The sequence below is a fragment of the Rattus norvegicus genome, chromosome 7 (genome assembly GCF_036323735.1).
Source record: "Rattus norvegicus strain BN/NHsdMcwi chromosome 7, GRCr8, whole genome shotgun sequence".
Lineage (NCBI taxonomy): Eukaryota > Metazoa > Chordata > Mammalia > Rodentia > Muridae > Rattus > Rattus norvegicus.
In genome coordinates, this window is record NC_086025.1 from 9,407,501 (window position 1) to 9,512,470 (window position 104,970).

General features: G+C 54.5%; 7 protein-coding genes and 2 long non-coding RNA genes across 46 annotated transcripts in view; 5 read left to right on the forward strand and 4 right to left on the reverse strand.

Moving 5' to 3' along the window:
* The window catches only part of Gng7 (G protein subunit gamma 7), a 63,777-nt gene extending 59,353 nt beyond the window's left edge, over positions 1 to 4,424 (forward strand). For 5 of the 6 annotated variants that reach the window (XM_017595070.3, XM_039079813.2, XM_039079814.2 and 2 more), the window contains 2 exons: positions 266 to 381; positions 1,262 to 4,424. In XM_017595070.3, coding sequence (XP_017450559.1) covers positions 298 to 381; positions 1,262 to 1,387 — 210 coding nt within the window. In that variant the 5' untranslated portion in view covers positions 266 to 297 and the 3' untranslated portion in view covers positions 1,388 to 4,424. 6 annotated transcript variants of the gene reach the window in all.
* A 16,764-nt stretch (positions 4,425 to 21,188) lies between these two features.
* Positions 21,189 to 23,491, reverse strand: Gadd45b (growth arrest and DNA-damage-inducible, beta). 2 transcript variants are annotated; one of them, NM_001008321.1, is made up of 4 exons: positions 22,943 to 23,218; positions 22,753 to 22,854; positions 22,106 to 22,328; positions 21,189 to 21,863 (listed from the first exon to the last, which is right to left on the reverse strand). In NM_001008321.1, the coding sequence occupies exons 1-4, from the start codon at positions 22,984 to 22,986 to the stop codon at positions 21,750 to 21,752; spliced, it is 483 nt and encodes a 160-aa protein (NP_001008322.1). In that variant the 5' UTR covers positions 22,987 to 23,218; the 3' UTR covers positions 21,189 to 21,749. The 2 variants fall into 2 exon arrangements, with proteins under 2 accessions (NP_001008322.1, XP_006240950.1); XM_006240888.5 differs by having other exon boundaries at positions 21,672 to 22,328; positions 22,943 to 23,491.
* A 12,316-nt stretch (positions 23,492 to 35,807) lies between these two features.
* Lmnb2 (lamin B2) lies at positions 35,808 to 51,968 on the forward strand. 3 transcript variants are annotated; one of them, NM_001305235.1, is made up of 12 exons: positions 35,808 to 36,110; positions 43,468 to 43,604; positions 45,121 to 45,277; positions 45,385 to 45,510; positions 47,752 to 47,922; positions 47,993 to 48,118; positions 48,228 to 48,448; positions 48,643 to 48,922; positions 49,000 to 49,107; positions 49,474 to 49,593; positions 49,739 to 49,849; positions 50,140 to 51,842. In NM_001305235.1, exons 1-12 carry the CDS (start codon positions 35,859 to 35,861, stop codon positions 50,179 to 50,181), a joined length of 1,851 nt encoding a protein of 616 aa, NP_001292164.1. In that variant the 5' UTR covers positions 35,808 to 35,858; the 3' UTR covers positions 50,182 to 51,842. The 3 variants fall into 3 exon arrangements, with proteins under 3 accessions (NP_001292164.1, XP_063119246.1, XP_006241097.1); XM_063263176.1 differs by lacking the exon at positions 35,808 to 36,110 and adding an exon at positions 41,125 to 41,503 and having other exon boundaries at positions 50,140 to 51,968; XM_006241035.5 differs by lacking the exons at positions 35,808 to 36,110; positions 43,468 to 43,604; positions 45,121 to 45,277; positions 45,385 to 45,510 and adding an exon at positions 45,799 to 47,006 and having other exon boundaries at positions 50,140 to 51,968.
* On the reverse strand, positions 40,228 to 45,125 carry LOC134479806 (uncharacterized). The gene is made up of 2 exons (XR_010053553.1): positions 44,627 to 45,125; positions 40,228 to 44,359 (listed from the first exon to the last, which is right to left on the reverse strand). It is a non-coding gene; the product is annotated as an uncharacterized LOC134479806 (long non-coding RNA).
* A 21-nt stretch (positions 51,969 to 51,989) lies between the features above and the next one.
* On the forward strand, positions 51,990 to 53,349 carry Timm13 (translocase of inner mitochondrial membrane 13). Of its 2 annotated transcripts, XM_063263024.1 has the most exons (4): positions 51,990 to 52,062; positions 52,164 to 52,400; positions 52,474 to 52,542; positions 52,768 to 53,104. In XM_063263024.1, the coding sequence occupies exons 2-4, from the start codon at positions 52,281 to 52,283 to the stop codon at positions 52,864 to 52,866; spliced, it is 288 nt and encodes a 95-aa protein (XP_063119094.1). In that variant the 5' UTR covers positions 51,990 to 52,062; positions 52,164 to 52,280; the 3' UTR covers positions 52,867 to 53,104. The 2 variants fall into 2 exon arrangements, with proteins under 2 accessions (XP_063119094.1, NP_665724.1); NM_145781.2 differs by lacking the exon at positions 51,990 to 52,062 and having other exon boundaries at positions 52,246 to 52,400; positions 52,768 to 53,349.
* Positions 53,350 to 53,497: 148 nt separating this feature from the next.
* Positions 53,498 to 74,354, reverse strand: Tmprss9 (transmembrane serine protease 9). Its single transcript, NM_001395516.1, has 18 exons — positions 74,195 to 74,354; positions 71,707 to 71,834; positions 70,687 to 70,754; positions 70,385 to 70,560; positions 68,252 to 68,293; positions 67,327 to 67,440; positions 66,263 to 66,434; positions 64,926 to 65,200; positions 63,951 to 64,087; positions 62,863 to 63,181; positions 60,295 to 60,466; positions 59,639 to 59,910; positions 58,589 to 58,725; positions 57,755 to 58,148; positions 55,586 to 55,757; positions 54,847 to 55,109; positions 54,627 to 54,763; positions 53,498 to 53,813 (listed from the first exon to the last, which is right to left on the reverse strand). Exons 1-18 carry the CDS (start codon positions 74,340 to 74,342, stop codon positions 53,652 to 53,654), a joined length of 3,288 nt encoding a protein of 1,095 aa, NP_001382445.1. The 5' UTR covers positions 74,343 to 74,354; the 3' UTR covers positions 53,498 to 53,651.
* LOC120093773 (uncharacterized) lies at positions 66,401 to 69,262 on the forward strand. Its single transcript, XR_005487457.2, has 2 exons — positions 66,401 to 67,910; positions 68,172 to 69,262. It is a non-coding gene; the product is annotated as an uncharacterized LOC120093773 (long non-coding RNA).
* Positions 74,355 to 87,092: 12,738 nt separating the features above from the next.
* On the reverse strand, positions 87,093 to 99,817 carry Sppl2b (signal peptide peptidase-like 2B). Of its 27 annotated transcripts, XM_063263732.1 has the most exons (16): positions 99,691 to 99,817; positions 94,530 to 94,649; positions 93,571 to 93,753; positions 93,183 to 93,272; positions 92,873 to 93,012; positions 92,649 to 92,788; positions 92,406 to 92,502; positions 91,577 to 91,693; positions 90,518 to 90,599; positions 90,352 to 90,426; positions 90,221 to 90,283; positions 90,034 to 90,133; positions 89,661 to 89,738; positions 89,152 to 89,312; positions 88,581 to 88,698; positions 87,093 to 88,410 (listed from the first exon to the last, which is right to left on the reverse strand). In XM_063263732.1, the coding sequence occupies exons 1-16, from the start codon at positions 99,736 to 99,738 to the stop codon at positions 88,319 to 88,321; spliced, it is 1,704 nt and encodes a 567-aa protein (XP_063119802.1). In that variant the 5' UTR covers positions 99,739 to 99,817; the 3' UTR covers positions 87,093 to 88,318. The 27 variants fall into 27 exon arrangements, with proteins under 27 accessions (XP_063119802.1, XP_006241010.1, XP_063119796.1 ...); XM_006240948.3 differs by lacking the exon at positions 88,581 to 88,698; XM_063263726.1 differs by having other exon boundaries at positions 87,093 to 88,698.
* A 55-nt stretch (positions 99,818 to 99,872) lies between these two features.
* On the forward strand, positions 99,873 to 102,287 carry Lsm7 (LSM7 homolog, U6 small nuclear RNA and mRNA degradation associated). Of its 3 annotated transcripts, none has more exons than NM_001401076.1 (4): positions 99,873 to 99,901; positions 100,405 to 100,513; positions 101,284 to 101,355; positions 102,003 to 102,287. In NM_001401076.1, exons 1-4 carry the CDS (start codon positions 99,896 to 99,898, stop codon positions 102,143 to 102,145), a joined length of 330 nt encoding a protein of 109 aa, NP_001388005.1. In that variant the 5' UTR covers positions 99,873 to 99,895; the 3' UTR covers positions 102,146 to 102,287. The 3 variants fall into 3 exon arrangements, with proteins under 3 accessions (NP_001388005.1, NP_001388004.1, NP_001102202.1); NM_001401075.1 differs by having other exon boundaries at positions 100,420 to 100,513; NM_001108732.2 differs by having other exon boundaries at positions 100,423 to 100,513.
* Positions 102,288 to 104,970: the final 2,683 nt, after the last annotated feature.

A 104,970-nucleotide genomic window follows, 5' to 3' on the forward strand; every position in this document is an offset into this window, starting at 1 on the left:
GAATTATCATCAGCCCTCGGGCCTGGGCCGTGCGGTCACAATTCTCTAGACCCGTTCCATGAGTGAATGCGTGATTGTATGACTGGCTAAGGGAGGTGATGCTGGGATGACCCTGACGCCTCCTGTGGCTTCTGCCCCTTACCACTCCGCCTGCAGGGATGGACAGCCGCAAGAGCTGGGCCACTCTGAGAGGCCAGCGGGGTCAGAGGTCAGGGTTCACAGGGTCTAAGCAGCAGGTTCACACCAGGCCGTCTGTGCTCTCCAGCTCTCTAGACGCCAGGTCCACGCTCATGGCTGATGATGTCAGGTACTAACAACGTCGCCCAGGCCCGGAAGCTGGTGGAGCAGTTGCGCATCGAAGCTGGGATCGAACGCATCAAGGTGAGCTGCGTCAGGGGGTGGGGAGTGAGGGGGACCCTGTGAGAGGGCACCTGTCCTCAGCCATAGATTCTGACTGTGTACCCAGGGGTAACCCTGAGAGCGAGCCACAGCCGCTTGTGTTCTGTCTGTCGGGACTGAACCTGGGGTGAACGTGGCTTTCCGCATCAGGCCGGCACTGCAGGCGACTCGGGTCACCCTCTTGTCAGTTTCTTGTCTTCCTCCGGTTACCACAGAGGGGAGCAGGAAATATACACAGAGGAATGGCGCAGATGGGTGTCCAGCTGCTTCCACAATCTGGCATGGTTTTCGTTTCTTGAAATGACAAGAAAATGAAACGAAACATTTCATTTCAAAAGAAAACTGAACCGTGTAGTAAATAAAAAGGGGCTGAGAATCCTCAGAGGAGCCCAGAGGGTCCTGGAACATTTGTACTCTGAGCCACGCCCCCACCCCCTCATTGGGGGGATTCTGGGTGGGACCCGGTCCATGGCCACGCTCCCAGCCCTCTCACTGCTTGTTACACTTTCAGGACCATAAGCCCATGCCAAGGCCTATTAACAGAGCCATCACCTCGTCCCATTCCCTCGCAGCCATTTCTCTACTTACTATCTCTGGATTCACTCATTCTAGAAATACTTTATCATGGAGTGAGTATATACTATGTGGCTTCTGCGTTTGATTCCCTCACTGAACACAAGTTCCTCAAAATCCCTTTGTGTTGTAACCTGTGTCAGAGCCTCATTCTTTATCATGACTGTGTAATATTCCACAGCATGTGTACCACAGAGTTTGTGTGGCCTCCTCTGGGCTCTCCCTGCCTGTGGCTGCTGTGGTTATCTGTCCCATGTGACCTCTCCTTTCTCCTCCTTGTGCTACACAGGTCTCCAAGGCCTCGTCAGAACTGATGAGCTACTGTGAGCAACATGCCCGGAATGACCCCTTGCTGGTTGGTGTACCAGCCTCTGAAAATCCATTCAAAGACAAAAAGCCTTGCATAATTCTCTAGTTCTCTCTCTCTTCCTCCCTCCTTCCTCTCCCTCTCTTTCTCCCCACCCCAAAGGTATTGTCCAGTTTTTCCTGTAAGAAAAAAATATTTGAATCCCTTCTACTTTGAATTTTAAAGGAACAGAAACCATTGTGAATGCCTGGAGCCTCCTGACCTAGCTGGAGTTCGTCCTGGCCTAACTTTAGCCTCATCCACCCCCTCCCGTCGAGAACCACTGATGTGACAGTTTTTAAGCTCCCCTTAGTTGGCCTGGGGAAAGGGTTCTGTTGGCCAAAGGCGAGCCTAGCAAGTTTGCGGACCATAGCTGCAGTCCTCGGGTCCCACATAAAACATGCAGGTGCGGTGTCAGAAGGCTGAGATGGAAGGATCCCCGAGGCTTGGGGACTGCATCCTAGCAGCCAGTAAACTCCAGACAGTGAGAAACGATGCCTCCAAACACAAGGCAGAGGAGGATACCCAGCCTTGACCTCTGGCTCCACACGCGGCACACACAATGCACCCTGTACTACCCAGTGTCATTCTCGAGTGGCCCTGTCGTGTGCACGGTGACAGTGATGCCCTTTCTCCAGAGAGTTGGCCCATTCTAGAAACGGGCATTTGGGTCTCCATACAAAGGAAGCACTTGCTGGTATGGCCGAGTGTGTAACTTTGTCTCCGAAGCCTGAGATCCATGTGTTCATTGGTGACTCCTCGTTTTTCTCCCAGTTACACAGATGGTTGTGAGGGCAGAAGTGCAGATTTAATTATCTTGAGGTGATTGAGAAGGACCGATGGGGTTCTCCATCCCACATCGTGACTGTGCCTCCAGATCCCCCTTCCTGGGTCAAACTATTTTTTAACTAACTAGAACCCAAGTCCCTCAATGTGTGGACTGTGGCCATTTTCTGCACTCCTTCATTGGGAGATTCATCTCTGACCACACCCCCAACCCCTCACTGAGGGATTCTAGACGGGGCTCCACCCCTGACCACGCCCCAGTCCCCCATTGAGGGATTCTAGAAGGGGTTCCACCTCTGACCATGCCTCAGCCCCCTACTGGGGATTCTAGAAGGGGCTCCACCCTGACCACGCCCCCAGACCCTTACTGGTAAATTCTAGATGGCACTCCACTTCTGAGGCGGGCCTCTTCTCTATTGTGTGAGCAGAGCCCTAGAGTCCAGGCTGGCCTGGACTGGAACTGGAGATCTTCCTGCCTCTGGCTCCGGAGTACCTACCTGATAGGCCTGTGTTGCATGCCTGGCATCGGATTGGACGGAAGATGACAGACCGTCTGTCTATGACAGTGACAGTGGCAGGTCTAGGGAGGACACAGCTTAGGTGTGCCAGTGTGGTCTGCAGCCATACACAAAGGCATCTCAAGCATTTGAGACTCCAGTTACCTCTTTCTCCTGCCGGATCAGTGTGGGAGCAGAAATGAAGCCAGTCCAGTTACTCCCTGCAGCTCTGGTGGAAATCTGCTTCCCAAACCCTGTGCCAGGCTCATCCCTGGACAGTTGCTCAAACTGCCCATGGGCAAAGTGAATGGAGCTGGCAGATCTGGCTCCTAGCCTATTAGGCACAACCTACCACCTAGATAAGGTGGCAGCCCCCCCCCCCCCCAGTCCATTTGATGGAATCAGGGAAAGAAGTTTGGGATGTGACTAAGGGGGAGGGGCACTGCAGGTGCTAAGAGAGGACCCTGTTTCCCCCTCCATGGGCCACAGAGAGCACAGACCAAGGGTCAGGCCCCTCCTGTGCACTGACTCCCAATTACTGGTCAGAGAGGGCCAGGACTTTGGTGAGCCTGACTCTCAGAACCTGTGGTGGAATCAGAAAAGCCAGTGTCCCTCCAGAACTGCAGCCACCTTTCATTAGGCTAGGAACCAGGTCCCAGCAGGTGTGTCTCCAGCTGCACTGGCAGGGGACAGTGAGGAGAGAGGAAAGGACATACATTCTGGGGACCGGGACTGCAGAACACCCAGCCAGTATGGTAGAAACCTGGGTTCCACCCCAAGCTCGCAAAAAAACAGGCATGGGCACTGGGGATGTAGAGGCAGGAAGATCAGAACTTCAGGGTCTTTCTCAGCCACAGGATGGGCTCAAGGTTAGCCTGGGCTGCATGAGACCATGTCTCAAAGACAGAAATCTCAGTGTGCTCTCTCATGTTCCTAACACGCCTGATTGTTTCCCTCTGGAGGCTGCTGTGCCAGCCTGGCCAGCCTGCGTTTGGTCGCAGCCTTGTTTCTCAGCTCTGGGACAAAAACTCAAATCTGCATCTCTGCCCACACCTCCAGTTCCCCCTCCCCGGGTGACTCACAGGCCAAGGACAAAGTGGCCTCTTGCTCCCAGGGAGGGTAGGATGTGCTGGTGTAGCCTGTGTACGTCCTAAGCACTGGAGCCCTGCCTCGGCCTAGAGACGCTTAGGGAAACCAGAACACATCAGAGCAATTAGGAGCCAAGAATGGTGGCCCACGCCTTCAATGCCAGCACTTGGGAGGCAGAGGCAGGCGGATCTCAGTGAATTCGAGACCAACCGGGTCTACAGAATGAGTTCCAGGACAGCCAAGGTTATAAAGACACTGTCTAAAAACAAAACAAAACAAAAACCCAAATCTGTCAGACCTGCTGCAACTTGAGCCACCTAGGAGGGACTTCCAACCTAAGAAGGATGGTGGGCATGGGGGTGCATCCTACACAGAAGCCATACACACCGGCCAGATGTCACACGTCACTTTCCAATTCTGCCCCCACTCCAGGGCTGGCTCCTCCCCCTTCACCCTCCAGGGCTGGCTCCTCCCCCTTCACATTCCAGGGCTGGCTCCTCCCCCTTCACACTCCAGGGCTGGCTCCTCCCCCTTCACATTCCAGGGCTGGCTCCTCCCCCTTCACACTCCAGGGCTGGCTCTTCCCTCTTCACTGCTTTGTGACTCTGGTTTTTATTTCTGAATAAAAAAAAAAAAATCCCGTGTGCCATTCCCACTCTCCCAGTGTTGCTATTGTGTGGAATGAGGTCACAGGAGGACGAGTCCTCCACAATAAAAACCTCTCTTTTCCTTTTGCCTTGACTCCAAAGTCTTTTTCTCTCCCTGACAGGATGGCTCAGATATTGTGAGGGATGGTGCCCAGCCTTTCACACCCCCTTTCTCAGGGACTCCATCGGACACCTGGGGTGAGGGAGGCGTGAGGCTCAGGCCTGGAGGACCTTAGGTCTGCTCTTTGAACTGTTTTGTTTTGAGACAAGCATCTCACATAGTCTAGGCTGGCCTCGAGCTCATTGTACATTGCAGGCTAGCCTGACTTTCCTGCCTCTAACTCCTGAGTACTGTGTGACGGGGTGGCCAGCATGGCTGAGTCCCCACAGTGCTGGGGGTGGGAACCAGAGCTTTGTTCATACTGGGTGAGTGCTCCTCCCACTGTGCTCCCCTGCCCTGGACTTTTTGTTGTTTCCAGGCACACTGTATACCTGCCTAGAGTCACCCAACAAGGGGCTTAGAACATGGCTCCGTGAAAGAAAGCTCACATCGTGTGTGCAAAAGTCCTGGGTTCAATCCCAGCACCATAAAGGATAGACCTAAACACTTTTATTCCTAAACACTTGTGCAATCAGATGTTAAAACACGGGCATCCCTTGGCTGTAGTCCAGGACAGCAAGGAAGCTCCAGCAAGTACCTAACTAGTCCCTTACAGTTGCCGCAGCCCCAGCCGCCTCCTTTGCAGCCAGCAGTGCAGGGTCTCCCAGTCTGCCTGCCTTTCACCTGCCTCCTGAGGACCAGACTGGAGACAGGAAGTGCTGGATAACCAAGGACAGTCCCCGGCACAGGGCCCTCTGCAACGTTTCTCTGCTGTGGGAGATGACATGACATCTGAGGGTGCAGATGAGGGGGTCCTTGGGGCTTGCCGCAGCCACCTACAGCCTGGTGCCCATGGAGCCTGAGCTTGAGGCAGACATTTCTGTGACCCGAGGTCCAGGGTGAACTTGGGACAGTGAGGAGGGAGGGAGAGCCGGCTAGAAAGGGTGTGCTGTTGACTCAGCTACCCCTTGCTGTGGCCTGTGGTTACCTCTGAGGGACCATGGCCAACAAACTCACCTGGGCAGAGACCCGGGATTCCGGGCGGAGGAGGGGAGGATGGGTTCCCGGGCTCCACTCTGCACAGCGTTCCCAGCGGCTCTCTGTACATGAGGTCACACTGTGAGACATCGGTGATAACCCTCTCCCCCAAACAGAGCCAGCCTTCCCGGGACAGCAAAGTTGACTGAAACTGCAGGAAGTTTTAAAGGTGGCGGTGGGAGGGGCCTCAGGCCAGGAAGGCTTAGGAGTTAAAAAAGAACAGGGCAGGTTTCCAGAAGTGTCTGCTGTGTATGAGACGATGCTGCCGCATCCCCGAACCAAGCTAATGTGCGTGAATCACAGGCCACACACCCTGCTCTGCAGTCCCACAAACCCTCCAGAACAGCTTCTCAGAGACCCTAAATGTCCTAAAGGGCTCCGTGGAAGCTTTCCTGTGACAGGGGCAGATCACAGCCACAAGACAGAGACACAGGGGCAGCACTTGGGAGGCCAGGGCAGGCGGATCTGGAGTGCAAGACTAGCCTAGGCTACAGAACCTGGTGCCGGCGAGGTGGCTCTGCAGTTAAGGCACTGGCTGCTCTTGCAGAGGTCCCAGCTTCAATTCCCAGCAACCACGTGGCGGCTCACAACCTCCCGTGACTCCAGCTCCAGGGGAATCTGACGCCCCCTCTGGTCTCTGAGGGTACTGCACTCAAACATAGTACAAATAACTAAAAACAAGATAAATGATTCTTTTAAAGGAAATGTTCAGAGCGGCTCTGGTTCTAGAGATAAAAGCTGGAATCATCTGAGGCATTTGGCCACAGGGAAAGGAAACATGTTCACAGCAAAGGATGCGACTCAGCCACGGGAAGGGACACGGTGCTAGCATGGGGTGACTTGAGAACACTGTGCTGAGGGAAGCAAGCTTTGCAGAGAGGCGAACAGTGGGAGTCCACGGAAAACAGGTGACCCTCAGGTGACGGCTGTGATCATCAGGACGACAGCCCCAAACACACCCACACCTAAACAGACGGGGCTGGGCCTTGGTCCACGTGCTTAGGAGCAAAGAACCTGGCAGGAGGGTTCTGAGCCTTCTGGATCATCTAGGGCCCGAGGGTCACCGCGGCTTTTACACGGACATTTTATGGCAAATGTCTACTGGACAGGGGTGGAGACTGGCTCAAACCTGTCATCCCAGCGCTCAGGGGTGGAGGCAAGAGGATTGTTGTGAGTTTAAGGCCTCAAAAACACGGAAACAAAACGGTGTGGAGGCAGCTAGGGTGCTGGCTCAGAGGTTGAGAGTAATGGCTGCTCTTGCAGAGGATCCGGGTTAGGTTCCCAGAGCCCACATAACTGTAGCGCCAGGGGCTACAATGTGCCCTTCTGGCCTCCAAAGGCACCCATAGGGCGCAGGTACAGATGTAATTGAAAACAGTTAAATAAGCAAACAGGGCCAAAGGGACAGTCAGGGTGGGGGATTGAGGAGGAGACACTTGCTGCCAAGCCTAAGGGCCTGAGTTCAATCCCTGGGACATGGTAGAAGGTGGGAAAACTCCTGAAAGTTGTCCTCTGACCTCCACAATTAACTCCCTGGCATGTGCACCTGGATCCCACCAGTAAGTAAATGTACTGTTTTAAATAACAATAAAAAACAAACGAGCAAGAGCTAGGAAGATGTCTCAGTAAAGGAACTTGCCACACTAATGAGGGCCAGAGCCAAATCCTGTGCTCACAAGTGAACGGCAGCTTGTGGCATGGACACCTGGCAGCCAGCATGGTGTCAGGGGGTGCAGTTGACTTTCCAGGGCTCACTGGCTGCCATCTAGCTCTGGGCTCCAGGAGAGATGCTGTCTCAAAGGAATAAAAGGAGGGCAACCTAGCATGACAGGGCGTGTTAGCATGACAGGCCGTGTTAGCATGATAGGCCGGGCTGGTTCTTTCTGGACTACAGAGTGTTCAGGCTGTGCTCAAGGCTGGGCAGATGGCTCAACAGGTAGAGCCCGACAGCACCTGCCGCTCTTCCAGAGGACATGGGGAAATTACATATTTCAGGCTCATGTGGCTCGCAGGACATTTACAAAGCTTAGGCTCAGGGCTTCTGTGAACAAGAAAGAACTGTGGAGTGAGAGGAGGGGAGGGCACTCCCAAACCCCAACAGTACAGCTCTGGTGAGTCCTCACCATGCCCTGTGGGCTGTCAGTGACCAGCTCCCACACCACCACGCTCCTGTAAGCAGCCCCAGTAAGCGCATTTGGTTCGCACACAAATAAATCAATGAAAAATGAAAAATGAGAAAGCCTTTTTGAAGCAACGTCTCCCTCTGTCTTTCTGGCTGACACCAAACTCACTACATAGACTAGCACAGGCTTGATCTCAAAGAGATCTGCCTGCTTATGTCTGGTAAGAGCTGGATTTGAAGTCTCGGGCCACTAATAAACATTTTTTAACAAATAAATGTAGTAAAAGCATTTTTTTTCCTTTTCTTTTTTTCGGAGCTGGGGACCGAACCCAGGGCCTTGCGCTTGCTAGGCAAGCGCTCTACCACTGAGCTAAATCCCCAACCCCAGTAAAAGCATTTTTAAGGCTTCCTAGGAGCTGTCAGTGCAGGTCCAGATGACTCTGACAAAGACCTGGTCACAGTGTACAGTCCCCTGGGATTGTCTGGATCCGGCTGATCTGTGAGCCTGTCAGTGAGGGATCCTCTTGATTACTTGACTAACTGATGTGGGGAGACCCCAGCCCACCGTGGGCAGCACCATTCTCTATGTGGCTTGGCCCTGAACTGTATCAAACAGGAGAAACTGAGTGGAGGACTAGCATGTGCCCTTCGCTGACTTGATGGTTGTTTTAACTTCCTGTTGCCTTGATAAAGTCTGTGACAGACCAGAACCAAGAACCAAATAAACTCTCTCTCTCTTTGCTGCTTTTCCTCAGCATCATTTATCACCTCAGTAGAAATGGAATTAACACACTACCTAAGGATACAGGCTGTGTGCGTGTGTGAGTGCATGTGTGTGTGCATGCGGGCATATGTGCGTGTGTGCATGCGTGTATGCGTGCGTGTGTGTGTGTGTGTGTGTGTGTATGTGTGTGTGTGAGCTCTCTCCAGGACACATGGGACCCGAACCTTGGAAGCAGTAGGTTTTACTGTGGGAAGAGTGACGGAATGCGGCTCTGGCTGATGGCCTGAGAATGCACCCACTCAGTTTCACCAGAATTTATCGTTCTGGGAAGAAATCCAAGCTCAGGGTGGGAAAGAAACTTGCTCTTGTTCATGTGAGACTACACCGGGCCAGCCAGTGGGACGTGGGGGCCGAGCCAAGCAACAGGTGCCCGGCGTCGGGATCCATCTGCCTTCTCAGGCTGCAGTCCCCATGACCTTACTTCACACCCAAGGTGTTTCTGTCCTTTCTTACTCATCCCCGAGATCTAAATAACTTTAAGAGTCCTACAGGATCAGGCAGGATTAGGAGGTTGAGGTGCTGAGGCCCGGCCAGGCTCCTTCAGAGAAAAGGGCTGGATCGCCCGCCCCGGGCCCTGGCTTCGAGGAAAGGAAGCTCACCTTGCCTTGCGCAGCCTGGCAGGGCAGGAGATGGAGCATCTTCAGAGAAAACGGCCGGAAGTGCAGAGGAAGCTGCTGGCCAGATGGGGAAGTCAGAGTCTTAACTCACCCGGGCCCCCTCACACCCCGCTTTGAAGCCTAGAAGACCTGGCTAGGTTTGGGGCTTTAGAAGGGGGCAGGGTGGGGAAAAGCGAAGATGGCGGCGCTCACTGGCAGAGCCAGGAAGCAATTACGTCATGTTTGATCTTGTATATAAAATCTAAATGTGAAAATGGTGTGTGCGGGGCGGTTCAGAAGAGGGAAGGAGTCAGAACCTGGGGGTAAGAACAGGTCAAACAAGGAAGGGGCATAGGCCGAGATAAAGAAGTAAGGCTTGTGCTGGTTACATACAGAGCAGAGAAGGGAATCGGGGAATCAGGGAAGAACTAAAAGATGCCTCAGCAGTGAACCCCACTTGTCACTACAAGGACACAGTTTTGATTTCAAGCACCCAGACTAGCTCCAAGAAATCCAGCATCTCCGGCCTTAGAGGGCACCTGCATAGGGGAAAAGCCTACCCAGAAGCCCCCAGTGAGGAGCTGAGAGCATGCACAAGGCCTTGGGCTTCACCATGAGTGGATTCCAGACACCGGACGGTTAGAGTTTGATTTCGCTTTTGATTGTGACCGTGCTCTGATATTTTTCCTTCTTGAAGGAAGAAAGTATTTTTAGTGGAGCCCACAGTTAAGAGACTTTGAATTGTAAAAAGACGTTGCATTTTAAAAGGGATTGGATATTTTATATTTTTGGTTGTGAGCCTAGCCTTTAACGGCTGAGCCATCTCTCCAGCCCGAGATTGGATATTTTAAAGGGATTGAAATTTTAATACTTGCTGAGGGGCAAGTTCAGAGATCAGGGTACACCCACAAGCTGGCCTAGGGACAATCTCAGAAGGCAGATTAGACTAAACCCGGGGTTTGGGGATCCTCCTGTGCTGCTGCACCTAGCTTTTGTGTCTCTCATAGAAATTCCTTTACCAATGCAGCCGCATCATTCCTGTGCCAAATTACTACCTAGTATTACTACTACTACTACTACTACTACTACTACTACTACTACTACTACTACTACTATCATTATTAATTTGGTTCTCCCAGACACAGTTTCTCTGTGCAGGCCTGGCTGCCCCAGACTCACTCGTAGAGCAGGCCGGTCTTGAACTCAGAGATCTACTTGCTTCTGCCTTCTGAGTGTTGAGATTAAAGGCATGCATCACCATGCCTGACTGAAATTCTGATTTTTTTTTAAAAAAAATATTTATTTTTTTTTTTTCGGAGCTGGGGACTGAACCCAGGGCCTTATGCCTCCCAGGCAAGCGCTCTACCACCGAGCCAAATCCCCAACCCCTATTTATTTTATGTACATGAGTACACTGTAGCTGTCTTCAGACACACCAGAAGAGGGCATCAGATCTCATTACAGATGGTTGTGAGCCACCATGTGGTTGCTGGGAATTGAACTCAGGACCTCTGGAAGAGCAGTCAGTGCTCTAACCACTGAGCCACCTCTCCAGCCCCCAAATTCTGATATCTTCATGAGGTCATGGTGTCACACCTGTCATCCAAGCACTCTGGAGGTAGAGGCAGGAGGATGGCCACAAACTGCAGGCCAGCAGCGTATTCACAGTATTTTCCACATCAGCCAGGGCTACATAGCAGGACTTTGTCTTAAAACAGAACAAGATCCTGTTATTTTGAACGTGGACACTGAGGAGTGGTCAGAAAGCACCATGGCACAGTGAGCCCACAGACACAGGCCTCTGCTAATCCAACTGCAGGGCTACAGAATGACCAAGGCCGCCTGGCATAAAGTGTAGGTCACCACCAGTGGGAAGCCAGGGGCATGTGCTGGCCTGTGTGTCACCAATCATGAGATCCGAGAGCCCAGTCCATGGCCTCAGTGTCCTGTGCTGTACTCTGGGTTCTCCCCCATCAAGGTCCTAGAACAGAAGGCCTGGGCTTCACAGGATGTAAGGGCAGAGACACCAGAGGGAGTCCCTTAGCTGGGCTTGGGTACTTGGGAGCCCCTTAGCTGGGCTTGGGTACTGACACTCTATAGAGTACTAAGTGCTAGATTGCTAAGTACTAGTACTCCAGTACTGGGTACTTCGATGCCTGAACTTGCCTCCTCCTGGAGACCCTGGCTCAGTTCGCTAGGCGAATCCCATTCTAAGTTCTCTAACACATTCATTGATAAATCCTGTGCCTCATTGTGATTCCCAGGACATATCCTGAAAGGAGGCCCAGAGAAGTAAATAAACCATCCCTGGTTGGCCCAGCACTTAGACATAGTATTGGTGGAAATAAGGTCACGTTCCCTCTACCCCAAGCATCTTCTATGCCTCAGTTTACCCTCACTCTGCAGCCCACCTGTGGGGACAAGGTAACCCTCCCCGCCAGCCAAAGGAAGTGTTGGGTTTCTTGACACTCCCAAAACTAGGTGAAAGGTTACAGCCAGGGAAGCCCTGCCCTGTCCTGGGGTGTCATAGATTCCTGGAGGCCAGAAGGCCTTGTTCACTGAGATTCTGGACATGCCACTCCCCCATCAGAGACCAGTGGCTGTCCTTCCCCTGAGGCTGGTGGCAGGTCAGGGGGTGATGCCTGTTCTGTGTGGTGGGTAAGACAAGCTGGGTCAGTCAGCTAGGAAGAGGAGGGGGAGGGGGAGAGGGAGGATGAGGGAGGGTAAGAAAGGGGAGGATGAGGGGGAGAGACAGGAGGGGGAGGGGGAGCAGGTCAGCCAAGCTAGGTGGAGGGATCCCCAAAGCGGCTAAATATAACCACGGAAAGTACGTTGTGTCTCCAAATAGAAAGCAGCCAGTTTGGCCCAGGAGGAGGCCAGGCAGGCTGGAGAGAGCAGAGGGTCTGAGAGAGGTGCCCCTGGACACTTCCACCAAGATCTCCCTCACCCTCTCCTTCCTCCTGTCCTGCGAGTCTCCTCCTCAGGGTCACCTGTCATCCAGGCTGCAGAATGTAGGCACCTCAGAAAATGAAGCCAACCTCCTCCCTTTCTCCCAGGTCCTGGCTGGCCTCAAGATTGCTGACCTGGGAACTGGGAGGGCCCAAGCCACCCAGGCTAAAAATAGTTCTCAGCCCCTCCCAGGATATATTTAGAGTGTTGTCTGCTTGGAGTCAGCAGGAGCCAGGGACACACCCCAACCGACTGGGCCGGCCGGCCGGGTGCCCTGGCTCCCGTGTGGGCACGGCCTCAGGCCACAGCAGAGGCCGGAATGCCAAGCAGTGAACACTTGGCTGCGGCTTTGGCGCCTGCTGTGCTGTGTGTAGCTATGTTACCCAAAGACCTCTCTGAGCCAACTTGTGGACAGAGGGTGACCAGAGGGAAGGGGTCTGCCCTGCACAGATCTTTGCCGTAGTCTTTTGGAAAACAGACGGAACTTTCACCAGGCAGCTGTGGTGACCTTGAACCTCTGACCCTCCTGCCTCTCCCGTGCTGATGACTTATCTGTGCCAGTACATCCAGGGAGTGTGGTGCTAGGAAGGGAGCCAGGGTCCTGTGCGCTGAGCTACAATCCCAGCCCTTAGAGGGAAGGATGTTTGATTTTTTGTATTTTGGGGACGAGGGTTTGCATGTAGCCTGCGTGGCTTCAAGCTCACAGCAATCCCACCACAGCGTCAGGAGCAGTGGAGTGAGAGACATGTATCACATGCCATCTGGTTTATGCTATGCTGGGGACAGAACTCAGAGTTCCTTCATCCCAGGAAGGCCCACAGTGCCTGGCCCCAGTTCTACGGACTGAGAGTTAAGATACTTCCAGCCCTAAATAAGCCTGGATCAGGTGCAGAGACCCCAGCCTGAGACCTTGTCACAGACACGAGCTGGTAAGGCAGGCAGAACCCAGCTTCAGTTTCTCCATGCGTGGAATGAAGGTCACATAGTTCGAGGCCGTGCCCAGCCCCATCCTAAGCACTCTCTATAAATGCACACGCAAACACACAAACGAAAACCCACGGACACATTTTCTTTGTCCATGTGCTCGGCCTGCACAGAATCAAACGTAGAGCTGATGTCATCCGATCCTGGCTCCAGTGTGGCCCACGCAGGACGGCGCCACCGTCACGGGTGATCTGGGCCAGGGAATCCCGGCGCGGGTGGAAACCCGTGACGCCGGCGCAGGTCTTCGGGCTCCAGGAGCAGTGGGCGTGGTCGCCGGCCTGGGCGTGGCCTCGTTCTCTACACACTGCAAATCCTGTGTGCTGCTGTCTGAGTGCCTGCCTGCATGCCCACAGTGCGTGCAAGCACCTGTGACTTCGTGGCGTCCCAGAATGATCCAGCTTGCTATGCATGTGTGAGATTAGGGTCTGTGCACCCGCAGGCTGTTCGAGTTCTGAGACTTGAGCTACGGTTCAGTAGATACTAATCCCTGAATGCCTTCGGTGGTGTCACTATGTATACAGAGCTCGGTGCGTGCCTGTCATCCCAGCACAAGGATAATGGAGGTGGAATGGTCAGGAGTTCAAGGTCATCCTAGGCTATACAGTGAGTTTGAGGCCAGCCTGGGCTACATGAGATCCTTCCAAGCCCTAATCTCATTTTTCAAGATCTAAGGGGGGCAAGAATCATGAGAGGGCTCCCCAAAGTAACCTCATCCCTGACCACACACACACACACACACACACACACACACACACACACACACCCTGCAGGTGCCTCATGCGGGCATGGGGCCCCGTGATGACTGGCGGTTGTGGGCGGACTGTGGTGGACTGTGGGCGGGGCCGCTGTGATGACTGGCGGGCTGGGCTGTCCTCTGTCTCCCCACTAGTCTGGGATCTAATTACCGTCAGGGTGAGACTGGCTGGCTGAAAAGATGAACACATCCTAGTGTGTCTGCAGCCTGTCTGCGTCTCCACAGTCCTTCAGGGTCAGTTCCCGGGGCTGTGGGGGAGAAGAGAGCCTGGGTGGAGTCTGGGATGACCTTGGTGTGGTCAGTTGGATTTCTATGTGGGTCCTGGACGGTGGGGGATGGCTGAGGGATCTGCGTTTCTGTTTGCCGCGTGCGTGTCCCTGGCAGACAGAGGGAGCATGCGCTGATTGGTGAAAGAGAAAGCCAGAACAGTCTCTTGCACATCACCTCAGCCACCCATGAGCACGCTGCGGCACTTGTGCATTTCTCCCGAAAGAATACGAAATTTAAGGTAAAGGGAGAAAGAAAGGAAAGGTATTCTTTTGTTTGTAATGACGGACTGCACAACCATCCTTACATCCCCACTCTCTGGATCTCAGTCCCTCGCCCCCCACCTCCACCCTCAAGTCCTCACTGCCTACATCCCAGCAGGGTCCTAAAAATCTGGGACAGAGAGGTCCTCCCTTCTATGGGCCTTAGTTTTTCCACTGTGAAAGGAGAGGAGGCTTCGGAGGGTGCCTGGATGTCAGTTCCCCCAGTACACTGCCTACTCAGCAGCTCTGACCCCCACTCATGCCCATTTGTTTTCTGGAATGTTCTGCAAGCAAAAACTAACTAACTAACTAACTAACTAACTAAATAAATAAATAAATAAAATCTCAAGTCATGAAAATACTTGCAGGGAGTATGGGGTTACCACACCCTTTATGTTCTTCCAAACCAGGCCTGGGTGCTTAGTGGCCTTGGGAGAGGAGACCAGGGAAGGGGCGCCCATGAGGAAGATCAGCAGGAATGAGCAGGGAAGGTCCCGTGCACGCACCTGCTCTAGTCCCCGACAGCCAGAGACAGTGTAGGTAGGCGCTTACGTGCTCAGACTGTTCGTTCCAGGGGCTTTTTTTTTTTTTTTTATCTTGTTTGTGATGTACAAGTGCCCGGTCCATAATTACTGCACATTTACAAACTGAAATGTCTGTGTATTCTTGCAGTGGTTCATTAAACAAATATTTACTGAGTGTTAATAAGCCATCCAGAGCTGGGGATCTGCAAGGTTCTCCCAAGCACACAAACGTCTTTGCCACTCTGTGGCACCCACAACTGTGCCACTCTACGGCTGTTAGAAGTGTGCACGGGAGAGCGCTAGTACTAAGGTGCAAGGCAAACAACCGCACCCCAGCAGACCCCTCAAACGCACATGCTCAGCTCCAGCCTTGGTATCTCCTGTGCAGACGTGCTCGGGCTGAGCCGGGTGCCTCTTGGATGCCTCCTGCCAGCCCCGCCCATCCCCGAGAGTGCCCCAGGCCAGGTGGGGCTGGGCAGGCCCCGGAAACCTCTCCCAGCTGCTGTGCCCAGTTTCAGGGAAGCCAAGGACTGGCACACTGCCCACGGAGACTGCCTGCCCTTGCACCTGCCTTTGGCACTTCCTGGAAGAACCCTGGAGGCCCAGCCCCCACCCACAACCCAGCATGCCTATAGCCAGGCCTCCCTAGTCACATCTCCAACAATTAGAAGTAACTCTCAAAGTTAGAAGCAGTCCCATGGAAAGCAGAGCCGCTAACGGCAGGCCGCTGGAAAAAGCAAAGACTGCACTCTTTTCTTCCGCCGAACTCAAGGACAGCTGGCCCCTGCAAGGCATGCACATGTGTCCAGCAGCCAGAGTGGACAGTTACACTTAGAGACCTCTCCAGTTCTGTCCTGGTTGTTGCATCTGGGGCACACCCTGAGGCTTTTATAGACGAGTCCTGGTCCAGCCAGGCCAATGTGTGAGGCTCTGCTGATGGCTGTTTTGCTGTGCCCAGCAACCAATAGAGCTCCTGAATGGGTGTATCTGCTCTCTATTGGTGTTCGTTTATATATGTAGATGCCTGCACACAGTGGGTGCTGTGTGTAGCATGTCAGTGTGTGCACACAGTAGGAACTGAGCTTGGCATATGGATGGCTGCAAATAGACGTTGCATGCAATGAAGAAGCTATGCATGGTGGGCTCTGCATGCACATAGCAGATTCGGAATGAGCTCAAGGGCTGCACACAGTAGGTCCTGCAATGCTCAGCGGGCTGTATGCACAGGCTTTTTCAGGAATACAGTAGGTGCTCTGCAAACCACCTGTGATGATTTGTCACGTCACACATTTCCAGGAGCAGAACACTGCAGGTTCTGCAAGCATTCTGGGACTGCACTCAGTAGGCCTTGCATTTGCTCAGGATTTTCAGAGTAAATTGTTGCACTCTGCATGCATACTGTAGGTTGTGCATGAACACTAGGATTGCACAAGTAGATTTTGCACCTTGGATGCCTTAGGAACCACACACAGTAGGTTGTGGTGCACGAGTTCAGGGGCTGCACACCGGCCCTGCACAAGCTGAAAGGCTGCACATAGTAGGCTCTGTCCGCGGTCCGCGCTCAGGAGCTGCACACAGTAGGCTTCCCAGACAGACCCAGGGCAAGCTAAGCTGTTGGTGCTGGAACGCTTGTCCAGAGGTGGTTCCTGAACTGGCTCTCTGCCCAGCGGTGAGCGCCAAGCAGCCCAGGGAAGGCGCCGCTCACAAAGGGAGGGTCTGTGCGAGCGCCCCGCCTCCCGCCGCCGGGGCGGACCCCCCACCCCCGCGGGCCGCAGACACCCGGCCTGGCGGGTACCAGAGAGAGGCGGGCACCAGAGAGAGGCTGGCACCAGCGCTCTCCAGAGGTGGTCGGCGGCGTGCGTTCAGGGCACACCCGAGACCGGCCCTAGAATGGGTCGGTGTGACCCCAGGTTGGGCCAGAGGAGCCCAAGCGTCGGCAGAGTCGCCCACTAGCACTGTCTGTGACTCCAGCAACCGCCTCTGTCTCCAATTATCCAATTTAAGGACCAGGGAACCTGGGACTCCTGCCTGCTGGGGAGGATGGGAGGGGCGCCTGGGGTCTGGGTCAGCGCCCCACTCCACCCCCAGAGTGTCTGGCAGGGTGGGGTGGCTAGAAGCCATAATGAGGGTTCTGGAAGCAACTGGCTTTTTGCTGAGCTCTCTGCAAGCCATGGAGTTCACCTTACCAGGTGGGAGGGCCCTTGCACTTTCCCTTTCATGGGCGGGGAAACTGAGTCACATCTAGCTGGGCTCCCCGTCTCAGTGTGAGATAGGAGTTAACTTCAATCCTTGGCCTTCGTCCTTTCCTGTAGGCGAGCTGAGCTCTGCCCTTCCACGCAGCCTTGGAGCCTGCGGAGAAGCACTTATGCCATGCTTGCTGTGTATACGAAGGCGTAAACGTCACTCCGACGTCCTCTTGCGCCCTCGGGATCTCAAGTTTGTCCCCCGACCCCGCGTGTGCATGTGTGCGTGCGTAAGTCCAACCTGGAGCGCACACTCCATGGGAGCACACAAGGGTCTTCCATTTCTGCTGCAGAAGATTCTCACTCCACCCACTCCCCGGGTCCTGAGAACAGCAGAGTCCGGAGAGGGGGTGGGGTGGGAATCGCGCAGGGAAAGAACAGGGAGAGCAGAGAGAGGAAACCCCCCTGTGGATTCTGCACTGTGGATCTGGTTGGGGGGTTGAGTCCAAGTCTCCTCCGCCCTGGTGGAGGGGTGGCTTTCAGGCTGTGTGCCATGGGCTATGGGAGGAGGTTGTGCTGGGTTTTGGAGGTGATCCTGGGTTGTTAGAGTCTCTAGGGAGTCTATGTGACATGACTTTGGGCTTGGGAAAAGGGTTCACCCAGATAGGGGGGACCCCAATTCATCCAAATCTATCTATCTGAGTTCATCTGCTTCCTCCTTCAGGGCTAGGCAAGCCCCTAGGGACAGGGTGAGCACCCAGTGGTGCTAGGAGAGAAATGATCCCCTTTGTGGACTGGGTGGGGCCCGTATGATGTTTCCAGAGCTGAGAAGCAGGGAGAAAAGTCAGAACTGTCTGGGGCTTGGTGACACACAGGCCTGGGATCCCAGAATCTGCAGGGAGTTCCAGGCAGGTCTGAAGTCATTAAAAATTGAAAGCCAGGATGGGATAGAGGGTTCAGAGGGTAAACTTGGCTTGGCTGGAAGCCCATGCTGAGTTCAAGCCCCAAGACCCACACGCTAGAGATAATCAACTCCACCAAGTTTTCTTCTGACCTCCACATGCAATAAATAAAATAAAATAAAATAAAATAAAATAAAATTCTTTTTTTTTTTTTTGGTTCTTTTTTTCGGAGCTGGGGACTGAACCCAGGGCCTTGTGCTTCCTAGGCAAGCGCTCTACCACTGAGCTAAATCCCCAACCCCATAAAATAAAATTCTTAAGGGGAAAAAAAAAAAAAGCTAACGGTGACAGCAAGCACAAGTGTTCCAAGCCAGCACTGGGATCTCTTTGAGTTCGAGGCCAGCCTGGTCTCCACAGAGGGTTCCAGTCCAGCTAGAGCTGCACAGTGAGACCCTGTCTCAAATACAATAAAAACGACTGGAGGTTAAGAGCACTGACTGTTCCAGGAACACGCATGGTGCACGTGCAGATTCTAGACAGGTTTTACTGGCATAGATACTGGCACCCAGAAGCCCTTGGCCAAGGCCCACCCCCTTTCTAGCTCCATCGTTCTCCTACTCAGCTCCGCATCGCCAATCCCATTGCTTCTTGAGCTCTCCGTGTTAGCTGTATGTTCCCAGAGGAGCAGGAAAGGCCTGGCCTACAGTCAGAGCTACATAAATGCAGGTGACACAAAGAATTAAGTCACATCAAAGGAGAGTTTGACGCATAGGTGACTTTCTGTGTCCCAGCGTCTGGACAGATTGTTTTGTCCCTCAGGGACTCACGTTAGCCTGCAGCATGTTATGTCCTAGCCAAGTCTTGTGACACCACTCAGTTTAGGGAACCCTGTCCTGTAGAGGTGACCAGTCACCAGTCATGGGACCTCTGGCAGGTGGCTCCACCTCCTTGGATTGTTTCTCTATGAAGTAGGGACACTAATCATGGTGTCCACATTCTGGGGATGTCCTTAACAGTCAGTGAATTAAAGTAGAATAATGGAAATGGACTGAGTTCGTGGTCAGTGGCGGAGCCCCGACTAGAATGCCCCAGTGAGGGGGCTTGGGGCGTGGTCAGGGTGGAGCCCCGCCTAGAAATCCCCCAGTGAGGGGGCTGGGGGCGTGGTCAGGGAGGAAACCCAGCCTAGAATCCCCCAGTGAGGGGGCTGGGGACGTGGTCAGGGTGGAGCCCCTCCTAAACCCCCCAGTGAGGGGGCTGGGGCGTGGTCTGCCTAGACTCCCCCAATGAGGGGCTGGGGGTGTGGTCAGAGTGGAGCTCCCACCCAAGAAGATCATTTTCAGGCCTTAAATTCTTTTCCTTCCAACCCCTAGCACCACTGCCATCTCATATCCTCATCCTGCAAACCATGTGAAATGAAATATTCCAACTATCTCATGATTTCCCCCAGCGTCTCTGCATACTTCATCTGTCCTGCTCTTGTCCCAGCCTGGTCCCTTAGTATAGCTGAACAGGTTCACAGGACCTTCACCATCTGTGCCTGGCAAGCGAGGCTCAGAAGCTCGGGCGCTACTGAGGCAGAGTGTCCCTCGACCGCCATGGATCTGTAAGAAGGTCGTATTGTATTCCAGGGGATACCGGCCTGCGTGAACATATACCTGTTTGTACAAGCCGGTGCTCATATGGGCTGCGTGTGTCACAGAGAGCCAGCTCAGAGAAGTTGAGCAACTCGGCCAAGAGGAACAGGAGTAAAACCCGGAAGTAGCTCAGTGCAGGGGCTGGTGTTCCTACAACCAAGTGCTGGGGGACTGCGTGTGCATGCGTGAGCGTGCGTGCGCGCCACGCCCATCTGCCTGAAATCCGCATTGCCAAGTTTTTCCTGCTTAACGTCCAATAACACACCCACGTTTCCTGGCACAGGATGATGTCCCTAAGGGGAGCAGCAGTCCAGGACAGGACCGAAGCTCGATGACCTGGGACAGCTTCTCCCTGCTGACTGGATGGAGTCTCTCCTCAGCCGGCTAGAGTTTTCCCCCTCCCCCACCCATAATTCCAGACTGCAAACTAAGCTCTGAGCGCCAGTATCTTTTTCTGGGGGAAAATGAGGCTGGGGCAGTTTTGAGTGTGGAAGGCAGACGCTAGGCTGGTATGGCTGAGTCAGCGAACCAGGTATTCAAGGCGATTTCTGCCAGGAAAACTTCAGAACTTTGGAATGGAGGACATTTAACCGAGGGAGAAACTGAGACAAGGCAAAAAAAAAAAAAAAAAAAAAGTGTTAGGTCTCTTGTTTGTTCAAGGAGGCCACCAGGTCCGAAAAGGGACCGCAGGTTACAAGCCCTAAGGGAAGAACTAGCATGGACCTGCCTGGGGCCATTGCCTGCAGGCCGAGACTGGGAGCCCGAGGCTTAGTCTCCTCTCAATAGTCCACACCTCGACACCCCATATCCTTTCTGTGCCCTCCAGCCTACCCCTGCCCACCTCTCACTCCTTCCCGCTCTAACCTGTTCATTTCCGCATCCTAATGCCTCTGGGCGACCCCCAAGGTGACCCTCGTCCCTGGGTCTCACTCAAAGACGAGTGTGGCAAAACTTTTAATCCCCCTCACTCGCTCCTCCCCGCCCCCATGGCTAGCGCTCTAGCAAACGCGACAGCCCAGCTCCTACCCTCCCCCACACCCTGCACCCCAGATACCCTTCCCCTCCTCCAAACCCTACACCCCGCCCCTGGGGACTCCCCTCCTTGGGGCTCCCCCCGCGCGTGACTCCCAGGGCGACCCCGGGGATTTTCTCCACCCACGAGGAGTTTGGTGGAAAGGTCGCTGGTAAACTGAGGCTGGCGAGGAAGGGAAGCCCTGGGAAGGACCGCACGGTTTTGTTTTGGAGCGAGATGCGGCGAGTGCCAAGGCTTCCAGGGTGTTTCCTACTGTTGATTTTAAGCTTGGGGAAAGAATGAAAAAGCATTCTTTTCCCTTTGTGCATCCACAGGGCCCATCCCAGGAACAAGAAACTTAGGGTGCGTCCCCAGGGGAGGTCAGGAATCTTCCCCGAGAAGCCCCTGCTGAGCGACTTCAGATGTTCTCAGCACCTCTCTGGTCTTTGAGAGGTGATCGCTCAGTAGGGTGGTGACGGAGATTGCAGCCATCTTCCCGGCGTTCCCAGACCCCAGCTTCAGCACAGTGGGTAACAGTGGGGGATGGGCCGCCAGGTTTCGTAATAAACCCGCGTCTTAATTGCTATGAAGCTGGAGTTGGGTGGTGGCGCCTACAACAGACAGCAGTAGCGTCTGGAGCTGCGGAGCTCAGAGCTCCTAACACGGCTTGGTGGCCGGTGGCGCGACACAGGGTAGCCAGAAGGGGCGGTGGGCAAGTGGGAAAAACAACGAGAACAGGAAGGCTTAACCAGTTTATTGGAATGTCTCTGTAGTAGAAATTTTTAAAAAATATGCAAGCGATCTGTCTTGCTCAGCACAATACTAAAGTAGATGTGCCTTAGCTGCGAAGTCCCGGGCTCGAGTCCCGGCTCCCGCGTCGAGGGTCGCCGCCCTCCGCTGAGTTACGCACAGTTCACTGTCCAGCGGGGTGGGGGACGCCTCGCCCCACCCCTGCGGCGGTGTCCAGACCGTCTGCTGCTGCGTGCAGAGGCTGGCTGCATGATTGCCAGGCCTTGGCTCTAAAGTCTCTGTCTCCTCCAGCCTGAGGTCCCCTCCTTCCTGTCTTGGCGACCACCTGTGGTGCTGGCTCCTGGCTCCATAGCCCAGGGGGCGGGCGGGCGCACACTCCCCTCTCCTCGTCTCAGTCTCGGTGACTCCGCCCCTCCCGGAAGGTATCACGGGTAGGGTAGCTTTTGAGGGATTGTTCTGGGGAATGAGGGGGCGCTGTCAAATATGTATTTTATTTAATTTTTTTAGGGGACAGCAACTCAACAGTTGCTTTAGGTGTTTAGAGTGGGCCTCAGCGTTCCTCCAGAGAGATATAGGGGACCCACTGGTTATTGCCTCTGCTCTCTTCACAGTAACTGGCCACCTCCACCAAGCCTTGGCTTTTCCAGGAATCTGTATGACAGTTCTGTTGGAGGGAGAAAAAGAAAGGGTTTAGTGGGAGCTCTAGGAGTTCGGTAGGGAGCCTCTGTTCAGCTCCAGAAGCCCTATTAGAGAAAAACAGGCTAGCTCAAAATAGCTGCCAGGGTGACGAGGCAGCCCACGGGACATGCCGAGCATGGCTGGGCAGTGAGCTGGTGTTGGAGCAGCCAGCCCAGCTATGTTGACAAACACGGGACCCAGGTGATCAGGGCGGGGTGGGTCACTCACCGTGACCAGGAGGCAGTGCAGGTCTCGGGCCTCGTTTGTGCCTAGAGTCTCTGCCGGCTCACCCAGGAGCTGCGCCAGCCTTTGCATGCCTGATACCCTGACGATGTCAATGTCATTGTCGCAGCAGAACGATTGGATCAGGGTGAAGTGAATTTGCAGAGCAATATCATCCTCCTCTTCTTCGTCTATGGCCAGCAGGCACAAGACCACGCTGTCGGGGTCCCTGCAGGAAAGAAGGAGTGTCAGAGGGACGCCAGACCAGGAGCGGGTGTAGCCATGCACGGAGGAGGGCATTAGCTCCGGGAACCTCAGGGGGAGGGGTGAGCAAGACCCAGGGTGCAAGGGTGCCGGGGTGGCCGACTATGCAAATACTGATGGCGGGGAGGAAGGAAGCAAGCAGTCCAAAGTTATTGGGATTGCTTGTCAAAACAAAAAACACAAAACCTCAAACTTGCAAAGTCAGGGTTCTGCAGCGAGTCTCTTTCCCTCTCCCAAAAAATTCTCTGAGAAATGTCGCCCTCCACTCCCCAACTCCCAGGAGCGCTGGGAAAGTCCCCCAAAGCCCCGAGCCCTAGAGGGATGTTGGAGCGCGCGTGCATCAGAGGGGCGCCCCCACCCACGCCCGAGAAAAGGGGGTGCTGACTCACACATTCATCAGTTTGGCCGCCTCGTACACCCCCACGGTGAGGCGATCCTGACGCTGCGCGGCCACCAGCAGCTGCTCCACCGCCGCAGTCACCGCCTGCATCCTAAAAGGCCAAATGGGGAGATTAGGCGATGACAGCCCAGCAGACCTCAGGCGGCGGGCGAGAAGACCTCGGTCTCCGTTGTACTCACTTCTGAACCGCGTTGTCGCTCGCCACCAGCTCTTCCAGGGTCATGATTCAGTCACACTTCACAGCGGACCCCCACGGAAGATCCCCAAGGCAAAGCACTCGTCCAGATCCGAACCCAAGAGGTAAAAACCTTCCCGCGCGACCAGAAGTGTCCGAGGCTTTCCGGAGGCGGTGGGACTTACTTTCCCAAGAAAAAAGCAGGATTAAAAAGAAGATTGCAAAAAAATCCCCCTCGAAATTAATCCAAGAAGACGGAGGTGACACGGATCCCGGGTTGACGCGGAGTGAGCGCGCCGGCGCTGCAAGCCGCTTATAAGACCGCCCGGGAGAGGGCGTGGCCAGGGGAGGCATGCACCGCCCATCCATTGGTGGAGGCACAAAGAGCCGAGTAGCCTGCGCTGAGATTGGCTGGAGGTAGGAAAGGGCGGAGCTCGGATCTCCGGCGGCCCCACGTGGGGGTCAGGGCTGGGAGGAGCGTGAACCCAGGCAGCGGCGACTGCCAGCGAATCGAGAGAGGAAAAAAAAACCACACACACAGACAAAAAAAAAAAAAAAAAAAAAAAAAAAAAACACAGAAGTTTCTCTCCTGATTTCCCGGCAGCCGCGCTACGCAGGCCGCGCGCGGGGTTTCCAGCGCGAGAGGCTGGCTTGAACTTTCGGGGAGAGCTGTCTGGAATCCCCTCCCTGTCCCCGGAGAGTCCCTAGCCTTTCCCAAGCTCTAAAAGAAGGGATGTGCATGGGCCAGGAGGCTAAGTCTGCAGCTCGGCCTTGGAGAGTTGGAGAGTGTTTAAATAAGTCTAAGGTATATAGTAAACACTTGGTAAGTTTGAGGACCGTGGGATCCTCTCCCCAAAGTGAGAACTACAAAGGCATCCCACCAGCGCATACAAAGGTGCTCTGAGAACGCTCAGCCCCCTCAGGCGGGGGTCGCGGGAGAGGCACACAGGAAGCTTCCCAGTGGTCGTGGTAGGTGGTTTGGCGGTGCCCCAGGGGTCCTGGCTGCAGAGCACTAAGGGATCCCAGGAGGAAAGATCCGGAACCCCTTTTCCCCGCTCCTGGCACCCCGAGTTTCAGATGAGCCGGGGAGGCGCAGGTGAAGAGCCTTCCAGACGCTCTCCGGAGCGGCCCCGCCCCCTGCCGGCTGCCTCCCGGTCTATCCTCAGACCGCGTCACCACACCTGATCCGGTGCTGCCCCCTGGGAGTGGTGGCTGAAAGGCAGCCCCCTTTTTTTTTTTTTTTTTTTTTTTTTTTTTTTTTTTTCCGGAGCTGGGGATCGAACCCAGGGCCTTGCGCTTCCTAGGTAAGCGCTCTACCACTGAGCTAAATCCCCAACCCGGCAGCCCCTTTTATGTCCCTGGCATTTTTGTAGTACGCAGCATGAACCACAGGCCCCCTCTTCCATGAGTGTCATTTATCTTTCCAAGGTTTGGCCGGCTATCTGCATTGTGCAAAATGGAAACTGAGGTCTCCGAGGGCGTTCTGTGAGCCACAGTATGAGGGCTGGTAGCGGACGGCAAGGACATGAGGGAGGCAGACAGACCCCGCGTGGGATTCTCCCACAGCGCACGGGGGCTCCCGGTGAATCACCCTGAGTCCCCTCCTCCGCCAGCCTGGGTCCTGGCCTCAGCCGCGCGGCTCGATTCGCCGGATCCCCCATCCCGGGTCTGGTGACGCATCCTGCATCCTCCGCGCCGCCCACCCAAGGTGCGAAATGTCCCGGGCGTGAGAGGCGCTGCGGCGACACCTGGCGGTCCCACGAGGTCTCTGCTCACGCAGTTTCCGGAAAGGGAGGGGAGAGAACACCTGCAATGATTTTTTTCTTTTAAATTAAATATTTTGCGATGCTGGTGATGAATCCAGGACTTCTTGATGCCGGGAAGCTCATCACCGATTTCTACATACCGCTGTGGCGCAACCTGACATGCGCTATACATACAGTATATTGTAAATACCAAACATGAAGGGCAAGACAGCTCCGCAGGTAGAGTTGGCCAGCAAGCAATCCTCGGAGCCCATAGGACGGAAGATACGAGCTGACTCCTGCAAGCTGTCTTCTAATCTCCGTAGATGCTCCGAAGCGTATGTCGTCCTCACACACAAGTAAACTTACTAGATGCATAGTTTAATAATTAAGTTGGCTGCTGGGCTGTGGCAATGGCTCGGTGGGCAGAAAGCTTAGCCAGCATGGGGGAGGCGTTGCTTTCCATCCTTGTACCACACGAACCATATGGTGGCACACACTTGTCGTCCCAGCACTGGGAAGGAAGAGACCGGAAGATCAGTCAGTAGGTCAGGATCATCCAGGGTTACGTAGTGAGTATGAGGCTACCCTGAGCTAAATGAGACCCTGTTTGGAACCTGGGGGTGGAAGTGGAAAGATGTCTCATCCGTTAAGAACACTGGTTGCTCTTCCAGAGGATAAGGGTTCAATTCCTGACTCACATCAGGCAGGGTCAGGATAGTGTAACCCAGTCTGGGACCCAACGCCCTCTCCCAGCCTCTGAGGAATCCAGACAGCTGCAGGCAAAACCAGAATACATGAACTTTTTTTTTTTTAGATTTTACTTATTTAATATGTATGACTACACTGTCACTGTCTTCAGACGCACCAGAAGAGGGTATCAGATCCCATTACAGATGGCTGTGAGCCGCCGTGTGGTTGCTGGGAATTGAACTCAGGACCTCTGGAAGAGCAGTCAGTGCTCTTTAAGAAATTAAGAAATGGCTGAGCCATCTCTCCAGCCCCCACATAATTTTTTTTAATAAAAAGATAACAAAAACAAAAAGAAAAGGCACAGTGTGGTGGCACACGCCGTTAATCCTACTCACTGGAGGCAGAAGCAGGAAGATCTCTGAGTTTCAGTCCAGCCTGAGCTACAGAGTATGTTTCAGGCCAGCCTGGGCTACACAGTAAGACCCTGTCTCAAAAACCCAAACAGCAGGGGCAGAGAGATGGCTCAGTGGTGAGAACAGTGGCTGCTCTTCCAGAGGACCAGGGTTCAATTCCTAGCACCCACATGGCGGCTCACAACCATCTGCAACTCCAATTTCAGGGGAACTGATGTCCTCACACAGACATGCATGCAGACAAAACACAGTGCACATAAAAAGTCAAGAGGGATAACCAAAATACACAACAACCCAACACCCAGATGCTGTGCTTCTAGAGAGACACCGTGAGTTGTTGCGGTGCTAGACAGAGAAAGGTTAGGAAGTCAGGAGGAGGTGAGGGTCTGTTGGGGCCGGGCAGGCACTACAAAAACTCTCACAACAGAACCGGAAATAGGATCTGGTGTGGGAACTTCCAGGTCAAAGGCCAGAGCTCTGGGAGGGGCTGCTTTGGCTTTGGTCAGCAGGCCACCAGGAAGGGTCTGGATTCCTTGAAGCACCCCTGTGGGGTCCCTGCTCTGGCTCCCCCCACTTGTTTGAGATTGAATTTCATGTAGCCCAGGCTGGCCTCACCTCACTATGGAGGCAAGGATGGCTATGAGTTCCCGACAATCCTGTTGTCATGAGTTACATGGGCCACCACACCTGGTTTGTGCCATGCTCTGGGCCCTTGAATAGACTAGCCCAGAGCCCTACCTACGCTAATGCCCCGCCCAAGGGTCCCATTTGCCCCAGCCTAAGGGTCACTTGTGAGTGACAGCCAGTCCTATTGGTCACCATGGCAGAATCGCCTGGGACACGGGTCTCTTGGCTCGCCTATGGGAGATTCTTTTATGGTAATTGATGTGGGGGAACATCTCAACTGTGGGGACCACTCTCCCCTGGACTATAAGCATGAAGAAAGGGAACAGAGCAAAGCCCTGGGTGCAAGGCTTAAGTGCCTGCTGCCTCCACTCTCCAACCACAGTGGGCTGCTGTCTGGAGCTCTGAGCCAAAATGGATCCATCTCCCTTGAGCAGCTAATGTAAGAGTCTCGTAACCAGCCAGTGCTGCCGCAGGAGGAGGCAGAGACAGCCAGGTCTCTGAGTTTGAGGCTTGCTTGGTCTATAGAGTGAGTTCCAGGACGGGCAGGGCTACATAGTGAAGAGCCTGTCTAAAAGCTAAACAGGGTCTCAGTAGACCCACAGGAGAGGACGCTAAGGTGGGCTTCCACATTTTGCTTGAGAAAGAGCGTCTCTTACTGCTGTGGAACTGCACAATTTAGTAACAACCAGAGGGTCAATGAGCTGTAAGGGCAGTCACTGTAGGCTCCCTCGAGGAGGTGGCATCCAAGCTGACCATAGAACATGAAAGACCGAGAGGGTGTAGCCCTGCAAAGGACTAGGGCTTAGGACTCCTGGGGTACTAAGTACACTCCCCACTACTCTTTGGTAGAGAACCCAGCACCCCCATCACACAGTTCAGATCCAGCTCGAACTCCAGCTCTGGGGATGTGGTGCCCTCTTCTGGCCTCCATGGACATTGCACTCACCTATCCAAACACATTCAGAATTTTAAATTTTTTTGTTTTTTGTTTTTTCAAGACTACTGTGAAGCCCTGGTTGTGCTGGAACTCACTCTATGAACTACTCTGGCCTCAATATCACAGAGATCTACCTGCCTTTCTCCTCCCAAGTGCTGGGATTAAAAGGGTAAAACTATTTTTTTTTTTTAAAAAAGGCTAAAATAGGGGTTGGGGATTTAGCTCAGTGGTAGAGCGCTTGCGTAGCAAGCACAAGGCCCTGGGTTCGGTCCCCAGCTCCGAAAAAAAAAGGCTAAAATAGTGGCTAAAAATATGATAATCTGTGAAAATACTTTCTGCCAACCGGAGCTCAATCCCGGGAGTCCACATAGTCAAAGGAACTAAAAACCTAAAACTCAGAAATCAATAATAGGGGGTTGAGGATTTAGCTCAGTGGTAGAGCTCTTGCCTAGCAAGCTCAAGGCCCTGGGTTCAGTCCTCAGCTCAAAAAAAAAAAAAAAAGAAATCAATAATAGTCTTAGTTCTGGGCATGAAGTAGGTGAACCTCTTGTCATGAGGGCTCACCTGTGATCCAGATCTTGAGACTGAGAGATGCAAGTTTCTGACCTGGATCTTCGCGTTGAGATCTTGAGACACAGTGGCTATGAATTCCAGGAGACTGAGGCAAGAGCACTGGGAAAAGGACGAGACCCTCTCTCTCTCTCTCTCTCTCCCCCCCCCTCCTGTCTGCCTTGTGGGACTGAGCCACTGCTAGATCCTTGGACTTCCATTCACAGCTGCTGCTGACCACTGTTGGGGAGTTGGACTGCAGACTGTGAGCCACCGACAAACTCCCTTACTATATGGAGACTACCCATAAATTCTGTGACTCTAGAGAACCCTGATTAAGACACTGAGTATTCTTTAACATTTCTGGCAGTCACGTTGGGCTCCCTTAAGGTGGTGGCACTCAAGCTGAGGCTGTGAACATGAAAAGACCAAGAAGGAGGGTAGCCTGTGCAAAGGGCCTGGGGCAGGACAGAGTCCGCCACGTTGGAATAGCACCCAGGAGCAGAGGGATGAGATGCAGATGGGGAGAGAGAGGCAGAGGGGTACAGCTCAAGGCCTGGGGGCCTCAGGGAAAACTTGGCCTCTGATCCAGAGGAAGCTGGGAGCCACAGAGGCCTGTGAGAAGGAGAGAGAGAGAGAGAGAGAGAGAGAGAGAGAGAGAGAGAGAGAGAGAGAGAGAGAGAGAGAGCGGTCAGCCACGGAGGGCCTGGATGGGCTTCTGGTGAGAATGTTAGAAAGCTGGGCTCTGACATCGTGTTTTCTCACACAGTGAAACTGTCCCCCAGGAGAAGTGACTCATGCTCTCATCCTATGAGCTCCCAGACTTTTGTAAGACATGAACTGGCTGGGGGCGGGGGTGCAGGTGTGGGAGTTGGGGGCAAGGAGGTCACTGTGTCTCCCTGACACGCTGTGTCTCAGGGCCGGGCTGACTGCTTGAGCTCAGCAGCCCCGGTGTTTTGCTTGTTTTGGTTGGACAGACCCACACTGTGCATCCTTCAGTTGATGGCTTAATCTCTCTGAACGTGTCTGTCTGCATGGAAAAAATCACTTCCCAAAATGACCACAGGCTGGATTTGCAACAAAAAAGGTATTCATCACACTTCCCCAGGCGGGCACTTGCAGGACAGTCACCCAAGATCAACCAAACGTGTTCAAATGTAAAATTCAATGGAGCCTCAGCAGCTCAGTTCTAGGTTAGCCTGGACTAATAGACTGAGATCAAGGACATTCCTGGGTAATAAACTGACACACAGTCTCAAAAAGGGAGGCTGGTGTGTGGGTCCGCAGTAGAAAGTCCTTCCAGAAGCCCATGGTCCCCAGGGATGAAGCACCACCCAGAATCTTCTAGTGAGGGCCTGGGGGCGTGGTCGGAGATGAAGCACTACCCAGAATCCCCCACTGAGGGACTGGGGGCGTGGTCAGGGGAGCCCTACGTTAGAATCTCCCAGTGAGTTTGTGAATTGCTTTTGATCCCTGGGACGGACCCTGTAAAGGTGGAAGGAGACAAAGCTGTCTTCGGTCACCTACTCTAAAGCCATCAGTACGTACACATACATCATCCAGGCATGCACACGTGTACACACGGAGAAATACAATTAAAACAAAACAAAATAAGACAACAAAAAGGCAATTAAACCTTGACATTGCATTCACACTGGCGGGATGGCGCCTTACAGACCTGTGGACTAACCCGGGACTGCAGGGAGCGCTGACTCTTGGATGAAGCTGTCTTACATAGGCAGTCTGGATCAAACTGGATTTCTAGGGTTGGCGACATGGTTCAAAGGGCAAAGGGGGCTTGCTGCCAAGCCTGCTGATCTGAGAACAGTGGAAAGCAAGAAGTTCTGTCTGACCTTCAACAGTCACTATATGGCCCGGTGTACCGCCATACATGAACATTAAAAATAATTTAAAATCTAACAAAACGTCAGTTTAATTCATTAATTAGGATAGAAAAAGATGGTTAAGAACTCAAAATACAGTTTAATAAGTTTGTAAATGTAGTCTGTTTCAAAATATTTTGTCTTTCTTGTTGACAGTGGGACTAACATGGATGCTAATTATTAAATTAAAATGTATGTAATTGTCTTTTGTTCATTGTGGAGGGAATGTAGGGTGTACACATGCGGCCCTTGTGGGGATCAGAAGACTCACATATCAGTTGGATCCCTAGTATGTAAGTTAGATCAAAAGGTTTGACAGCAAATGCCTTACCCACTGGCCCTAAATATATATCTTAAGGGGTATTTGTTATACAGCATTAGCTGACTAACACACACACACACGTACACACACACATACATGCGCACGCACACGCGCACACGCGCACACACACTCATACTCACATACAAACATCACACACATACACACACTCTCATACTCACACACACACTCACACATACACTCACACACACTCATACACACATACACGCATACACGTGCGCACACGCACACACGCACACGCACATGCATGCTCACACACACATACACATATACACTCACACACACACTCATACTCACACACATACTCCCACACACTCACACATACACTCTCACACATACACACACAAGCGCGCACACACGTGCTCACACACTCACATACACACTCACACACACTCATACTCACACACACACTCCCACATACACTATCACACATACACACACAAGCGCACACACACACGTGCTCACACACACTCATATACACACTCACACTCATACACACACTCACACATACAATCTCACACATACACACACACACGCGCGCGCGCGCGCGCGCTCACACACACTTTCTCATTTGTTTTTGCTTATTATTCTTCTGAGCTTGCCCAGTGGGACACCTCACTCTCTGCCTGTTGGCCCAGGATTGATTCAGCAGTTGCTGTGCTAACTCAGAGGGAAGCTTTTCCCCATTCTGCAAGGCATGTGCTCCGCTTAGATGACAGCTGTCCAGTGCATAGGAGTTGAAAGCCTTTGCCTTGCTTGGGCCCACAGGATTCAATGTTTCTACAGGAGTCTCAGCCTGCTTTTAGCCCACCCAGATCTCATCCTGGAAGGTGTCCTTGAGTCTTGGGTCTCCCCTGTGGTTGGCTCACAGCAGAATGGTCCCATCTGTGGAATGAAGTGCCCACCAGACCCTGGGACTTCCTGGTTTGGATCCCAGGTTTTTGTTCTTGTCGGTTTGGTTTGGTTTGGTTTGGTTTGTTGTTGGTTGTTAGCATTTTGTCTAAGCTGTGCCCCACAGGTTGCCAGGTATGCCTGGCTCACTATAAAAGGGGCTGTGGGGGGGGGTAGCAGCCCCTCTGCTCTCTTGCCCTCTTGCCTTCTTGGTCCCTCTCTGTTCTCTCACCCCTTCTCCCCTCTCTCCCCACTCCTCTCTCCCCCTTCCCCACGTGCTCACAGCCGGCCTCTACTCTTCTACTCTCTCTATCTTTCTCTGCCCTACTACCCTCTCAACTCCCCTCCCCATGTCCTGAATAAACTCCATTCTATACTATACCGTCGTGTGGCTGGTCCCTCAAGGGGAAGGGATGCCTCAGCCTGGGCGCACAGAGGCACCCCTTCCCCACACCTGACTGCACCTCCACCAAACATATTCCCTCTCTCCACATCTTTTTACAAAACACAGCAGCGCGGTGTTTTATTTTTTGTGTTTTGTTTTGTGACACGGTCTAGGTTGCTTGAAGCTCACCATGAAGACCAGGCTGGCTCCAGACTCAAAGAGTTCCTCTTGCCTCTGTCTCTAAGCACAGTCGCACGCAGGCTGTCAAAATATGATAAGATTGTAGCTTGAGCTCCCAAACCCCGAGCTTGACGCAGTTCCAGAATCGATGCTCCAAAATCGTCCTCCCCGCCAAATCTAGAGTCCTGAAATACAGAATCCAAAACTTGGAACCCAAACTCAGGAACTCAAATCTCCCAGGAACCCAGGGTTCAGTATCTGGCTTCTCTTAAATCCAGGCTCCAGAATTCCAAATTCAACTCAAATGCTCCGGACCAGAAGCCAGTGACATCTTTTGAGATGAAATTCTTTTATTACTTTTAAAAAACTGGCGCCAAAATCTGGCTTGAGCAGAGGCAGTGGCTCCAGGGAATGAAGAAGGGGTGGGCACTGAGCAGGGAGTTTCCAGGACTGAGAATCTAGGGCTCCGGATTTCCTGTCCAACCGCCCTGCACCTCCAAAGTAGATAGCAAGCAGCCATTTTGTAGCGCCCTAAGCACAGGGGTCGACTTTGTCCCCCAGTTCGACGCTTGCTGTTGGAGGGGTGTTCTTCCAGGCCAGTTATGATTGTCACAGGCTTCAGTTTCCTTTCCTCAAACCATAGGTCCTCCACTTCCCACCCGCTGTATTAGAAGCATGGGGGATGGGGAGGCCTGGGGCATCGAGGGGACATTTCAGCTGCCGCTGTCACTGCCACACCCTCTCAGCGCCAAGATTTGAAAGTCGCAGGACGTCTTCCAAAGTGCACGGGGGTGGGGGGGAGAAGAGGGTCCCGCCCCATCCAGAGTGCAGTGTGGCTTTCTGGGACTTAGAGTCCGGAAGTGCGGGGTGCGCACGAACCCCGCCCCGCGCGGAGGGAAGAGGGCGGGAAGTCAATAGTGAACCTGGGCACTGAGGAGCACAGCAAGAAGAAATGTGCCTAGGGACGACCCCAGCCATAAGCCCTGAGGCACAGGGGACATCCAGGCCAAGAGGGGTGTGTGCGAGGGCGCAGTAAAGAAACCTAAATGGCCGCTCTGTTGGTGGAAAAGGAAAGTTATTCCCAACTGACAAGGCTCTCTTCCGGAGGAAGCAGAGAGGCGAAATGGAGAAAAATCTCGAGGGTATAAAGAGAATGTGTATCGATGCGGGGTGGGGGGGGGGCGCTGAGGGGGAAATGCAGGACCTCTGAAATATCTAACAGGCACTTGTGAGTAGAGCCTGGACAAGTCTGGGGCCAGCATGGATGCACCACAGGTATATGTCCCTTCTCCCATAGGCAAGGGAAGCGACTCCTATTGGTAGATGGGGACAGGCTCCAGGAGTCCCTGAGGGATGCTGGCTTTTAACTTTAACTGCCCACAATCCTCCTATAGTCCAGGCTGAGCTGGGCCTTGCCTCAGTTCAAGTCAGCCTGCCTGCCCTTTCAGGAGATGGCCTTTGGACCCTTTGGAAATATGTGCAGCAGTGGGAATCAGGTAGGGAAAAGAAAAATGACTGCATTTCTGGTGGTGGCACCTCGGACCTACTTCTCTTTAGGTATGTAAGTGCGCATCTTACATAATCCTCACTGGGGGATTCTAAGCGGGGCTGCAGCCCTGACCATGCCTGCAGACTCTCACTGGGGGAGTCTAGGTAGGGGATCCTGAGCCACGCCTCCGCCCATGTTTGCCGGTTTTTTTTTTTTTACACTAATTGCTCTAATCATAAGAAAACGGACAACAGTAGCAGATCCTTTGACACAAAGTAGCTTTAGGGAGACACAAAGTTAGCAGTGAGTCATTCTTACCTTTCTGGTTTCAGTAGTTCTCCAGCTGAACCCTCAGAGTGACAGGTTAGGTTCCTCATGGTGTCCTTTAGGGGGCAGTAAGTGTGTCTGGAGAAGTTTGGTGTTCTGATATGTGAGGTGAGATGGCTATTCGGCAAGGAGTGGGTGTAGCATTGGGGCGCTGCCTTCTCTCAGTCATAAAAATTGACCCTCCCAGGGACCTGTTATATGAAGTTAGAGAAAAGTGGTCCATAGTCTGGCACTTGACATGTAAATAGAAACCATTGTTGGGGCCCAGGCTCTGAGGATTAACCTTCTCTCCCCTTTCTAGACCCTCTGGTGTACACACGTGTCACAATATTCATGTGCAGGACGGAACATCTTCGACTTCCTGGCCCCCTTCCCTGCTGTGTAACCCCAGCTAGCTGTCCCCTGGAACTCTGGGGACTCTCCTGTGTCTGCTCCCCATGCCCCACAGGAGTGCTGACATTACAGGCCAATGCTCTACCACATCCAGGTTCATGCTGGTACACGGGATTCAGATTGGGTCTTCCTGTGTGCCCAGCAAGAGATTTATCCTCTGAGCCATCTCCTCTCCTCATCTCTCCAGTTTCAGAGTTGTTTTCTGAGACAGAATCGTGAGATTGCCTCACACTCTGTCTTAGTTAGGGTTTTATTGCTGTGAACAGACACCATGACCAAGGCAACTCTTTTTATTTTTTTTTTTAAAGAATTAAGTTATGGATATGAGTACACACTGCAGCTGTCTTCAGACACACCAGAAGAGGGTATCAGATGGTTGTGAGCCACCATGTGGTTGCTGGGAACTGAACCCAGGACCTCTGGAAGAGCAGTCAGTGCTCTCAACCACCAAGCCATCTCTCCAGGCCCCGAGTCAACTTTTTTTTTTTTTTCTTTTTCTTTTTTTCGGAGTTGGGGACCGAACCCAGGGCCTTGCGCTTGCTAGGCAAGTGCTCTACCACTCAGCTAAATCCCCAACCCCCCAAGTCAACTTTTATAAGGACAACATTTAATTGGGGCTGGCTTACAGGTTCAGAGGTTCAGTCCATTATCATCATGGTGGGAGCATGGCAGCGTCCAGGCAGGCATGGTGCTGGAGAAGGAACTGAGAGTTCTACCCCTTCTTCTGAAGGTGGCTAGTGGAAGACTGACTTCTAGGCAGCTAGAGTGAGGGTCTTAAGCCCACGCCCACAGTGACGACCACACCTCCCCCAACAGGGCCACACCTCCTAATATTGCCCCTCCCTAGGCCAAACATATACAAACCATTGCAACCCTCTGTGTCACGGAGGCTACCCTTGAACTCCTAATTCTCCTACCTCTAATTCCCCAGTGCTGGGGTGACAGCAAGCGGCTGTCACATCCAGTCTGTGGTCTGCAGTGCTGGGATAGAAACCAGGACCTCAGCTAGGCAAGCGTTCTACCCATTTGTAGTCACATTTGTAGCCTTGTGTTTGGCTATGCTATCCTCAAACTCACTATCCTCCTGCCTCAGTTTTCCCAGTGCTGGAGAGGCAGTAGTGGATGCTGTGGGGATACTGCAGCAGAGCTTTGGTTACTTTGTGGGTTCTTTCTCCCACCCCTTTCTGCCCTCCTTCCATCCTTCCAACCCCTAACACCGGGTAGGAGGGAAAAGAGGACAGAGAGGAAAGGGGATACATAGTTAGATGTCTTCCGACTAGGGGGGTTGAGTTTCTTGGGGCAGGTTTGCCGTCAGGATATCTAATTTCTTCTGTTATTGTTTCTTCTTTGCACACGACTGACTACTTAACAAACCTTAACCAACAGAGACCAACCAAAACCAGTCTTGAGGCCCTAGCATTTGTATATCCTCTGAAAAGTCCCCAGAATTCCAAAGGTCACAACCGCAGAAACTGTGTGCAGCAGGTAAAACCACGCCTCTGCTAGAGCATCAGGCAAATCATAGTCCACTGCTGTGGGCAATCTGAAACAGCCCCACATCTGACACCTCGGATTAAAACAAAAACAAATCCACATATTTCTGTGTTTTTCAAAGAGACCAAAATTCTCACGACAGATACACCCATGGAGGCCAGGGGCCAACTGTGTGCATTGGTTGTCTTGTGCGTAGGGCTCAGGGATCCAACTTGGATCATCAGTTTCAGCAACAGGTACCTTTTACCCTCTGAGGCATCTCACTTACCCTGGCTGCCCTTTTGTTTGATTTGTTTTGCATTTGTTTGATTTATTTGTTTGATTGATTGCTGTGTGTGCGTTTATGTGGGCTCACGTGCGCATCTGTTTGCGTGTAGAAATCAGAACTCTTCCTCTCCCCGCAATCGGGGTAACTGCGAAACCCTGTGTTTTGCTGGAAAGCTGGAAACTACATCTCCTGTCATGCCTCGCAAGCTGCCTGGTGGACTACCGCTCCCTGCGTGCTCCGCGCCAGAGAGACTACAAATTCCGGCGCGCTGCGGGCGGCGGCGCCATCTTCCGCGGAGCGGATTGAATGAGCGCGCCGGACCCGGGTAGCTCAGCGGATCCTCCTGCCGCCGCCACCGCCATGGCGTCTCTGCCGCCCCGTGCGGGGTCCGCCACGCCGCTGTCGCCCACGCGCCTGTCTCGGCTGCAGGAGAAGGAGGAGCTGCGCGAGCTTAACGACCGCCTGGCACACTACATCGACCGCGTCCGCGCGCTGGAGCTGGAAAATGATAAGCTGCTGCTCAGAATCTCCGAGAAGGAGGAGGTTACCACTCGTGAGGTACGTGTGTCGGCGCCGGGGACGGGAGGAGCTTGACCCGGGTGATAGGTGCAGTGAGCGGAGCCCCGCCCACCCGAGATCTCGGGGGCTGGTGCATAGAGCTAGCTGAGCCTTGTCCACCGAAGACCCCCTAGGGCAGATGACGACCGCTAAGCCCTGCCCACCAGAACACCCCAGGGTTGGGTGCATAGGCTTGAGCCCTGCCCACCGGGAGACCCCAGGGACAATTGCAGAGCGCTGAGCTCCGCCCAAGGGGAAGGGAGACACCTCCCTTACAGGTGCAAACCGCTAAGCCCCACCCACGGGGGGGGACCAGGAACTGGTGCAGGCAGGTAAGCCCCGCCCACCATGAACCCAGCCACAGGTCTGGGCAGGGAGGGATACTGCAGATGGGTCCAAGTCTCTCCCATCTGAGGGACTTTAGGGACCGGTGACAGGTGTAAACAATGGGGCTCCCCTGAAGCCCCACCCACTCGGGCGTCTTGAGATAGGTGCTGATGAAGCCAACCTGTGCTCACCTGGGGACCGTGAAAGAGACGTGTAGACTGAGCTAAAACTTCCAATAAGGTTGAAGAGATTTAGGGGCATGTTCCCCAGGTGGTCTCAAGGGCCTTGGGGGACACTTTACATGATATGGATAGGCAGGAAGGTTCCGCCCACCCAGGGTCATAGGTTTAAAGGATCCTGCTTGATTCCTATGACACCCCAGAGATAATGTACTGAGACTGAGCAAGTCTCCCCAGTTAGGGGTTCAGAGACCCTGGAGGATCCTAGGAAAGTGCTGGATGGAGGCTGTCCTGGGATCTTTGGACTTTGAGGGTCTCTGAGGGAGGAATACCAAGCCTGGTTAACTCAAACCACTGAGAAGTTCAAAGAGCTTGGGGACCCTAGAGAGGGCTGAGCTGCAGATTGTTCTGGGAACCCCTGAGGGAGAACCCCTGGGCAAGGTTATCCTTAGTCAAGGTGTGAGGAGATTTGGGGGTCCCCTGAGGAGAGGCATTGGCAGGGTTGTTGGCTTAGCAACCCTGAAAAAAAAGTGTGTTGGTCAAGGGTCATCCTTTAGAGGAATTCTGGACTTTTGGGGACCCAGTGAGTAAGGGTGCATCTGGCACAGCTCTGGGAGACCCAGGTGAGGAGTGCATTTTAGGGGTCTCCTGGGGACACTCAGGTCCTAGAGATTGCGAGGGTGATGTTCTTATTTATTTATTTATGTCATGTATGTGCATACACTGTAGCTGTCTTCAGACACACCAGAAGAGGGCATCAGATCTCACTACAGATGGCTGTGAGCCACCATGTGGTTGCTGGGAATTCGACTCAGGACCTCTGGAAGAGCAGTCAGTGCTCTTTTTATAACTTTTCTTTTTTTTTTTTAATTTATTTATTCATTTATTATATATAAGTACACTGTAGCTGTCTTCAGATACACCAGAAGAGGGCATCGGATCTCTTTACAGATGGTTGTGAGCCACCATGTGGTTGCTGGGAATTGAACTCAGGACCTCTGGGAGAGCAGTCGGGCGCTCTTAACCGCTGAGCCATCTCTCCAGCCCGAGGGTGATGTTCTCAGGGGTCACCAGTAGACAAGGTTAGGAGCTGGTTGGTCCCCACCCACTTAGGGTCCATCTTGGGGTGCTTCTGCCGAAGGGTACCAAGGGAAGAGTCCCAACAATGAGTGTGTGACTCCTTAAGGAACAGCACAGTGGGCCACCCACCCACTCAGTTCCTGGTCCCCCCCCCCGTGGGTGGGGCTTAGCGGTTTGCTCCTGTAGGGGAGGTGTCTCCTTTCCCCTTGGGCGGAGCTTAGCCCTCTGCAGTTGTCCCTGGGGTCTCCCGGTGGGCAGGGCTCAAGCCTATGCACCCAACCCTGGGGTGTTCTGGTGGGCAGAGCTTAGCGGTCGTCATCTGCCCTAGGGGGTCTTCGGTGGACAAGGCTCAGCTAGCTCTATGGGATATGAAGAAGCACACAGGACATTGGTCTCTGGAGGCTGATACCTGGGGGAGGAGCCGTTGGGGTTGCTCCTCAGTGAGAGGCAGAAGGTGTTTGTACCTCACCCTCCTGGGGGAATCTGAGAATGGTCTCTAGTCTCTGCGTAGGGTAAGATAGCTCACGTACTCTGAAAGGGAGTAGGTAAAGGGCTGGGGAGGGTCTCTCAGACAATGAATGATAGGTAGGCTCTTCGCTCTCATAGAACTTTGGATGGGCACCAGGTGCTCAAGGGCTGTGGTGAGCGATGGTCTGGGAAGTCTTCTCATGGCTTGCAGTTGGCGGGCTTCCTGGGAGGAAGGGTGCTGGGGTCTGGCAACATTTAACCCCAGGACTGTGAAGATATGGGGGCTTCTTGTGCAAGGTCCATGGCGTGTCTGGAGCCTCGGAGAGGTATTGGCATCTCCAATACACTGGGGTCTTCCCCTGCAAGTAGACTTCACCGACGGCCGTCCATGGCCTCTCACAGCGCCAACCCTCTACTGCTCTTCATGACCCCTTCATGCCTTCAAAACCAGGACCACCTGGGTGACCCTTACACACTACCAAGTTCAGCTGCAGCATGAGGAACAACCTTGGCTGTTGGAACACAACTTCTTTGTGCTGTCAGAAAACACTTCCCAGAAGATTTCACCTCAGTGATGCTGGTTTCTTCTCAGTCTGTCTTGGCCTCCTGGGATTAAAGGCCTGTCCTGCCATGCCTGGATCTAAGCTTAGCTGGGTAGGATCAGGATGGCTGAGGTGCATGTGTGTGTGTGTGTGTGTGTGTGTGTGTGTGTGTGCGTGCGTGCGTGTGCGTGTGCGTGTGTGTGTGCGTGTGTGTGTGTTTGTGGGTGTGGAAGCCAGAGGTCACCTTTGGGTGTCTCCCTCAGTCATTTTTGTGGTTATTTTTGGTTTTAAAGATTTATTTTGGTTTTTCAAGACAGAGTTTCTCTGTGTAGCCCTAGATGGCCTGGAACTCACTCTGCGGACCAGGCTGGCCTTGAACTCATAGAGATCCACCTGCCTCCAGCTCCGGGGTGCTGGGGTTAGAGGCCTGTGCCACCACCACTCTGCTCTTTGTAGCCCTTTTGTCCCACAGACAGTTGGAGCTTCTGGGCTCAGCGAACACTCGGAGTGCCAGCCCTAGTGGACGCCACCTGTCCATGGCAGTGGCGGTGGCAAGTCCACCTTTGCTTCTCAGTTTTGCGAGGCTGGTCAGTACACAGGGCTGATTTGGGGCTACAGTGAGCCAGGGCAGCTGGCAGCAGGTGGCAGGCGCGTTGCCCTTCCGGGAGCCAGCCTGCCTGTTTTCTGCCTAGTGTTGTAAGATGTCTGGGGGCAGCTGGCTGGGTAGCCATGCGGTACAGGAAGTGGGGCGGGGGTGACCACAAAGGACAGCATACAGACAGCACATGTTCCACCTGTCAGCCATGCCTTCTGGGCAACTTGGCAAGGAGTAGGAACAGGTGTGGCAGGATGTCGCCAGTCGGGGTGTGGCCTGCCGTAAGGGATCCTGATGCAGCAGAGACCTGGGGGATTGGCAGGGACATGTGAGGGAGGCTTTGGAGGTACCACTGAAGGCTGGGATGCCAGCTGGTCACACGAGGTGACCCTGCTCCGGCTTGCAAGCTGGCTCTCATTTCACTCACTCTCCTTCACAGCTGGGGCATGGCTTCTGGTCATAGAGACTGACATCACTAGTTGTCTGTGAGGCCGTGCTGTTGTGGGTGGGTTGACAGGCTGTAGGGCAGCAGCCTCTGCATACCAAGGCCAGGATATAAGGTTCCCACAGGGAAACATGACCGCAGCACTTTCTTCCCCAGTGTCCTGTTGCTGGGTTGGTGTGTCTTGGGGACAGGGAGTCCTGGAGAAGTAAACCTCTCCAGATGTTGGCAAAGGCCACCTCAAGCCATGGGAGGCCTCAGGCTCTGGCCGATGTGTGTTGACCTGGGTCGAGTGCTTAGGCTAGGTGGACCCTGCCCTGGTGCTACAGAAACCACTGCCAGAAGCCACCTGTCCTTGCCGAGCAGGGCTCACCCAGCCCGACAGCATCCCCACAGGGGGGCCGAGGTCTCTGTGACTGAGAAACATAGTGTTTTTGTGGGACCAAATGCACCTGAGATGACGTCACTTTGAGACTGTTTGCCAATAAAGCTTTATTGGTGAGTACTGTCAGGCCATGGAGCACCCAGCCTGTTCCAGCCACTTCAAATATAGACACAGCCTCAAGAGGCAGAGGATTTCTGTGTGTTTAAGGCTAGCCTGGTCTACACAACAGATTCCCAGCCTAGCCAGGGCTACATATTTAAAATACCGAGGCAGTTCCACACAGGTAGGCTCAGGCAACAGGTGCAGCTGGCTTGCAAGCCCGAGTACAGACCAGGCTGACCCAGACATAGGGTCCAAGTGGAGCAAAGTATGGAGCAGGCCCATGGTTCACGGTACGGCCCGCTGCTTCTGTGCCCTTTCTGCCTCAGGGCCCATCCAGGGGCCCACAGAGCAAGCACTAGTCAGGGCCTCCAGAGGGTGACAGGTGTACATCTCGTCAGCACACACCCCATCCACCCTTCCTCCTGTGGCTGCCGGCAACGGGCAGTCCCGTGGTCACCTCCTGTCTTCTTCAGGAGTCTCTGTGTTCTGTCCACCCAGGCCTGGCGAATCGGCACCCTGTGGGAAGGGTGTGTGTGTGTGTGTGTGTGTGTGTGTGTGTGTGTGTGTGTGTGTGTGTGTGGTGTGTGCGCGTGCCTATATATGTCTGTCTGTATGTATATGTGGGTGTCTGTCTGGTGTCCATGTGTATCTGTGTGTGTGAATGCATGCCCTCACATCTTTTTTTTTACACCTCAGTGCTGGCTTCTGTCACTGTGACAGAATGCTGGAGTGCGCCAGCTTGTGAAGACAAAAGGTTTATCTGAGCTGGCAGTCTTTTTTTTTTTTTTTTTTTTTTTTTGGAGCTGGGGACCGAACCCAGGGCCCTGCGCTTGCTAGGCAAGTGCTCTACCACTGAGCCAAATCCCCAACCCCCATGAGCTGGCAGTCTTGGTTGATTTGGCACCAACGTGAGGGGTGTGGGGCCCAGTGGGGTTGCATCTCAAAGTGTCCTCCTAGGGTCAAGGGCCCTTTCCACACCAGGGCTTGCTGAGTCCTGGGGTGAGGACAGTTGTGGTGGAGACAGGAGTAAGCATTCCTTAGCAGACCCATTGTGCTGATGTGGGGCTGGATCGCAGGAGGCTTTTTCCTGCTCTAGGCCTCAGTGTCTTTGTCTGTAAAATGGGTATAAGAGCCTTACCCACTTTACCCTCCCCACAGTGTCACACCTCTCTCTCACACACACACACAGTGGTCCGAGCCTGAGTCCCACCTCCAGAAGATCCTCAGCAACCCTTCTACTGTGGCCTTGGCTGACCTTCCAGGCCCATGCTAGGTAGGTACCTGAGCCCTGATAAACGTCGAGCCTATGCACCCCCAGAGTGGCACTGCAGTTCAGGGCACTACATTAGATGTGTGTCATCTTACCCTTGTCCAATTCTAGAATATTCTATCCCCTGAAAGAAAGTTCATTCCAGTGAGGCTTTCTCCTGTCTTCCCTCCTCTCAGCACCTCAGTCTACTTCCTGTCTGGGTTCAGCCACTGTGGACAAATCCGTCCTGGAGCTCACACTGTGTGGCCTTGCATCTGGGTCTCACTGAGCACTCTGTCTTCCAGGTTCCTCCACCCTGTCATGTCAGAGTCTTGCTCCTGTTCAGGGCTGAGTAATATTCCAGTAATGGTAGCATATGTCCATCATTTGCTGAGAGTGCTCTGCTGTCCCCTTGGTGTTGGGGCTGGTGACACTGTGCACAGTGCACATACTTCCTTCTGTAAAGTGTGGTGCTGGAGTGACGGGAGACCTGCTCTCCACAGCCAAGGGAGAGACTTGTGCCTGCTTGTCTCGGGCCTCTGTGTCCGGGCCGTGAAGTCTGTTCTGTTGCTCTGCGGTCTGTCGCCACGTGTCTTTAAACACATTGAGCTCATAGCTACACACTGAGGGAAGGCCTGGGAGAAACCTGAGTCTCCAGCCCAGCTGCTGTGTGTGGCCTGGCTAGGGACAGCCGGCAGGCAGTGGCAGGTGGCAACTGTCTTCCCAGCAGGGTCGGTGGAGAGGTCAAAAGCAACTGTGTATTTGAGTATCCATGAAGACCCCTTGCCAAGCACCATGTGGGGTGACCCTGCAGTGTCTGGATAAGGCCCTGGTTCTGGAGTCACAGAACCTACCGGATGTTTCTAGAGATTAGGGGGAATTGTGGACTGATTTTCTGCCGTCCAGCTAACCTGACAACGGGGCAGCTGCGACAGGGAAACCTAACGATCCAGTCGCTGGGTCCCACGCGGCTGGGCGCTTCAGCTGCTCTTCTGTAAGGAGCTGGAGTCTGAAGAAGTAGGCTCCGTCCCACAGGGCGCTGGCAAGGGAGTGCAAGCCGGGGAAGAAGGCTCTTCCCTCGTCCAGTGTCCTTGTGTAGGCCTCCAGCAGAAGGTGTGGCCCTGACTAAAGGTGTGTGCCACCACGCTGGATCTGGGACATGCTCTGTCCCAGGCTGGCCTCAGACTCAGCTTGCCTGTTTCCTAGAGTTAAAGGCATGCACCACCTGACCTGAGTGAGCTTTTCATGGCCACCAAGCCTCAAGATCTGGTCACAGATGGGCCTCCATTTCTGGGTTGTAGTTCATTCCAGATGGGGTCAGGTTGACACCAGGAACCGCTGTTTCAGTGTCTCAGTGAGATGGCCCTTGTGGCCCAGGTCTCCCAGCCCATTCCTCCCTGAGATAGGATGCAGATAGAAGGCCTGAGCAATGGAAGGCAGACTCAGAAAGGGGTCTCCAAACTGCCATGACAGGAACAGGAGTGTGACCCTGCAGGTCACCCAGGAATGATCCCTGCGGACTCAGGTGTCACCCGCCCACACTGTGATATGATCAGCATTGCCACTGTGGGGCTGGGCTCAGTGGAGAGGGCACTGGGTATCTGCCATCTCCATACTGGTGCTTTGGAGAAAAGAAAACACATTAGACAGGAAGTCTGGACTAAGCAGTGGGATGCTGGTGTCTGCTGCACAGTTGCAGACAGGTGGCAAGGATGCCCCATAGCCAATGGTGCCAAGTGGGCTAGCCTTGGCTACACATCCCTACCTATGCCTGAGGGTTCTGTGGCCTGCTCTTGTCTTCCTGGCAGGTTAAGTTGTGGAAAAGGAAGATGGATTCTTCCAGAAAGACAGTGTCAGAGAGTTGACATAGGGTGGTCCTGTGTGACAATGTGGTAGCATTGGCATAGGGTGATCCCGTGTGACAGTGTCATAGGGTTGACATAAGGTGGTCCTGTGTTCTCATCATCACTCCCTTCCTGTCTCCCCAGGTGAGTGGTATCAAGACCCTGTACGAGTCAGAGCTGGCTGATGCCCGGCGGGTACTGGATGAGACAGCCCGTGAACGTGCCCGGCTGCAGATTGAGATAGGGAAAGTACAAGCAGAGCTGGAGGAGGCCAAGAAGAGGTGAGTGGGGGCTGGGGATTTAGCTCAGTGGTAGAGCGCTTACCTAGGAAGCGCAAGGCCCTGGGTTCGGTCCCCAGCTCCGAAAAAAAGAACCAAAAAAAAAAAAAAGAAGAGGTGAGTGGTCAGGCTGGGGACCCACCTTGGTGGATGAAGTGCTTGTCCCACACCGGGAAGACAGGGACAGGGCTCCTCAGAGTACGCTGGTTAGACAGCAGCAAGCTTGGGGCTCAGTGAGACACCTGTCTCCACCACGAAAGTGGAGAGCGATTGAGGAAGGACCCCCATGTTGAATTCTGACCTCTGCTTTCACATGTGTGTACGTGTAAACATAGTACACACAGCAGGGAGGAACAGAAAGGTCAGTGGCCGTGGCTCCACAGGTGCTGGCCTCTCGGGTACACAGTTCCCAGTACACCCGGAGCCCCAAGGACCAGGGACAGGGTGACTGTGGGTTGAAATGGAACCCTGTGGCCAACATGGCCTGACCCTGCGCCTGCCTGTTCAGGCCGTGGCCCCTTGGGCCAGTGAGAGCTCTGAAGCCGTGCTTTGTAGACTTGCTGCCCTAGGAAGAGCAGGCCCAAGATCCCTCACTGTTCTCCTCTGCCTCCCCACTGTCCCCTGGGTTCACAGAGTGTGTCCCTCAGAAGCCTTGAAGGTTCTGTGCACTATGCGTCAGGTCCCCCCAGGACAATGGCAGGAGAGAATGTTGACGTTGTAGAGCGGCTTGTGCTGAGTGGAGAATTCAGGTCCTGCCTCTGCTGGGGACATCACAATCCTCAGAGCACTTCTCTTCAGGCCCCTCTCAGCCCATCCCATGTCCCACCTGGTGCTTTCTCACTGCAGGACTCCAGCCCCCAGATAGTCCCCTCCAACTTTGGGTTGGCAGGCTCTGTGAGCGTTGGTGGTCCCTTGAGTCCTGCACCCCACACCCAGACTCCAGTGGACACTGTAGGGAGCAGGCTGGAGCCTGCAGGAGCTGTGTGGCTACTTAGCTGTGGGCACCACCATCTCCATACACCCACCTGTCGCTAGCTGACTCTCGGAAAGCTGAGGCTGGGGGGCTGCTGCAACTGTCAGACCAACCTGGGCTCTGGATATCCTGTGCAAAAGGGAAGAGTTAAAAATATTGTAAAAGCCATCAAAATCCACTCTGAGCCCAGCGTGTTTAAACGCCGGCCTCTAAGCTGGACTGTGCTGTGTGAGGTTAATGAGTTCGCAGCTAGTCCTGTACTGCTGGGCCCCACCCAGAACTGGACGTCCGCACAGGGCTAGGAAGGGTGCGGGCAAGTGTCCTGTGGTCCCCAGTGTCCAGCACTTGGTTGGGCTGGGTTTGAGGTTGCTGTCTTTGAAATAGGGTCTCTGTAGACCAGGCTGGTCTCAAACTGGAGTAGTCCTCCTGCCTCAGCCTCCAGGGGCTGGGACACCAGACAAGCAGCCTGTAGCAACTACCGGGGACCATGGCAACCTTGTTCTTGGCTCCTTGGGCCTTCTGACCGCCCCTCCTCCTTGCTTTCAGCGCCAAGAAGAGGGAAGGCGAGCTCACGGTGGCCCGGGGACGAGTGAAGGACCTGGAGTCCTTATTCCACCGCAGTGAGGCTGAGCTGGCCGCAGCCCTCGGTGACAAGCATGTCCTGGAGACGGAGGTGGCAGAGCTCCGAGCGCAGCTGGCCAAGGTGGGACTGGCAGCTGCTGGTGGCCCGACTCCCTGGTGACAGGGAGAGGCTGAGGTGGCAGCTGAACTAGTAGGCTGTCCCCTCAGCTCACTGCCCCGTGTCCCCAGGCAGAGGATGGTCACGCTGTGGCCAAGAAGCAGTTGGAGAAGGAGACGCTGATGCGTGTGGACTTGGAGAACCACTGCCAGAGTCTGCAGGAGGAGCTTGCTTTCAGCAAGAGTGTGTTCGAGGAGGTGAGGGGGAGTCCCAGTGTGTTTGAGGTGGTGAGGGGGAGTCCCAGTGTGTTCGAGGAGGTGAGGGGAGGAGTCCCAGTGTGTTTGAGGAGGTGAGGGGGGTCTGAGCGTGTTTGAGGTGGGGTGGGGGGCAGAGGACTCCCCATTGCTGGAGACTCACACCTTCCACAGGGACTCAGCCACATATAGGCATCCACTGGGGCTTGTGCTTCTGTCCCCTAAGGCCTCTTACTGAGCCCTTCCCTCTCTTGTGTTTGGTTTTGCATTTATTCTGTTTGTTCTGGGGGAGGAGTGGCCGTGGTAGACTCTAACTCAGGCCTCCAGACTTGGTGGCAGCCACCTCCACCTGATGAGCCATCTTGCTAGCCTACCTCATATCCAGCTGGGAATGACCCTGGTCACTGAATTTCTGGGCCAGCTGGGTCATTTAGAATCTCAAATCAAAACCGCATAACCTAGCTGGGTATGTCAGCTCGAGTCTTTACCAGAGGCATTCATATCTCTAAGTTTGAGGCAGAGTCAGGCAGATGTCTACAGTTCTCCTGATCTACAGAGCGAATTCCAGGACAGCCATAGCTACAGAGGAACCCAGTCTTTTAGACTAACAACAACGAAAAAAGAAATCTTTGAGTCAGCAAACCGTGTGTGTTACAAAGTCAGTGTGTAAAGGCGTGTGCCGCTGACACTCAGAACCTGAGCTGCACCCCTGGAAACCACATGGGAGGAGAGCGCTGACTCCCACAAATTGTGTGATCACACCCTACCAAATACACACGGAGAAAACAGCCTTCCTTAACTCAGCCTGTCTCCTGAGGGTCACTCTCCCAGGTCTGAGGGTCAGGATATGGCTTTTGGGGGACTATGTTCAGCCAACCTTCGAGTCTCCCCTTTAACATCTAGGCCTCCAGTACCCTGGGTTGCTGAGCATGGCTGAGGAACTCTGTCTAGATGCAGGTTTGCCACACAAGAACCCCAGGGACCTCGACTACCACAGAGCTGGTTATGTCATAATGGCAGGCAGTGTCCCTGGGTTCCGCTGGGCCAGGCCCTGCCTGTGGTCAGTGTGGAGAAAGAGCTTCAACAGGACAAGTGGGGGCCACAAGCAGCTCTGGCCAGGGCCAGCGACAGGAATAGCCCAAGAGGCCAGGAGAACTTGTGTGTCGAGTCCTGTGTGGGAACTCAGCCAGGAACCACAGAGGGACCTAGAAGGGACCCTGAGCCTGTGGAAGAGCTGGATTTGGGAAGACTCCAGTTTGAGAACACAGACCCGTGAGAAGCACTGCAGAGGGAAGCAGGAGGGAAGCCTGGAGGCCACCAGCCCTATGGACGGAGCCCTGCCGGGGCTCAGACCACTGAGGAAATGTGTGAAGCAACGCCTGAGGGGTCTCAGCAAGACCCCCGTGCAGGAAGCAGGGGAGGATCCTACGGAGGCAAAGGGAGCTGTGGGGGATCCCAGGACTTGGAACAACCACCTCAGGGTCCCCACAAGAGAGCAGGTGAGGGGGTGCAGCCCGGAGCCTCCTTTCGGGCAGCCATGTGGAGCACCAGAAGGATGTGTCCGAAGGCTGTGGCAGCCACTGCATCCTAGATCCCCAGGCCAGAGTCTGTTTAGTAAGAAAACTAAGATCCACCAGGTGACCCCTACTCTGAAGTTCACCATGTAGACCAGGCTGGCCTGCAGTACTTAGCTCCCTGCCTTGGCCTCTTGAGTGCTGGCATGCAGGGTAAGCATTGCACTCCTGAGGAAGAAGGGCTTTTTATTGGGGGGAAGGGAGTCTTTCTTGAGACAGGATTTCTCTGTGTAGCTGTCTGTCCTATAACTTACTCAGTAGACCAGGCTGGCCTCAAACTCAAGTGATCTACTTGCCTCTGCCTCCCGAGTGCTGGAACTAAACCAAAACACCACCACTGGCTCTTGAAAAGTATTTCTCTTAGAAGGGTCTGCCTATGAGCCCAGGCTGGCCAGAGCCATTTCCTGCCTCTGCCTCCCCAGTGCTGTTGCCTTTGGTCCCTGGCTCCCCTCTCAGCATACAGCACATGTCCCTGTACATACAGCTGTGGATTTTGTCAGAACCTTGCTCCTTTTCAGGGCTAAATAGTACTCCAGTGTGCACATGGCCAGGCTGCTGTCGTTCATTGTGCAGGACTATACACAAGCTGGTCATTGGTGTGCAAGTAGCCAGGAGGCCACCTGGAGAGACAGCCAGGCACTGCTAGGTCACTAGTCTTGTCCCTTCATAGGAGGTGCAGGAGACCCGGCGGAGGCATGAACGGCACTTGGTGGAGGTGGACAGCAGCCGGCAACAGGAATATGACTTCAAGATAGCTCAGGCCCTGGAGGAGCTGCGCAGCCAGCACGACGAGCAAGTGCGTCTGTACCGGCTGGAGCTGGAGCAGACCTACCAGGCTAAGGTAAAGCTGTGAGGAGAAGGAAGGGGGCCGTTCCCTTGCCACCTATGCTCACATTCCCCAACTCCCCTAGCTGGACAACACCAAGTTGATCTCGGACCAGAATGACAAGGCAGCCCGTGCTGCGCGGGAGGAGCTCAAGGAGGCCCGCATGCGCGTGGAGTCCCTCAGCTACCAGCTCTCAGGTCTCCAAAAGCAGGTGACAGGACCCGGCCCTGCCCCTACGGGCCTCTGGCACTCCAGTCCCCTTTGGTCCCTAACATCTTGAGTAGAGAGGCCACACTGTGACCTGGCCACACCCTCCCCAGGCCAGTGCTGCAGAGGACCACATCCGCGAGCTGGAGGAGGCCTTGGCTGGGGAGCGTGACAAGTTCCGCAACATGCTGGATGCAAAGGAGCAGGAGATGGCAGAGGTGCGCGACGCCATGCAGCAGCAGCTGGCGGAGTACCAGGAGCTGCTGGACATCAAGCTGGCCTTGGACATGGAGATATGCTCCTACCGCAAGCTTCTGGAGGGCGAGGAGGAAAGGTACAAGGGGCTGCATGAGGAGGGGCAAATGGTGGGGGGCGGGGACTAGGGAGTAGGCGGGGCCTGGAGAGTAGCCGGAGCAGGGGTGGGGGAGGCTGGGCGGAGCTTCAAAAAAGGTCCAGAGGCTGTAAGTGGGTCATGTTCTGGTGACCTGGCCACGCCTCCTGGCCCCTCTTACACCTCCCTTCCCACAGGCTTAAGCTGTCCCCCAGCCCTTCATCACGGGTCACCATCTCTCTGGCCACTTCAAGCAGCAGCAGCAGCAGCAGCAGTGGGGTTGGCATGTCTTTGGGGCGGGGCCGAAGCAAGCGCCAGCGGCTGGAGACGGAGGACACTCCAGGCTCACCCAGCAGTGCCTCCAGCGTGAGCAGCGGCTCTCGCCTGGCTCAGCAGGCTGGGGCCACGGGTGTTGTGAACATCGACGAGGTGGACCTGGAGGGCAGGTTCGTGCGTCTTAAGAACTCTTCAGACAAGGTGAGCATGGGGCAGGGTGGCAGGACAGGTACTCCGTTCCTGGTGGCCGGGGGGTCAAAAGCTTGTCTGGGTTGCAGGATCAATCTTTGGGGAACTGGAGGATCAAGAAACAGGTTCTGGAGGGTGAGGACATCGCCTACAAGTTCACACCCAAGTATGTCCTGCGAGCCGGCCAGACGGTCACGGTAGGTGTTAGTCTGGGAGGCTCCCCACACCACCTTCCAGGATGGGAGGTCCTGTATGGCTTTAGCATGTTCTGAGACCTGTGGCCACTGAGCTGTTACAGTTACCACACCCTTCAGGGTACCACACTGATCAAGATTTGCCCCAAGTGTGAGGCCTGGCAGTTCACAGTTCTGAGTGTGGGTTTCTTGTCCCTGAGGTGCTTGGATCCCAGCGTAGTTCTCCAGCCGATTGCTCAGGACCATTGTGAACCTGGGTCTCTTCCACATCCTGGGCCATCCTGCTGGGGGGAACCTACTTAAGGGCCTCGTAGTAGGCAGCCATTGCCTGGCCCAGGCCCTGGGGTAAGGGCCATCTTGGTTCCTCAGGTGTGGGCAGCTGGCGCAGGGGCTACACACAGCCCCCCATCAACCCTTGTGTGGAAGAACCAGAGCAGCTGGGGGTCTGGGGAGAACTTCCGCACCGTCCTGGTCAATGCGGACGGCGAGGTAGGTGTGCAGCATGGGTGCCTGGGACCTGGCACCCGCCTCCCCTCACAGCACTGGTGACTGAGCCGAAACCTGGTGGTGGCCTCTAGTGAGGTGCAGCACTAGCATTGGGGGTGGTCAGGTAAACTGGTGACTTGTTGTGCAGGAGGTGGCCGTGCAGGCTGCAAAGCCGCCATCTGTCCAGGGGCACGAGAGCAGGGAGGAGGAGGAAGAGGCAGAGGCAGAGTTTGGTGAAGAGGACCTTTTCCACCAGCAGGTAGAGAGCACGTGACTGCTGTCACACCTAGTGGGGCTTTGCACCTAGTGGGGCTTCAGATACAGGTTCCACAGTCCTGCCTCAGATGACAACTGTACCCACTGCATGTGATCCGTGATGCCACACACCTCGGAGGCCACATACCCCTGACCCTCAGCCAGGATACCCTCTCCTCAGAGCTTGGGGTGGGGAGCCCCCAAGTCTGGGCTGGGAACAAGTGGAGGGCCCTGGAATAGGGCCTTCTGCTTGCTTGGGAGCCACCTAGCTCCATCCTCTCTCTTCCCTTGCAGGGGGACCCAAGGACTACCTCAAGGGGCTGCCGGATGATGTGAAACCTGCCCACAGTCACCATGGTCCCCAGAGCCCCTGAAATTATTTTTTTATGGTCTGCTCTCACGAGTCCTTGGTCCATTTCTAGATGACTTGTTAAGCAACCATGAGAATGTGGGTGGGCTCTGCTGGGTTTCCGAGATGGAAGTGTCCTCTACCCACAGGCCTCACTTGGGCCTGAGCTCATGCCCATGCTGTCATGTCGTGATGTCATGTGATGTCATGCTGTCATGTCGTGATGTCATGTGATGTCATGCTGTCATGTCGTGATGTCATGTGATGTCGTGATGTCATGTCGTGATGATATAGAGGCCTGGGCTGGGAACCTGGAGGCTGTGGGACTTGGGCCTGGATCTGGGGCAGGAGAATGCCTGCTAGTTCAGGGTGGACCTTGTATGACACTGGTGATTCAGAGGTTTTCTTTGAAACTTTTCAAATCAAGTCAGAATCCATGTTTGGATTTAAGGAAATCAAATTCAGAAAGAGGGCTGTGGGGCTCACTAGCCTGTCAGGTTGGTGGCTCATAGGACACAGGACAGACGCTCCTCTCCTGGAGTTGTTGGCGCTTGCAGAGCACCTGAACCCAGGGACGGTCCAGCTTTGTGCTCTGAGTCTGAAGGGTTTATAATAGTCCCTAGCTTGAGGGCATTCAGAGGCTTCTCTGGGCCCAGATTCTAAAATGTTCTAGTCCCTTCTAAAGCTGAGGGCTCAGAAGGAGGGAGCTCACTCACACATGGGGTGGTTCCTCCCATCCTAAGACTGAAGGGGACAGGCAGATCGTGGGCGTTGTGTATTCAGGATCAAAGGCTGCGGAATCCCAGCCAGTGACTGCTCACAGGCGTGTGGCCAGGCTAGCTGTGCAACTGGCCTCACGTGTATGTACCCTGCGCGGCCCCTCTCTGAACCACCCTGAAAACGAGGCCTGGAAACTTGCTTCCCTGCGACTAAACGCCAGGAGCCAGCCAGTTTTACCTGTCACCTCCCCACCAATGACACATGGTATTTTTTTAAAGAATATTTATTTTTTTACATCAGTAGCCCAGCTCACTGGGACGCTGCTCTGGGAGTGCAGGCCTGGAGCTGCCACAACTGGGGGTTACCTATGACAGCTTCCTTTACCGAGCTGTCGGGAGTGCTGTCTCCCTCCTGGCACAGCTGATGGTAGTAGGGAGAATTCAGGCCTAGTCTTCCCCCAAGGCAAGAGCTCTTGGCCACAGGAAGCCACCACTGCCACCGACCTCCAGAATCCACCAGCCACCTCCTGCTTCTAGATACCTCCGTTTTCTTTAAGTGACCGGTGTTGGATCCTGGATAGTGGTAGCTGACTGCAGTCACTGCTGCCTTGCTGCCTTGCCCACAGTGCAGGTGCTCTCCAGTGTACCGCGAACTGGAGCTGGCTTCCTTGTGGTTGAAGAGCAGGTCTAGAGTAATCTGCAGGTCCTCAGAGGTCTGTTTCTGGTCCGGCCAGGCGAGGTGGTTACCGGAGTGGCACTTCTACTGGGAGCCGCCTGCACTGCACACATTGCTCAGCTTCTACAGATCCTTTCTTTTATAAGATGCATGCCAAACGTGTTCCACTTTTTCTTTTCTGCCTATGATTTGTAATATACATTTTACTACTGGGAACTTTTGTACACTCAAATAAACACTGATTTTAACTGCAGCCTCTGAGTTGATCCTCTGTCCCCGAAAGGAACCGCGAGAATTTTACATGGTACTCAAGCGCAGCGGGGAGGTCCTCAGTGAAATGAAACTCCAGCCTTTGCCAGGGCGTTAAAAGTCAGTGTGCGCATGCGGGAAGTTGCACAGCCCTCTGGGAATTGTTAGGGATTAGCCAAAGGGCTGTGCTCCGGGTTCAATTTAGGGACGGCGCGCACAACCTGGTGGGAGCAGTAGTAAATTTCCCATAGAGCTATGGGTGGTCATAGGCACAGTGCACGGATTCATGGGAGATGTAGTTTAACGTGTTTCCATGGTGACTCAGGCCCTGGTGACGACGCGCGCCGCCTTGTGGGAATCGACACAGCCTCCGTTTCCCGTGGTGCCCCGACTTCCGCCTACGGTCGGCGCGCGCTACCGCGACCCGGTTGTCTGAGCAGCCATGGACAGCGGATTCGGCTCGGACTTCGGCGGCACGGGTGGTGGGAAGCTGGACCCGGGAGCCATTATGGAACAGGTGAAAGTGCAGATCGCCGTGGCCAATGCGCAGGAGCTGCTACAGGTGCGGGGCGTGCTGGGGTTGGTGGTGGGTTCCCCCAGTTGAGTCCCCGCTGAGGCCTCGCATGTGTCCACAGAGGATGACGGACAAGTGTTTCCGGAAGTGCATCGGGAAGCCCGGGGGCTCCTTAGATAACTCGGAGCAGGTGAGACACCCCGGGAACCGGGGGGGTGGTGAGGGGCGCAGGGTCAGGAGCTTCTAGGGGTTAAGGGATCTGCGCGTGCGCGGCCTTTAGCCGCAGCTTACTGAGGAGTCCGGCGCGTGCGCGGAGTTGGAACTGGCTTCTGCGCCTATGTAGGTGCAGCCTTAGTGGGAGCTCCTGGGGTCACATGACCCTAATTCAGTCAGGGATCCCCTCCACGCTTTGCAGAAATGCATCGCCATGTGCATGGACCGGTACATGGACGCCTGGAACACCGTGTCCCGCGCCTACAACTCCCGACTGCAGCGGGAACGAGCCAACATGTGACCAGGACCTGTGCCTCACGGTCGGAACTGTTTTCCCTACCAGTAACGGCAGCTCCTTCCAGCCGCCCCGAAGTCTGGCAGCATGGAGGGCTCCGGGGTCGAGGCCTCTACCCAGGGCTGCTGCGTCCAGCTCAGTCTCAGAAGAGAGTGAGGACCTGTTCGAGCGCGGGGATCTGGCTGGCCCCACTGACCTGTGACCTCATGAGAGCAGGCCAATAAATCGCTGCTGGGGCAGAAAACCTGGCGTGTCACCTCACTGCTTCAGTTCCCTTCCCCAGAGTAGGCCCCGACCTCCCAGGGTATCTTTCTCCTTGGTGTCTCTGGGCTGCTGGCTCTCGGGGAATTCGGAGCGTGGTCTCAGGTGCCTCTTCATCCCAGATAGAGACCAGCCAGGATAAGAAGCATAGCTCCGGGTAGCTCATCAGCTGTCCTGCATGAGGCCCAGGGTGCCATCCTCAACTCTGAATAAACCAATTGTGGTGCACACCTGTTGACCTAGCACTTGCGGGTAGGGTGAGTGTGGAGGCAGGAGGATTGGTACTTGAGGCTGTCCCACAGAACAAAGGCCCCAAAGGAGGCGAGTTGGAGACATGCCTGGAGACTCGTGGCTTCAACAGAGGTACTGAGCCAATAGGAGAAGGGACTCTGTTTATTGGAACAATATACACGGTCACAGCTAGTTCTTGTCGGACCCCCATGTGTGTTCCGCCACCGACTCCCCACCGTGGGTTGGGTGGCCAGCAGTTGTGTTTGTAGTCCATGCCTGGGTCGCTGGCCACGGGGGTGTCATTCCCGGATATTCTGGCCTATCCATCCTAGTACAGCAGCCACTCGAGTGTAGACACCTGGGAAGTGCGGCCTGCCACAGCCGTAGCCCCAACTGGTGACCCCAGTTAGCACCCATTGGCCAGATGGCTCCCTGCAGGCCAGGGGTCCCCCTGCATCACCCTGAAGGAGAGAGTGTTCTCAGGCTGCAGCCCTTGGGAGCAGGTATGATTCCTGCAACTGCACCTCTTTGCTGGACACTAACGAGGACCTTTAGTGGGAGAGCAGCGGCCAAAGAGCCTCACCTTTGCCGTGTGGGAAATGGGTTCAGTACTAAGGTGCTTTGTTACTTGCTCTGGCTGCGCCTCTGCCGGGCCCTTGTCCCGAGAACCAGCACGTGTGCATGCTGTGCGCCGTCAGGCCACGGCAGGCTTGAATGGTTATCTTTATTGTTGACACGGGGTCTTTCCGTGAACCTGGACGTGGGTGGTGGCCAGGTCCCAGCTGTGTCCCCCACCCTCGCTGCTACCCGTACCGAATGGAGTTACAAGTGCACGTAGTCTGTAAGCACGGCCTTTATGATTCCTGGGGATCTGTGCTCAGTCTTGGCGTTCCCACAGCAAGCATCGCATAGAACCCGGAGATCTCCCTGATCTATGTGTTACCCGGCAAGCTGGTCTTAAACTCAGTAGTCGCCCTGCCTGGAGCCTCCAGTAGGATGTGAGGTTGGGAAGCTACACGTTGTGAAATGTGATGCCCCCAGAGTCAGGTGGGCTGGGGGAGACTTGGGCAGGCTGAGTCAGAAAATTGTCACACAAACGTGAGGGCCCAAGTTAAACCCCAAAACCCACATAAAAAGCCAGGTATGGTGAATGTGTGTGCCGCGGCCAGAGCTCAGGATTCCTGGGACTCACTGCCTCATAGGACGGTGGCGGTGCAGGACTTCGGGCCAACCTGGGCTACATACATGAACTAAGAACCCTTGTCTCCACTCACCGAGCAGCTGTCCACGCCACCCTGCGGGAAGCCTGCGCACAACATACGACTGCTGATCTGTACCGGGTAGAAGCGGCGACATGTCTGTTCACTGAGGACCCTCACCGCAGCCTTCTGCAGCTGCCTCGCCATGGAGCCTGTGGACCCAACCCAGGGAGTAGGTGTGGGTGGGGAGTGCCTCCAACACGCCCTGCGCGGCGCCCAGCGCACAAGTGCCTACCTCCTTCTCGCAGCGAACCCCAGCCAGTGATGACACAGCGCGCGCCTTCAGGAGGACGAGTGGGACCTGGTAGGCAGATGGGTCGCACCAAGCGGCTACGGCGCACAGGCCCCGCCAGCTCCAGCAGCGCCACGTCATAGTCCAGCGTGTAGATGTTGTAGAACGGGTGGCGATAGATGCGTGCCACACGCTCCAACTGGCCCTCCGTGCTGCTCAGGAACGGGGTCCCCAGGAAGGCTGCCCACTGCATAGGGTCCCCATAGCTGCAGGGCGCGCGTATGTGTGGGCAGTGTCACTGTCCCACGCCTGCCCAAGACACCGACCGTCCCAGTGGAAATGGGCTGCTCTGTTCCCTCCCCAACTCAAGCTCACGCAGCCATGAAGGGTGTCCCTCTGAGGGAACCCCACCACTGCTCAAACACCGTCTGGAGAACCAACCCACTAGGTATCAAGGCTCTGGACCCCCACTAGGTTAACTAGTGGAAATGGGGGACATGTGCATGTACACACACACACACACACACACACACACACACATCAGCAGCCCCGGTCATTTATGCTAGGGCTCTGGACGCTCAACCCTCCAGAGTGCAGTCTCCCATCTGTCCTTTCACCTTGTGACCGACTGGCACAAGCTGGGGGTCCCTTAAGGGGTCCTCCATGCCCAGAACCCTGCCAAGGACGGGCCTTGGGGTCAGAGGAAGGACAGGTGGTCTCCCGCACCCGGGGCAGGACTCACACGTCGAAACAGTGTGCTGCAGACAGAAGCCACCTCTCGGCCACCAGTACCGCCCCACAGCGGTGCTCCCTGCGCCGCAGCCACAGGCTCACTTGCCAGGGCCATTCTCCAAGCGAGGCTGCGCTGCCGCCCACTATCCGGGTCAGGGCCCCTGGGGGTGCCAGGCCGCAGTCTGTGAAAGAGCGAGTACTGTGAACCCGGTGCAGAGCGTCCTCTTCCTACCCACCCCGAGGTTGGGACCCCAACCCAGCACCCTGTGCCCTGTGGGAGGGGCAGAGGGTGGCTTCGTGTAACACCCAACCGGCGCTTCCTTCCCAGCCACTGGCCACCACCCGGACATTAGGTTGGGTGTCCCTTTCTGACCCAGCCTCAACCAACGCAAAAGGAACCCAGGGAAAGGAAGACTTCTAAGGTCCGTTCCGAGGAGTGGGAGATGCAGGAGAGTGGTTTCAGAGGTCCTCAGCCTGGGCAGTCCCCTTCCTAAAGTGAGCGGTGGGCACGGTGCCCGCGGAGCTGGAGTCCCACCTTGGGGCTTCCCTAGCTGAGAGTCCCAGGTCACTGCAATTGCCAGAGTCAAGGTCAGATTGAACTGAATGTCAGGCTGGGGAAGCCAGTGCTCATCTGCATGGGACAGACGCTCAGGTGTGGGGTGTCCTGAGTCACAGGGCTTCTGCTGTGACCCCAAGGGCCCACTGCCCCTGCATGTGGTTCTGACCCCATCTGCTGTTTCAAAGCCACCAAAGCCGCTCAACACTGCCTCCATATTGCTTCAAGTGGAAGAACATCCTCCATGGCCCAGTACTAAGATGTCATAGTGACCTTAGGAGCAGCACCCCAACAGTAATGAGAAAGGGGTGAGAAAGGTCTAGCCTAGGACCTTCAGGAACTCACCCAAGGCAAGTGTCCCCACAGCAGGGAGTCACAGCTGGAGTGCCTGGGTGGGGGGCACTTGTAGGACAGTGGGAGGTAGAAAGAAACACAGCCTCTCACCAGCTCTACTGCCTGTGTACCTGAGGGACCCTAGCCAGGGGACCCTGTCCATCTCTGCTCATGCTACACCCACACATGCTCGGGGTTGGGGGGAGACCTGACCACACAAAACAGAGGTGGTAATGTCCTCACCTCTGCAGCCATCTGCTTTTCCCAGCTTTTGTAAAAAGTCAGGGTTTTGAGACACTATCTCACTATACATGCAGCCAGATGGGCCTTAAAGTCCAGGCAATTCTCCTGCCTCAGCTCCAAGACTTAAGGTGTGCAGTACCATACCCAAAGCTGCAAAGGCTTAGGTGAGGGATTACTCTTCTGTCCTCCTCTCTCCCTTCCTCCGGATATTGCTCCCCCTCCTCTCTCTGACCACGCCCCCAGGCCCTCGTGGAGGGCGGGGTTCTTGGCGGGGCTCCATCCCTGAGCTCTGTCTTGCTCCTGTTTGCTGATTAGAGGCATTCTCACTAAGTGATCACACTAGCCTTGAAAGCCCCTTAGAGCCCAGGCTGGCCTAGAGTTTGTGATGCTCCTGTCATGTAGCTGAGATAACACGTGTTTGCCTTTAGGCCCAACCATCAGGAGGATCAGGAGTTCAAGGTCAGCCTCAGCTAGTGGTCAGAGGCCAGGAGGGAAAATGACAAACAATACTTAACACATTAAGTAAATAAAGAAACAGGAGCTGGAGAGATGGGTCAGACAGCGTGGTTGTGTGCAAGTCTTTGACCCCAGAACAGACGGTAGCAGAGGCAGGAGGTTGGCTGGGACTTGCCAGGTACCTTGCCTCGGAGGCCATTGTGGAGTGTGCTCTTAAGAGGACAGCGCTTGGGGCTGGGGATTTAGCTCAGTGGTAGAGCGCTTACCTAGGAAGCACAAGGCCCTGGGTTCGGTCCCCAGCTCCGAAAAAAAGAACCAAAAAAAAAAAAAAAAAAAAAAGAGGACAGCGCTCACATCCTTGTGTGGAGCCGTCCTTTGGCCTCTGCATGCACACGTGCACACAGAAATAGCTGCACAGATGTCAGCACACGGGCGCACACAGCAGGACATGAGGAGAGCGTCCTCTGCAGGCTGGGCAGGCTGCCGCAATGCCCTGACATGGGACTCGGGCTCTGGAACTATGGGATGGTGTGTCTTCAGCAGCACTGCTGTGACAGGGACCTGCCTGAGTCACAGCCTGTGTCACCATACCTGGCAGATGAGAGAACACAGTGGTGCCCGGTGCTGGTGTCTGTCTCCTGGTGGTGGTACTCCTGGCAGACAACGTTGTGTTGAGTGGTCTAGTAGTCACTCTGATGGTGGCTCTGAGGGTAGCAGGTCTGCCTGTGCTGGCCTCTGGGATGAGGCCAGCAGCTGTGGTTGTTGGGGGCTGGCTAGGGATGAGCCGTGTGCTGGAGGTGTGGGGGTGAGCCGTAGAGCTGGGGTCTGAGGACATGGCTTTCAGGATCCAGTCCTTGAGGCGCGTGATTCGTGCATATACACCAGGCTTCTTAGCTTGGGCACAGCCAATGCCCCAGCTCACGATGCCAGCCAGGTAAAAGACACCAGGTGTCTCCTCACATGCCAGGGGGCCACCAGAATCACCCTGCAGGAGGATACCAACCGGCCTTTTTGGGACACCCATCCAAGGAACAGAAAGGCTCCCCTCCCATTGGACATTAGGCTTCACGTTCAGGCTTGGCTGTGTGACCTTAGGCAGATCCCTTTCCTTCTCTGATCCTTCATCTGTTTTTGGGGCTTTTTGTTGTTGTTGTTTTGTTTTGTTTTTTTTCTGAGACAGAGTTTCTCTGTGTATCCTGGAACACACTGTAGACTGGGCTGGCCTCGAACTCACAGAGATCCGCCTGCTTCTACCTCCCAGGTGCTAGAATTAAAGGCTGTGTGTGTGTGTGTGTGTGTGTGTGTGTGTGTGTGTGTGTGTGTGCGCACGCGCGCGCATTGCCTTTTGTAGTACTGGGGGTGGAATCCAGGGCCTCACAGGCTAGGCAAGTGCAGCCCAGGTAGGAGCACCCCTATGGCACCCACCTGGCAGGAGTCGACTCTACCCTCCAGGAAGCCGGCGCAGAGCATGCGGTCGGTGAGGGAGAAGTTGTAGAGGGCACCACACATCTTCTGCTCTATGATGCCCACAGACGCCTTCTGCAAGATGTCGGGCTTGGTGGCTGCCAGAAAAGAGGTCCTCAGGCAGGGCCAGCAGGCCCTGTCTCCACCCTGGGGCCAGCCCGCAGGGTCCACAGGGATTTTTGCTTTGTTTTGTTTGAGACAAGGTCTCTGTGTGGCTCTGGCTGAGCTGGCACTCGCTGAGCCCTTCCTGCCTCCGCTTCTCTGATACTGACTACAGGCGTGAACCCCACACCACTTGGGTTCATTGGAGGGGGTGTCTTTCTATGTAGCCCAGGCTGGCCTTAAATCTATGATGCTCCTGCCTATGTCCCTGAGTGCTGGGAAGACAGGTGTAGGCCACCATTCCCATTTTGATGAATTTGTCCGTAAAGGACTAGTAGTTCTTGACCAGTGAGTCCTTTTGGGGGTCACATCAGAGATCCTGGATATCAGATATTTACCTTATGATTCATATCAGTAGTAAAATTATAATTATGAAGTAACAAAATAACTCTGTGGTTGGAGACGCCACAACATGAACTGTATTAAAGGGCTGTTGCAGCTTTAGGACGGTTGAGAACCACTGCGCTAGGACATAGAGATTTTCAGCCTTATCCAGCCATGTGGAAGAAAAGCCCAGTGATAATGTATCCTGTTAGCTAAAGGATGCGTAAGGGGCCAGAGGGCAATGGATCCTGGTTTATACCCAGTCAATGGGCTCCATGTGACCTCTGGCGTAGGAAGAGGCGTGGCTCATGTCTGTGGGACTAAAGACACAGACGATTTTGCAGCCATGGTCAATGAATGTATGGCTCTCGTGCCAATAAAACTTTATTTATACACACAAATGAGGGCCCATATGAAGACCCTAGGAGTGGTTCTTAGCGTGCGGGGTCAGCACAAAGGAAGGAGCGGTTTAGGACCCAGGTGAGGGAAGCCAACCGCATCATTCCCTCTCTGGGATGTGCTCACCGTTTCCCTCCTGCATGTTGCCCCATCCCGAGATCATACACTTCCGGCCCACGGGGAACTTGTGGATGGCCAGCGGGAGACAGACTGGCTGGATGTACTTGTTGAAGACCAATGGCTGGGCCAACTCCAGCAAGGCCACGTCAAAGTCCAGGATTCCTGGGTTGTAGCGGGGGTGCAGGGCCACGCTTCGCAGCCCCAGCTTCACGGGGCTCCCGCCGACACCCAGCAGGGACACGGTGCCCAAGTGCGCCTGCACCTGTTCCAGTTTGGTGCTGCAGAGACAGGACCTCAGACTCTCCCACCCCGCACCCCAGGGAGGGCCCAGCTGCTGTGTCCCCACGAAAAGGTCCTGGGGGAGAGTGCATGCACCCTTGGGACTCTGCCACTCTGGCCGAGACCCTAGCAACTTTATGAATGTTGTAGGTTACTGAAAGTCAGAATCCCCCTGCTGTGGAGCCAGAGCCAGATGGTTGTGGCTCTGAATAACCCCCCAGGCATGAGCATTCAGCGAGCAGTAAGCACTTCCTGTTTGTTGTCTTGCTTGGTTTGGTTTGTCAACTTTGAGCCATGGCTGACAGGAAAGCACCGCACTAGCTAGTTGGTGTTTGCTGCATGCATTGAGGGTTTGCTATCGTGGGGCTCTTGGGAGGCCTTACTGGTTGAAACAGTGGGCAGCGGACAGCAGCCAGCGGTCACCCACCACGGTGGCTCCGCAGAAATGTCTGGATCCTTCCTTCAGGCTGGCCTGCCAGGGCACCTCCCCGGACACGGCGCTGATCCCGCCCACAATGCGAGTGGGCTTGTCCATCGCGGGCCTGGCCCCACACTCTGCCAGGGGAGAGGAGAGAGGGGGTGGGGGGTGGTCATCTGCTCTGGGTTCACCCATTCTGGGCCCAGAGTAACCTACAGAGCAATTGGGACGTCACCCAGGGCCACAAGGCTAGAGGTTGTAAGAGGAAACCTCTACTTGCAATGATTGACATTCACTGAACCTACACATCTACATGGTGGCAAGTGCCTGTCATCCTGGAGCTCAGAAGCTGAGGCAGGGGGATTGTTCTGAGTTTGAACTCAGTCTGTTACAAAAGATGTTTCCCACCCTTCTGGTGGGAAGGAGAGAAGGAAGAGGGAGAGAAGCAGGAAACTTGTTTCAGGTTCACCAGGCTGGGGTTTCAACGTCCAGCATCACAAAATACACAAAAACCCAAGAGATTCCAGGCTGATAAAACAGAGGTGTGCAGAACAGGGACAGTACCCAGCTGGACCACGCTGGTCGTGGCAGCCACCCAGCTCCCACAGGCCCAATGTGCAACTTCCCACTGGCCTTGTGGGTCACTCCTCTAACCATGCTGCCTTGTGTGGTCTCATTTCCCACACACTTATAATATGCTTTCTTTTTTTTTTTTTTTCCGGAGCTAGGGAACCGAACCCAGGGCCTTGCGCAAGCACTCTACCGCTGAGCTAAATCCCCAACCCCTATAATATGCTTTCAATGAAGCCAGCACTGGTGGCCTTTAATCCCAGCACCTGGAGGCTGAGGTAGGAGGATCTCTGTGAGTTCAAAGCTAACTTGGTCTATATAATGGGCTTTACTCCAGCTAGACCTTATAGTGAAAAAAACTGTTTCAAAAATATTAAAATTGGGAGGACGGGGGACGCCGGGAAGAGGTATGGGATGTGGAACAGTCGGAGAGCGGACCAGGAGGGAAATAAAATCTGGAGTGTAAAAATAAATGAAAATAAAAACACACTGCATAAATGTCTTAAACAAAATTAAAATTGGGGGTGGAGATATGGCTTAACAATTAAGAGCACTGCCTGCTCTTCCAGAGGACCCGGGTTCAATTCCCAGCATCCACGTGGTGGCTCACAACTGTTTGTAAGTCCAAGGGTGTCTGTAACACCCTCATGCAGACTTACATGCAGGCAAACACTAATATATATAAATAAAAAATAAATATTTAAAAACTTAAAATTTAAAAAAGTACTCCCTTAGAGAAAGGATTGAAGGAGCTGAAGGGGCTTCCAACCCCATAAGAACAACAGTGCCAAGAACCAGAGCTCACAGAGATTAAACCACTACCCAGAGTACACATGGACAGATCCTGGGCTCCAACTGCATATGTAGCAGAGGCTGGCCTGGTTGGGCACCAATGGGAGGAGAAGCCCTTGGTCCTGCCAGGGCTGGGCCCCCAGTGTAGGGGAATGTCAGGTCAGGGAGGTGGGAAGGGGTGGGTGGATGAGTAGGGGAACACACCCATAGAAGAAGGGGGGAGGAGATAGGGGGCTTATGGATGGGAAACTGGGAAAGGGGATAACATTTGAAATGTAAATAAAAAAATCCAATAAAAACTTGTACTCCCAGAGACCTGAAGAATGACCAACTGTAACAGATGTGTGCCCACGGCAGATGTCAGTAATAAATTGCTAACCCCCTATGGATCACTTCATGGGAGACATCAATAACCAGTTCCCAGTCTCCCACCGAACGTCAAGACAGATGCCAATAATAAACTGCCCATCTCCCGTTAAGCTCCATCACCCATTTCTCACTGAGGACTCAAGGCTGACAGACATTGGCAGTCAACCACCAACCCTCCATTTACAGACACCTGGGTAGAGGCCCTAGCCATCAAACCTGATAAGTTGAGTTTAATTCCCTGATGGAAGGAGAAAACCGATCCATGCAAGTTGTCCTCAAGTTTGCCTGCCCCCTTCATCCCCCTAATGAGATCAGTAATCAGCCATTAATCTCCCACAGTGTTAGGCAGGTATCAATAGTTAATCACAGCCAGGCCGGGTGGTGCATGCCTTTAACAGTGAGTTCAAGGCCAGCCTGGTCTACACAAAGAGTTAAAGGTCCGCTAGGGCTACAAAGAGAAGCCCTGTCTCGACATCCTCCTCCAAACATATAGTCAATCACCGATCCTCCCGGTCTTTCCTGACAGGCACTGACAGTTGAGTACCAACCCCACCCTGAGCTCCTCAAGATTTCAATCGATGCCCAGCCTCAGCCAGTGCTGCCTGGCAGACATCAATAGTCAATTGAGTGTTCGCTGAGTCCCTCAGGAGCCAGTAAAACAGGTGTGGATGGAGACTCTTTTAGCAATCTTTTGTCCACCGAGTGCTTCATGACAGACCACAGTAGTCTCTTTGCCACTCAGTGCTGAGGGGAGAAGGTACTGATCTGATCCCGCCTGGAAAGGGAATGCTGCCCAGAATACCTTGTGGCTTGGCCGCAGTGCTGGGGTGCAGTGGCGCAGGGGTGGGGGCAACGGTGGGTTTAGCAGTGGTGTTGGGCACCCGGCTCTCGGGGCTGGTAGGCCAGGGAGTGCTGGGGGTGATGGGTGCTGGAGCCTCGGTGGGGACCACGGGCGTGTCAGCCGAGCTGGTCACCTCCAAGATCCAATCCCGCAGCCTGGTGACTCGGGTGTAGACCCCTGGGCGCCGTGCTTCTGCACAGCCGATTCCCCAGCTCACGACACCAGCCAGGAAGAACCTTCCGGAAGGCTCCTCGCAGACCAGGGGTCCCCCGGAGTCACCCTGGAAAACAAAGGCACATTCTCAGCTTGGGTGCGGGGGACTCTGACTACAGTCGCCAGAGACAACCCAGGACCCAGGCTGAAGCCTCAGCCTGTCTGTTACACATAGGCTCATGGACAGGACTGTGGGCAGAGACAGTGTCACTAGGAGCTCTGTGGCCCCTCAGAGGGAACGCCTGGATAGGAGCACAGCGGCACAGCGAGGATAGCAAGGATAGTGTGATATCATTCATGCTGGGAGGCGCATACCTTTGTGTAATTATTTATTTAGAAATTTATGTGGTGAATATTTAATCTGTGTTCATTGTCTGTGCACCACTTTTACGCCTGGTGCCCTCAGAGGCCAGAAGGCATTGGATCCCCAAAACGCTTAACCACTGAGCCATCTCTCCAGCCCCAGCACTCGGGAGGCAGAGGCAGGCAGGCAGATCTCTGTGAGTTCAAGGCCAGTCTGGTTTACAGAAAGATATAGTCGGGTAAGCCAGGGCGATACAGAGAAACCCCGCCTGGAAAAACCATGCACTGACTTCTATGGTAATAAAATATAGTCAACTACAACAGCTCAGTTACAATTCTTTTGGCTTGTTTTCCTTTTGAGACAGGGCCTCTCGTAGCCCAGGCTGGCCTCAAACTCCTTATATGGCTCAAGATGACACTGAACTCTTCTCCTGTTTCCACCTCCTGAGTACTGCTGTGTTTCCCATAGTGACCACTCGCTTGCTCTCCGGAGGGAGGGGACAGAGGGTAACGGTCTCACCCTGGCAGCCCACCTGGCAGGAGTCCACCTTCCCGTCCAGGTAGCCGGCACACACCATCCTGTCCGTGAGCGAGTGGCCATACAGGCTGGAACACAGGTTCTGGTCCAGCAATTCCACTGTGGCTTTCTGAAGGACCTCTGGCTTCACCACTGCCCATAAGGCAACAGAGAAAAGCAGGTGAGAGCCACGGAGCCCCAGCAGCCATTTTGAGCCAGGAGGCTGAATACCATTTCTTCTTCCAGTACTCAAGCTGCTGGGGCCACCCGACCCTCACCCGAATGTCCACGTCTACTTAGGCACTAACAGAGGTCAAGTTTTCACTCCTCATCTCTTCTCCCCACACATGCTAGACCACATCTGCTTTCTCGTGTGATGCGCTCAGGCCCCAACCTCGACTTGCCTGAGGGTGAACTCGCTCTCCTCCGGCCCAACGGCTCAGCCCCAATGAGACGCCTTCACCACCGCCTTATGATTATAGGCTTTTCTTGTTTTCTGAGACACAGTCTCTTATAGCCTAGGCTGGCCTTAAACTCGCTTTATAGCCAAAAATAATGACCTTGGACTTCAGATCCTCCTGGTTGATCCCTCTGATCTTAAATTTAGGGATGACAGTTGCATGCCAACACCTTTAGCTTTACAGAATTTCTTACTTTTTCTTTACTGGAGGTATGGAACTCAGGGGCGCCCCACTTGTTAGCTAAACACTCTACCCTTGGCCACGCCCCCAGCCCCTTTCTGGGGGATTCCAGCCCGAGGCTCCACCCTGGCCACGCCCACAGACCCTCACTGGGGGATTCTAGGCTGGGGCCACGCCCCTAGCTTTTTTTTTCTTTTTTTTGAGTTCAGGTCTTTTCAAGGTCCCTGGACTGATCCCTGCCTCAGACCCCCTGATTATGAGCTCAGAGGCATGAGACACCATGGCCCTGGTCATCTACTTTGGGGCTAGAAGGTCCCAGTTAGGAGTGGGAGAATGCGCGGGGGACTTACGGAAGTCCTCCTTCAGGTAACCCCAGCCCGAGATCAGGCACTTCTTGCGCGGTGGGAAGACGTGAGTGGCCGCGGGAAGGCAGGCAGGCTGCACATAGCGGCCGAAGGGCAGCGGGCGAGCCAGTTCCAGCACCGCCACGTCAAAGTCCGCCGTGTCCGCGTTGTAGGCAGGATGCTTGGCGATACGGAGCACGCGCGCACGCACAGCGCTGGCCTCTGAACCGCTCAGGTGCACGCTGCCTGCCTGGGCGGCCCATTGCGCAGGGTCCTGGAATCTGGGGAGGCCCGAGGGGGTGCGAGAGGAGTCAGTAACGTGGGCACAGACTCTTGTGGCCAAGCCTGCCAGTCTGAGTTCAAGGGGATAACATATGCAAGTTGTCCTACCTACACACACACACACACACACACACACACACACACACACACACAGATGTTAAATAAAAGCTGAGGGGGTTGGGGATTTAGCTCAGTGGTAGAAGGCCCTGGGTTCAGTCCCCAGCTCCGAAAAAAAGAAAAAAAAAAAAAAGAACCAAAAAAAGCTGAGCAGGATGGTGCAAGCCCTTGACACCAGTACCTGGAAGGCAGAGGCAGGCACATCTGTGTGAGTTCAAAGACAGCTTGGACTACGTGCCTAGGACAACTACGTAGTGAGAACTTGTCTCAAAACTGATTAATAAAATGAATACAGACTAGAATTCGAGGACTGATACCCGTAACCCCAGCCACTCAGGAAGCTGAGGCAGGGGGATTATGAGCTTCTGGGAAGCTTGGGAAACCTAGTAAGGCTTTGTCTTAAATAGAAGTAATTAATTAATTTAAAAGCGAAAAGGGGGCTGGAGAGATGGCTCAGCAGTTAAGAGCACTGACTGCTCTTCCAGAGGTCCTGTGTTCAATTCCCAGCAACCACATGGTGGCTCACAACCATCTGTAATGGGATCCGATGCCCCTGAAAACAGCTACAGTGTACTCATATAAATAAAATAAATAAATCTTTAAAAAAAAAAGCGAAAAGAGGGCTAGAGAGATGGTGCAGTGGTTGAGAGCACTGGCTGCTCTTGCAGAGGATCCAGGTTCCAGCACCCACACACAATGTGGGTCACAACCATCAGGTTCCCAGGAACTCGGAGCCCACTTTATCCTCTGCAAGTGTCAGGCATGCAAATGGTGCACCAGCAGGCGTGCACGCAAAATATTCATAGATGTAACTAAATAAACCAAAGGGGGAGGGGAGAAAGAATAAAGAAGGGACTTTGGAAAAGGGAGGAGGAAGGGGGTGCGGGGAAACTCAGGTGGTTCGGGCCCAGCAGGAGTGGCAGCCAAAGCCAGGTGGGACTCACTCGTTGAAGCAGTGGGCAGCAGACACCAGCCACCGGGCACCGATGATGGTGGCGCCGCAGAAGTGTTCGTGATTCTCTCGGAGGCTGACCTGCCAGGGGAACTCTCCCGGAGCCGCCTCCGCTCCGCCCACGATCCTTCCAGCTGATCTCCAGGCAGGCTGCCAGCCGCAGTCTGCAAGACACGGGATCACCAGCCAGACGGTGACCCAGGGGCCACCGTTACTCATCATTTGGCCCCAGGTACATGGTGTCCCCTACCTGTTATTTGGAGCTGCCCCATCTTCTTGAAGCCCCACCCAACCTCAGGGATCAGACATCCAAGGTCACACACATCAGTCAGTGTCAGAGAAAGGCTCAGGCCAGGTGCCAGAGCATGAAGGTTGTGTGACCTATTATTTTTATTTTTCTATTTTTGTTCTTTTTTTTTTTTTTTCGGAGCTGGGGACCAAACCCAGGGCCTTGCGCTTCCTAGGCAAGCGCTCTACCACTGAGCTAAATCCCCAACCCCTATTATTTTTATTTTAAAACAGACAAGCTGGCCTGGAACTCATGGTCTTCCTGCCTCAGCTCCTGGGTGCCTGGATGACACTCCTGCACCACCAAGGCCTGTGGGGCACTTTCTTGATTAGTAATGATTGCTGCTGGGCTAAGCCCACTGTGAGTGGTGTCAACCCCTAGGCTGGAGATCCTGGGCTGCAATGAGATTAGGAGAGAGCAAGCCCAGCCTACCTCCATCCTTGGCTTGAGTTCCTGCCCTGCCCGGGACTGGGAACAAAAATATACAGTTTCTTGTCAAAACAGGTGAGGGCCCTCCTGCTGCCTCACTGTGCGGGCTGAGGATACTGGAAACATTGATTATCACAATATGTGATAAAATACCATGGTATTTTCTTACTTCTTGCTTAGATCTGAGCAGTCCTTGCTCCTGGCGGCATAGAGCTCTAGGCTCCCACCCTTGCTTTCTCTGAGGATTGTCCCCTCTCCCAACACACCTCCCTTCCCGCCCTCCCCTGTCCAGCTCAGGAACCACATTCACTGTGCGCCCACGCCACGCAGACACTGACCACACTGAGCCTCGTCAGACCCATCAGAGCAGTCCACTCTGTCGTCACACTCCGGGTTTTCTTTGCTCACGCATTGACTGTTCTGACAGGAGAAGGCATTCCCGGGGCAGTGGCCTGGGAGCAGAGAACCAAGCTGGGGGCCCGGAACCTCTTCCTTGCAGAGGCAGCGACCTGCATGGGTCCTTTAGGTACCTCAACAGTGTAAAAACCTCTGTGAGCTTTTTGCTTATCTCTGCGGACAGAGACACAACATGGACGTGAGTGAGGTGTGTGTGTGGGGTGTCTCTCTGTGTAGTCTGAAACTCATTTTGCAGACCCAGCTGGCCTTGACCTCACAGAGATCCACCTTTGCCTGCCTCCCAACTGCAGGGATTAAAGATTTTGTTTTTACAATAGAATTCCATCACCTTCTGTGAAGGCTGGTCTTAATGGTCTCCTCAGTGGGATCTAGAGACAGTATGGAGACAAGCCTCTACCTGTCTGAGGGAGTTAGAGCCCCAGCAGTCACCCCTCTCTGCTTCCCAACTGAGGACTCCGACTCCCCTCCTGCTGCCACACCCGCCCAGACGTCAGAACTGACCAAGGTAAGCCCTCCCCCCTTAAATTGTCTGCATCAGTTGTCACAGTAACAGAGGAGGGACAGAGAAAACATAAAAATAAATGTGGCTAGTGATGGGAGCCCACCCTTTTAACCCCAGCACTCAGGAGGCAGAGGCAGGTAGAGCTCTGAGTCTGAGGCAAGCCTGGGCGACATAGTGAGACCCTGCCTTTTAAAATAGATTAAGTTCCCAGCAGCACATCCTGCTGCACAGCCGGGCTCCCCTGGCCCTGTGTTGTCTTCCCAGGGCCACAGGAACTGCACATGTGCCTCCCAGAGAGACGTCGAAGGCACCTTCCAGGGAGCTGAGCTGAGGGCCAGTCCTACCTGACTTTAAGTCCCTCTCGGTCACCGGACCTTCACACCTTCCTGAAGCAGAACAGACAAAGCCAAGTGAGAGTCGAGCGATGGTTCATGCCTGTCGCTGAGGCAGGAGGATTGTAAACCTGAGGTCAGCCTGGGCAGTATGAGGAGGTCCTCTCTTGCTCCCTTCCCCTAAAAGATCAGCTGCATTGAGTGCTGGCTCTCCGGAACATCTGCTGCAGGCGGTGGCACAGCCACCAACACTTTAACCCTGTCTTCAACTCAGCTAGCGAGGGCACAGCACTGAAGACCCCATGAGGCTGGCAGTCATTGTCGAAGCAGGAACACGCCTGCCTCTGAGGAATCTTCTAGAAGATGGGCTGAAGTAATCTGTGAGACCTCAGTCATCATGTCAGCGCCAAGGAACAGTGAGGTCGGGTGACAAGCATTTGACAACTGAAAGGTCTGATGCGGTTTCTAATTGCCCCTCCCAATTTTACCTCATTCACTCTGTAGACCAGGCTAGCCTAAGAACTCAGAGACCTGCCTGCCTCTGCCTCCCGAGTGCAGGGATTAAAGATGTGAGCCACTTGATTGGCCATATTTTGGTTTTTGAGACAGGGTCTCATTCTGTTGCCCAGGTGGCCCCGCCCATTTCTGAAGGGGGGGGGGCGGTGTCAGGCCGGAAGCCCCAGGCAAGCTGTAGCTCCACAGCTAAGGAAAGCACTGGAAGGCCAGTCAGTACAAAAGAGCTCTGACGCTAACCATTCTCATGCTAATTGTGTTACGCAAAAACCTGTGGGCAGAGTCGGGGCCTAGGCTAAAGAAGCCCTCCCCCGGGCTGGAGAGATGGCTCAGCGGTTAAGAGCGCCCGACTGCTCTTCCAGAGGTCATGAGTTCAATTCCCAGCAACCACATGGTGGCTCACAACCATCTGTAAAGAGATCTGATGCCCTCTTCTGGTGTATCTGAAGACAGCTACAGTGTACTTATATATAATAAATAAATAAATCTTTAAAAAAAAAAAAAAAAGAAGCCCTCCCCCAGCTGGCTCTGATTGGGAAACAAAGTTGCCATCAGCCAATGGCTGGGCAGGGAAACAGAGGCGGGACTTTAGGATCCCTGGAGAAAGGAACCCAAGGAAAAGAAGAGAGTCCGCCCCTTGGGAGGACTGCCCAGAAGGAAACAGGACAGAAAGATACAATATATAGAGATCTAGTAAGAATTAACTCAAGAATATCAGAGAGACTGTGTTAGCTGCCCCCAGGTTTGGAAGTGCCCAGCCATTGAGCTAGTTAAGGCATATTTAAAAACAAGCCAGTGCAAGTGCGTGTGCGTGTGTGTGTGTGTGTGTGTGTGTGTGTGTGTGTGTGTGTTTCATTAGTGAGTTAAGAGCGGGTGCAGAGCCCTAAACATTACATAAATATTTATATTTAATATTAAATATTTATCAATGCAGGAGGAGATATTATGCACAGGAGTGGCTACATCCCCAAAGGAACAAATATGTCTTAGCTATAATTAATTAATTAATTAATATTTTTGAGACAGTTTCTCTGGGTAGCCTGCTGTACTGGAACTCACTCTGTAGATCAGGCTGGCTTTGCACTCACAGAAATACCCCTGTCTCTGTCTCCCAAATGTCGGGCTTAAAGGTGTGTGCCACCACTACCCAGCTAGATATTTTTAAATTAATTTTATGTGTAGGGGTGTTTTGCATGTGCGTGCATATCTAAGAGGGCATAGGATCTCCTGGAAGTGGAGCAACAGAAGTTTGTGGGCAGTGATGTGGGTGTTGGGAACTGAGCCCAGGATATTGCAAGAGCAGCGGGTGATCTAACCACTGACCCTGTCTCTAGCCCCGGGCCCCTTGAATTTTATCACTCTTCAGAACAGGTCCAACTTAGAATGTGCGACTCATTTAGTTCTGGTATTTTCTGATTTGTCTTTGGGGCCACAGTGAACCCAGGATGTCTAGGACCATGGGAAAAAAAACAGTCCATGAAGGTGCGGGTAAGATGTGTACACTGCACCAGCCATAATGGCAGACAGTGAGAAAGCCCGAGTGGCTCCCTCCTTCGTCTGAGGGGAAGTTTTTGAGCTACACCCCGCCCCCAACCTCCCTTTGTCTCCCAGACTTGGCAGCCACCCACCTACCTGTCAGCTCCACGGATGTGATGGTGCCGTAGGCAGCCAGGGAAAGACCTTGTCCTTGTAACCTTGCCTGGATTCCTTTCTGCAAGATGTCTGCTTCCTGGTCCAGGCTCAGTGGCTGGAGGGCTCGGAGCAGAAAGTGTAGCCGGAAATGCACAATCACGCTGGAATTGCCATCTCTGTGAACAGGAGAGAGAGGGCCTTGAGAGTGGAGGGCAAGCTAACTGCTGGGGATTCCAGAATCTTCTGGAAGGTTCTGGAATAATCTATAATCTTGCTACACCTGCACAGAGGCCCCAACTCACCTGTAACTCAGCACTGTGCAGCCCGTGCAGCTCGATTCTAACTCTGTTTTCTGGAAACTCCTCACGAACTGCAACAGAAATGAAAGCGTCCGTGCTATAACCGTGGTGAAACAAACAGGACCCCAGAGCCACAGGTCTGGCAGGGAGGGGACATTGTGAAGTTGGTCATGTGGAAACACTCTTCTGTCAATAAAATTACCTCCAGGTTATAACCACAGAGACTTAAAGCAACGCCTCAGGTTCAGGCACATTCACAGCTGCACGGGTCAGAGCAACTGAGAGGCAGGAGCTGCGCGTCCACAGAGATGGGGGAGGAGATGGGTGAATGGGGAAATATGGACGGGTGGATGGATGGATGGGGAGTGGGTGGATGGATGAGTGGGGGATGGATGGATGGGGGATGGATGGGTGGGTGGATAGACAGGTGGATAGGGGAATAGAATGGATGAGTGGATGGATGGGGGATGGGGTGGATGGGGGATGGATGGATGGGGAATGGGGGGATGGATGGGTGGGGGATGGATGGATGGGGGATGGATGGGTGGGTGGATAGACAGGTGGATAGGGGAATAGAATGGATGAGTGGATGGATGGGGGATGGGGTGGATGGGGGATGGGGTGGATGGGGAGTGGGGGGATGGAAGGGTGGGGGATGGATGGATGGATGGGGAGTGGGGGGATGGAAGGGTGGGGGATGGATGGATGGATGGATGGATGGGGGTGTGGATGGGTAGATAAGTGGGTAACAGACTGATACACCACACATGATCCATTCCAACACTGAACCAGCCTGCAGCCATGAACAGGTGAGGTCTCTGACATGCACCCAGTGTGCAGGAACCTTGTGGACATGGTGCTCCGTAAGAGACCAACACAGAACGGACTCCATGATAAAACTGCCATGTCTGTTTAGTAGGCGGGATGGGGCATCGAGTCTCCTCTGTCCACCCCACAGACCAGTGCCCTCGTTCCCCAGCATCCGCCCTGCTGATCCTGCCACCAGGCCTCAGCTGTGCTCACCAGCGTCTGCAGAGCAGGCGTAAGCAGGCGGTAGAAGTCGGAGTTCTCCTGCTGCAAAAGGCTGGTGAAACGGACCCCATGTAGCTGCGCCGTGTGCTCCACCTGGACACCCTGTGCAGAGAGGAAGGCTGCGGACGAGACCGGTGCCTCATGAGAGAGCCCTGCTGTGGGGCTGGGGCTCAGTGCCTCCTGCACCTGCCAAGCCTCCATACACACAGGAGACCTGAGCCCCCTAGGTTGACCAGCACTGTGCCTTAGTTGATTCATTTTTCTTTTCTTTTTTTTTTTTTCTTTTTTTTTTTTTCGGAGCTCGGGATCGAACCCAGGGTCTTGTGCTTGCTAGGCAAGCGCTCTACCGCTGAGCTAAATCCCCAACCTTGTGCCTTAGTTGAAACCCATCCTGAGGACCCCAGAGACAGTATAAGAATTATAGATGCCAAGTGACCTGGGCTGTCCCCAAAGGCAGCTTCCTTGACTTGAGTCAAAGATATCACAGGTGACAGGCCCTCAGGAGGCCTTGCAGTGTCCTGACCTCCTTCCTAGGATGGGACAGTGACTCCTGCAGGGGACCGAGTAAGCCAGCGGACAGACACCAGAACCTCTGTACAACTTATCCAGAGGCCACACTCCAGGCCCTCATGCCTTTGACAGTTTGTGCCCCATGTGAACATCAAGTCCCCCCTTTCTCTCCCCCTCAATTCCCCTCCCCACGTCTTTCTCCATCATGTACTCGAGGTACGGTCTCTCATTGAACACCAAGGCCCACCAACTCAGCACCGATTCTGCTAGGATGGCCAACCAGGGAACCAGGAACCCCTGTGTCCTTGGCTCTGAGATCACAAGCGCCCTTCTCAGCACCTGGCTTCTTCTGGCAAGGTAGACCCTCGGGCTGAGCCATCTCCCCGCCTCTCTTTATTTTGAGGCAGGGATTTGCTCTGTAGGTTGTGGTGACTTGGTTATTACAACCGTCCCGTCCCAGCTGGCGCTGCCTGTGCCACCATGTCTCCAAAAGGGAGTTTCTTACTGTTCAGTTTCCTCCACTCAGGAGGCTTACACATAAACACTGTGGCATCAGGGTATTTAAGACCAACATGAGCTTCTCAGGAACTCCCAACTGCAGACAAAAATTAAATTAGGGGCTGGAGAGACAGCTCAGCAGTTTGGACCCTGACTTGGTTCCTAACACCAACAACTCACAACCTCCTATAAATGCCGTCCCAGTGTGCCGAGCACCCTCTACCGGCTGCCACGGGTACTGCACGAAAGTGGCACACAGACATGCATGCAAGTAAAAAGCTCATACACAGAAATATCATTTTAAAAAAGATTTATTTAGGGGTTGGGGATTTAGCTCAGTGGTAGAGTATTTGCCTAGCAAGCGCAAGGCCCTGGGTTCGGTCCCCAGCTCCAAAAAAAAAGAAAAAAAAAGATTTATTTATTCATTATGAACACAGCATTCTGCCTGAATGTCTGCCCAGAAGAGGGCATCAGATCCCATTACAGATGGTTGTGAGCCACCCTGTGGTTGCTGGGAATTGAACTCAGGACCTCAGGAAGAGCAGCCAGTGCTCTTAACAGCTGAGCCATCTCTCCAGCCCCAGAGATAAAATTTAAAAACAAAATCTACCAGGCAGTGGTAGCACATACCTTTAATCCCAGCTCCTAGGGGACAGAGGCAGATAGATCTCTGAGTTCAAGGGTAGCCTGGTCTACAGAGTGAGTTTCAGGACAGCCAGGGCTACAAACTATCTCAAAACAAAACAAACAAAACAAAACAAAAAAACCCTAAAAGAACACAATAGAAGCAAAGGGATGAGTGTGAATGCTGGGTCTCAGCCATCCCTTGAGATGGAGTTGTGGATTCATGGGAGAGCACTCCCCAGCAGGCATGAGTTGGTGGTGGCCTGGCGGTGGACACCTCTAGTCCCAGCATGTTGGAGAATGAGACACGGGGATCAGGAGTTCAAAGTCAGCCTCAGCAATAAGAGCATGAGGCCAGCATGGGCTATGTGAGACCCGTCTCCTTCTCAAGATAAGAAAACCCCTTTAAAAAGATCATAAAAGTTTCTGTGCCACCGGGACTGACAGGAAGCCCTTGAAGGGGTGGCACAAGGGGCGATGAGAATGCTACTGCGTGTGGCCCGCACTGCCACAAGGGGTCAGTAGTCAGCCATGTCAGGATGCAGTAACCCAGAAGGTTCTGGGATTAATAGTACAGTTGGGGACTGTAGAGCGATTGCCGACTTACACTTTTATTTATTTATTTATTTATTTATTTATTTATTTATTTATTTATTTGTTCTTTTTTTTCGGAGCTGGGGACCGAACCCAGGGCCTTGCGCTTCCTAGGCAAGCGCTCTACCACTGAGCTAAATCCCCAACCCCACGCTTTTATTTTTTATTGAGACAGGGTTTCTCTGTGTAACCCTGGCTGTCCTAGACGCCCTCTGTAGACCAGCCTGGCCCAGGTCCTCCTCTTGAGACGTACCTGAAAGGACTCCTAGGGTGAGGCTGGCCACGCTGATGGCCACCACTGTGGTGACAGCGGCTCGACAACAGCCAGAGTCAGGAGTGGGGACGGGGACACCCTTCGTCACCTCTGGCACAGGTTGTAAGTCTGGTGCCGCTGGCTCCATGGCTCAGAAACGAAAACTCTTGCTAGACACCTGCCAAGGGATGGACAAAGGGTTTGTCTGACATTCGGCCACACTCAGCCTGCAGCCGAGGAAGGGAGAGGACAGGACAGGCACAGTCCGGCCACTGTAGTCTGTCTAGGGCAGGAGGATGAAGGATGGATTCAGAAGCCAGGAATAAACTTGTCATCAGCGTTGGAGGGCAGGAGATGGGTCAGTGAGGAGCACCAGCTGCTCTTGCAGGGGACTCAGGTTTGATTCCCAGTGCCCACACGGTGGCTCACAACCACCTCTACATCCAGTTCCAGAGAAACTGGCACCCCCTTCTGACCCCCAAGGGTAGTGCACTCATGTGTGCACACACATAATTAAAACCAGTATTCCTAAACCAGGACTACCCAGGTGCGTTTATGTGTTGTCACACACGGCAGACACAGTTCTGTAGCTGAAGTTTGTCCCTGCAAGGCTTCTATACCTCGTACTTGTATCAGACTCCAAGGAGGCTTCGGAAACCTTTTTTTTTTCTCGGATCTGGGGACCGAACCCAGGGCCTTGCGCTTGCTAGGCAAGCACTCTACCACTGAGCTAAATCCCCAACCCCAGAAATCTTTTTTTTAAAGCTGTGTTAGTGCACACCTGTGATTTCGGCACTTGAGAGACAGTGGCCAAAGGATGGCTGTGTCTTTGGGGCTAGCCTGGGCTAGAATCAAGTCTATTTCTAGTCATCAAGAGAACAAACAATAAAACAAGTAAACAGATACATGCTGTCCTAGAGTTAGGAAAGGGTCAGTAATATGGCTTGGGAGTAAGGATGCTTGCTGACAAGCCTAATGGCCCAGGCCCACATCGGGAAGAAGAGGACTGGATTGTGTAAGTCATCCTCTGACAGATTTGAGCCCCGAGGCGGCTTTCCCTCGCTCTTCTTCGAGAAGTCCACTCCCACACTTGCACAAGCGTTTCTTTCCTAAGCGTGTCCATTCCATGAAGCTAAGGAGGGCTTCAAACTCACAATCCCATCAACACGAAGATATTTATATCATTTCATTTGTCAGTGTGGTGGTGCATACCTTCAATCCCAGCACTCAGAGACAGGGGTGGGAGAGGCTACGTGAGTACCCGGATAGCAAGGGTTCCGTTGGGGGACATTGCCTCAAAAAAAAAAAAGAAAGAAAGAAAGAGAAAGAAAAAAAGAAAGAAAGAAAGGAAGGAAGGAAGGAAGGAAGGAAGGAAGAAAGAAAGAAAGAAAGAAAGAAAGAAAGGAAGGAAGAAAGAAAAGGTAACCATTTCACTTCATTGGTCTCATGTAGCCTAGGCTAGCCTTGGACTCCTGATCCTCCGGACTCCACCTCCAGAGTGCAGGGGTCCCTGACACTCGTGGACACGAATGCACCCTTTGCTAATCCTGGTATCCCCAGGCTGAGGCCAAGCCAAAGTGTCCCATCCCAGAGGGGACCTGCCTCTGCCTCAAATGGCCACCCAGACCTTCACGGCTACCATTCACAGAGGGGACAGGGCAATGGTCCAGCTGTGAGGACACTTAGAGTCTTACACTTGAGTGACAGAGCTTCTGGAGGAGAAACAACCTTCTCCCTGAATCACTCACTGACGTGAGAGACAGAAGCCAGGGAGAAGCTCTGAACAATGAGGTCTCAGCCTCAGACTGCAGGGGAGACCTTGACAGTCTCACACACACACACACATGCACATATACACACATACACAAATATATGCACAGGCAACCACACACATGTAAACACTCACACAAATTCATGTACACAAGTGCAGATGTGTATGCACACACGTATGCTCACATGCAAATGCACACATACATATACATGCATGCACACATGTGGATATGTGTGTGCCTTACACACACGCACACGTACAAGCACACATGAATGGACACGCGCACACACATACGCACCCACACACACACAGTGCTCGTCCTCTCCCTGAGGACTTCTCTTATTGAGCACTAAACACAGAAGCACCATTCAGCACTTTCTCTCCACAGTAATTACTGCAGAGCCACCCTGGCTGCAAACAGAGTGCAAAAAGGAACTGATTCAACTCTGCGAACCTCGGGACACCTGAGCTGGGGAGACCAGGCTACCAAGAGCTGCCGAGAACCAGGCATGGTGGTCACCCCACCATCCAGGAAGCTGAGGCAGGGGGATTTCTGTGAGTTCTAGGCAAGCCTGGGCTGCCAAGTGAGACAATGTAACCAAAACTGAGGAGGAGAGAGCCACAAGTCAGGAATCGGGGAATATTTCTAGCCGACTCCGGTCCACAAGGGACCAGGACCCTGGCTGAGGCCGTCTTCCCTGACACTTGGTCTGTAAGCAGGGTTTGTCGCGGGTAAACATGGCATCCGGTCAGCAATAGGCCACCTGAGCACTTCTGTGTATCGGTGACAGACTGTACAGCAGGGTCCTCTGAATAGAGGCCTCCTGGGGACTTCCTGAAACCCATGATTCATCAGTGCTAGGAACTGAGCCAGGCAGCTGGCCAAGTCTTGCAGGGAACCCCACTGCCTCTGAGTCACCCACACTCAGAAAGTCACCCAGTGATCTCACAGGCCACCTAAGCTCAGTCTATGGAATGGGTTCTGTGGTCGGTGCCCTGTCTTCAGTGAGGCCGGTGGCTGCTCGCATCTCCCCAGGAAATGCTGAGGAGCAGGTCAGGCGCTGAAGGAGCTGCCCAGCAGCTAAGAGTGTAAAATGGCAGCGGCTTTCTTTTCTTTCTGATGGGAATGTTGGCCCAGTGAGTTCAGAGCTTGTAAGGAACAAGGGCTTCTCGCAGACCACTGAGCAAACATCCCCGAACAATGTGCATGGGTGCCACGTTTAAAAGTCAGTAGGGCTGGGCTGCAGTGGCCCACGCCACACAGGCGGGTGGATCTCTGAGTTCCAGGCCAGCCTGGTCTACCTGACTGCAGAGATGGCCCAGCAGTTGGAACAATGGCAGCTCTTGCAGCTGATCTGGTTCAGTTCCCAGCAGCCCCTGTGACTCTCCTTCTAAGGGATCTGATGTCCACCTTGGGCATCAGACACACACGTGGCACACAGACCTATAAGCAGGCAAAACGCTAGTACACATAAAAAATAAATAAAGCAGGGCTGGGGATTTAGCTCAGTGGTAGAGCGCTTACCTAGGAAGCGCAAGGCCCTGGGTTCGGTCCCTAGCTCCGAAAAAAAGAACCAAAAATAAATAAATAAAGCTTCAAATTGAAGTAACTAAATTGAAAACTTAAAACCGAGCCTAGGTGACAGGAAGGCTCAGCAGGCAAGGGAGCTAGCTGGCAGTCATCCTCGAGACCTCCAGGAGGTCTCCACACGGTCCAACTTCTTTTTTTTTTTTTTTTTTTTTTTGGTTCTTTTTTTCGGAGCTGGGGACCGGCCTTGCGCTTCCTAGGCAAGCGCTCTGCCACTGAGCCAAATCCCCAACCCCCGAGGTCCAACTTCTGTAAGCTGGCCTCTGCCCACACAGCCTCAGAGGTACACTCCCACACAAGTACACATGAGTAAGTAAACACGGAACCAAAGAAAATAAAAATGTGAAAGCCAGGCATGGCGCCATACACCCTTAATCCTGGCCCTTCTGAAGTGGAGGCAGGAGGATTGGGAGTTCTAAGCCATACTCAGCTACAAATTAAGTTTGAAGCTAGCCTGGGCTCCATGAGACCCTATCTCAAAATACAAAGCAATTTTAGAAAGGAAGGGAGGGAGGGAGGAAGGGAGAGAGGGAGGGAGGGAGGAAGAGAGAGGGAGGGAGGGAGGGAGGGAAGGAGGGAGGTGGTAAGGAAGGGAGGAAAGAAGGGAGGAAGGAAGGGAGGGAGGCAGGGAAGGAGGGAGGCAGGGAGGGGGCCAGGGTTGGACTCGCAGGCACCAGAGGCTGAACTAGGAAGAGGTAACAGAAGGTAACCCGAGGTCCAGAAGTCGTGCAGCCAAGAGCCACCCCACTGTGGGACACACCTAGATGGTTTCCATCCAGAAAAACTCTGTGTGCACAGGGCCAGGAGTGGGTATCCATGGCCAAGCAAGGAAGGTCCAGAGCAGTGCGCTGGAGCGGCCACCCACCGGAGGTGACTCTGGACCTCAGGTTCTCAGTGAGGCCCTGACAGACACACAGCAGCATGTGGCTGCCCTGGCCAAAGCTACCTGGGGCTCTCAGAGGGGGCGAAGATGGCATCCCAGAAGCCAGGAGGCCTGGCAGAGGGACAAACCCTAGGCAGCCTCATCTCTCTTTGAATGAAGAGGGTTTGAGAGGCCAGAAGCCTGCGCCAGCCTCTCCTCATGTGGGCCCTTGAATGGCATTTTTGTAGGGTTCTTGGGGGTGGGGGGACAACCATGGCCTCTGAATCTGGCTGCACCTGAGTCCCCAGAGTCTGGGATTATCACATCTCATGGTCCTAGGCTAACGACTCTGGGGTGGAAGCCACCCTGGTCCCTCAGGGTCCCTCTTTCACCAGAGCGAGGCAGGAGAGTGAAACTTTGACGAGGGATGAGGGGTCCAAAGCCAAGGCCTTGGAGGCCTTCGCCTACCGAGATAGGGGATTTGGTACTCCCTGAGGCTGAGAGGGAGCAGCCCTGCCTCAACTGAAAATGTAGCCAAGAAGGGTCTGGTTCGAGTGGGAGGGATTTTTATTTTTTTTATTTTTTTTTTGTTTTTTTTGTTTTTTGTTTTTTGTTTTTACAGACTGTAGTTCTAGCCTAAAGCAGCCTGGGATTTGTGATTCTCCTGCCTCAGTCTCTGGACTTCTGTGAGCACAGGTGTATGCTACCACACTTGGTTTGATTTTGTTGTTGTTGACACAGGGCATCTCTGTGAGGCCCTTGATTGCCTTCTGAACTTGATCTGTAGGCCGGGCTAGCCTCAAACCCAGGAATCCACCTGCCTCTGCCTCTGGAGTGCTGGGATTAAAGGTGTGCATCATGCTGTCACAAGGCTGAAGGACCCCAGTCTTAAAAATCAAAGTCAAGGGGTGGAAGCCAGGAGTCAAGAGCTATTTGACATTTGAAGTGCTCTGCCTGCCGTACACCTACCTGAGTTCCAGACGAGGGCATCGGATCCCATTTCAGATGGTCATGAGCCACCTTGTGTACTGCTGGGAATTGAACTCAGGACCTCTGGAAGAGCAGGCAGCACTCTAACCGCTGAGCCATCCCTCCAGCCCCCACCCCCGCCCCCGCCCCCCAATGGCTGCTCTGGCAAAGAACTTTCTTTTAGTTTTTGCGCATCCAAGTTGGGCAACTCACAACTGCCATAGAGGCCTGCTCCGCTCTGCTGTGGCCTCCACAGGCACAACCCTCCCTCCCCACCCCCGAAATAGACGCTCGACTTAAGATAAAACTTTTTTTTATAACAAAACAAGCCGTGGAGCAACTGTGGAATACACTTGAGGTCAGCCTCCGGCCTCCACACACACGAGCACCAGTGCCTGGAAACACATGTTCTATACAGAGTTGAAGGTAGAGGGACGTGGTGGCCACACTGGGGCCAAAGAGACAGGTCGGGAGAAAGAAGAGGCCTGACGACTGGGTTCCATCCCCAGGAGACAGCCGAGTACCCAGAGCAGTCCCCTGAGCTGCACACACACATGCTTATAGGACACATGTGTACACATGGAATAAATGGGTTTGACAGCTGAGGGCTGCCGACATCCCACGCCTGTGCCAGACCATCGCTTTGTGTCTCTGGTCGTTTGAAGACAGTTCTTCTCTGACGAGAACGGTGCCAGATAGAAGGTTCTGGAAGATTCTCCAAGGGGTAATATCAGGCTACAAAAGCACTCCCTAGAATGGTTTTTAGTCTCATTGCTTCTCAAGGGACCAGAGGCCAGAGGCGGCAGCAAGTGAGTGAGCGGGCAGGAAGGTAGTTGACGAAGAGAGATGAAGGGGGGCCTTGAGCCAGAGCGCCACAGAAAGGCTAAGGTGTCAGCTGCTCGAGGGAGACGTGAGAACAGCGCGGACACACTGACCCACAGATCAGGAGCTGGGAAATCTGCTCTGCAACAGCCTAAGAGTGGCCACAGACAGCTTCCAGAAGGTTCCCCAGAGGTCCAGACCAGAGCTAACCAGAGCTAAGTGGTCAGACTGGTGTCTGAGCAGCAACGAGATCCCCTGTGTCCCAGCATCCTCTGGGAAGCAGAAGAGAGGCACGGGTACCATGACTTTGGGAGCAGCAGGACTGTCTAAAACCTTAGGGCTCAGCGCCATGCTAGCCTAGCACCCAGGAAGCCCTTGGTTCCGTTCCCAGCCCCACACAGACCACATGGTGGCACAGGCCTGTCTTCCCAGCACTCGGGAGGCAGAGAGGCAGAGGCTAAATGAATGGCCCATCCTCAGCCAGCCACGGGAAGCCAGCCTGGGCTCATGTCTGAGACCTTTCTCTCAAAAAAGAATTAAACAAAAGACTCAGCTCAAGTCCTTTCAGCTAGGGCCAGCAAGGCGACACAGTATCCATTGACAGGGCCACCCAAGTCATCCCAGCCTGAGCTTCTAAGCCAGGATATCAGTGGCTTTTCCTCACCTAACTGTACTGGTGACCAGGGCTCAGGAATGAATCTGGGCTTCCTGGAATGCGTGAAGCTGGAGGGCCATGGACAGCGGTGAATACAGCACAGTGACTTCTGTTTCCAGCCTCTCGGGCATTCCAGGGGAGTCTCAGTTTCTGGCCAGCTTGTTCCCCATGCTTACCATAGTCACTGCTGGCAGCATCAGCTCTGCACAGAGCAGAGCAAACGCCAGGCAAGGAGGCCGAGATGAGATGTTAGGCCATCGCTTAGCCATTAAGACACTAGATAACTGCTAGGCGTGAGGACTCTGCATCCTCATGCTGCAGTCTGGGGTCATGGCGGCCGTGCATGTCTGGCCCAATTCATGCTCCCAGCCCCTCACTGGGGGATTCTAGGCAGGTTCTTTGCACACACTTCCTGCCCTGTCGTAAAATTTTTTTTTTTCGGAGCTGGGGACCAAACCCAAGGCCTTGCGCTTGCTAGGCAAGTGCTCTACCACTGAGCTAAATTCCCAACCCCAGAAATTTTTACTTTGAGATAAATTCTCACGCTAGCCCAGGTGGGCCTTGAACTCCCAGTTTCTCTCACCTCAGCTCCTTGAGTGGCTGGGATGACAGGCCAGGCCTCCAGCCCTCCTATCCCGCCCTGTCCTTTCTCCTCAGTTCCCCACCGCCCCCGCCCCACCGCCCCATCCTGGCCCCAATCATGAAGTAAATCACTCAGCGAGTGCAGAAGAAACTCAATAAGCTTGCTCCTTGTCTATCTCTCTTTTTGTCTCCGACGTTTTTGTTAGCAAGGGGAAGAGATGTTTGGGAGAAAACCAGGGATGCGACCTCTGGAGCTCTGTCAGGACTATAATGTGCCTGGCAGAAAGAGAAGCCAATGATGGCGTGGGAGACACGGGCAGCTGAGAAACACAGTGGGGGAGGGTGTGTCAAAGCTCAACTCAGAAATGGAAGATGCCCACAGCTCAGGAAAGGTGCTCACAGGGGCCTAAACACACTGAGGACTCAATGACTGTCACCCCTGTCTCTGCTCTATCAGTCTCCCTGATACACACAGCAGCCCCACCTGGCCTCAGAACCTCGGTGATGGGACACCGAAGTCCCCTGCTCTGGCTCCTGAGAGAAACGGGTAGGACAGGTGTAGATGGAACCTGGCAGCCCAGAGCCATTTTCCCCACATTGGAAAATCCACACAGTCCCCTCCCCAGCCAGCACCAGGCCAACTACCATGCTATGGCTGGAGACACAGCGTGTCCTCCGTGGGACAGGTAGCCCTATATCCTGCTCAGCTCAGTGGGGACACCATGGGAGACCAGGATGTGGCAATCCCCAGACACTGCCTCTCACCAACCTTAACACAATCACCCTTCACCATTGTAGGTACCAGGACACTCAGCCACTAATGACACACACAACTGTGTCCTGCTGTCCCTGGCTACAGATGCAGTCCTCATGGACACATGAGAAACACCACACACAGCCCCACGTCAACACAAACACCCAGATCTCACATGGTCATGGGTGCAGCCACAGACACGCAGGAACACGCACACAGTCACTCAGCCTCTGGTAGACACTCAGCCAGTCTGGGCCACATGACATGACCAGCCTGGGGTGGTGTGCAGCACCTGGAGAGTAGCAAGGGGGTGGCCAGCACTTGTCAAACACCCAGCCTGGGGACAGAGTTGCTGGCCCGAGTCCTCTCAACCACCCTTCCTTGGAGTCTGGCAAGGCTGGGCCAGCCATGAAGCATGGATCTGTCCAGATGGGGTCCAGGAGCCCCAGTGTAAGGGATGGAGGGGAAAGGAGAGGCGGTCCAACCATTTGTCAGGAGTCACCCATGAGTGCCACTAGTGAGTTCTGATCAGATCCAGTGTAAACCACTGACCCCAAACAGCCACTGTCCATGTACAGTCCCCTGTCACACATCAAAAAACCCCACAAGAGCCCCCTCTGAGAGCACATAGGACCCCCTTAATGTCACACCCTGTGACCGTAACCTCCTCAAACTCCCACCCCCACCCTGCCGCTGCCCTCACACACTGGTCCCCTTCTCTCTTGAGACAAGAACTCACTCTGTCACCCCGGCTGGCCTGAAACTCAGAGATCCTCCTGCCTCTGCCTCCAGAGCACTGGGATTAAAGGTGTGAGCTGCTACATCCGGTGCCCCACTGGCCAGAAGGTCTCGGTGTTCCTGTACCCACGGGGAAGCCTCTAAGCCTCTATTGTGGGGAAAGAGACTGGAGAGCTGAGGTGGGGTGGGGAAGGTGTGGGTGGGTGGGCGGTGTCCCAGATCCTCTACTGAGCTGTATCTGTACACCCCAATTGAGACTCGAGCCCTTTACTCAGCCCTGGCCGTTCCGACTCTGCCCTGGGTGGCAGTTCACAGGCTTGTCTATCCACTAAGGGGGGTCTTCCCAGGGTACCCCAGCCTTCCAGTCCTTCGCTCAATCTGATCCCCACGACGGTGCACCCTCACACCCCAGAGCTTTACGAACTGCTTATTCCATCTTCCTAAGGGAAATCTGAGCCCTGAGGGGATCCCCGGCTCACCGAGTTCCAGCCTTCCAGCGGAGCAGAGCTTCACAGAGATTCAAGAACCGCCGGCCGGGAGCCAGAGCTGAGCTGGGCCTGGAGCGAGGGGCGGGGCTTCCCACAGGTGGGAGTAACCTGGACAGGGTACCACCCTCTCAGGTGGCCACACCACAAACCCCTTGTCTTGAGGTCAGGGACCTGCTCCATTGACTGGAGCCAGGGTTGGGGTTGGGAGTGGACCGTGTCCACACCCGTAGGAAGGGAATCTGGGATCAAGTCAGGGTCTGCCCACCACGCAGATCCTGATCAGCTGGGTGGGCTTCCTGGGCTTCCTGTGAGGGCGGTTCTGCTGGCAGCTGAGGCTCCTGGGCAAAGGAGGTGGGACAGAGGACAAAGCTGGAGGACTCCAGTATCCTCCTTAGGTAACAGGATTGAGCTGAGTGTGTGTGATTTAGCACCTCCCCCAGCTCTATCTCTCTCCCTCCCTCCATCTCCGTGTCTCTGTCTCTCTCTGCCTTTCTTCTGGAAGGGTCTTTGTAGCCAAGGGTGACCTTGAACTCCTGATCTTCCAAGAGCTGCCATTGGTGACGGGCACTGGACATGTGCAGTACTGAGGACAGACCCAGGGTTCATGCATGCCACGTGAGACCTCTGCCAACAGAGCACACTAAATTGTTTTTGTTTGAGGCAGGACCTCATTGTGTAGTCCTGGCTGTCCTGGAGCTCTGTATGTGGACCAGGCTGGCCTGGAAATCACGAGATTCTCCCTGCCTCTGCCTCCTGAATGCTAAAGGCATGTTCCAGGATAGCCCTTTGGGTTTCTTTTGTTTTTAGATTTAAAAAAAGTGTGTGTGTGTGTGGGGGGGGGGTTATGTGTCTGTCAGCGCCCACAGTGGGCCAGAGGTATCTAATTTCCCTGAAGTCTGGGCTACATGCAGTTGTGAGCTATCAACATGGGTGCTGGGAACTGAACTTAGGTCCTCTGCAAGAGCAGCAAAGTGCTTCAACCCTGAACTGTGTCTATCTCCAGCCTGTTTGCCCTTGGATTCCCTTCCAGGCTGGAATTACAGGAGCGAGCCATGTCCACCCAGCTTTGGCACAGGGTCTAGGATGTGAACTCTGCTCTTTGGACCAATGGAGCGCATGCACTTTTGCCTGGAACATTCCCCCATCCAGGGCCATGGTTGGCAGAAGCATGTTTCTGCCTTCTTGTTTATTTGGGAAGAATGGCTGGAGCAGGGGCATTCCTGAAGCCTCACCTGGGTAGGTGTCCTCTGGCCTCCTCTCCACTTGGCCCTCAACAAAGCCCCAAACACTGCACCCATGTCCCCTGCTGCCTGCAGAGGTCCAGCTGACAGGTGAGGTGCTCTGTGCACCAGACAAGGCTCCCCAATGACTCTATGGCATGGTAGCTGAGACATGACAGGTGGAACCTTCTAGAGCCCTGGATTTAAGCTGGGCTCCCCCCACCATCTCCAATGCTGCGGCTCCATTCACAGGAACACCGTGTGCCACCTCGATCCTCACTGTAGAAGCCAATGCTTCCTAGAGCCCACTAGACCCTGCCAATAGGCGTTCCCATGTCCTGCTATCCTGCAGACACCCATCCCTCTCCAGCAGGGATCTACCCAGCCTTTAAAGACTCTCCTCCTCCAAGTGGCTTGCCCCAACAGCAGCCCCTCAAGTCAGAACTGGGGACCTCCTGTGTGGGTGTCAAATCTCCCCATGTGTAGATCAAGTCTCCAGAGCAGACTTGGGTCTCATTCCATTTAACCAGACTGAGCCACCTGGGACAGAGGTGGTTGTGGGATTTACCGAGGGATCATCTGCAGCCCTGGAGGAGGGTCTGGGGTGCAGGTACTCACAGGGGAGGAGGGGGCTGAGTAGGGATGGATGAATGCTTGAGTGGGTGAGTGGGTAGATGGATGGGTGAATGGGTGGATGGGTGGGTGGGTGGATGGGTGGGTAGATGAGTGAGTCCACAGTGAAACAGGACCCTAGAGCCACAGGTCCGGCAGGGAGGGGACATTGTGAAGTTGGTCATGTGGAAACAAATTAAGAAGTTGGTCTTCTAGGGGCTGGGGATTTAGCTCAGTGGTAGAGCGCTTACCTAGGAAGCGCAAGGCCCTGGGTTCAGTCCCCAGCTCCGAAAAAAAAGAACAAAAAAAAAAAAAAAAAAGAAGTTGGTCTTCTGTCAATAAATTAACAGACACAGTGCAGTCGAGGCAGGTGATGGAATATTACTCAGCTGTGGAAAGGAATATAAGAACATATGCCACCTCCAGGTTATAACCACAGAGACTTAAAGCAACGCCTCAGGTTCAGGCACATTCACAGCTGCACGGGTCAGAGCAACTGAGAGGCAGGAGCTGCGCGGCCACAGAGATGGGGGAGGGGACGGGTGGGGGAGGGGGTGTGTGGGGGTGGTTATATGAATCGATTTACTCTGACCTGAAGTGACTTTTTTCCTCTTGGTTTGTCAACACAGGATCTCTCTGTGTAGTCTTGGTTGTCCTGGAACTTACTCTGTAGACCAGGCTGACCTTGAACGCAAGTGATCCTTCTGCTTCTGCCTCCCAGTGCACCACCATACCCAGGTATGAATAAAAATCTTTCAGGAGGGGCTGGGGATTTAGCTCAGTGGTAGAGCGCTTACCTAGGAAGCGCAAGGCCCTGGGTTCGGTCCCCAGCTCCAAAAAAAAAAAAAAAAAAAAAAAAAAAAATCTTTCAGGCAAAAAAAGAAACAAGCAAAGGAACCAGGCCACGTTTCAGTCTGGGCTTGGGACATGTGGTTTGAGAGGGTTGAGCTGGGCCTCACTGTTAGGTGTTCTCTCCCGGACACAAAGCCCTGGGCTCCCTGCTCTGTACTGAATGGGCTGCGGTAGACAAAACTCATTCCAGCACCAGACAGTGGAAAACAGGGGGCCTGGGAGTTTACTGTCATCTCCAGCTACAAGTTCCTGTGATTCAAGGTCAGCCTGGGCTACATAAATCTGCCTCAAAAAACAGAGACAGAGACAGGTGGTGGCCCCGCCTTCATCCCAGCACTTGGGAGGCAAAAGCAGGGGGATCTCAGTGAGGTGAGAGCTAGCCTGGTCTACAGAGTGGTCTAGGGGGGTTGGGGATTTAGCTCAGTGGTAGAGCGCTTGCCTAGCATGCGCAAGGCCCTGAGTTTGGTCCCCAGCTCCGAAAAAACAAAACAAAACAAACAAACAAACAAACAAACAAACAAACAAACAGAGTGGTCTAGGATGGCCAGGGCTGCACAGAGAGACTGTGTCAGAGCTCCACCTGCCCCTGCCTCCGGAGTGCAGGGATTATAGGGGTGCTGCCACCACTGTCTGGCTTTTGGTTTTGATAACAGGGCCTTAAGGACACAGCCCTGCCTGGCCTAGACCCTGCCACACAGAGCTCGCTGGCCAGGAGCTCCGAGATGTGCCTGCCTCTAAGTGTGAGTCACCCTGGTATGGCTGCATGAGGACGGCTCAGCAGTGGCTTGGGGCCCACACAGCTCAGAAATCCCTTTTTACAAGGGAAAGCAGTGTATCATGGGACCAGTAGGAGGCCGGCAAGGACCTGCCCACCTCAGGCCTCAGAATATCCCAAGGGCACTGGGAAACTGACAGTTATGCCTTCGGGTGTCCAGGCCAGACCAGGCCCCCCGCCACCCGCCACTCTCACAGGACAGGAGGCCACTGTGAGTATGAAAAGGTATTTAATCCCCTGACAACCAAAAGCCAGGGCCCTCGGGCACCCCGCAGAGCACCTCCACCACTCAGAGGAGCAGGACTGCTTGGACACCCAGTACAAAATGGCTCAGTCCAATGGCAGAAGCAGGTGGCTGGGCCTGCACTCCTCTGCCCCTCAGTTCTGGTTAGACTGGGTGCCTAGGGAGTCCTCCCCTACCACCCCCCAGAGCTCTAGGGGGACCACCCAGCTGTCACTGCCTGTCAGCCTGTAACAGACACCCTTTTCCATGCAAGTGTGGGTGGCCATGGCTCCCGATCGGTCACAGCCTGTGGGGACCTTGGCTTCAGCCTCAGTGACATGCAGCATGTGTGGAGGGCTCCTGCAGGCAGGTCTGTCCTGGAGTCCAGAGCCTGGTTGGTGAGGTAGAGGACAGACGCCAGTCCAGAAGCCACTGCTGGGGCAGAGGGCAGTGGCCCCTGCATGGAAGACTCACACACCTGGGCTGATCGATTTGCTGGGGACGTGGCCATCTACACCTGGCCAACTCCTACTCGGCTGCAGAACCTGGAGCTGGCGCTGTTTGCTGGCTTGCAGCAGTGACCAGCAACCTCAACTCCATCTCGGCTCGGACTCTCCTGAAGGGGTCTGGTCCCCTTGCATAAGCCCAGGCCCTTGGGCAGGGTGCCCCTATCTAGGCCCCTCAAGGCTGCTCCCAGCACAGGAGCCTGCTCCATGGGGTTGTTGCTCTGGCCCCAGAGAGCCCCATCCTATGGAGGGAGGAGCGGTCATGGGTCACCCGCAGGGCGAGCATCAGCAAAGCACCAACGGCAGCCATGGCCTTGCATGGAGTGGGCAGCAGGCGAAGCTCACGGCCCGGTGCGAAGCAGAGCTGGTCGCTGGGGTGCAGCTGGAGGGAGTACGGACTTGAGGCCTCAGAGGGCTGAGCACCATGTTGGAGGGACATAGCGCAGGTCTGTCACTCTGGTGGGTGGCAGCTGTCCCTGTCCCCTGCAGGTCCCAGGTGGCCGGCATCTGTGTGGCATGGAAGGCTGCGAGGGCCCAGCTCTCACATTGCCTCTTCCTAGGCCGAGGTCCCTGGGGTCACCACAGGTATAGGCTGGACTTGGTCCCCATTTGAGGGGCTGAGGGGACCGGCCACAGGGCTGTCAGGATCCTTGGCAGGGTCTGTGGCTCCTGCCTCCTCAGTGGCCAGGGGGCTCTGGGCCAGCTCTTCACCCCGAGGCTGCTCCGAGAGAGAGGCATCCACATCCTTCGGAGGCACAGGTCCCTGGGGTGCAGCCCACGGGGTCTGAGGTGCATCCTTCTGGAGAAAGGAGGGGCTGTGAGACCGGGACCAGTAGGGAGCAGGCCCCACGGGGCAGATTCCACACAGGGGCAGGGTACTTAGAGCAAGGGGCATGCAGCCTCCACCCAGAGCCAGAAACATCGAGCCCCTGCCATCCAGGGCCATCCAGCTCCATCCAGTCCCAGTACCATTCAGCACCCAGGGCAGCAAGTCCTGGGCAGATGTATGGGACCCGCTGCTCTCCCCTCTCATGCCTGCCCTCTCTCCTCCAGAGCAATCCCATTCACTCCTATGGTGAAATTCACCCTGTGGGGAGCAGTAACCCTCAAGTCTAAGAGGTCTGTGAGCACAGGCTAGCCCAGAGCAACCCCTGCCTACTCCAGCAGCCGCCTCTGTGACACCAAGGAAGTCCCAGAGCACAGAACCCCCAAGAAGACGCACCTAAGAAACAAGGCTCATCTCAGCGAGCCATGTGGCACCCATTGCCCGAGGTGGGCATCTTCCCCATCTCCTTACAGCCCTCCACTGTACCCTCCAGCCTCTCTGGCTGGTATAGGGCCTGGGGGGAGGGAGGGCTTGGCAATGTGGCAGGAGTATTCACAGCCTTGGGTCACATCCAGAGTCCTCCACAGGGGACCAGAGAGCCCAACGCATGACCTTCCAGAAGTGAGGGGCCCAGTGGGAGCACAGGAGGTTGGACTCAACTTGACCTGGCGGCTTAGGGGGCTATCACCGCAGTCATAGCAAACTGGTATTCACCGCAAAACCGCTGCCCGTCCAGAAGGCGCCCATCTCCCGGCGCCACAGAGCCACGGTGCAGCTGGTCAGCAGTGTGCAGGGGACCAAGTAGAGGAGTGCAGGCTGGCCATGTCGCATGAGGACGAGAGCCACGAAGGTCACCAGGAGGCCCAGGCCATAGGCTGCAGGGGAGAGAGAGCATCAGAGGAGCTGCACCTGGGGGAGTGACGCCTAGTCAGGGGCTATGGTGAACGAGAGGGAACAAGGGTTGGGGAGACCATCAGCCACAAGCCGGGCATCCCAGAACTGTGGGAGCTGAGGCCGAAGGACGGGAAGTTTCATGCATAGGGCTGTGCAGGTTAGCGAGCACTGCAGGTGGCCCTGGGATCCTGAACAGGAAGCACACCAGGCACCCTGGGCCACCAGATGACACTTAAAACCAGCCTGGGACAAGGGCAACTTGGGACTTAGGGATCAGAAGGTGACAGACTTGGGGTAGGGAAGAGCGGGACAGCAGTGTGCCCACCTACCAATGGTGCAGGCCACAAAGTAAATCCTGGAGGACTGCACCTGGATATCAAACCTGTGGCAGTAGGCCACCAGCAGCCCTGTGGGGACGATGCAGAGTCACCATGACTACAGCATGGCCATGGGTGAGTGCAGTGAGACACCATGTCCCGTAATCAGTGTCCCATGGGGTGAGTCAGGACCTGGAGGGTCCTGCCACGCAGATGGTGACAGTGAGCATGTACATCACCTACACAGTGGCACCTGGCAGGTGTGGCCAGACAACCATGCACCACCTGGGTGGGAGGCCATCTTGCCCCAGACCCTTCCTGCACTCCCTGCATGGCTGTCGTGCCCCGCAGCCTACCTCTCACCCTCCCCCCACGCAGCCCGCACCTGGCACCAAGATGTCTCCAAAGCCCAGAAGGGAGAAGGGCCGGTCACACAGGGAGAGAGGCGAGGTGTTCAGCCTGGGCACCTTCAGCACCATGGGCAGCTGTGGGGAGAGCAGGGCTCAGCCTGGACGCGCGCATCCACCAGCTGCTGGGGCCACAGCCCAGGCCCATGTGGTGGGGCGGCATACCTTCTCATGGGTGGATGAGTTCGAGGGCCCAGTGGCCACCTCCACCATGATGCTGTTGCCGCTCTGCACAAGACAGGTTGTCAGCCAGGGCAGGGGAGGGGCGGGCAGCTGGGAGGGTAGAGGGGACCTACCTTGGTCAGGTAGGGGGTGATGAAGACGAAGAAGATGTCGTAGACGAAGAGCACCAGCAGCAGCAGTGTGCAGGCCTGTGGGAGCCAGCACTGCCCTCGAGACCTGTGCGCCCAGGCCCTCAGCCCCCCACCAGGAATTGACCTGCCCTGCCATGGCAGCCCTCACCTTGAAGGTGGGCAGGCGAATGGTCCTCAGCATGTACAGGCAGAAGGCAATGCCCAGGGTGTCCTGCAGGACCCATGCCCACCTGGGAGGAGGAGAAAGCGCCATCAGTGATTTGGAGCTTTATCCCTGCCTCGTCCTACACCAAGCCGCCACCACGGACCTGCCACCAAGCTACAAGGTCCGCCCACCCTGCCCACACAAGGCCTCAGACCCCAGAAACAGGAGCACCACTGAGGAAGCCGACCGCAGGACAGCTTCAAGCAGATGTGGAGCAGCTCCATGTGGGGTATATTCCAGTGTGATGGTTCCTGCCATACCTCAACTTCCCCAGAACACACCACTGTGGAATTCAGGAGTTGGGACTGCCCAGGGCCTGGGCCAGGGCCTTGCAGCCCAGCATGAAGAGCAGGAGCAGGCTTCTGTGGGAGCGTGACTCTCCTGACTACCATTGCAGGCAGCCATAGGACATGTGGGGACAGCGGAGACAAGGGAAGTCTGGGTGGGAGCTTGGCTCTGTCCCATCCCTTCTCCCAGCATGTCCGTTAGCATGGAAGCCAGGAGTGCCCAGGCCGTGCCAGCCAGTGTCGGTGACAACCAGGAGCCAGGTGGGGACAGGCAGGCTGTCCTCAGGGCCACGGCGCCAGCCCTCTGCCTTCAAGGAGGCTGTGTAGGCATAAGAACCCCGTGGGAATTCACTGCAGGAGAAAATGGACCTTCCTATCTCCATGGGGGCGGATGGCAAGTGGCACCCGGGCATCAGGTGCTGCCTGAGCCCACGCCAAGACTTGAGTGACAAACAGTGGCTCTGGGCCAGCATGTCCCCTTGCCCTGCCCAGGATCTGGGCAAAGGATGGATAGAGCCTTATCTAGATTCCTATCGGGGTACAGGCTCCTGGCCAGGCCTAAATGAAATGGGACACGGGCAGGCGGCAGCCGTGGGTGGTGTGCAGTCCTACGGCTGGGAAGTCTAGGCCTTGCTGGGCAATGGGGGCACCCAAGGACAGCAGTGAAAACCGACAGGGTGGCTGTCAGCAGGGTCTGGGATGTGGCAGCACTTACTGGTCCTCATTACGGAAGACACCCCACACCACGGAGACAGTGACACAGAAGAGGGCCAGCAGCAGCATGCGGGCCTGTGGACGCTTGTGGAAGTACGGCAGGTTGTTGTCGGGGACCCTGGAGGGGACCACCCGTCAATGTCTCTCTTCCCATACCACGTCCAGCTCACCTCCCTGTCACCCTGAGCCTGGCCTCCTGGCTTGTGCCTGCTGCCCCCTCTCATCCCCGAGTAGGAGCCCTGACTATGGGCTATGTCTCCTCCCAACTGGCCAGGTGCCTTTGGTTCTAAGATAGCAGCCCCAAAGGCCATAACCCTGTGGCTGCTGGCCTCACAGTGACTGGGGCTCCCTTCACCTAGCTGCAGGTGGCTCTGAGAAACAGTGCCGTCAAGGAGCAGGTAGAGCCTTGGAGGCCTATGATGTTGCCACTCCCTCCCAGCCTACCATCCTTGGCCTCATTCCTTGGGACCCCCACATCATGCCCTGTGGCTCAGTTAGACAGGAAGGGGTACAGTGCATAGGTGACAGGAGCCCCAAAGCCTACAACCCACAACCAGCACTTAGTAAGCACCTCCTGGCTCTCTGAAATGCCAGGCGGGCAGGAGATGGCAGGAGATGGCAGGAAGAGGAGGAGGAGGAGGAGGAGGAAGAGGAGGAAGAGGAAGAGGAAGAGGAGGAGGAGGAGGAGATGGAGGAGGAGGAAGAAGAGGAGGAGATGGAGGAGGAAGAAGAGGAGGAGATGGAGGAGGAGGAGGAAGAGGAGGAAGAGAAGGAGGAGGAGGAAGAGGAAGAAGAGGAAGAGGAGGGGTCTGGTGAGGCCTGGGGCTCACCTGCACGTGCAGAAGGGCAGCTTGCGCACACAGGGTGCCAGGCAGCTGTAGAGGCCGGTAGAGGAGGCCAGGCAGAAGATCCCAATGATCACGTAGACTGTGGGGCCAGGCAGCGGGGCCCAGGAACAGTGGGGGCAGGAAAAATAAGAAATCAAGAAGGGAGCTATGGCCCCTCGGCTCTCGGGCAGGGCTCTGAGGGTGGCAGGGGCTCTGCGGGGTGGCGGGTGGTGGGCGGCGGCATACCCAAGCGGTCATAGAAGTAGTAGAGGAGCACAAGCATGAAGCAGCACATGACAACAAACACGCAGATCATGACCGGCGTCACGTCCACCGCCTCATCCTCCTGCTTCTCAGGGACGTCGTCTCGCTTATGCTTCATGTACCTTCTTGGAAAACATCGGGGTCACCCAGGGCTGTGGCTTGCGGCTCGGCCCCTCCCATGGTGCCCGGAGTCAAGCTGTACTCACTTCTTCACATCATGACTGCCAGCCCAGTAGCCACCAAGGGCGACGGTGCCCACGGCCATGATGAAGATGATGACCATGTTGTAGTCCATCACTGGCTCGCTCGGAGCATACAGGGCTACCATTACCTCGTGGCCAAAGCGCTGACCCGAGAGAAGAGTGGGCTCAGACAGTGGGCACTGCTGTGCCCCAGCCTCACCCAGGACCCAGCCTTGAGTCAACTGGAAGTACCAAGAGCAAACCCCACTGGACCTGCACCCAGGACCCAGACTGTGAGCCCCAGCTACCCACCCCGCCATGTCCTGGGGCCTACCCTGAAGATGTCTTGAAGGTCCCTGTGGCTTAGCAGGGCCACAGGGATGCTTATCTCCTCATACTGTGTCTTGTTGCCTCTTGGAGGGACCTGCAGTGGACAGGAGGTGTAGTGTCACCCCAGCCCTCTGGCTGGACAACTCCAGGCCTTGTCCAGGCATCAGCAAGGCTTGGGGCTCAGGCTGGAAACCCTGAGCCTCCTCAGCACTGGCCCTGCACAAGGGCTGCTCTGCAAGTCTCCAGCCCCAGTGATACCAACCCCAGCTCAGGGGGCCATGGCCCCACAGACCTGTGCCTCCACTGCTCGCTTCAGCCTTTCTCAGCATGCGGAGACAGGGCTCCCTGAGCTTCCCCACACCCCAGAGGTAGCGAAGAGCCGAGCACCCTACCAGTCTCTCCTTGCTGACTATCAGCAGCCCATGTGCCCCACTGCCCTGGGCCAGCCGCACTTTCTCATAGAAGGTACAGTTGCCCCGAGCCACCAGTGCGATCTGGTTGGTGAAGTCTTCTACAGGAACATCGAGGTGGGAACAGAGCTGAGTCGTGCTCAAGTCTCGAAGCTTCAGAAGAGACTGCGGAGGGGGATGGGGTCAGGGCCACCAAGACCACAGAAAAGCCAGGGGGCAGACCATGCTGACCACACCGAGACAGCCAGCTGCAGTGGGGACCTAAGGACTGCTCTGAGGATCCTGTGAGCAGATGTGAATGCCCATACAACATGCCATGCTACCAAGAGGTGCACCCAGGACTCAGAAAGCCCTCCCCAACCGCACTGCACGTCTTTAAATGCCTAGCAAGTGTCTGGGGCTCAGTAAAGGTAACAGTGGTGTGAGCAGCACTCAAGGCTAAAAAGGCATGCTCTCCTACTATGAGCTTGCTGTCCCACTGTGAGACCTTGGGCGTGGGGGCTAGGGCCACTCAACACACAGCCCACACGCGCTCACACAGAGCACACAGAAGCTGGTGCATACATCATTAAATGTCGGTGGGAAGGGGGGAGAGGCCCACTCAAAGGACAGGCACCTCCCTGGGAACAGCATGGGGGTGGGGGGCAGACATGGAGACTCAGAGGAGTGAGATGAATAGTCAGCAACGCGCTGAGTGCTGGGACCACATCAGAGGATGTGTAAGTGCAATGCCAGGCCCTAGGCACCATCCTGCCCTAGGCTGTCACTCCTGAGGTGCCCCTAACCTGGTCTGTCTGTCACAGACCAGTAGTGGTGACAAGCCTTGTCTGACCGGGGTCCCCAGCAGACCTCAGCTGCTAATCCTGAGCATGAGAACCCAGGCCCAGAGGGACGGCGGCCACCCACGGACCTCCAGGGAGTGTGCCTAGTATGACACTCACCACTTTGTTGAGGTCATGAGGCAAGTGGGCCCACTGTGGGTTGTAAAGGATGCAGTAGTCCCTGCCCCGGGTCCCACCGCTTTGGGGCACAACTCGCAGTACACCGAACTCACAGGCCACCTGGAACAAGACAGCGGTAAGAACTCCAGGTGCCGGAGGCACCATCGATGCCTGGCCTTGGTAAGGAGGACGGACAAGGCCAGGCGCCCTCCTGAACAAGGCACAGTGGCACAGACCAGCCATCCCTGCACTCTGGAGATTGAGGCAGGAGAATTGCTATGAATTTGAGACCAGCCTGGGCTGCAGAGACCTTGTCCTTTTGGGACATGAGGCTGCCATACCCACAGGCAGCAGCAAACCGCAGCCTGGTTATGAGGAAAGCCGCAGGGCCGTGGCTAGTTCCTAGACCACTGTGTGGGACTTCCCAGGAAGCGTCCATCTGTCCGGCCAGCCGGCGGCAGCCCTTTCCTGACTGAGCCCTGTTAGCTTCCTGGGCTCCTAAGACTCATATGTGTAAGGACAAAGCCTCTCCAATGGCTTGCTGTGGCCTTCAGCTGGGGACTCCCCCAAAACCACACATGGAGCTAAGGAAGGACATAAGCAATCCCCAAGAGCAGCACATGGGGTGGGGGTTAGAACAGGCTAGAGTGGTTGTGTGGCTTCTACAGAAATATCCAGACTGTGCCCCGGAGCTTAGTGCCAGGGCAGAGTAGGACATTAGCCTTCTTGGAGGCTCTGATCTGGCACGAGCTGGGAGAGAGGGAGGCAGATCCGGAGGTGCAGGCTAGCTGTACCAGTTGAGAGAGAGTGAGCTAGACCAGTGCTAATGAGTGCTTTCTGGGCTCCAAGACTTCAAGCTCTGAGAGGAACCAGACAGCAGGGAAGCAGTGGCTAGGAAAAGGCCACCGACAACCCCAGATCCACCCTCAATGAAGAGTAAGGAGCAGGCATGGTGGCTTTAATGCCAGCACTCAGGCAGAGGCTTGTCTACATAGGGACAGCCTGGTCTACACAGGGAGTTCCACCACAAGGCTGAGCTTGGATTTGGGCAGTGTTCTCTCTGATATTCTTGGTAGCCACTTAAGGCCAGCAGATCCTTACTGCCCAGCCCCAACAAGAGGGTTTTCAGTACAGGACCTCAAGGTGGCCCAGCAGAAAGGTCACCTGAGGAATTCCACAGGGTGGGAAGAGAGGCCCCACATTGTCCTCCGACCTCCTTATGCACTGCAGCATATGCATACAAGTACAGTCTCAGACACAGAACGATTCTTTACAATCGTGCTTCCATGGCTGACCCTTGAGTCTTACATAGTCCCACAGGTTTGTAAAAAATGCTGTAGAGTGTCACAGCACAGCAGGGCCCTGATGTTGATGACCCCACAAACTGGCTGCAGCAGACACAGATCAGGCTGGGACTGAGCAGGCAGCCTGCTCCCTGCAAGCTGGCAAAGTTGTGCAGGCTGCTGAGGACAACAGCCTGCTAGGGTAAGGGACCACACGCTGTGGGGACACTACCACACGCTGTGGGGGATGTGCCTGCGGGGACACGGCTGGCATGACTATTGTGACTGTAACCAATTGTTTGCTTCATGTAGCCCAGGCTGGCATCTGACTCTCTGTAGCTGAGGATGCCCCTGAGCTGATCTTGCCACATCCACCTCTTGAGTACTGGGATGACAGACTTGTGCTCACCTCTGTAATAGCAGGGGTGGGATCTAATACAGACCCTCAGCCATGCTAGGTAAACATTGCACCAACACGTGAAAGCACTGCCCACACTGTACGCGGCAGTTCTGACGAATGTCTGGGATGCCTGTCAAGAGGCCTTCTACACAGCTGTGTTTTCTACATCATGGCTACTGCCAGCCTGGCCAGTCACAAAGAAAATGAGCCAAGCTCTCAAGGCTCAGGGCATGGCCCAGAGAAGGGAAAACAGGAGAGGCTGGAGGAATCTAAGTTTCACAACTCCAGAAAGGCTGTTGCTGCTGTTACAGAAGCAGCCTGCCCACCCTGTCAGGAGCCTTAGAGATGCACACCCAGGAGAGCCACCCATGCTCCTGTAAGGACATCCCATGAGCTCACTGCTCTCCTGAGCTCCACCTGGGTGGAGTCATTTCTGTTATGTGGGTGACCTATCTGGGGCAAACAGATTTTGTTTATGTCTCCCCAGAAGTCACTCGAAACCAGGGCTCTCAAAGCTCACTCCTCCTGGCTGCAAATTCCTTAGGGAGAGGCTGGGTGTCACCTGAGGACCTGCTGTACAAACAGGCAGGGGGCACAGGATCACTGGCCTGAGATGGACACTAACCTGCTAGTTGGTGCCAGGGTTCCCACCAGAACGCCTGGGTTTTCCACACAGACCTGACCTGCCAACTTCCCTGGGTAGGGATCCCAGTTCAGCCTGAACCACTGCGGGAAGCCCTGATCTCAAGGCGGCGGTAGGAGGAAGGTCCAGGCAACTCAGTGGAGACCCTGACCACACACAGTGCAAGCAGCTGGGAACTTTATTTTCAAGATTCCTCTGCAGGGACCCAGCGCTGGCTCTACACCTCTCCAAAGAGAGCTGAGCCCCTGGCACCAGTCACCCCCATAACATTATCCCTGTCTGCCTCTCTAGGCAGCTAGGGGTGCCCCAGGTAGACCCTGGGCTGAAGCCATCACCAGGTCAGGGGAGGGAAGGGGCAGAGGACAACTGAGACCACAGGGCTCAGAGCAGTTGGTCTAAGAGCTATCCTTGCACTCTGGGAGGAATCAGAACCCATCCGCAAACACCCACCAGCCATGTGCCCCTCCCAGAAAAGTTCCTTCCATGAAGGATTTGGGGGCCATAGAGGGGTCAGAGTCCACATCCCAAACTTGCCTGCCTTCTGCATTTATAAAGTTTTATTGGCACATGAATAAGCTCATTCCCGTGGCCATGGCTCCTCCCTCCCACTCAGCAGCTGTGACAAGGTCTACAGAGCAGAGAGAATTCCTTGTCAGAACACAGCAGCACTGCTGTGGCCTCAGGACAGCTCTCTGTGAAAAGTGGCTTTTGTGTAAAACGGAAATGGGTAGAACTGACTCTCCTCACTGTGGTCACTGAACGCACAAAGGCGCATTCATGGTCACCCACCCCACCACGCACATGGCAGTCTTTCTACTCTGTCACCAAGGGGACAGCACAATGACACTTTTAACAGGTCAAGCTCTTCCAAGAACCAGTTCTAAGGCACTGTGTCCTAGTCACACCTGGAAGAGCTAGAGATCAGAAGCCCCAACAGCACGACCAGAAGCAGGATGACAGCTGCCTGGGAAGGAAGGTGGGGTGCTCTCAGGAACAGAGACCTGCATAGTGCCACTTGGACCCACGCACACTCCTTTCCTGGTTTACAGGGAGAGAAGAGAGAGGTACAACTTGGGTTCAAGTCTTTAAGCCAGGATCACAAAAAATCTACAGGGTCCAGAACTGCCACCAAGCAGACTCTCAATCAGTTAGTTTCCCTCCTGGGCTCCGGGACCAAGAACAGCCCCCTGCCTGTTCCCCACCAGATATGGGAAAAGTAGGTACAGCTACACCCATGCAGAATACAGTCCAGGCGACACCCATCACCTGCCCAGTAAAGTCCCCAAGCACACAGTCTCTCTGTCCAGCCAGGCCCACCCTTTACTCCCAGTGCCTCTGTAGCCCTAAGTAAGGACTGGAGTCTCATCAGTTTGTGGAAACAGCATCCCCAAAGGGAAAACACCATCTCTCACACCTTGCGTCAGCAACTGATGCCCACAGCGCCTTTCCTCTCCCACCCTCTGCAAACTCCTTTTTATCCTTCAGAACCTGCCATTGTCCCTATCAGATCAGAAAAAAAAAGAAAAAAAAAAAAACAACAACACAAAAAGGGCACGGACTGGCCCCAGGCAGGTCCAGTCAGGAGAGACTGTGTGGCCAGGTGAATTCCTCCAGCAAAAGGAAAAAAAAAAAAAAAAAGACCAGGAGAAACCAGAATAGCCTCAGTGGACATCACCAGCACAAAGAGGGCCGTTTCCAGAGACAGGTCGGTGGCCTGCTACCATGGGCGGGATGCAGCAAGTCTTGACACACTTCCAAAAGCTCATGCCCAGCCAAGGGCAGGATGTGGGGGTAAAATCAGCCAAAGGGAGATGTTGGCCACATGGTGGAGAGCCCAGGAACCACATGTGAGGAATGCCTTAATGCTTAGCCAATATAGGAGGCACATGCCAGCCAGCTGTGCCAGCAGTGGAGAGGCTGAGCCTGAGCTGCAAGCCCACCACCAGCCTGAGCTATACAGGGAGACCCTGTCACAAAAGTCTGTAATCTCAAAAAGGAAATGAAAAAGCATTGACAGAGTCCCTGAGACAGCATACACAGTAATAAACACCACAGGGCGCACAGGCCACCCTTCACACCGTCCCGGAAGCCCAAGGCTGCAGCACTCCACTGGGACTGGAGGCTGCTGCCACAAAAACAAAACATTAAAGGAACCTAATAACTAAGCCAGGAGTTGCGGCGATGCAGTCAGTGACATACCGAGGCAGGTGTTTTGCGCTGAGTTCCAGGCTAGCCAAGCCCCACAGGGTGTTCATGGCCAGCCAGGGCAAGTCTGAGACCAGCCTGGACTGCAGAGTAAGCTAGAGGCCCGTCTGAGCTGCGGAGCAAGTTGGAGACCAGCCTAGACTGCAGAATGAATGTGAAGCCAGCATGGGTTACATAGTGAGTTCAAGGCTAGCCTGGACTACACAGTAAGTTCGAGACCAGCATGCCACCTGTCCCAGAAAGCAAAGCACACCAAAGCCAGCCTTCTGCCAGGGCGCAACCCGTGCACTCCTGAGGCGTCCTCAGCAGAAGCTCATCCCCACCGTTTTGCATCGACCCTGAGATGGGGACCCCCTTCCGCCCAAGGTCACAGAGCAGAAGCCGAGGAGCAGGGCTGCAAACACCTCGGGGGCCGCGCTGGACGCCCCAGGGATGGAACCCGGAGACTCGCTCCATTCTGCAGAAAGGGAAACTGAGGCTGGCAGGGGAGGCGGCGGCGGCGGTTAGGGCCCTGGGGCGCAGGGCGGGCTAAACCTGGCCGGAAGTCTGCGGTGGAGAGAGCGAGTGAACCGCAAGGTCACGGCCACACTCAGGAGTGGCGGGGCCGAGCCGACCCGCCGTGGCGCTCACCTGGGCCGCGAGTAGCAGCAGGGATGCGGCCAGCCGCGCCGCCGCCATGTCCGCCGGTCCCACCGCAGTTCTAGGCGGAAGGTTTCCTGGCAACGCCTTCGGGACCCCACGACGCGCATGCGCCGAGTCTGCGTGTGCGGGAAGGCCCCCCCCGCGTTAGGAAGGGGTGGGGCGGCGCCTGCGCAGAACGACGCGCGGCGACAAGATGGCGGTGAGCATTGCTAGATCGCGGGGAGAGTAGGGCTACGGGCACGAGGAACAGTGGAACCGAGAACAGAAAGACTAAAAGAAAAGTGACGGACCCCCGAAGATAGGGATACAGGGTGCTGAGCATGGGAGCCACGTGGGACTGCAGACGGGGGACATGTGGAAACAGACCAGGTGACATGGGATGCAGACGACAGGCATGAAGACGCAGACATTGGACGTAGGAATGCTGACAGGCCCATGGAATGCAGAGAGGACGAGAGGATGTAGACACAGGACATGAGGGTTGCGGACCCGGCAACATTGGGGTGCACCCAGGAGACAGTGTAGATGGGGGTATAGGGATGCAGATGACACGTGCATGCAGACTCAGGGGCATAGGATTCAATTAGGGAGACACTGGAGATGAGGATGCACACAGAGTTATGGGCGGTTGAGGTGGAAAGGAGTCCCGGGGTTCCAGGCCCAGGCAACAGGGATGTGGGAAGGCTGAACCTCTCTCCTCAGCGTCCCACCTTCCAGCAGGACAAAGAGAAAAAGAAGAAAGAAAGCATCTTGGACCTGTCCAAGTATATTGATAAGACCATTCGAGTCAAGTTCCAGGGTGGCCGGGAAGGTGAGTGGGTACCACAGGGCTCCCTAACACAGAGCTTGGCCAAGGTCAGAGCAAGCAAGGGAAGCACAGCCTAAGCTTGGGCTATCGTGTACCATTGAAAGGTATACCCCAATTGTGGGTGGGGGAACAAGTCCCAGGAAAGGGAGCCAAGTGGGGTTAGTATGGATGGATCCTGAAGGAAGCAGCCAGGATCCATGAGGAGGTGGAAGGAGGCAACAGGAAGAAGTGTCCTTAAGCCCCTGGACATAACAGGAACCCGGAAGGTTTCCCAATAGAAGGAGGATTGAAAGTTCCAGACCAGTTTGACTTATATAGCAAGACCCGAACTCCAAAAACCAACCAGGGGTAGGGCTGTATCTCTGTGGGTAGATTGCTGGTTTAGCATACGTGGAGCCTGGGTTCTATTCCCAGCACCATGTAAACCTAGCATGGTTGTTTTAAGCCAAGTGTTCCGACACTAGACACTAGGGAGGTAAAGACAAGAGGATCAGGCTGCCTAGTGAGTCTGAGGAAATGAGACCCTCAAAAAAAAAAAAAAAAAAAAAAAACAGAGAAAGAAAGAGGCTGTTTTGTATTGCATGGAAGCTATGTAGAATTCAGTTGGGATGACCATAAAGTTTTATTGACACTCATACTGGAAAGAGGAGGGTTGGACTCACACTTCCCCATGAGTTCTGTGGTGGCTACTGTTCCTGGAGCCCCCATACCAGGCTCTATGTGTTGGGGGGTAGACTGACATCCTTCTCCATCTTTCCCCTGTGTTCCTCAAGCCAGCGGCATCCTGAAAGGGTTTGACCCACTGCTCAACCTGGTGCTGGATGGGACCATTGAATACATGCGAGGTGAGCTGGCAGAGGTTGTTGGAGAGATGACACTGGGCCTGTGTGATCAGACTATGCCAGGTGGTGACTTAGGGTGCAGGCCACTCGCTAGTTGCTGCAGTGTCTGATCGCCACGGGGATGACAACCTTACCAAGAGGGCCCCAGACTTGAGACTTCCAGCTCATTCTCCTCAGTCCTCAGGGGACAGCAGGAGTGGTGGCCACTGTCCTCTGCCAGCAATGTCTGCCTGCATCAGGGACTCCAGAGCTCATGGGATCTCGGCTCTGTGTAATGCCACCCAGTAATGCCCTAAGCAAATCCCCCACTAACAGGTTACCCCTCTGCAGCCCAGAAGACAATTATGTCTAATTGCTTACCAGCTCCACCTGCTGTCCTCTCTCTTCAGTGCCTCTGCCCCTTAATGTTCATGGGGTCAGCATGGGCCCTTCAGGGTTCTTGAAGCATCCTGGAAATGGCTGGCTCTTCCTTCAGCTACCCTCACAGTGGTGTGGTGTAAGCTCTGCTGGTCCGGGTGTTCAGAGCATCCGGATCTGTCAGTCCCGGAAAGAACTGTGAATGAGAACTGCCAGGGCCCCTCTGAGGTACTGGCTGTAGCATGCTTATGGAAGGATACACCCTTAATTCCTCCTGCTTGTCACCCCCCCAGACCCCGATGACCAGTACAAGCTGACAGAGGACACTCGGCAGCTGGGGCTCGTAGTGTGCCGTGGCACCTCGGTGGTGCTCATCTGCCCGCAGGATGGCATGGAGGCCATCCCTAACCCCTTTGTGCAGCAGCAGGACACTTAGCAGCAGTGGAGGGTGGCCCAGCCCCAGGGGCCTTCCTTCTATGGGGTGAACTTCTGTTTGATGTCTTGGTCTTTTTTTCTTGTTTTGTTTTGTTTTGTTTTTTAATAAAATTGCCCATGTGAGCATCCCTGTCCCTCCCCCACTCCTTCTGCTTGGTCACTTTGGTCTTTGGAGAAGCCAGGACTGGGTGGAGACATTGCTCTGGGGACAGTGAGGTCTAGAGCAGAGCACAGTACAGCAGGGGACTAGCACAGGGATGGGAGAAACCTGGGCACCTGAGGTCCCACAGTCCAGCTGGCTTTACCTGATAGCTGTGGCAAGAAGACCACACCTCCTAGAAGCGGCCATGACCTGGTCTTTCTCCATATGGTGCCCTCTCAGGACTGAGTTGCAGGGAGTCTGGGCCCTGATGTTCCTCAGGCTGGGGTGACTCCCTAAAGCTTCTGCCACAAGAAAAGCAGCCAAGGCTGGGACAGGGCTCTGTGTTCCTGTGACACAACTGGGAACTAGGAAATTACTTGTCTCTCATGATCCGGCCTGGCCTGCAGCCTCTGGCTCATGGAGCACAGATACAGAAGCTTTTGGCTGGTTGGACTCCATGGCCACAGCCCTCAGGACAGTCAGCCCACTCTAAGTTTAGGGAGCCCAGCAGGGATCATGACTCCCTGAGGTTGTGACTGAAGGCTCTCTGCACCTCAGAAGTCTTGCAGCCAGCCCAGCCCAGTGCTCCCAGAAGCCACTGAGGAAATTAAGTCAGTTCAGCCCCTCAGCTCCCCCTAAGTTAGCAAGGCTTGTCCACAGCCCTCCAGAAAACAGCTACCTTCCCTTCAGGTAACAGACTGTGAGAGGTAAAGTCTGTGCTCCCCCCTTCCGCATGCCATGTCACTTAGGGGAAGTGTCCCACCCTTGGTGAGCTACAGTCTTGGAGTGTGGACACCCCAGTCTTGTCACAGAGCGGTGATGGCACAGGTCCCAGAGGCTCAGAACTCAGAAACTGGCATGAAATCACTTCACCCAGGAGTGACCAACCCAGTTCCTAACAGCTAACAGCAGCCTGCCCATCATGGGGGGATGGTCTGCACAAAATAGGGTATCCCCTGCTGTCTTCCAAGCTACTCTTCCTGTAGACCTCATGCTGTGAGCAGGCCCTGCATATACCACATCCTGACAGGATTGGAGCCCTGCCAGCTACCTGGAGACACGGGAAAGTGCAGACCCTTTCTCCTTGGGGCCAGCAAATATCTGTTGCCCGCCACTTGGGAGGCCGAAGCAGAGAGGTGGCAGGTTCCAGGACAGCCTGGGCTACAGAGGAAGACCTCACTCAGCCATACAAAAAGCAGGCCAGTGAGTGGGCTCCGCAGGTAAAGGTGTGTTTGCCTTCAGGCCTGATGACCTCTTTCAGTCCCCAGAACCTACAGAGGCAAAAACACCAGCAAGTTCTCTGAACGCACGCACGGTGCTTGCACCTACAGAAACAAACAGAAACACAATGAAAACCGCAGTGGACAGCCTAGGTGAGCGCCCAGACACTCACACCACAACGGAGCCCTCCACACTACTGTGGATGTTGTCACAGAGTGTCACACTACAGAAACTTACTGACACAGCCCTGGATAATATTGCAGAGTGAAGAACACGGCATGTATTGAAGAATCCCGTTTGTGGTGAGCAGTTTTGCTTTTTTTTTTTTTTTAAGATTCATTTATTCTATATAAGTACACTGTAGCTGTCTTCAGACACACCAGAAGAGAACATCAGATCTCTTTACAGATGGTTGTGAGCCATCATGTGGTTGCTGGGAATTGAACTCAGGACCTCTGGAAGAGTAGTCAGGTGCTCTTTTTTTTCCGGAGCTGGGGACCCAACCCAGGGCCTTGCGCTTCCTAGGCAAGCGCTCTACCACTGAGCTAAATCCCCAACCCCTAGTCAGGTGCTCTTAACCGCTGAGCCATCTCTCCAGCCCCGCAGTTTTGCTTTTCAAGACAGGGTTTTCCTGTGTAGCCCTGGCTGTCCTAGAATTATGTCTGTAGACCAGGCTGGCCTTGAATTTGTAGAGACCTGCCTGCCTCTCTGCCTTCTGTGTGCTGGGATTAAAGACCCATTCACGACTAGCCCCTAATTTTTAGTTCTTTCCCCCCCCCTCCCCCCCCCGGAGCTGGGGACCGAACCCAGGGCCTTGCGCTTCCTAGGTAAGCGCTCTACCACTGAGCTAAATCCCCAGCCCCTAGCCCCTAATTTTTAAGCTTGAGGTTTCACAGGTGTGTGACTGAGTTTTGTAGGCAATGATGTCCTGCCAAAAGGCCAAAAGTTTAATGTGTCTGGAGAGCCCCATGTCACCTTGGGATGGGAGAAAGTGGTCTAAGACTGTGGAGAGCTGGATCCAGCTGAGTGTTTCAATAGTTTTACAAGGAAACATTTAATATTTTCCCTTAACATTATATGAAAGTTTTAATATTTTACTAGGAGTCAGATGGGAGAAAGGCAGACAAGAAAGGGAGGACTGGGGCTGGAGAGATGGCTCAGTGGTTAAGAGCACTGACTGCTCTTCCAGAGGTCATGAGTTCAAATTCCAGCAACCACATGGTGGCTCACAACCATCTGTAACGAGATCTGATGCCCTCTTCTGGTGTGTCTGAAGACAGTGACAGTGTACTCATATATAAAATGAATAAATAAAATCTTTTAGGGGCTGGGGATTTAGCTCAGTGGTAGAGCGCTTACCTAGGAAGCGCAAGGCCCTGGGTTCGGTCCCCAGCTCCGAAAAACAGAACCAAAAAAAATAAAAAAATAAAATAAAATAAAATCTTTAAAAAAAAAAAAAAGGG

What these genes read in the sequence shown, in the direction of transcription:
- Gadd45b (XM_006240888.5), bottom strand. Translation starts at nt 22,986, where the DNA reads ATGACCCTGGAAGAGCTGGTGGCGAGCGACAACGCGGTTCAGAA. An exon ending in AGCGACAACGCGGTTCAGAA is followed by an intron (nt 22,855 to 22,942) that starts GTGAGTACAACG and finishes TTGGCCTTTTAG; the next exon opens with GATGCAGGCGGTGACTGCGG. An exon ending in GCGGCCAAACTGATGAATGT is followed by an intron (nt 22,329 to 22,752) that starts GTGAGTCAGCAC and finishes TCTTTCCTGCAG; the next exon opens with GGACCCCGACAGCGTGGTCT.
- Lmnb2 (NM_001305235.1), top strand. Translation starts at nt 35,859, where the DNA reads ATGAGCGCGCCGGACCCGGGTAGCTCAGCGGATCCTCCTGCCGCCGCC. An exon ending in AGGAGGTTACCACTCGTGAG is followed by an intron (nt 36,111 to 43,467) that starts GTACGTGTGTCG and finishes CTGTCTCCCCAG; the next exon opens with GTGAGTGGTATCAAGACCCT. An exon ending in CTGGAGGGCGAGGAGGAAAG is followed by an intron (nt 48,449 to 48,642) that starts GTACAAGGGGCT and finishes CCCTTCCCACAG; the next exon opens with GCTTAAGCTGTCCCCCAGCC.
- Timm13 (XM_063263024.1), top strand. Translation starts at nt 52,281, where the DNA reads ATGGACAGCGGATTCGGCTCGGACTTCGGCGGCACGGGTGGTGGGAAG. An exon ending in ATGCGCAGGAGCTGCTACAG is followed by an intron (nt 52,401 to 52,473) that starts GTGCGGGGCGTG and finishes ATGTGTCCACAG; the next exon opens with AGGATGACGGACAAGTGTTT. An exon ending in CCTTAGATAACTCGGAGCAG is followed by an intron (nt 52,543 to 52,767) that starts GTGAGACACCCC and finishes CACGCTTTGCAG; the next exon opens with AAATGCATCGCCATGTGCAT.
- Tmprss9 (NM_001395516.1), bottom strand. Translation starts at nt 74,342, where the DNA reads ATGGAGCCAGCGGCACCAGACTTACAACCTGTGCCAGAGGTGACGAAG. An exon ending in CGAGAGGGACTTAAAGTCAG is followed by an intron (nt 67,441 to 68,251) that starts GTAGGACTGGCC and finishes CTCTGCTCCCAG; the next exon opens with GCCACTGCCCCGGGAATGCC. An exon ending in GTAGAGTCGACTCCTGCCAG is followed by an intron (nt 58,149 to 58,588) that starts GTGGGTGCCATA and finishes ATCCTCCTGCAG; the next exon opens with GGTGATTCTGGTGGCCCCCT.
- Sppl2b (XM_063263721.1), bottom strand. Translation starts at nt 99,738, where the DNA reads ATGGCGGCGGCGCGGCTGGCCGCATCCCTGCTGCTACTCGCGGCCCAG. An exon ending in TAGTCAGCAAGGAGAGACTG is followed by an intron (nt 93,273 to 93,570) that starts GTAGGGTGCTCG and finishes TGTCCACTGCAG; the next exon opens with GTCCCTCCAAGAGGCAACAA. An exon ending in GTCTTCCGTAATGAGGACCA is followed by an intron (nt 90,600 to 91,576) that starts GTAAGTGCTGCC and finishes TCCTCCTCCCAG; the next exon opens with GTGGGCATGGGTCCTGCAGG.
- Lsm7 (NM_001401076.1), top strand. An exon ending in GTTCCAGGGTGGCCGGGAAG is followed by an intron (nt 100,514 to 101,283) that starts GTGAGTGGGTAC and finishes GTGTTCCTCAAG; the next exon opens with CCAGCGGCATCCTGAAAGGG. An exon ending in GACCATTGAATACATGCGAG is followed by an intron (nt 101,356 to 102,002) that starts GTGAGCTGGCAG and finishes TCACCCCCCCAG; the next exon opens with ACCCCGATGACCAGTACAAG.